General features: G+C 44.9%; 1 protein-coding gene across 3 annotated transcripts; it reads left to right on the top strand.

The window, feature by feature from the left end:
- Nucleotides 1-58,601: 58,601 nt before the first annotated feature.
- Nucleotides 58,602-122,327, top strand: PRDM11 (PR/SET domain 11). 3 transcript variants are annotated; one of them, XM_077287064.1, is made up of 11 exons: nt 58,602-58,761; nt 81,409-81,530; nt 82,915-83,018; nt 84,056-84,318; nt 87,178-87,299; nt 88,448-88,551; nt 89,618-89,880; nt 103,170-103,237; nt 116,531-116,718; nt 119,138-119,737; nt 120,027-122,327. In XM_077287064.1, the coding sequence occupies exons 1-11, from the start codon at nt 58,705-58,707 to the stop codon at nt 122,186-122,188; spliced, it is 4,053 nt and encodes a 1,350-aa protein (XP_077143179.1). In that variant the 5' UTR covers nt 58,602-58,704; the 3' UTR covers nt 122,189-122,327. The 3 variants fall into 3 exon arrangements, with proteins under 3 accessions (XP_077143179.1, XP_077143181.1, XP_077143180.1); XM_077287065.1 differs by lacking the exon at nt 58,602-58,761 and adding an exon at nt 80,200-80,350; XM_077287066.1 differs by lacking the exon at nt 119,138-119,737.
- The last annotated feature ends 21,852 nt before the right edge of the window (nt 122,328-144,179 follow it).

Genomic DNA, 144,179 nt, shown 5'->3' with positions numbered 1-144,179 from the left:
ACAATATTTTCCGTGAATATCTGGATAAATTTATGATTGTGTATCTGGATGATATTTTGATTTTTTCCGATGACTGGGAGTCGCATGTTCTACAGGTCAGGAAGGTTTTTCAGGTTTTGCGGGCCAATTCTTTGTTTGTAAAGGGTTCAAAGTGTATTTTTGGGGTTCAGAAGATCTCTTTTTTGGGGTATATTTTTTCCCCTTCTTCTATTGAGATGGATCCTGTCAAGGTTCGGGCTATTTGTGATTGGACGCAACCGACTTCCCTTAAGAGCCTTCAGAAATTCTTGGGCTTTGCTAATTTCTATCGTCGATTTATAACTGGTTTTTCAAGTGTCGTTAAGCCTCTAACGGATTTGACTAAGAAGGGTGCTGATGTTTCCAATTGGTCCTCGGCGGCTGTGGAGGCCTTTCGGGAGCTTAAGCACCGCTTTTCTTCTGCTCCTGTGTTGCGCCAACCTGATGTTTCACTTCCTTTTCAGGTCGAAGTTGATGCTTCAGAGATCGGAGCGGGGGGGGTTTTGTCGCAGAGAAGTTCCGATTGCTCGGTGATGAGACCATGTGCGTTCTTTTCTCGAAAATTTTCGCCCGCCGAGCGAAATTATGATGTTGGTAATCGGGAACTCTTGGCTATGAAGTGGGCCTTTGAGGAGTGGCATCATTGGCTTGAGGGTGCTAGGCATCAGGTGGTGGTCTTGACTGATCACAAGAATCTGATTTACCTTGAGTCAGCCAGGCGTCTGAATCCTAGACAGGCGCGCTGGTCGTTGTTTTTCTCCCGGTTTAATTTTGTGGTCTCATATCTACCAGGTTCAAAAAATGTGAAGGCAGATGCCCTTTCTAGGAGTTTTGAGCCTGACTCCCCTGGTGATTCTGAGCCTACGGGTATCCTTAAGGATGGGGTGATATTATCTGCTGTCTCTCCAGACTTGCGACGTGCTTTGCAGGAGTTTCAAGTGGATAGGCCTGATCGTTGTCCGCCTGGGAGACTGTTTGTTCCAGATGAGTGGACCAGTAGAGTCATCTTGGAAGTTCATTCTTCTGTGTTGGCAGGCCACCCTGGAATCTTTGGTACCAGAGATTTGGTGGCCAGGTCCTTCTGGTGGCCTTCCCTGTCTCGGGATGTGCATACTTTTGTACAGTCTTGTGATGTTTGTGCTCGGGCCAAGCCTTGTTGTTCTCGGGCTAGTGGATTGTTGTTGCCCTTGCCTATTCCGAAGAGGCCTTGGACGCACATCTCTATGGACTTTATTTCGGATCTCCCGGTTTCTCAGAAAATGACCGTCATCTGGGTGGTATGTGACCGTTTTTCTAAAATGGTTCATTTGGTACCCTTGCCCAAGTTGCCTTCTTCATCGGAGCTGGTTCCTCTATTTTTTCAGAATGTGGTTCGTCTACATGGTATCCCGGAAAACATCGTTTCTGACAGGGGATCCCAATTTGTGTCTAGATTTTGGCGGGCGTTTTGTGCCAGGATGGGCATTGATTTGTCTTTTTCGTCTGCTTTCCATCCTCAGACGAATGGCCAGACAGAGCGAACTAATCAGACCTTGGAGACTTATTTGAGGTGTTTTGTGTCTGCTGATCAGGATGACTGGGTCGCCTTTTTGCCGTTGGCGGAGTTTGCCCTTAATAATCGGGCTAGTTCTGCCACTCTGGTTTCTCCTTTCTTCTGCAATTCGGGGTTTCACCCTCGTTTTTCATCTGGTCAGGTGGAATCTTCGGATTGTCCTGGAGTGGACACTATGGTGGATAGATTGCACCAGATTTGGAGTCATGTGGTGGACAACTTGAAGTTGTCCCAGGAGAAGACTCAGCAGTTTGCTAATCGTCATCGTCGTGCTGGTAATCGTCTTCGCGTTGGGGACTTGGTGTGGTTATCTTCTCGTTTTGTCCCTATGAAGGTCTCTTCTCCTAAGTTTAAACCTCGGTTCATAGGTCCTTATAAGATTTTGGAGATTCTTAATCCTGTATCGTTTCGTTTGGACCTACCAGCATCTTTCACTATTCATAATGTCTTCCATCGGTCTTTGTTGCGGAGGTACGAGATACCGGTTGTTCCTTCTGTTGAGCCTCCTGCTCCTGTGCTGGTGCAGGGTGAATTGGAGTATGTTGTGGAGAAGATTTTGGACTCTCGCATGTCCAGACGGAGACTTCAATATTTGGTCAAATGGAAGGGATACGGTCAGGAGGATAATTCTTGGGTGACTGCCTCTGATGTTCATGCCTCTGATTTGGTTCGCGCCTTTCATAGGGCTCGTCCAGATCGCCCTGGTGGTTCTCATGAGGGTTCGGTGCCCCCTCCTCAAGGGGGGGGTACTGTTGTGAATTCTGTTTGTGGGCTCCCTCTGGTGGCTACTGGTGGTACTGGTTGACTTCTGTCTTCTATCTCCAGTGCACCTGTTCCCATCAGGAAATGGGAGTTTCCTATATAGTCTGGCTTCTCACTCATTTACTTGCCGGCTATCAATGTTACCAGAGCTCCTCTGTTATTTGCTACCTGCTCCAAGTCTGCTGAGTCAGATAAGTTTGATCATTTGTACCTTTTGTCCAGCGTGCATTTATATGAATCTTGCTGCTGGAAGCTCTAGTGAACTGAAATGACCACTCCGGTGTCATGAGTTGATACCAGAGTTTAAAGTCATTTCAGGATGGTATTTTGTAGGGTTTTGAGTTGACCGCGAAGTCCACTTTTGTATTTTCTGCTATCTAGTTAGTGGGCCTCTCTTTGCTGAACCTGTATTCATACTGCGTATGTGTTTTCTTCTTAACTAACCGTCATTATATGTTGGGGGCTACTATTACTTTGGGGTTTTCTCTGGAGGCAAGCCAGGTCTGTGTTTCCTCTATTAGGGGTAGCTAGATCTCCGGCTGGTGCGAGACGTCTAGGGATAAAACGCAGGTACGTTCCCCGGCCACTGGTAGTTGTGCGTTAGGTTCAGCATCGCGGTCAGCTTAGATTCCATCTTCCTAGAGCTAGTCTTGTTTTTGCCCATGTCCCTGCCATTGGGAATCATGACAGTCTTCGCCATGATTGTGGAGCTACTGAAACAAACAAAGGGACCTTTTTAAATACTTAGGAAGCCTTTGCAGGTGTTTTTGTTAATTATTCTAAATTATTGAGATAATGATTTTTGGATTTTCATTGGCTGTAAGCCATAATCATCAACATTAACAGAAATAAACACTTGAAATAGATCACTCTGTGTGCTATTGCAGCGCCCCAGAGTCCTGGTCGTTGCAGTACTGTTGCTCCGCCGCTAAGGGGGGCTATGGTACGTCTGATGGCACTGAAGGAGTTCATCTGACCAGGTATCACAGACACCAATACATTTCACAGTCTGGCCTCCAGGGGGAGCTAAGGGTTCTATATATTAGGCCACTCCTCACAATCTGGTAAAACTGGGGGTTAGGCAGGAAGTTAGAGAGAAAGCTGACTGGGTTGGAACCAGGCAACACCTTGTGGCAGAGGGTGTTGTAGGGGAAGATTCAGAGGGGTCCCTGTCAGGGGTGGGATCCTGACAGAGGCCTAGCAACCAGAAAGAACGTTACGGGACCGCGCCTGCACGATATAGCGGCGGTACCCCAAGAAAGGACAAGAAGCGAGGTATATTGTGCTGAGTGAGAAACGAGATCAATGCAACAAGGGGAATACCAGTAGGAGTTGTGTTGTAAGACGAGGCAACATCCTATTGAGGCGCATAACCGGTGGCCGGAACGCCGAGGAAGTATACAGCTCCAAGCCAAACTTCAAACATACGGCAGGACAGTCAGTTATAGGCGGGCTGTCTCACCCAATTGACCTAGGAAGACACAGGGGGGTAACAACAGGAGTTGGGCGACGCTAGAGTCCCGGAAAAGCTCCGAGCCTCCCTGTCATATGGGTGCGTCCTAACCATAAGATCTGGGGGACGTGGAAGAACATCAGAATCGAGTTGTGAGGGAACACGAGAAACAGACACAACAGTTGTGAGGACTATCCCGTGGTGCTTAGCAGGGAAGAACTACAACACACAAGCGCTAGAGGGTAGGCACAGATTTCCACCTGCAAAGGGAACTCTGGATGTGCCATCGGACCGACCAGGCTTGCGCAGCCCAGTTAACCGTATTCCGGATTGAGGACCCTGAAGCCTTCAGTAAAGAGGTAAAGAGACTGCAACCTGGTGTCCTCATTATTTACTGCACCGCACTACCACCACCATCCACACCTTTCATTGGGTGCCCCTCAGCAGGGTCACGGACCGGGTCTAGCCACCGTGACAACCCCAGAGCAGAGACTCAGAGGCCCGGTACCGCGTACCCCTCGGCCCTGCGGCAGTGGGAGCGCTGCACAATTACTCTATATTATATGAGTTTCACTTTTTGTATTGAAACTGAAATAAATTAACTTTTTGATGTTATTCTAATTTTGTGAGAAGCACCTGTATGTCTGTAGGCTACTTTTATTCAGGTGTTACAATTAGTGATGAGTGAATGTGCTTGGATAAGGTGTTATCTGAGCATGCGTGGATGCTAACCGAGTGACTTCAGCGTGCTCAAATAATATGTTCGAGTCCCCGCCGCTGCATGTCTCGCGGCTGCTTGACAGGGATGGTCTAACAAACAGACAATCCCAGCATGTGTTGCGGCTGTTGAACAGCCATGAGACATGCAGATGCGGGGACTCCAACATATTTTTCAAGCACACCGAAGTCACTTTGTTAGCATCTGAGCATGGTCGGATAACACCTTATCCTAGCACATTCGCTCATCACTAGTTTCAATGCGTCAGTCTCCCTTTTCTTTTTAAGTGAATCTGTCATCTGATTGCCAGAACCAGATGTGTATACTGTATGGAGACACCTGTCAGTTGAAAGGATCAGAGCAGGAAGAAGCCTAAAGGTAAAGGTATGCCATAATGACCCTGATATACTGATTTAACGGTAGTAAAAAAAAATCCATAGCCTGGTGCTTGTTTAATTCATCTTAGAAGTTTTGGGACAATAGCCTCTTTGTGGATCGGGGTGAGACTGTGGGTAGGGTCTTCGGCTCTGCCATGGCCCCTTTGCATTTATATGAGCCTGTTGGGTTCAGGTCTGGAGACTGGCTAGGCCACTCCAGGACCTTAAAATAATTTTTACGGAGCCACTCCGTAGTTGTCCTTGCTGTGTGTTTCGAGTCATTGTAATGCTAGAGACCCAGCCATGAGCCATCTTCAATGCTCTTATTGAGGGAAGGAGGACGTTGGCCAAAATCTTGCAATACATGACCCCATCCATCCTCCCTTCAATGCGGCGCAGTCGTCCTGCACCCTTTGCAGAAAAGCACCCTCAAAGTATGTTGTTTTCTCCACCATGCTTCACGGTTGGGAGGGTGCTCTTGGGGTTGTACTCATGCTTCTTCCTCCAAACACAGCGAGTGAGGTTGATAACAAAAATTTCTATTTTGGGTTCATGTGACCACATAACCTTCTCCCGTGCCTCCTCTGGATCATTCAGATGGTCATTGGCAAACTTCAAAAGGGCCTGAACATGTGCTGGCGTGAGCAGGGGGACCTTGCGTGCCCTGTAAGATTTTAATACGGCGTAGTATGTTACTAACTGTAATGTTTGAGGCTGTGGTCCCAATTCTCTTTAGGTCATTGATCAGGTCCTCCCGTGTAGTTATGGGCTGATTTCTGACCTTTCTCAGAATCATCCTTAGGCTAGGTTCACATTGCGTTAGGGCAATCCGTTTAGCGCTAGCGGATTGCGCTAACGCAATGTATTTGTAGGGGCCGCGTTTAGGGGTCGCGCTAACGTCCCCGCTCTCGCAGATCCCCGATCTGCGAGAGCGGGGAACGGACCTCGGGCGCGCCGCGGACGATGCAAGCAGCGTCCGAGGCGCGCTACAAAGGAACAGCACATCGCTAGCGCGAGCCGTAAAAGGCACGCGCTAGCGATGCGCTACAGGCGAAATTTACATTGCTGTCAATGGGTGCGCTAACAGACCCATTGCACGGTGTTAATTGCGACATTTTCGCCGTGCAACGCTGTCCGTTAGCGGTCACCCACTAACGCAATATGAACCTAGCCTTACCCCAGACTGAGGAAGATTAACGGTCATCTTGTGTTTCTTCCTTTTTCTAATAATTGTGCCAACAGCTGTTGTCCTCTCACCAAGCTGCTTGCCTATTGTCCTGTAGCCCATCCTAGACTTGTGCACAGGGCCGCCATCAGGGCATTACTGCTCTGACTTGGCATATGGGGTCCGGTGGGCAGAGGGGGCCCGCATCGGGCCCCGTCTCATCTGCTCACCAGGCCCCCCCTACAGGCGCTGCGGCACGCTATTGACCTGCGGGCCCACGCCCGCACGTCAATAATTAACAGCCGCCAGCCAATCGGAGGCTGGCAGCTGACTTGAGCCGCAGCGCGCACTTCGCCAGCGTCTGACGTCATTGTCAGCTGCCGGCGAGTGCGCGCTACACCTGCGTGGAGGGAGTGAGCTTCGCCTGCCACAGGAGCGTGGCCATGTAAGAACTCGTGTTTTTTTTTTTGAGAGCGGCGATCCAGGGGGGCTCCGGGGCAGAATGCTGGACACGCTGGGGCAGAGATGCTGGACACACTGGGGCAGAAATGCTGGACACACTGGGGCAGAGATGCTGGAGACACTGGGGGCAGATCAATACAAAAATGCCCAGACTCATATTAATCAGTAAGCCAAGCGCCATCACCTAGCTACCTGTATACCACTCCATTACAATATAGTAACAAAGGAGAAACATAGGAGTATTATGGTAGAAAAACTTATGACAAATCTTTATTAATATAATCACACGTATATTGACAAGCAATTTAAAAAATATATATATATATGATGGTAAAGGACACCAATGAGAAACATACAGCACCATATAAATATGAACGTCCAACGAAAAGGACCAAAAATATATGAGGTAAATAACCCTATCCTATAGTGTGTCCAAACATATCCCCACAAGACCTCTAGGGGGAGGACAACACAAGTTCTGTCCCAGTGGTTAATGCATGATAATGTCCACAGTTCATAATAGCTCCGTCTCACTTGCCACCATTTAGGTACAAAGTTATAACATAGGTATTAGACAGAAAGAATACGGGTTAACCTTACCGGTGCCGTAATGCGCAACTGGACGCACCCCGACGTACGTTTCGCCGCTTTACAGCATGGCTTTCTCAAGGGGGGTGCGTCCAGTTGCGCATTACGGCACCGGTAAGGTTAACCTTTATTCTTTCTGTCTAATACCTATGTTATAACTTTGTACCTAAATGGTGGCATGTGAGACGGAGCTATTATGAACTGTGGACATTATCATGCATTAACCATTGGGACAGAACTTGTGTTGTCCTCCCCCTAGAGGTCTTGTGGGGATATGTTTGGACACACTATTGGATAGGGTTATTTACCCCATATATTTTTGGTCCTTTTCGTTGGACGTTCATATTTATATGGTGCTGTATGTTGCTCATTGGTGTCCTTTACCATCATATATATATATTTTTTAATTGTTTGTCAATATACGTGTGATTATATTAATAAAGATTTGTCATAAGTTTTTCTACCATAAAACTCCTATATTTCTCCTTTGTTAGTATACACTGGGGCAGAGATGCTGGACACACTGGGGCAGAAATGTTGGACATGCTGGGGCAGAGATGCTGGACATTGGAGGCAGAGATGCTGGACATTGGGGGCAGAATGCTAGAGACACTGGGGGCAGAAATGCTGGACACGCTGGGGCAGAAATGCTGGAGACACTGGGGGCAGAAATGCTGGACACACTAGGGGCAGAAATGCTGGAGACACTGGGGGCAGAAATGCTGGAGACACTGGGGGAAGAATGGAGATACGGGCATGATTGGAGACACGGGGCAGAATGAAAGACATGGGGGCATGATTGAAGACACTGGGGGCAGGATTGGCGACAGATCGTGCAGTATCATGGGGCAGGATGGATATGATGGAGACAGATGGGGCAGGATGGGGAGATCATATGGGGCAGAATGGATACTCATGAGGGCAGGATGCGAGAACATATGGCTGGAGCCAGGAATGAGACACACGGGGGCCAGGATGGGGGATATTATTACTATAGGGGCTAATTAAGGGATATTATTACTGCAGTGATGTATTTATTTTATTTTTTGAGTATACTGTTTTAAATGGGGGGACGGTCCTGTTACTGTGTAGAGTGATACTATGTCGCCTTTTTATCTTCATGTGGTGTAATGTAGAAGTTGGGAAAAATTAAGTAATGTGTTCTGCAAGCGGAGCTCAAGATAACTGTTATTTCCTGCAGAGATGAGTCCTGGCTGGATGAAATGACAGCGGTCTGTGCTGGATGAAAGTTGAAAGATGAAGGACTTCACCTAGAGATGTCACTGGTGAGTCAGTGTGTTACCTATACACTGACACTATACACTCTATACTATATACAGAGCACCTGTCTATAATGTCACCAATGATCACTGTATTACCTATACATTATATACAGAGCTCCTGTGTATAATATCACCAGTGATCACTGTATTACCTGTACAAAGACACTGCATACTAAGTACATATCTCCTGTGTATAATGGCATTTATGGTGATGGTATTGTGTTTTTTATTATTACTGATCAGTATTGTAGTATTCAGTCACTTTGTGGTGGTAATATGTGGTGTGGTCATGGTGCGGTGGTATTTGTTCCTTGTATGTGATATTATTCGGTCACTGGTGGTAACATGTGGTCTGGTCATGGTGTGGTGGTATTTGTCCCTTGTATGTGCCATTTGGTCACTATGTGGTAATAATATGGTGTTTGGTCATGGTGTTGTGGTATTTGTTCTTTGTATGTGATGTTATTCGATCACTGTGGTGGTAATATGTGGTCTTGACATGGTGTAGCAGTATTTGTTCCTTGTATGTGATATTATTGATCATTTTAAAAATTGAAAAATAAATAAAAATATACCTAAATTGTATTGCATATTTTAAGCACATTCCCTTGCTTTAGTACAGTTGAGTGCAGCCATTGATCTATTTGCTTTGTAAGTCCTTTTTGGTTATGTACCAGTTCAGACTAGATTGCTGTTCATATAACAGAACCAGAACACATGTTTCAACACAGAAAACAACAGAGGGCTATTTAGCACCAAATAGTGTAAAGTAACCCAAAGCCTGCAGAGGAGGCTACCCACTCCATGCTAATAATGAGAACAAAGAGGATACAAGAGTATACTGGGTATTCAAATTTATTATTAATACAAAATGTAAATACACACATAAACTGCATAAATATGAGGCATATATAAGATACATATAAAGTGCATAAGGATGGAGACAAGTTCTCCCCCAGGTGAACGGCGCCCAGAAAATCAATCTGTCTGCAGACCACGGCAGACTAATAAAGTATAAAGCCGCAAGACACAACTTAGCATATAAGTGCGATCAAGTGACCAACAGTCACTACTAGTAGGCACTGTGGGGTATGCTTACTGCAAATGTAGTGGGCACACAGGACACCGGGCAGGAACCGGAATGGAGGGACCCCCGGTGCGCATTTCGCTTGAATAGGTGGCTGCTTTCTCAAGGGGAAAGGCAGGCTTTACCATGTTATTAGCCATAGGTAAGCGTTCACACTAGGCAGTCAGGTCAGGGACCCATCCGATCTGAGATTACCTTGACGTTTGGTGGATGGGCTCACATTTTTTGGCCAAATCTTGTGCTAAGCATCTCATGTGTTTTTTCATAGATTTCACAAGCCATTATGCTATTCACATGTCATGTATCGCACATTTCCTTGCTTTAGTACAGTTGAGTGCAGCCATTGATCTATTTGCTATGATATCAATCCCAGTCGTGCATCTCTCCTTAATCTTCTGCTTTTAGTTTTGCAAAAACACTGTTTTGTCAATTGATCAGACATGCAGAAACACTGAAGGTAGACTTATAAGAGTTTTGGTAATCTCAGCATTTTAGAACACTCTCTACCTGCCTGCACATACTCCTAAGTCCACTAGATGGCAGAACACACTATTATTTTCTGACCAGAAGCATTTGCTTTTGCCCCCCAATAAGGCTGTAGTTCAATTCAAGTGCATTTAGTTGTCCAGTGGGCAATGATCCTTTAGGTCCATGCCATTTTACTTGCTAAAAGAACTTAAACATAAAGGATTAAATCAAATGTAAAGCCCAAAGGCTTTATGGAGTCATGTACTGTTAATAGTTCAGCACTAATTGGCAGTATTAATATATTGTGGCACAGTTCAGTATATTTGCAATGTACAGTGGTATTAGCATGCACAGCATTATTAATGTGACAAATGCAGGGCCAGCGTCAGCACCCAGCAAACCCGGGCCAGGGCTCACTTGGCCCAAATTTCCATTTTGTGACATCCGTTGTACATGTACTGCAGGTCAGGGCTGTGGAGTCGGAGTCGTGGAGTCGGAGTTAGTTTTGTTTGGAGTCGGAGTCGGTAGAAATGTACCGACTCCGACTCCAGCTTTAAAAAAAATGTATTAATATTTCATAATTGAACTTTCATATGAATTTTATAAATGTTACTCAAATATATATGTTCTATCAAACTATGAACAACAGTGATAAGCAGTTCTGCTGGAGATAGAGAGATTTCTTACTTCTTGTGTGTCACTGTTCTCCACTGCCCTTATCTAATCTTATACTTGGTTAACCTCATGCTGCCCCAACCCCCCTACTTACAATGTATGAAACTGAAAGTGAAAATGTGTTGCAAATTCTTAGTAGTAAAGCTCCTCCTCTAGACTAGATGTTTACTAGGTGTGCGTCTTCCAAGCATCTCACAGCTGCTACTCAGAAGAGGAAGACTGTAGGAAGTATTATCCTTTCAACAAACTTTGCATCAGTTAACTGTGAGTACATGAGGAATAACAGTATTACTGACCACTATATCAGTTGTACGACCTGGCAATAATTTTGTACAATTGTTTTTAGGAAAAACAATTGTCATTTGGATTGTGAATGCAGAATTAAAAACCTGACAATGTCAAAGAAGCGTCACATTAAATCAGCTGTATTTGAGCATTTCACCATCATTCAAGATAGAAAACATTATGTCTGTCAGTGTATGACAAATGATCCAGACGAAAACAAATGCTGTGAAGCCAAGATCAGTGCATATTCAGGCAAAGATAAAAATGCTCCTACCAGAGCTTCTAATCTAAAGAGACATTTACAGCGCTTTCATCCAGAAGTACTGAAAGCAGTGGATGAGAAAGACTGCATCCAAACCAATGAACCAGTGCCCAGCTCTTCCAGCCAAACAAAGGAGCAGAGAACTTTGCAGCCATCAGTTGCAAGATATTTTGTCAGTGACAAAGTTACTGTGACAATGACAGTAGATACATTTAAAAAACATCATAGAGCTTGTTGTAAAGAATAGTGTGCCTATTTCATTATTTTCACGACCAGCTTTTATGTGTCTGAATGGGGAAATGGCCCGCAAGCTTGGTGTTTCTCTGGAGAGAGAGTATTAGAAAATTAGTAATCGAAGAAGCTTTTAAACAAAAGGAAGAACTTAAAAAAACTCTCAAGGGACGCTTTCTGTTTCGTAAAATGGATGTTTGCACACGTCACAGAGTGAACTATTTTGCCATCAATGTCCGATTTGTTTGTGACAAAAATGAAATAGTTACCAAGACATTGGCAGTAAAAGACACCAAAGCTCATCACACCAGTGAGTTTCTCCAGGTCTTGGTGGAAAAGGTTCTGCAAGACTATGAACTTAAAAAAGAGCACGTTCTTTCTGTCGTAACTGACAATGCTTCAAATATGATAAGTACTATAAAGCTAATGAATGAGAGTAATGATGGTGACCAGCAGCTAGAAGAACATTCTGGGTCCACAGACACAGAAATGTTTGAAATAGAGGAACACAGTATTGTAACTGAGGAGCAAACTGAAGTTGCTTCAGATGAACAGCAACATGATAGTTTAGACGATTTTGTTGAAACTGTGTCAATACGTTCTTTCATTCATCACATGCGCTGTGTTGTGCATACGCTGCAGCTGGCTATAAGAGACAGTCTGCAAGAAGGACATGCTGCACTGATTGGCAAGGTGAGAAAATTGGCTACTGTTGCCAGAACCCCTAAAGTTGACTCAATTTTGAAGAGACGTGCTGGAAAAGGGGCAATTATTGATCAAGCCACACGATGGGGCAGTACTTACTTAATGATTCAGCGCTTGGTTGAACTGAAAACCTTTCTTGTAGACATGGCTAACCCTCAACTGACGCTAAATGAAAGTAAGTGGAATCAGGTGACTGAGCTGGAAAAATTGTAGAGCACCCATTTACAGTGACAAAAAAATTACAAGCACAGGACTTAACTCCAGGTATTTTCTTAAAGGAGTGGAAGAACCTGATGTTTCGCCTGTCCCAAAGAGGAGGGTTAACTGCAAGTGGCATTGCTACATCAATGAAATGGAGAGAGGAGCTACTATTACAAAATAAAATTCTTTTGGCAGCTGTTTATGTAGACCCAATGCATCGGATTCTTCTAGATGATCAACAGCTAACTAAAGGAAAAGAAGCTGTTTGAAATAGCAGTAAGGATGAAAGGGTTGCAGAACAGTCAGGAGGAACAAGAAGAATTTGGTCGTCCTGCCACATCTTCACCCTCATCAACTGATGAAGAATTTAATTTCGAAAAATATTTGGATCACAAGGACTGTGCAAAACGTTCGCGCATAGAAGAAGAGTCATCCCCATCAAAGAACACAGCCAGTACATTTCAGCAGAATTTTTCATGTGCACTAAAAGAAATTGAGAACTTTGACCGTTCATCAAAAATAACAGTGCAACAAGCGATTCCTCTGTATCCTGACATTGTCAGAGATGTTGCCCGAGTGGTTACTGCTTTGCCACCAACCCAAGTTAGTGTAGAGAGGTTGTTCTCCGCTCTCAAAATAATTAGATCAGATTTGAGGGCATCCATGAAGGAGGATCTGACAGAGGCAATACTTTTTCTGAAGACAAATTTATAGATTTTTTCTTATTAACTGCATAAGTGTTTATTGCATATTTACTTACAAGAGTTTATAAAAGTTTATAAAAGTTATTTGCTATATTCTAATTGTATTCTAATAAATATAGTTTTTTCTCCAAGTGGTCTGATTACTTATATGATGGTGAGAAACTGAATAAGCACGATATTAATATTTTACAACAGTAAATTTATTGTTACGAATTGGCCATTTATGAAGGAGTCGGAGCCGGAGCCGGAGTCGGAGCCGGAACCTGATAAAATCCAGGAGTCGGAGTCGGAGTCGCAACTGTGGCTTACCGACTCCACAGCCCTGCTGCAGGTATGCAAATTAGCTGTTGCATGAAGGGAGAAGCCTGCCTTACTAATGCCACCGATGGCATCCTGTACTTAGGATAGTACAAAGCACATGAATTGCTAAACGTTCCTTCCTCAGGAATAAAGGTTCAGTTGCTGCCCCCAATGCTATACCTAAATTCCTTGTCACATGCCCCCATTAACATTTTTTTTTAGGTTATGGGGTAAATACTCCTCAGCTCATGTTTTTCTAAATATGACCCAAAAAAATATATTATATTTAAACTAGAGTAGATAAAAGAGTGAAGAGAAGGTGATTCTTATCAATTTGGCTGGAGAGAACAATAGGAACCTTCCTTCAGCAATTAAATATTCCTGCACAGAGAGAGTAAATATCAGGGGATGTGGCAGTGTCACAGCCGGCCACAACAACACAATGCAAAGGAACCAGCGCTTCAGTTTTGTTCATATGTGTGGGTTGCAGGGCTGCCACCAAGAATTTCAGGGCCCCATATTGGCAACATTTTCGAGGCCTCCTTGAGACTCCGCCCAGGCTCCCCCCAGCTCCGCCTCCACCCCTCAAACCTTCCACAGTCCCACCGCCCACACATAGAAAAACTCCACTTCTGCACCGCGTCCTCACCAATCACTCTCTAACATTAGTTCCCATCTAACACCAGATCACATACATAGCTGGCAGCTTTTGTTTAGGTTTGTATAGCTTTTGTTGTTTAAGTCGCCACTACGATAAGTTAGACTCTTTTGGTAGCACCCTACTCTAACGTATTAAACATTTGTTAAAGGCAACCGGTCAGCAGGATTGTGCACAGTAACTACACACACTGTCAGGTCGGCGCCGTTACACTGATTACAATGATACCTGGTGATGAAATCAAGCTTGTGGTTGTTCTTTAATCTGTATTTTCAGTTTGTAGTTAATGATCTGTTCGTGCCCTAAGGCGGGTCTGGAGGGGGTCTGCATGTGGTGCTCTGATTAGGCATTCATAATGCAGACTGCTGACAGGTCACTGATCCCTCACTGACCTGCCCCCTAGTTTACATACTGAATATCTGTATATACTTTAAAAAAAAAAACCCGCTTCTGCAGGTAGGTGGCAGCTGTGGCACCTGCTCTGCAGCATAATCGCATGTTTAGAGTGCCAAGATTACATTTTCTTCATGTTATTCAGCTTGGAGAAAAAAAAATCAATTTGAAAATGGCGCCTGCGCAGCAGCTACTATCGGTGTCAGCTGTGATCCAACAGCTGCTACTGCGCAGGCGGCGCCATCTTGGAGAATTTTGTTTTCTTCTCCAGTAAGAGGACGTCACCGGCCTCCCCATAGGCGGGCTCTATATAGTATAAAGCACCCCCATAGGCAGACTCTATAATGTATAATGCACCCCCATAGGCAGACTCTATATAGTATAATGCACCCCCAAAGGCAGACTCTATATAGTATTATGCACCCCCAAAGGCAGACTTTATATAGTATTATGCACCCCCAAAGGCAGACTCTATATAGTATAATTCACCCCATAGGCAACCTCTACACTGTGTTCCAAATTATTATGCAAATTGGATTTAAGTGTCATAAAGTTTAATTGTTTTGTTTTTCAAATAAACTCGTGGATGGTATTGTGTCTCAGGGCTCAATGGATCACTGAAATTAATCTTAAACACATGTGATAATTGATTTTCCAGGTGATTCTAATTAAAGGAAAACTACTTAAAAATGATGTTTCACATTATTAAGCAGGTCACAGTTTTCAAGTAACTTGGGAAAGAAAAAGGATCTCTCTGCTGCTGAAAAGCATCAAATAGTGCAATGCCTTGATGAAGGGATGAAAACATTAGAAATTTCCTGAAAACTTAAGCGTGATCATCGTACTGTTAAGAGATTTGTGGCTGTATCTGAGCACAAATGTGTTTGTGCTGATAAAGGCATAATGAGGAAGATTTCTGCCAGGTAAGTTCATCGGATTAAGAGAGCAGCTGCTAAAAAGCCATTACAAAGCAGCAAACAGATATTTGAAGCTGCTGGTGCCTCTGGAGTCCCTCGAACCTCAAGGTGTAGGCTCCTTCAAAGGCTTTCTGTGGTGCATAAACCTACTATTCGGCAACCCTTAAACAGTGTTCACAAGCAGAAATGGTTGTATTGGGCCCACACATACATGAAGACTAATTTCCAAACAGTCTTGTTTACTGATAAGTCTTGAGCAACCCTGGATGGTCCAGATGGATGGAGTAGTGGATGGTTGGTGGATGGCAACCATGTCCCAACAAGGCTGCAACGTCAGCAAGGAGGTGGAGGAGTCATGTTTTGGGCCGGAATCATGGAGAAACAGCTGGTGGGGCCCTTTAAGGTTCCTGAAGGTGTGAAAATGACCTCTGCAAAGTATATAGAGTTTCTGACTGACAACTTTCCTCCATGGTATAAAAAGCAGAAACGTGCCTTCAGGAGCAAAATCATCTTCATGCTGACAATGCCCCATCTCATGCTGCAAAGAATACCTCTGAGTCATTGGCTGCTATGGGCATAAAAGGAGATAAACTCATGGTGTGGCCACCATCTTCCCCTGACCTCAACCCTATAGAGAACCTTTGGAGTATCATAAAGCAAAAGATCTATGTGGGTGGGAGGCAGTTCACATCAAAACAGCAGCTCTGGGAGGCTATTCCAACTTCATGCAAAGAAATACAAGCAGAAACTCTCCAAAAACTCACAAGTTCAATGGATGCAAGAATTGTGAAGGTGATATCAAGGAAGGGGTCCTATGTTAACATGTAACTTGGCCTGTTAGGATGTTTTGGCGTTAACCCCTTAGTGACAGAGCCAATTTGGTAGGCCAATTTTTACAATTCTGACCACTGTCACTTTATGAGGTTATAACTCTGGAACGCTTCAACGGATCCTGCTGATTCTGAGATTGTTTTTTCACGACATATTGTTCTTCATGTTAGTGGTAACATTTCTTTGATATTACTTGTGATTATTTATGAAAAAAACAGAAATATGGCAAAACATTTTACAATGTTCAAACTTTGTATTTTTATCCCCTTAAATCAGAGAGTTATGTCACAAAAGATAGTTAATAAATAACATTTCCCACATGTCTACTTTACATCAGCAAAATTTTGGAAACAAAATTTTTTTTTGTTAGGGAGTTATAAGGGTTAAAATTTAACCAGCAATTTCTCATTTTTACACCATTTTTTTTTTAGGGACCACATCACATTTGAAGTCATTTTGAGGGGTCTATATGATAGAAAATAACCAAGTGCGACACCATTCTAAAAACTGCACCCCTCAAGCTGCTCTAAACCACATTCAAGAAGTTTATTAACCCTTTACGTGCTTCACAGGAACTGAAACAATGTGGAAGGCAAAAATGAACATTTAACTTTTTTTTGCAAACATTTTACTTCAGAACCATTTTTTTTTATTTTCACAAGTGTAAAAACAGAACCATAAATGTTGTTGTGCAATTTCTCCTGAATACGCCGATACCCCATATGTGGGGGTAAACCACTGTTTGGGCGCACCGCAGAGCTTGGAAGAGAAGGAGCGCCGTTTGACTTTTTCAATGCAGAATTGGCTGGAATTGAGATCGGATGCCATGTCACGTTTAGAGAGCCCCTGATGTGCCTAAACAGTGGAAACCCCCCAACAAGTGACCCCATTTTGGAAACTAGACCCCTTAAGGAACTTAACTAGATGTGTGGTGAGCACTTTAAACTCCCAGATGCTTCACGGAAGTTTATAGCGTAGAGCCGTGAAAATAAAAAGTCGCATTTTTTCTACAAAAATGATCTTTTTGCCCCCAAATTTTTATTTTCACAAGGGTAACAGGAGAAATTAGACCACAAAAGTTGTTGTGCAATTTCTCCTGAGTAAATTGATACCCCATATGTGGGGGTAAACCACTGTTTGGGCGCACTGCAGAGCTTGGAAGAGAAGGAGTGCCGTTTTACTTTTTCGATGTAGAATTGGCTGGAATTGAGATCGGACGCCATGTCGCGTTTGGAGAGCCCCTGATGTGCCTAAACAGTAGAAACCCCCCACAAGTGACCCCATTTTGGAAACTAGACCACTTAAGGAACTTATCTAGATGTGTGTTGACTCTGAGCACTTTAAACCCCCAAGTGCTTAACAGAAATTTATAAAGTAGAGCCGTGAAAATAAAAAATCCTTTTTCTTTCCCTCAAAAATGATTTTTTAGCCTGCAATTTTTTATTTTCTCAAGGGTAGCAGGAGACATTGGACCCCAAAATCTGTTGACCAGTTTGTCCTGAGTACGCTGATACCCCATATGTGGGTGGGGGCACTGTTTGGGCACCCATCGGGGCTCAGAAGGGAAGGAGCGCCGCTTGGATTGCAGACTTTGATGGGATGGTCTGCCGGCGGCATGTTGCATTTGCAGAGCTCCTGATGTACCTAAACAGTAGAAACCCCCCACAAGTGACCCCATTTTGGAAACTAGACCCCCCAAAGAGCTTATCTAGATGTGTGATGAGCACTATGAACCCCCAACTACTTCACAGAAGTTTATAATGTAGAGCCATGAAAATAAAAAAAAATCATATTTTTTCCACAAAAATGATTTTTCACCCCCAAATTTTTGCTTTCACAAGGGTAACAGGAGAAATTGGACCCCAAAATTTATTGTGCAATTTATGCTGAGTAGGCTGATACCCCATATGTTGGGGTAAACCAATGTTTGGGCGCATGGCAGAGCTCGGAAGGGAAGGAGCGCCGTTTTGGAATGCAGACTTTGATAGAATGGTCTGCGGGCGTTATGTTGCTTTTGCAGAGCCCCCGATGTACCTAAACAGTAGAAATCCCCCACAAGTGACCCCACTTTGGAAACTAGACCCCCCAAGGAACTTATCTAGATGTGTGGTGAGAACTTTGAATGCCCAAGTGCTTCACAGAAGTTTATAATGCAGAGTCGTGAAAAGAAAAATAAAAAAATTTTTCCACAAAAAAGATTTTTAAGCCCCCAAATTTTTATTTTGACAAGGGTAACAAGAGAAATTGGACCCCAAAAGTTGTTGTCCAATTTGTCCTGAGTACACTGATACCCCATGTGTGGGGGGGACCACTGCTTGAGGGCATGGCAGAGCTCGGAAGGGAAGGAACGCCATTTTGGAATGCAGACTTTGATAGACTGGTCTGTGGGCGTTATGTTGCATTTGCAGAGCCGCCGTTGTACCTAAACAGTAGAAACCCCCCACAAGTGACCCCATTTTGGAAACTAGAGCCCCCAAGGAACTTATCTAGATGTGTGGTGAGAACTTTGAATGCCCAAGTGCTTCACAGAAGTTTATAATGCAGAGTTGTGAAAATAAAATTATTTTTTTTTTCCCACAAAAAAGATTTTTTAGCCCCCAAGTTTTTATTTTCACAAGGGTAACAGGAGAAATTGGACCCCAAAAGTTGTTGTCCAATTTATCCCGAGTACGCTGATGCCCCATATTTGGGGGTAAACCACTGTTTGGGTGCACGGCAGAGCTCGGAAGGGAGGGAGCACCATTTGACTTTTTGAGCGCAAAATTGGCTGTGGCGTTTAAAGACCCCCTGATGTACCTAAACAGTGGAAACCCCCCAAATCTAACTCCAACCCTAACCCCAACACACCCCTAACCCTAATGCCAACCCGATCCATAATCCTAATCACAACCCTAAGGATAATCGCAACCCTAACCCCAAAACAGCCATAACCCTAATCAGAACCCTAAATCCAACACACCCCTAATCCTAATCTCAACCCTAACCTCAAACCTAACCCTAATCCCAATACACCCCTAATCCCAACCTTAACCCTAATCCCAAACCTAACCCTAATCCCAAACGTAACCCTAATGCCAACCCTAATCCAAACCCTAATCCCAACTCTAACCCTAACTTTAGCCGCAACCCTAGTCCCAACTTTAGCCCCAACCCTAGCCCTAACTTTAGCCCCAACCCAAACCCTAACTTTAGCCCCAACCCTAACCCTAGCCCTAAATTTAGCCCGAACCCTAAATTTAGCCTCAACCCTAACCCTAAATTTAGCCCCAACCCTAGCCCTAACCCTAAATTTAGCCCCAACTCCTCTAGCTGCCGGCCGGCAGATCATGGCGGGCGGGACTGCGCATGCGCCCGCCATTTTCTTACAGAAGGAAGAAGCCGGCGGCCAGAAGAGGACACAGGAGGACCCAGGGACACCGGTAAGTATGATAGGGTCCTGTTGTGAACTCTATTTTTAGGCTCCCTCTAGTGGTCACAAGCGGTACTGTGTAGTGTTGTCTTCTGCAGGTTGGCTGCATCAGCTGGTTCGTTATCCTTGGTTCGTTTCCTATTTAACTCACCTGGATACTCAGTTCCTTGCCTGCTATCAATGTATTCAGTGCTCTTCAGATTCCTTGTGATTACCTTGCTCCCAGCCTCTCCAAGACAAGCTAAGTTTTTGTCTGTTCATTTTTTGATTATCAGCATTCATCATGTTTCTTGTCCAGCTTGCTAAGATGTGATTTCCTCGCTTGCTGGTTGCTCTAGGGGACTGAGTTTCTCCCCCCACACCGTTAGTTGGTGCGGGGGTTCTTGAAATCTCAGTGTGGATATTTTGTTAGGGTTTTTTACTGACCGCACAGACCCCTTACTATTTTCTGCTATCTAGTATTAGTGGGCCTCATTTGCTGAATCTGTTTTCACCCCTGTGTATGTGACTTCCTCTTACCTCACTTATTACCTTATTATTTGTTGGGGGCTTCTATATCTTTGGGGATTATTTCTCTGGAGGCAAGAGAGGTCTTTCTTTCTCTCTAGGGGTAGTTAGTTCCTCAGGCTGGCTCGAGACGTCTAGGATTTTTTAGGCACGTTCACCGGCTACTTCTAGTGTGTTTGGATAGGTTCAGATTTGCGGTTAGTCCAGTTTGCCACCTCCCTAGAGCTTGTCCTATGTTTGTTACTTAGCTGGAGTAATTCGTGATCCTCAACCACTAAGGATCATAACAGTATAGCAGGCCAAAAAAGTGTTTAATGCATCGCAGAAGTGGGATAAAAAGAAGACCTGAGTGATCTACCCGATTGGCCTAGCTCTCCTAGACTACCAGATATATTGCCTGGATGGCTGAAAGTCCAACGCTCTAAACAACGCAAGAGTCAGGACTCCTCTCCTGACGAAACTTGAAGAGACTTACTCTCTTCACTGGTTTACTCTTAATGTGAATTTCATGATTAACATATAACCTCTTAACCTGTCATATCTTTAGGTTTACCATTTGACCATGATTCTCTATACTTAGATATGGAAGTTGTTTTATTTGAACTAGGATTGTACTTTTCTTATCGTTTGGAGGAGCACTAAATGCCCCTTCACTCTATTTTTCCCCTTTCCTTTGAAGTTCAAATCAAACAATTTGACTTTTTCCTCAACTTTAACTGTCATTGGAAGTCAGTCAGAATGTATTTTCGCATTAGGCTATATGATAATTGTAATGTTTAATAGGCTGCGGGGGGATGAAGAGACCGGACCTTGTTCTCGGCTTTTCCTCACCCTAACTGATACGGGCGTTGTCTTTTTGACACGTCAGCGTATCGCGATTTCCTTCTCCAGGTGTTTACTCACCATGTTCTCGCCTTCTTTTTCTGTCTTCTTTTCTCCATACCTTCTTCTGTTCTCCTTCTCAACTACCTCCTTTCAATCCTGGAACCCATCCCCTGTCCAAAACTCACATATGGGTCTACCTCGGACCTGGTACCTCATCATATCTACTCACCCACTCAAACAACATTTTGACTATGGCTAAGGTTAAATTTTGCTCCTTTAATACAAAGGGACTGAACATACCCGAAAAAAGGAGACAGGTGTTCTATACTGGCCATAAACAACGTGTCTCTGTCTTGATGTTGCAGGAGACTCATTTTAAATCGGGAGTGACCCCTAATTGCATATCATATTATTACCCTAAATGGTTCCACAGCACGAACCCCCATTCGAAGTCCAAGGGGGTGTCTATAGGATTCCATAAGTCCTTCCTACCTGCTGTCCTAGATTCAATAATTGATTCAGAGGGGAGATTTGTCTTTTTGAAACTGGCATGGAGAGCGCGTGAACTTATCTTGGCAAATGTCTACTTCCCTAACCAGGCTCAACAGAAATTCGGCTGCACGTGTAAAAAGCTCCTGGAAAAGTTCGCAGGTGACTCGCCGATAATACTGGGAGGCGACTTCAACCTTCCAATGGATCCCCTGGTAGATGTATCAACGGGTAAGTCCTCCTACCCACTGTCCTCTATCAAAAAAGTGAGGAAGCAACTATATGACATGCGGTTGGTGGATGTGTGGAGGGCCCTGCACCCCAACACAAAAGATTATAGCTTTTATTCACCAATACATGCCACATATAGTAGAATTGACTATTTCTTCGTTTCTCACTCCTTACTGTGCCCCGGGGTGGAGGCGGATGTGGGGTCGATTCTGTGGTCCGACCATGCACCCGTTTATTTCTCAATTCAAATAAACCCTCTCATTAAACCTAACTTCTCATGGCGTTTAAATGAGAACTTATTACAGGATCCGGCATGTGTCCGGGAGATAAAACGATCCATTGAGGGCTTTGTGGCGGACCATGCGGTGGATCCCGCGTCCCCTTCGATTAAATGGGAGACCCTGAAATGTGTGCTAAGAGGCATATTCATGTCCCATGGTTCCCGTCTTAAAAGGGAACGCATAGCCGAAATTACAGACCTCTCTGGCCAAATCTTCAAACTTGAAACACAACACAAACAGGACTTCTCTCCGCTTACTCTGTCGAGCTTATCCACAGCCAGACAAAAATTGCTCTCTATTCTGGATCAGAAATCTCGGTGTGTGAGAGAGAAAATAAAAAGCCGCTTCTACCGCCTAAGCAACAGGAGTGGCAGGTTTTTGGCAAGAGCCTTACACCCACGAGGTCCACATACATACATCCCATATATTAAAAACGCCAGGGGTGGGAAAGTCTATAGCCCACAGGACATACTCACCAGCTTCCATGAATACTATAATTCCCTTTACAATATAGGGAGCCACTCTGGGGACCTTCCCTCTCTTGCTCTCCGAAACAAGATCAAATCCTACATTCAACTAAACAAGATGCCCTCTATCTCGGAGGAGTCCCTGACAGATCTGGAGCAGGATTTCTCACTAGAGGAAATATCTTCAGTAATTAAGGATCTGAAGCTGGGAAAGAGCCCTGGACCAGATGGCTATACAGCTAGCTTTTATAAACAGTTCTCGGATCTGTTATGTTCTCCACTCCTAGATACTTGTAATTTTGTGGCCTCGGGAGGGTCCTTTCCATCTCAAGCTCTAGTTGCCCATATAACAGTTATACCTAAACCCGAAAAAGACCTTACACTATGTAGCAGCTATCGCCCCATCTCACTCATTAACATAGACGTCAAACTACACGCTAAAATGATTGCTAAAAGATTGAACTGTCTGCTACCTCATCTGGTTAACCAAGACCAGGTGGGGTTTGTTCCTGGGAGAGAGGCAAGGGACAATACTATACGATCTATTTCTCTGATAGATGAAGCAAGCAAAAGTAAAATCCCCCTTTGTATTTTTTCAATCGATGCCGAAAAGGCTTTTGACAGGGTGGGGTGGGATTTTGTGTATCAAACATTAGTGGGAATCGGTCTGAAGGAGAGAATGCTGAGAAGCATTATGGCCCTCTACGAACATCCCTCTGCATGGATTAGAGTAAATGGACTCTTGTCGGATCCTTTAAATATAAAAAATGGTACGAGGCAAGGATGCCCCCTCTCCCCCCTACTATACATACTAACTATGGAACACTTAGCCATTGCAATTCGCAACAATCCGTCCATAAAGGGGTATAAGACTCAATCAGAAGAACACAAATTAGCCCTATTCGCAGATGACGTGCTCATATATGTTACTTCCCCTGTCATTAGTATTCCCAACATCTTATCAGAATTACAGAAATTTGGCTCCCTGAGCAATTTTAAAATAAATTCCCATAAATCAGAGATGCTGAATGTTTCCCTTCCACCCTCTCTGGTCTCACAGCTGCGCTCCTCCTTCCCATTCAGGTGGCAGACAGATTCACTTAGATATCTGGGCATTGCATTGACCTCGAAGACATCTCAATTATACGAGGCTAATTATAAAGTGGCCTTTCGTGGAGTTGAGATGGATCTGGAGAAGTGGAGTAAACTACATCTGTCCTGGCTTGGCAGGATTAATGCCATCAAGATGGACTTATTACCACGTCTTCTCTATTTCTTCCAGACCATTCCAATGACTCTCCCACCTTCCTTCTTTTCCAGACTCAAGGCTACAATCACGAGATTCGTATGGTCTGGTAAGCGACCACGTCTCTCATACCAACTGCTGAGTAGATCTGGACGGGAGGGGGGACTGAACCTCCCAAACTTCCAGTTTTATAATTACGCATCATTGGGGACATGTGTACTGGACCTATTCTACCATAAGCATAATAAAAAATGGGTAAGCTTAGAATTCAATCTTTCATTGTCCAACCCCATAACTAACATATGGCAGAGGGGTGGCTCAGGGAGACAGGGAGATGACCTTCCCTTTCTTACGAGAAATTTAAACCTTTTTCTTAAAAATAGTAGCCAAAAGCTCTGTATTTCAACTATACCTGGCCCCTTAACTCCGATTATTGATAATCCTGATTTCCCCGCAGGTCTAGGCAAAAAGACCCTCCTACACAAACACAAAGATGACCACCCTGTAATTTATGACTACATCACTCAATTCTCAATGAGGCCTTTGGAGTCCCTTTTTGCGGGTTCAGATCTCCCTCCTGATGCTTGGTTCATATATGAACAAATCAAAAGCTATGTCCATAAAATATCTAGACAGACTGATGTTTTCAGACCACTCACTCCCTTCGAGTCGACCTGTATGAGTGGGAGTCCTACACCGCATACAATATCATTCTTATATAAAATATTTCAAGATGCCCAGATTACCAGGTCTGACCCCCCCATATTTTTCTCGAGATGGGAAAATGATCTGAATAGACCTCTGACACCAGAAGATAGAAATAAGAGCCTTCTATACACATTTAGGTCCTCATTATCAGCAGACTATCAGGAAAGGGGCTACAGATTATTAGCTCGATGGTATAGGTGCCCGGATAGCATACATAACATGTTCCCCACCACTCTGGACTTGTGTTGGAGATGTTGGGCGGATAAGGGGACATATTCGCATATTTGGTGGTCTTGCCCATATATTCATGATTTTTGGGGAGCAGTCTTCGATCTTTATAACAAGCTAGCATTTGACAAGATACAGCCTACAATGGAATTGGCCTTATTATCTATCTGTGATCTTTCCATTGCCCGGTTCAAAAGAAGCCTTCTTAGGCACTTTCTCACTGCAGCACGCAACCTTATACCCAGATATTGGAAACAAACAAGGTCCCCCTCGCGCTCTGAGCTGATTTCAGAACTGAACCACATTTTCAGGATGGAGCAGCTGGTGGGACAGGATACTGGAACCTTGGATAAGGTCCTGAATACATGGTCTCCTTGGGTTATGTTCCGAGAAACTACAGACCTGATGGCGTGGATAGATAACTAATCTTATCTTTGATTCACAAAGATGAACATTTGTAATTTTGTCAATGGGTCATCATACCTCAATAGTAAACAAACCAGAATTATGAAGGGATGGATGGGAAGCCAGGATCCGAGTATTTCCCCCCCCCTCCTTTTTTCCCTAACCCCCTTCCGCTTCTCTTCTTCTTCTCTTTTCTCTCTCTTTTCTTCTACTATTTGTATTTTTCTTCTCTTTTCATCTTATAAATCTCTGGTGTAATCCTGACGGATTGCCCTCTTAATTAACAAACAATATATTCCTAAGACTAAGTTATATGTATGGAGTACCAACCCTAAATCGCTTTTTGAGGTGTTAAAGGAGGGACGTCTCCCTCAGACGCAAACAATACCGAAGATTACTGTTACTGAGATTTACTTCATATCCAAATATGCTATGTTATTTTAACGTTATATTGTAAGTAACATATTTCCGTTTTTCGATATATAAGAAGATTCTATATGTATTGACTGAATGTTTCTTGTTAATTGTTTAATAAAATGATTTACACAAAAAGAAGACCTGAGTAAAAATTTTTTTTTCCCGCTTTTCCTTTGCTGCAGTCTGTTTAGTTTCTTTCATCCCCTTGAACTCTGGGTGGTTTTGAGCTCAGCTGCAGACATGAATATTCAGACTCTGACTTCTAGTGTGGATCATCTTACTGCATGGGTGCAAAGTATTCAGGATTTTGTTATTCATAGCCCTATGTCAGAACCAAAGATACCCATTCCTGAGTTGTTTTCTGGAGATAGATCTAGGTTCCTAAATTTTAAAAATAATTGTAAGTTATTTCTGTCTCTGAGACCTCATTCCTCTGGTGATTCCGCTCAGCAAGTTAAAATTGTTATCTCCTTGTTGCGCGGCGACCCTCAAGATTGGGCCTTCTCTCTCTGGCGCCAGGAGATCCTGCATTGCTTAATGTAGATGCATTTTTTCTGGCTCTTGGACTGCTTTATGAGGAGCCTAATCTTGAGAATCAGGCAGAAAAAGCGTTGCTGGCTATCTCTCAAGGTCTGGATGAAGCAGAGGTGTATTGTCAAAAATTTCGGAAATGGTCGGTGCTTACTCAATGGAATGAGTGTGCCCTGGCTGCAAATTTCAGAGAAGGTCTTTCTGAGGCCGTTAAGAATGTTATGGTGGGGTTTCCCACCCCTACAAGTCTGAGTGATTCTATGGCTTTAGCCATTCAGGTTGATCGGCGTTTGCGGGAGCGCAAATCTGTTCATCCTTTGGCGGTATTTTCTGAACAGAGACCTGAGTCTATGCAATGTGACCGAACTCTGACCAGAATTGAGCGACAAAGTCATAGACGTCAAAATGGGTTGTGCTTTTACTGTGGTGATTCTACTCATGTTATCTCAGCATGCTCTAAACGTTTAAAAAAAAATCGCTAAACCTGTCACCATTGGTACGATACAGCCTAAATTTATTTTGTCTGTTACTTTGATTTGTTCTTTGTCGTCCTACCCGGTTATGGCTTTTGTGGATTCGGGTGCTGCCCTGAATCTGATGGATTTGTCGTTTGCCAGGCGCTGTGGTTTTGTCCTGGAGCCTTTGGAATTTCCTATTCCTCTGAGGGGAATTGATGCTACGCCATTGGCTGAGAATAAGCCTCAGTATTGGACGCAAATGACCATGTGCATGACTCCCGTACATCAGGAGGTGATTCGTTTTCTCGTTCTGCATAATTTGCATGATGTTGTCGTTTTGGGTCTGCCATGGCTGCAGGCTCATAATCCAGTTTTAGATTGGAAAGCTATGTCTGTGTCAAGTTGGGGTTGTCAGGGAATTTATGGCGATACTCCGTTGGTGTCTATTGCTTCTTCCACTCCTTCTGAGGTCCCTGAGTTTTTGTCTGACTACCAGGATGTATTTAATGAGCCCAGGTCCAGTGCCCTGCCCCCTCATAGGGATTGTGACTGTGCTATAAATTTAATTCCTGGTAGTAAATTCCCTAAGGGACGACTTTTTAATTTGTCTATACCAGAGCATGCCGCGATGCGGAGTTATATAAAGGAGTCTTTGGAGAAGGGACATATTCGCCCATCCTCTTCCCCTCTTGGTGCAGGATTTTTTTTTGTGGCCAAGAAGGACGGTTCTTTGAGACCTTGTATAGATTATCGTCTTCTGAATAAAATCACAGTCAAATTTCAGTATCCTTTGCCACTATTGTCTGATTTGTTTGCTCGGATTAAGGGGGCCAGTTGGTTCACTAAGATAGATCTCCGTGGTGCGTATAACCTTGTGCGCATTAAGCAGGGAGATGAATGGAAAACAGCATTTAATACGCCCGAAGGCCATTTTGAGTACTTAGTGATGCCTTTTGGACTCTCTAATGCTCCTTCTGTGTTTCAGTCCTTCATGCATGACATCTTCCGAGAATATCTGGATAAATTTATGATTGTTTATCTGGATGACATTTTGGTCTTTTCTGATGATTGGGAGTCCCATGTGAAGCAGGTCAGGATGGTGTTTCAGGTCCTGCGTGCTAATGCTTTATTTGTGAAGGGCTCAAAATGCCTCTTCGGAGTACAGAAGGTCTCCTTTTTGGGTTTTATTTTTTCTCCTTCTACTGTGGAGATGGACCCAGTCAAGGTCCAGGCTATTCCTTGACTGGACTCAGCCTACGTCTGTTAAGAGTCTTCAGAAGTTCTTGGGTTTTGCTAATTTTTACCGTCGTTTCATCGCTAATTTTTCTAGCGTGGTTAAACCTTTGACGGATTTGACCAAGAAGGGTTCTGATGTGACTAATTGGTCTCCTGCGGCCGTGGAGGCCTTTCGGGAACTGAAGCACTGGTTTTCTTCAGCTCCAGTCTTATGTCAACCAGATGACTCTCTCCCCTTCCAGGTCGAGGTTGATGCTTCTGAGATTGGAGCAGGGGCTGTTTTGTCGCAGAGAAGCTCTGATGGCTCTGTGATGAAGCTATGTGCTTTCTTTTCAAGAAAGTTTTCGCCTGCCGAGCGGAATTATGATGTAGGTAATCGGGAGTTGTTGGCTATGAAGTGGGCATTTGAGGAGTGGCGACATTGGCTCGAAGGAGCTAAACATCGTGTGGTGGTCTTGACTGATCACAAAAACCTGATTTACCTCGAATCTGCCAAGCGCCTGAATCCTAGACCAGCTCGTTGGTCGCTGTTTTTCTCCCGTTTCAACTTTGTGGTCTCATACCTGCCTGGTTCGAAGAACGTGAAGGCTGATGCACTTTCTAGGAGTTTTGTGCCTGACTCTCCGGGAGTTTCTGAGCTGGCTGGTATTCTCAGAGAGGGAGTGATTTTGTCTGCCATTTCCCCAGATTTGCGACGAGTGCTGCAGAAATTTCAGGCGGATAGACCTGACCGTTGTCCACCAGAGAGACTGTTTTTTCCGGATAGATGGACCAGCAGAGTTATTTCCGAGGTTCATTCTTCGGTGTTGGTGGGTCATCCTGGGATTTTTGGTACCAGAGATTTGGTGGCTAGGTCCTTCTGGTGGCCTTCCTTGTCGCGGGATGTGCGTTCCTTTGTGCAGTCTTGTGGGATTTGTGCTCGGGCTAAGCCTTGCTGTTCTCGTGCCAGCGGTTTACTTTTGCCTTTGCCTGTCCCGAAGAGGCCTTGGATGCACATTTCCATGGATTTTATTTCGGATCTTCCAGTATCTCAGAAAATGTCTGTCATCTGGGTGGTGTGTGATCGTTTTTCCAAGATGGTCCATTTGGTGCCCTTGCCTAAGTTGCCTTCCTCCTCCGATTTGGTTCCTCTATTTTTTCAGAATGTGGTTCGCTTGCACGGCATTCCTGAAAATATTGTGTCTGATAGAGGATCCCAGTTTGTGTCCAGGTTTTGGCGGACTTTTTGTGCTAAGATGGGCATTGATTTATCTTTTTCGTCGGCCTTCCATCCTCAGACTAAGGGCCAAACCGAGCGAACTAATCAGACATTGGAAACTTATTTGAGATGTTTTGTTTCTGCTGATCAGGATGATTGGGTGACTTTTTTGCCATTGGCCGAGTTTGCCCTTAATAATCGGGCTAGTTCTGCTACTTTGGTTTCGCCTTTTTTCTGCAATTCTGGTTTCCATCCTCGTTTTTCCTCGGGTCAGGTTGAGTCTTCTGACTGTCCTGGGGTGGATTCTGTGGTGGATAGGTTGCAGCAGATTTGGAACCATGTGGTGGACAATTTGAGGTTGTCACAGGAGAAGGCTCAGCGCTTTGCCAACCGCCGCCGCGGTGTGGGTCCCCGACTTCGTGTTGGGGATTTGGTGTGGCTGTCTTCTCGGTATGTTCCTATGAAGGTCTCCTCTCCTAAATTCAAGCCTCGCTTCATCGGTCCTTATAAGATCTTGGAAATCCTTAACCCGGTGTCTTTTCGTTTGGATCTCCCAGCATCGTTTGCCATTCATAATGTGTTCCATAGGTCTTTGTTGCGGAGGTATGTGGTACCTGTGGTTCCTTCTGTTGACCCTCCTGCTCCGGTGCTGGTCAAGGGTGAATTGGAGTACGTGGTGAAGATTTTGGATTCTCGTATCTCTAGACGGTGGCTTCAGTATTTGGTGAAGTGGAAGGGCTTTGGTCAGGAGGATAATTCCTGGGTTGTCGCCTCTGATGTTCATGCGGCCGATTTGGTTTGTGCCTTCCACGCGGCTCATCCTGATCGCCCTGGGGGTCTTGATGAGGGTTCGGTGACCCCTCCTCAAGGGGGGGGGTACTGTTGTGAACTCTATTTTTAGGCTCCCTCTAGTGGTCACAAGCGGTACTGTGTAGTGTTGTCTTTTGCCTTTGCCTGTCCCGAAGAGGCCTTGGATGCACATTTCCATGGATTTTATTTCGGATCTTCCAGTATCTCAGAAAATGTCTGTCATCTGGGTGGTGTGTGATCGTTTTTCCAAGATGGTCCATTTGGTGCCCTTGCCTAAGTTGCCTTCCTCCTCCGATTTGGTTCCTCTATTTTTTCAGAATGTGGTTCGCTTGCACGGCATTCCTGAAAATATTGTGTCTGATAGAGGATCCCAGTTTGTGTCCAGGTTTTGGCGGACTTTTTGTGCTAAGATGGGCATTGATTTATCTTTTTCGTCGGCCTTCCATCCTCAGACTAAGGGCCAAACCGAGCGAACTAATCAGACATTGGAAACTTATTTGAGATGTTTTGTTTCTGCTGATCAGGATGATTGGGTGACTTTTTTGCCATTGGCCGAGTTTGCCCTTAATAATCGGGCTAGTTCTGCTACTTTGGTTTCGCCTTTTTTCTGCAATTCTGGTTTCCATCCTCGTTTTTCCTCGGGTCAGGTTGAGTCTTCTGACTGTCCTGGGGTGGATTCTGTGGTGGATAGGTTGCAGCAGATTTGGAACCATGTGGTGGACAATTTGAGGTTGTCACAGGAGAAGGCTCAGCGCTTTGCCAACCGCCGCCGCGGTGTGGGTCCCCGACTTCGTGTTGGGGATTTGGTGTGGCTGTCTTCTCGGTATGTTCCTATGAAGGTCTCCTCTCCTAAATTCAAGCCTCGCTTCATCGGTCCTTATAAGATCTTGGAAATCCTTAACCCGGTGTCTTTTCGTTTGGATCTCCCAGCATCGTTTGCCATTCATAATGTGTTCCATAGGTCTTTGTTGCGGAGGTATGTGGTACCTGTGGTTCCTTCTGTTGACCCTCCTGCTCCGGTGCTGGTCAAGGGTGAATTGGAGTACGTGGTGAAGATTTTGGATTCTCGTATCTCTAGACGGTGGCTTCAGTATTTGGTGAAGTGGAAGGGCTTTGGTCAGGAGGATAATTCCTGGGTTGTCGCCTCTGATGTTCATGCGGCCGATTTGGTTTGTGCCTTCCACGCGGCTCATCCTGATCGCCCTGGGGGTCTTGATGAGGGTTCGGTGACCCCTCCTCAAGGGGGGGGGTACTGTTGTGAACTCTATTTTTAGGCTCCCTCTAGTGGTCACAAGCGGTACTGTGTAGTGTTGTCTTCTGCAGGTTGGCTGCATCAGCTGGTTCGTTATCCTTGGTTCGTTTCCTATTTAACTCACCTGGATACTCAGTTCCTTGCCTGCTATCAATGTATTCAGTGCTCTTCAGATTCCTTGTGATTACCTTGCTCCCAGCCTCTCCAAGACAAGCTAAGTTTTTGTCTGTTCATTTTTTGATTATCAGCATTCATCATGTTTCTTGTCCAGCTTGCTAAGATGTGATTTCCTCGCTTGCTGGTTGCTCTAGGGGACTGAGTTTCTCCCCCCACACCGTTAGTTGGTGCGGGGGTTCATGAAATCTCAGTGTAGATATTTTGTTAGGGTTTTTTACTGACCGCACAGACCCCTTACTATTTTCTGCTATCTAGTATTAGTGGGCCTCATTTGCTGAATCTGTTTTCACCCCTGTGTATGTGCCTTTCTCTTACCTCACCGTTATTATTTGTTGGGGGCTTCTATATCTTTGGGGATTATTTCTCTGGAGGCAAGAGAGGTCTTTCTTTCTCTCTAGGGGTAGTTAGTTCCTCAGGCTGGCTCGAGACGTCTAGGATTTTTTAGGCACGTTCACCGGCTACTTCTAGTGTGTTTGAATAGGTTCAGATTTGCGGTTAGTCCAGTTTGCCACCTCCCTAGAGCTTGTCCTATGTTTGTTACTTAGCTGGAGTAATTCGTGATCCTCAACCACTAAGGATCATAACAGGGTCCCCGAATCCCCCTATTTCTCTGTCCTCTGATGTGCGATCACATCAGAGGACAGAGAATTACACATCGCTTTTTTTTTTTTTTTTTGCGGCCGCCGGTAAACAGTTAATTACCGGCGATCGCAAAACAGGGGTCGGTAAAAACCGACCCCGATCATGTTCTTTGGCGTCTCGGCTACCCCCGGCAGCCGAGACCCCAAAGATCTCCCGGGTGCCGGCCGGCTATCGGGGGTGATCGGGGACCCCATTTCTCTGTCCTCTGATGTGCGATCACATCGGAGGACAGAGAAATTAAATGGGAAATCGGGTTTTTTTTTTTTTTTTGCGACCGCCGGTAAACGGTTAATTACCGGCGATCGCAACTCGGGGGTCGGTAAAAAAACCCCCGAATCATGTTCTTTGGGGTCTCGGCTACCCCCGGTAACCGAGACCCCAGAGAAAATCTGACTCTGGGGGCCGCTATTCACTTTTTCCACAGAGCCGTTAATTGACGGCGTTGTGGTTTAAGTACCCTTAGCGGCCGCCGTTAAAAGGCGTATCGGCGGTCGTTAAGGGGTTAAATAGCTTTTTTTGTTCAGTGAATGTGACCTAATGTTGCAAATTTCACAAATGAGCATTTTCAGTTCTTTAAAACATATCAAATGTTTAGAAATTCTACTGTGCCTAATAATTTGGAACAGTGCATTTTGAGTTTTTATTCATTTTGGAGATTATACTGTTATCATTGGGAGGTTTCTTCAATAAAATTCGATGTTTACGCTAATGGGTGATTACTTTTATTAGACTGACTGTCATTTGCACCGACCATTTAGGAAAATCCGAGAAAAATGTCATTTGCATAATAATTTGGAACATAATGTATAATGTATAAAGAACCCCTGTAGGCAGACTCTATATAAAATAATGCACCCCCCGTAGGCAGACTCTATATAGTATAATGCACCCCCAAAGGCAGACTCTATATAGTATAATGCACCCCCAAACGCAGACTCTATATAGTATTATGCACCCCCAAAGGCAGACTTTATATAGTATTATGCACCCCCAAAGGCAGACTCTATATAGTATAATTCACCCCACAGGCAACCTCTACACTGTGTTCCAAATTATTATGCAAATTGGATTTAAGTGTCATAAAGATTTAATTGTTTTGTTTTTCAAATAAACTCGTGGATGGTATTGTGTCTCAGGGCTCAATGGATCACTGAAATTAATCTTAAACACATGTGATAATTGATTTTCCAGGTGATTCTAATTAAAGGCAAACTACTTAAAAATGATATTTCACATTATTAAGCAGGTCACAGTTTTCAAGTAACATGGGAAAGAAAAAGGATCTCTCTGCTGCTGAAAAGCATCAAATAGTGCAATGCCTTGATGAAGGGATGAAAACATTAGAAATTTCCCGAAAACTTAAGCGTGATCATCGTACTGTTAAGAGATTTGTGGCTGTATCTGAGCACAAATGTGTTTGTGCTGATAAAGGCATAATGAGGAAGATTTCTGCCAGGCAAGTTCATCGGATTAAGAGAGCAGCTGCTAAAAAGCCATTACAAAGCAGCAAACAGATATTTGAAGCTGCTGGTGCCTCTCTGGAGTCCCTCGAACCTCAAGGTGTAGGCTCCTTCAAAGGCTTTCTGTGGTGCATAAACCTACTATTCGGCCACCCTTAAACAGTGTTCACAAGTAGAAATGGTTGTATTGGGCCCACACATACATGAAGACTAATTTCCAAATAGTCTTGTTTACTGATAAGTCTTGAGCAACCCTGGATGGTCCAGATGGATGGAGTAGTGGATGGTTGGTGGATGGCCACCATGTCCCAACAAGGCTGCAACGTCAGCAAGGAGGTGGAGGAGTCATGTTTTGGGCCGGAATCATGGAGAAACAGCTGGTGGGGCCCTTTAAGGTTTCTGAAGGTGTGAAAATGACCTCTGCAAAGTATATAGAGTTTCTGACTGACAACTTTCCTCCATGGTATAAAAAGCAGAAACGTGCCTTCAGGAGCAAAATCATCTTCATGCATGACAATGCACCATCTCATGCTGCAAAGAATACCTCTGAGTCATTGGCTGATATGGGCATAAAAGGAGATAAACTCATGGTGTGGCCACCATCTTCCCCTGACCTCAACCCTATAGAGAACCTTTGGAGTATCATAAAGCAAAAGATCTATGTGGGTGGGAGGCAGTTCACATCAAAACAGCAGCTCTGGGAGGCTATTCCAACTTCATGCAAAGAAATACAAGCAGAACCTCTCCAAAAATTCACAAGTTCAATGGATGCAAGAACTGTGAAGGTGATATCAAAGAAGGGGTCCTATGTTAACATGTAACTTGGCCTGTTAGGATGTTTTGGCGTTAACCCCTTAGTGACAGAGCCAATTTGGTAGGCCAATTTTTACAATTCTGACCACTGTCACTTTATGAGGTTATAACTCTGGAACGCTTCAACAGATCCTGCTGATTCTGAGATTGTTTTTTCACGACATATTGTACTTCATGTTAGTGGTAACATTTCTTTGATATTACTTGCGATTATTTATGAAAAAAACAGAAATATGGCAAAAAAAAATTAAATTTTGCAATTTTCATTGTATTTTTATCCCCTTAAATCAGAGAGATATGTCACAAAAGATAGTTAATAAATAACATTTCCCACATGTCTACTTTACATCAGCACAATTTTGGAAACAAATTTTTTCTTTGTTAGGGAGTTATAAGGGTTAAAATTTGACCAGCAATTTCTCATTTTTACAACACCATTTTTTTTTAGGGACCACATCACATTTGAAGTCATTTTGAGGGGTCTATATGATAGAAAATAACCAAGTGCGACACCATTCTAAAAACTGCACCCCTCAAGGTGCTCTAAACCACATTCAAGAAGTTTATTAACCCTTTACGTGCTTCACAGGAACTGAAACAATGTGGAAGGCAAAAATGAACATTTAACTTTTTTTTGCAAACATTTTACTTTAGAACCATTTTTTTTTATTTTCACAAGTGTAAAAACAGAACAATAAATGTTGTTGTGCAATTTCTCCTGAATACGCCGATACCCCATATGTGGGGGTAAACCACTGTTTGGGCGCACCGCAGAGCTTGGAAGAGAAGGAGCGCCGTTTGACTTTTTCAATGCAGAATTGGCTGGAATTGAGATCGGATGCCATGTCACGTTTAGAGAGCCCCTGATGTGCCTAAACAGTGGAAACCCCCCACATGTGACCCTATTTTGGAAACTAGACCCCTTAAGGAACTTAACTAGATGTGTGGTGAGCACTTTAGACCCCCAGGTGCTTCTCAGAAGTTTTAACGTAGAGCCGTGAAAATAAAAAAATCTACTTTTTTCTACAAAAATGATCTTTTTGCCCCCAAATTTTTATTTTCACAAGGGTAACAGGAGAAATTAGACCACAAAAGTTGTTGTGCAATTTCTCCTGAGTACATCGATACTCCATATGTGGGGGTAAACCACTGTTTGGGCGCACTGCAGAGCTTGGAAGAGAAGGAGTGCCGTTTTACTTTTTCGATGTAGAATTGGCTGGAATTGAGATCGGACGCCATGTCGCGTTTGGAGAGCCCCTGATGTGCCTAAACAGTGGAATCCCCCCACAAGTGACACCATTTTGGAAACTAGACCTCTTAAGGAACTTATCTAGATGTGTGGTGAGCACTTTAAACTCCCAGATGCTTCACGGAAGTTTATAGCGTAGAGCCGTGAAAATAAAAAGTCGCCTTTTTTCTACAAAAATGATCTTTCTGCCCCCAAATTTTTATTTTCACAAGGGTAACAGGAGAAATTAGACCACAAAAGTTGTTGTGCAATTTCTCCTGAGTAAATCAATACCCCATATGTGGGGGTAAACCACTGTTTGGGCGCACTGCAGAGCTTGGAAGAGAAGGAGTGCCGTTTTACTTTTTCGATGTAGAATTGGCTGGAATTGAGATCGGACGCCATGTCGCGTTTGGAGAGCCCCTGATGTGCCTAAACAGTAGAAACCCCCCACAAGTGACACCATTTTGGAAAATAGACCCCTTAAGGAACTTATCTAGATGTGTGGTGAGCACTTTAAACCCCCAGGTGCTTCACGGAAGTTTATAGCGTAGAGCCGTGAAAATAAAAAGTCGCATTTTTTTTACAAAAATGATCTTTTTGCCCCAAAATTTTTATTTTCACAAGGGTAACAGGAGAAATTAGACCACAAAAGTTGTTGTGCAATTGCTCCTGAGTACGTCGATACCCCATATGTGGGGGTAAACCACTGTTTGGGCGCACCGCAGAGCTTGGAAGAGAAGGAGTGCCGTTTTACTTTTTCAATGTAGAATTGGCTGGAATTGAGATCGGACACCATGTCGCGTTTGGAGAGCCCCTGATGTGCCTAAACAGTAGAAACCCCCCACAAGTGACCCCATTTTGGAAACTAGACCACTTATGGAACTTATCTAGATGTGTGGTGAGCACTTTAAACCCCCAAGTGCTTCACAGAAATTTATAAAGTAGAGCCGTGAAAATAAAAAATCCTTTTTTTTTTCCTCAAAAATGATTTTTTAGCCTGCAATTTTTTATTTGCTCAAGGGTAACAGGAGACATTGGATCCCAAAATCTGTTGACCAGTTTGCCCTGAGTACGCTGATACCCCATATGTGGGTGGGGGCACTGTTTGGGCACCCATCGGGGCTCAGAAGGGAAGGAGCGCCGCTTGGAATGCAGACTTTCATGGGATGGTCTGCGGGCAGCATGTTGCATTTGCAGAGCTCCTGATGAACCTAAACAGTAGAAACCCCCACAAGTGACCCCATTTTGGAAACTAGACCCCCCAAAGAGCACTATGAACCCCCAACTGCTTCACAGAAGTTTATAATGTAGAGCCATGAAAATAAAAAAAATCATATTTTTTCCACAAAAATGATTTTTCACCCCCAAATTTTTGCTTTCACAAGGGTAACAGGAGAAATTGGACCCCAAAATTTATTGTGCAATTTATGCTGAGTAGGCTGATACCCCATATGTTGGGGTAAACCACTGTTTGGGCGCATGGCAGAGCTCGGAAGGGAAGGAGCGCCGTTTTGGAATGCAGACTTTGATAGAATGGTCTGCGGGTGTTATGTTGCATTTGCAGAGCCGCCGTTGTACCTAAACAGTAGAAACCCCCCACAAGTGACCCCATTTTGGAAACTAGAGCCCCCAAGGAACTTATCTAGATGTGTGGTGAGAACTTTGCATGCCCAAGTGCTTCACAGAAGTTTATAATGCAGAGTTGTGAAAATAAAAAAAAATTTTTCCCACAAAAAAGATTTTTTAGCCCCCAAGTTTTTATTTTCACAAGGGTAACAGGAGAAATTGGACCCCAAAAGTTGTTGTCCAATTTATCCCGAGTACGCTGATGCCCCATATGTGGGGGTAAACCACTGTTTGGGTGCACGGCAGAGCTCGGAAGGGAGGGAGCACCATTTGACTTTTTGAGCGCAAAATTGGCTGTGGCGTTTAGAGACCCCCTGATGTACCTAAACAGTGGAAACCCCCCAAACCTAACTCCAACCCTAACCCCAACACACCCCTAACCCTAATGCCAACCCGATCCATAATCCTAATCACAACCCTAAGGATAATCGCAACCCTAACCCCAAAACAACCATAACCCTAATCAGAACCCTAAATCCAACACACCCCTAATCCTAATCTCAACCCTAACCTCAAACCTAACCCTAATCCCAATACACCCCTAATCCCAACCTTAACCCTAATCCCAAACCTAACCCTAATCCCAAACGTAACCCTAATGCCAACCCTAATCCAAACCCTAATCCCAACTCTAACCCTAAATTTAGCCGCAACCCTAGTCCCAACTTTAGCCCCAACCCTAGCCCTAACTTTAGCCCCAACCCAAACCCTAACTTTAGCCCCAACCCTAACCCTAAATTTAGCCTACTCTAACCCTAGCCCTAACTTTAGCCCCAACCCTAACCCTAAATTTAGCCCCAGCCCTAACCCTAAATTTAGCCCCAACCCTAACCCTAAATTTAGCCCCAACCCTAACCCTAGCCCTAACCCTAAATTTAGCCCCAACTCCTCTAGCTGCCAGCCGGCAGATCATGGCGGGCGCACTGCGCATGCGCCCGTTTTCTTACAGAAGGAAGAAGCCGGCGGCCAGAAGAGGACACAGGAGGACCCAGGGACACCGGTAAGTATGATAGGGTCCCCGAATCCCCCTATTTCTCTGTCCTCTGATGTGCGATCACATCAGAGGACAGAGAATTACACATCGCTTTTTTTTTTTTTTTGCGGTCGCCGGTAAACAGTTAATTACCGGCGATCGCAAAACAGGGGTCGGTAAAAACCGACCCCGATCATGTTCTTTGGCGTCTCGGCTACCCCCGGCAGCCAAGACCCCAAAGATCTCCCGGGTGCCGGCCGGCTATCGGGGGTGATCGGGGACCCCATTTCTCTGTCCTCTGATGTGCGATCACATCGGAGGACAGAGAAATTAAATGGGAAATCGGGTTGTTGGGTTTTTTTGCGACCGCCGGTAAACGGTTAATTACCGGCGATCGCAACTCGGGGGTCGGTAAAAAACCCCCGAATCATGTTCTCTGGGGTCTCGGCTACACCCGGTAACCGAGACCCCAGAGAAAATCTGACTATTCACTTTTTCCACAGAGCCGTTAATTAACGGCGCTGTGGTTTAAGTACCCTTAGCGGCCGCCGTTAAAAGGCGTATCGGCGGTCGTTAAGGGGTTAAATAGCTTTTTTTGTTCAGTGAATGTGACCTCCTAATGCTGCAAATTTCACAAATGAGCATTTTCAGTTCTTTAAAACATATCAAATGTTTAGAAATTCTACTGTGCCTAATAATTTGGAACAGTGCATTTTGAGTTTTTATTCATTTTGGAGATTATACTGTTATCATTGGGAGGTTTCTTCAATAAAATTTGATGTTTACGCTAATGGGTGATTACTTTTATTAGACTGACTGTCATTTGCACCGACCATTTAGGAAAATCCGAGAAAAATGTCATTTGCATAATAATTTGGAACATAGTGTATAATGTATAAAGAACCCCCATAGGCAGACTCTATATAGTATAATGGACCCACAAAGGTAGACTCTATACAGTATAATTCACCCCCATAGGCAACCTCTATAATGTATAATGCCCTCCCCATAAGCAGACTCTATACAGTATAATTCACCCCCATAGGCAACCTCTATAATGTATAATGCCCTCCCCATTGGCAGACTCTATATAGTATAATGCACCCCCCTGTAGGCAGACTCTATATAGTATAATGCACCCTCCTGTAGGCAGACTCTATATAAAATAATGCACCCCCCGTAGGCAGACTCTATATAGAATAATGCACCCCCCGTAGGCAGACTATCTAGTATAATGCAGTCCCCATAGGCAGACTACAGTATGAAGCACCCTCATAAAAAAATTAAAAAATACAATACCACCTCTCCACGTTCCCCCGCTGCTCCGAGTGTTCACACATCTCCGGACAGCGGGCGCCAAGTAATTACATCATCGTGCCTGCTGGGAACAAAGCAGAGAAAGGGGAGCGCACATGAATGGCACCAGCCGGGAACTGGGTGATAGAAGTAATCGCGGACCTACTCACCATAAATGGTTATGCTGAACAAGCATAACAATGTAGTTTCGCTGGAGGGATTTGGTGTGCTGTGAGGCAGGTGGACGGCAGCTCCAGGACCTCGACCACCTGTGTCCGGAAGAGATTAGACCCGCCATGGAGGCCACTGGGTCTGGAGGACAGCCGGCGTGTGAGAAACTCCGAATGGTGAGACCCCATGTGATGGAGGACCTGACAGTCACGTGGTAAAAGGTCCTCTGAAAGCGGAGGAAAGTGACTTGTCAGCTGCAGCTCCCACCACAAAACCTCATAGAGTGATAAACAATGTAAAACAAAAAAAGTGAAGTGGTCTATGTGGAGCGCTGATGACGGAGGTCAAAGGGGACAATATTAAAAATAAAGGTGTTTATTCACAACTTGTTTCGACAGCAGGTAGCTGTCTTCTTCAGGTGCAAAGAGTAAAGGGAATACAGGAAATAGGGAGGTATTTAAATGAAAAAGGACCAATGGGAGTTGGAGCCCCCAAAAAAACAAACAAGGAACTGTATAAGCATAATGTGAAAAAAACAATTACAATCAATACAATGGAAAACAAAAAATTATATTACTGATGGATATAATAACCAGATGGGGAAAGGGATTCTGGTAATATAGCACAAAAAGAATTATCATGTAGAATAATAAAATATGCAAAGTATTAAAAAATAACATTATGTTATATTATATTGTATAATAAAAAAATAATAATAATAATTAATCAAAAATAATAAAAAAAATATAAAAAAACCAAAAAACAACCAAAAACAATCGTGCCCGCTGTCAGAGACGTCAGATGCTGAGGAGGGAATCATGGGAGAGGGAGCTCAACGCTCTCACTCTCATCAATGCGGTCAGCTGCATCGGCATCCAGTCGATACAGTTGAACTTGCAATGATGGGCGAGGGGGTCCACTGCTAGCCCTGGGCCCCCTATCCTGCTCAGGGGCCACATAGCGGCTGGGTGGCAATTCTCCCAGCTCTGCCGCAGAGTGTAATTGTATGGGCACGCCGATACAGTTAACAGTAGCATTGCTCTGGGTGGGCCCCCTCAGAGCGTGGGGCAACCGCCCCCTCTGCACCCACGGGAGCTACGCTACTAATTCCTTCCCATTTGTGGGCCCAAAGCTACCAAGGGGGCAGTCACCCCGGGCCCTGCGTTTCTAACTCCACTAGCAGACACAGCAACCTCTCTTCTAGTTTCCTGGTGTACCCTCCAGTCTGGTGTCCATCCAAACTTTTCACCTGACACAACCCTTGTTAATGACTGACTCATTCCAAAGGTTGCTGCTCTGTACCTCTTCTGCTTTATCTAGCCATGGAGATCGACGCAGCTGCTATGTACTTTTTTTTTTTCTTTATCAACAGCCCATGTTCTAATCATTTTTTTACATCTCTTGGACAGGACCTCAGCATGTAATCAGACCCATCCTGTTGGCTACCATACATGGATAACTAAAGGAGCTTGAGATCAGTAGTCAGAACTCGGTCAACTAAATAGATGGCAAACTGTGTGACTCAATTCACCTACTAATGAAAAAGTCTCCTACTTGATCTCGCAGAGGAGATACATTGTATGGACAATTACAGCCACCACTTATCTGGGAAGGTTTCCTTAGATTACTAAACTAGAGTGAGTGCAAAGAAAAGTGACCAAAGTTATTAAGGCAATGGGTGAGTATGAAATACCAAGACAGCTTACCAAATTTGAGATTATTCAGTTTGGATAAATTAAGGATTAGCGGCGATCTTAATACAATGTACAAATATATGAGGGGACAGTACAGATCTCTATAATGATCTTTTCACACCTCAGCCGGTAATGACAACAAGGGGGCATCCTCTACGGCTAGAGGAAAGAAGGTTTAGCCATTAGCGATTCGTCACAGTGCAAGGCTATGGATTCTGTATTGCATGAGCAGCGAGGCTATGGATTCCTTACCGTGCGAGCAGACTATGGCTTCTGTATTGTATGAACAGTGAGATTATTACAGGACGGCTCTATTATCAGTGAGCTCTGCACCACCGGCCGTTCTGCCACGTTAGTAAAGGCAGATGGCATGGGGGGGTTGGAGGATGTTTGTCACAGAGAGGCAAAGGGGCCGAATATTATGGTATACACTGGTGCAAATAGGAGTGAATGAAGAACTGGAATTCAATGAATAAAGAAATTATCTCAAAACCTTGGTCAAATATACTGTATGCGAAAGCTGGCGCAAAGGAAAAGTGGATTACACATGTGGTCAAAATGGTTGGTACCCCTTGTTTAATGACAGAAAAACCCACAATGGTCACGGAAATAACTTGGATCTGACAAAATAATAAATAAAAAAATCTATGAAAATGAACAGATAAAAGTCAGAAATTGCTTTTCAGCCATGCTTCCACAGAATTAAAAAAAAAAAAACAAAACTCATGAAATAGGCCTGTACAGAAATAATGGTACCCCTGAAAATAATGTGACAAAAGGGACATGTTAAAAGCGGTGTGTCTACTAACTAGCATCACAGGTGTCTACAATCTTGGAATCAGTGAGTGGCCTGTATATAGGGCTACAGATACACACCATGTCACCAAACAGCATAGTGAGTATCACACTCAACATGGACCAGAGGAAGCGAAGGAAAGAGTTGACTCAGGAGATTAGAAAGAACATTATAGACAAACATGTTAAAAGGTAAAAGTTATAAGACCATCTCCAAGCAGCTTGATGTTCCTGTGACTACAGTTACATATTATTCAGAAATGTAAGATCCTTGGGACTGCAGCCGACCTCCCTGGACGCGGCCGCAGGAGGAAAATTGATGACAAATCAAAGAGACGGATAATACGAATGGTAACAAAAGAGCCAGAAAAACTTAACAGATTAAAGGTGAACTTCAAGCTCAAGGAACATCAGTGTCAGATCACACCATCCGTCGTTGTATGAGCCAAAGTGGACTTCATGGGAGACGACCAAGGAGGACACCATTGTTGAAAAAAATCATAAAGCCAGACTGGAATTTGCCAAACTGCATGTTGACAAGCCACAAAGCTTCTGGGAGAAAGTCATATGGATAGATGAGACAAAAATGGAACTTTGTGGCAAGGCACATCAGCTCTATGTTCACAGATGGAAAAATGAAGCATATCAAGAAAAGAATACTGTCCCTACTGTGAAACATGGAGGAGGCTCTGTTATGTTCTGGGGCTGTTTGCTGCATCTGGCACAGGGTGTCTAAAATCTGTGCAGGGTACAATGAATTATCAAGGGATTCTAGAGAGAAATGTGCTGCCCAGTGTCAGAAAGCTTGGTCTCAGCCGCAGGTCATGGATCTTGCAACAGGATAATAACCCAAAACACACAGCTAAAATCACCCAAGAATGGCTAAGAGGAAAACACTGGACTATTCTGAAGCGGCCTTCTATGAGCCCTGACCTAAATTCTACTGAGCATCTTTGGAAAGAGCTGAAACATGCTGTCTGGAAAAGGCGACCTTCAAACACGAGACAACAGGAGCAGTTTTCTCTTGAGGAGTGGCCAAAATATTTGTCGAGAGGCGCAGAAGTCTTACTGACAGTTACAGGAATCGTTTGATTGTAGTGATTGCCTCAAAAGGTTGTGCAACAAAATATTAAGTTAAGGGTACCATCATTTCTGCCAGGCCTATTTCATTTATTTTTTTTATTCTGTGGAAAAATGACTGAAAAGCAATGTCTGACGTTCATTTGCTTATTTTCATAGATTTTTATATTTCTTATTACTTTTGTCAGATTCAAGTTATTTCTGTGACCATTGTGGGTTTTTCTGTCATTAAACGAGGAGATATTTTGGGGGTACAAGAATATAACTACTATAATACTACTCCTATGTACAAGAATATAACTACTATAATACTGCCCCTATGTACAAGAATATAACTACTATAATACTGCCCCTATGTACAAGAATATAACTACTATAATACTGCCCCTATGTACAAGAATATAACTACTATAATACTGCCCCTATGTACAAGAATATAACTACTATAATACTGCCCCTATGTACAAGAATATAACTACTATAATACTGCTCCCTATATATATAAGAATATAACTGCTATAATACTGCTCCTATGTACAAGAATATAACTACTATAATATTGCTCCTATGTACAAGAATATAACTACTATAATAACGTCCCCTATGAACAAGAATATAACTACTATAATACTGCCCCTATGTACAAGAATATAACTACTATAATACTGCCCCTATGTACAAGAATATAACTACTATAATACTGCTCCTATGTACAAGAATATAACTGCTATAATAACGTCCCCTATGTACAAGAATATAACTACTATAATACTGCCCCTATGTACAGGAATATAACTACTTTAATACTGCCCCCTATGTACAAGAATATAACTACTATAATACTGCTCCAATGTAAAAGAATATAACTACTATAATACTGCCCCTATGTCCAAGAATATAACTACGATAATACTGCCCCTATGTCCAAGAATATAACTACTATAATACTGCCCCCTATGTACAAGAATATAACTACTATAATACTGTCCCCTATGTACAAGAATATAACTACTAGAAGGAAGGAAGAAGGAATCAATATCACCATTACACACTGAACGGGAAACCACTGGGTAAATCTGACAGGGAGAAGGACTTGGGGATCCTAGTTAACGATAAACTTACCTGGAGCAGCCAGTGCCAGGCAGCAGCTGCCAAGGCAAACAGGATCATGGGGTGCATTAAAAGAGGTCTGGATACACATGATGAGAGCATTATACTGCCTCTGTACAAATCCCTAGTTAGACCGCACATGGAGTAATGTGTCCAGTTTTGGGCACCGATGCTCAGGAAGGATATAATGGAACTAGAGAGAGTACAAAGGAGGGCAACAAAATTAATAAAGGGGATGGGAGAACTACAATACCCAGATAGATTAGCAAAATTAGGATTATTTAGTCTAGAAAAAAGACGACCCGAGGGGCGATCTAACAGGGTGGATTGATTTAAATCACGCCGATTTAAATCATGATTTAAATCACGATTTAAATCAAAAGATTTTTTTCTATTTAAATCGGATCGATTTAAATCATGATTTTAATCATGATTTAAATCACTGATTTAAATCAAAAGGTTTTTTTTAATATAAATCATGATTAAAATGAGAAGTGAGAGCAGTGCGCAAGTGCGCCCATAGTTACACGGACGAAACTAGGGGCAACGATCTAACGCCAGGGTGAGGGGGGGACCCCAAAGTAAGTAAAAATCTTTTTTGTTTTACTATATGGCAATAGGTAGGTGTTTAAAAGCAGCATGTCTTAATTGTATAAACTATTAATAGCCTCCACATTTTGTTCATACTGCCCCTTTAATTCCACACTTCTAGCTTGGTTTCACTTTTGGTTTAGTTTCTTTTTCCATTCAGTTGACATGCCCAAACTTGTTGGATAGTCAGCATCCTACAGAAACCTCTGGAAGAGCATGGCATTGTGAATGTTACACATATACAGCCTTTATTCTACTGAGTTAAACAACTCAGCTTTATCTCATGATGGAAGAACCTTTGGATGGTAAAATATTTTCCTCAAAAAGCAGTTTATTGAAAAAAATCCGATTTAAATCAAAAAAATCCGATTTAAATCAAAAAAATCCGATTTTTTTGATTTTTTTAAAAAAACATTGATTTTTATCCACCCTGCGATCTAATAACCATGTATAAGTATATAAGGGGATAATACAAATATCTCGCTGAGGATCTGTTTATACCAAGGAAGGTGACGGGCACAAGGGGGCATTCTTTGCATCTGGAGGAGAGAAGGTTTTTCCACCAACATAGAAGAGGATTCTTTACTGTTAGGGCAGTGAGAATCTGGAATTGCTTGCCTGAGGAGGTGGTGATGGCGAACTCAGTCGAGGGGTTCAAGAGAGGCCTGGATGTCTTCCTGGAGCAGAACAATATTGTATCATACAATTATTAGGTTCTGTAGAAGGACATAGATCTGGGGATTTATTATGATGGAATATAGGCTGAACTGGATGGACAAATGTCTTTTTTCGGCCTTACTAACTATGTTACTAGAATACTGTTCCCATGTACAAGAATATAACTACTATAATACTGCCCCCTATGTACAAGAATATAACTGCTATAATACTGCCCCTATTTACAAGAACATAACTACTATAATACTGCTCCTATACATGTACAAGAATATAACTAGTATAATACTACCCCTATGTACAAGAATATAACTACTATAATATTGCTCCTATGTACAAGAATATAACTACTATAATACTGCTCCTATGTACAAGAATATAACTACTATAATACTGCCTCTATGTACAGGAATATAACTACTATAATACTGCTCTGTTATGATCTGGTGGCCTAAGAGCAGCATGAGACGTACTCTGGAGAAGGTGGTACCTGTACTGACCCCAGACCCTGAACTTAACACCGCAACTAGAAGTAGCCGTGGAATGTACCTATCACTCCCTAGACATCTCGACACAGCCGGAGGACTAATTACCCCTAGAGATAGAAAAGGGAAAACTATCTTGCCTCAGAGAAAATTCCCAAAGGATAGCCAGCCCCCCACAAATATTGACTGTGAGAGGAGAGGGAAAAAAACATACACAGACTGAAATCAGAATTTAGCAAAGGAGGCCACTTCTAGCTAAATAGAAAGGATAGGACAGAGTACTATGCGGTCAGTATTAAAACACTAGAAAATATCCACCACAGAAAACAAAAAAATCTCCACAGCTAACTAAAGATATGGAGGGTATATCTGCATCTCCAGAGATACCAGCTTGGCTAAACAAATCCTTATTCAGACCAAGCTGGACAAGACAAAAACATGGAAAAGAACTGAACAATAAGGCCACAGCATGTGGACAGCAAAAATCAAGGCCAGAACTTATCTTTGTTGAAAGGAACAGCAAAGCAGGAGAGAGCAGGCAAGGATGTGAATCCTCCAGGAACAATGGACAACTGGCACTGACTAAAGGGTCAAGCAAGGCTAAATAGCCCAGTCAGGATTGCAAAAACTTGACACACCTGATGAATGCTGCGATCCAGAGACAGCAGCACTACCACTTATAACCACCGGAGGGAGCCCAAGAGCAGAATTCACAACACTGCTCCTATGCACAGGAATATAACTACTATAATACTGCCCTCTATGTACAAGACTATAACTACTATAATACTGCCCCTATGTACAAGACTATAACTACTATAATACTGCTCCTATATACAAGAATATAACTACTATAATACTGCCCCTATGTACTATAGCTAGTATAATACTGCCCCTATGTACTATAACTACTATAATACTGCCCCTATGTACTATAACTACTATAATACTGCCCTCTATGTACAAGAATATAACTACTATAATACTGCCCCTATGTACAAGAATATAACTACTATAATACTGCTCCTATGTACAAGAATATAACTATAATACTGCCCCTATGTACTATGACTAGTATAATACTGCCCCTATGTACTATAACTACTATAATACTGCCCCTATGTACTATAACTACTATAATACTGCCCCTATGTACTATAACTAGTATAATACTGCCCCGATGTACTATAACTAGTATAATACTGCCTCTATGTACAAGAATATAACTACAATACTGCTCCTATGTACAAGAATATAACTACTATAATACTGCCCCTATATACAAGCATATAACTACTATAATACTGCCCCTATATACAAGAATATAACTACTATAACACCACCTCCTATGTACAAGAATATAACTACTATAATACTGCTCCTATGTATAAGAATATAACTACTATAATACTGCCCCCAAGTACAAGAATATAACTACTATAATACTGCTCCTATGTACAAGACTATAACTACTATAATACTGCCCCTATGTACAAGAATATAACTACTATAATACTGCTCCTATGTACAAGAATATAACTACTATAATACTGCCCCTATGTACAAGAATATAACTACTATAATACTGCTCCTATGTACAAGAATATAACTACTATAATACTGCCCCTATGTACAAGAATATAACTATTATAATAATGCTCCTATGTACAAGACTATAACTACTATAATACTGCCCCTATGTACAAGAATATAACTACTATAATACTGCTCCTATGTACAAGAATATAACTACTATAACACTGCCCCTATGTACAAGAATATAACTACTATAATACTGCTCCTATGTACAAGAATATAACTACTATAATACTGCCCCTATGTACAAGAATATAACTATTATAATAATGCTCCTATGAACAAGAATATAACTACTATAATACTGCTCCTATGTACAAGACTATAACTACTATAATACTGCCCCTATGTACAAGAATATAACTACTATAATACTGCCCCTATATACAAGAATATAACTACTATAATACTGCCTCTATGTACAAGACTATAACTACTATAATACTGCTCCTATGTACAAGACTATAACTACTATAATACTGCCCCTATGTACAAGAATATAACTACTAAAATACTGCCCCCTATATACAAGAATATAACTACTATAATACTGCTCCTATGTACTATAACTACTATAATACTGCCCCTATGTACTATAACTACTATAATACTGCCCCTATGTACTATAACTAGTACTATAATATAACTAGTATAATGCTGCCCCTATGTACAAGAATATAACTACTATAATACTGCCCCTATGTACAAGAATATAACTACTATAATACTGCCCCCTATGTACTATAACTAGTATAATACTGCCCCTATGTACTATAATATAACTAGTATAATACTGCCCCTATGTACTATAATATAACTACTATAATACTGCCCCTATGTACTATAATATAACTACTATAATACTGCTCCTATGTACAATAATATTACTACTATAATACTGCTATGTACAAGAATATAACTACTATAATACTGCCCCTATGTACTATAACTAGTATAGTACTGCCCCTATGTACTATAACTAGTATAATACTGCCCCTATGTACTATAACTAGTATAATACTGCCCCTATGTACTATAATATAACTAGTATAATACTGCCCCTATGTACTATAATATAACTACGATACTGCCCCTATGTACAAGAATATAACTACTATAATACTGCTCCTATGTACAAGAATATAACTACTATAATACTGCCCCTATGTACTATAACTAGTATAATACTGCCCCTATGTACTATAATATAACTACTATGATACTGCCCCTATGTACAATATAACTACTATAATACTGCTCCTATGTACAAGAATATAACTACTATAATACTGCCCCTATGTACTATAACTAGTATAATACAGCCCCTATGTACTATAACTAGTATAATACTGCCCCTATGTACTATAATATAACTACTATAATACTGCCCCTATGTACTATAACTACTATAATGCTGCCCCTATGTACAAGAATATAACTACTATAATGCTGCCCCTATGTACTATAACTAGTATAATACTGCCCCTATGTACTATAACTAGTATAATACTGCCCCTATGTACTATAATATAACTACTATAATACTGCCCCTATGTACTATAATATAACTACTATAATGCTGCCCCTATGTACAAGAATATAACTACTATAATGCTGCCCCTATGTACTATAACTAGTATAATACTGCCCCTATGTACTATAACTAGTATAATACTGCCCCTATGTACTATAATATAACTAGTATAATACTGCCCCTATGTACTATAACTAGTATAATACTGCCCCTATGTACTATAATATAACTACTATGATACTGCCCCTATGTACAAGAATATAACTACTATAATACTGCTCCTATGTACAAGAATATAACTACTATAATACTGCCCCTATGTACTATAACTAGTATAATACTGCCCCTATGTACTATAACTAGTATAATACTGCCCCTATGTACTTTAATATAACTACTATAATACTGCCCCTATGTACTATAATATAACTACTATAATGCTGCCCCTATGTACAAGAATATAACTACTATAATACTGCCCCTATGTACTATAACTAGTATAATACTGCCCCTATGTACTATAACTAGTATAATACTGCCCCTATGTACTATAATATAACTACTATAATACTGCCCCTATGTACTATAATATAACTACTATAATGCTGCCCCTATGTACAAGAATATAACTACTATAATACTGCCCCTATGTACTATAACTAGTATAATACTGCCCCTATGTACTATAACTAGTATAATACTGCCCCTATGTACTATAACTAGTATAATACTGCCCCTATGTACTATAATATAACTACTATAATACTGCCCCTATGTACAAGAATATAACTACTATAATACTGCCCCTATGTACAAGAATATAACTACTATAATACTGCTCCTATGTACTATAATATAACTACTATAATACTGCACCTATGTACTATAATATAACTACTATAATACTGCTCCTATGTACAAGAATATAACTACTATAATACTGCCCCTATGTACTATAACTACTATAATACTGCTCCTATGTACAAGAATATAACTACTATAATACTGCCCCTATGTACTATAATATAACTACTACAATACTGCCTCCTATGTACTATAATATAACTGCTATAATACTGCTCCTATGTACAAGAATATAACTACTATAATACTGCCCCTATGTACTATAATATAACTACTATAATACTGCCCCTATGTACTATAACTACTATAATACTGCCCCTATGTACTATAACTACTATAATGCTGCCCCTATGTACAAGAATATAACTACTATAATGCTGCCCCTATGTACTATAACTAGTATAATACTGCCCCTATGTACTATAACTAGTATAATACTGCCCCTATGTACTATAATATAACTAGTATAATACTGCCCCTATGTACTATAACTAGTATAATACTGCCCCTATGTACTATAATATAACTACTATGATACTGCCCCTATGTACAAGAATATAACTACTATAATACTGCTCCTATGTACAAGAATATAACTACTATAATACTGCCCCTATGTACTATAACTAGTATAATACTGCCCCTATGTACTATAACTAGTATAATACTGCCCCTATGTACTATAATATAACTACTATAATACTGCCCCTATGTACTATAATACAACTACTATAATGCTGCCCCTATGTACAAGAATATAACTACTATAATACTGCCCCTATGCACTATAACTAGTATAATACTGCCCCTATGTACTATAACTAGTATAATACTGCCCCTATGTACTATAATATAACTACTATAATACTGCCCCTATGTACTATAATATAACTACTATAATGCTGCCCCTATGTACAAGAATATAACTACTATAATACTGCCCCTATGTACTATAACTAGTATAATACTGCCCCTATGTACTATAACTAGTATAATACTGCCCCTATGTACTATAACTAGTATAATACTGCCCCTATGTACTATAATATAACTACTATAATACTGCCCCTATGTACAAGAATATAACTACTATGATACTGCCCCTATGTACAAGAATATAACTACTATAATACTGCTCCTATGTACAAGAATATAACTACTTTAATACTGCTCCTATGTACTATAATATAACTACTATAATACTGCACCTATGTACTATAATATAACTACTATAATACTGCCCCTATGTACTATAACTACTATAATACTGCTCCTATGTACAAGAATATAACTACTATAATACTGCCCCTATGTACTATAATATAACTACTACAATACTGCCTCCTATGTACTATAATATAACTGCTATAATACTGCTCCTATGTACAAGAATATAACTACTATAATACTGCCCCTATGTACTATAATATAACTACTATAATACTGCCCCTATGTACTATAACTACTATAATACTGCTCCTATGTGCAAGAATATAACTACTATAATACTGCCCCTATGTACTATAATATAACTACTATAATACTGCCCCTATGTACTATAATATAACTACTATAATACTGCTCCTATGTACAAGAATATAACTACTATAATACTGCCCCTATGTACAAGAATATAACTACTATAATACTGCCCCTATGTACTATAATATAACTACTATAATACTGCTCCGATATACAATATAACTACTATAATACTGCCCCTATGTACTATAATATAACTACTATAATACTGCCTCCTATGTACTATAATATAACTGCTATAATACTGCTCCTATGTACAAGAATATAACTACTATAATACTGCCCCTATGTACTATAACTACTATAATACTGCTCCTATGTACAAGAATATAACTACTATAATACTGCCCCTATGTACTATAATATAACTACTATAATACTGCCTCCTATGTACTATAATATAACTACTATAATACTGCACCTATGTACTATAATATAACTACTATAATATTGCCTATGTACTATAATATAACTGCTATAATACTGCTCCTATGTACAAGAATATAACTACTATAATACTGCCCCTATGTACTATAATATAACTACTATAATACTGCCCCTATGTACTATAATATAACTACTATAATACTGCTCCTATGTACAAGAATATAACTACTATAATACTGCCCCTATGTACTATAACATAACTACTTTAATAATGCCCCTATGTACTATAATATAACTACTATAATACTGCTCCTATGTACAATATAACTACTATAATACTGCCCCTATGTACTATAATATAACTACTATAATACTGCCTCCTATGTACTATAATATAACTGCTATAATACTGCCCCTATGTACAAGAATATAACTACTATAATACTGCCCCTATGTACTATAATATAACTACTATAATACTGCCCCTATGTACTATAATATAACTACTATAATACTGCTCCTATGTACAAGAATATAACTACTATAATACTGCCCCTATGTACTATAATATAACTACTATAATACTGCCTCCTATGTACTATAATATAACTGCTATAATACTGCTCCTATGTACAAGAATATAACTACTATAATACTGCCCCTATGTACTATAATATAACTACTATAATACTGCCCCTATGTACTATAATATAACTACTATAATACTGCTCCTATGTACAAGAATATAACTACTATAATACTGCCCCTATGTACTATAATATAACTACTATAATACTGCCTCCTATGTACTATAATATAACTGCTATAATACTGCTCCTATGTACAAGAATATAACTACTATAATACTGCCCCTATGTACTATAACTACTATAATACTGCTCCTATGTACAAGAATATAACTACTATAATACTGCCTCCTATGTACTATAATATAACTACTATAATACTGCTCATATGTACAAGAATATAACTACTATAATACTGCTCCTATATACTATAATATAACTACTATAATACTGCTCCTATGTACAAGAATATAACTACTATAATACTGCTCCTATGTACAAGAATATAACTACTATAATACTGCCCCTATGTACAAGAATATAACTACTATAATACTGCCCCTATGTACAAGAATATAGCTACTATAATACTGCTATGTACAAGAATATAACTACTATAATACTGCCCCTATGTACTATAATATAACTACTATAATACTGCCTCCTATGTACTATAATATAACTGCTATAATACTGCTCCTACGTACAAGAATATAACTACTATAATACTGCCCCTATGTACTATAATATAACTACTATAATACTGCCCCTATATACTACAATATAACTACTATAATACTGCTCCTATGTACAAGAATATAACTACTATAATACTGCCCCTATGTACTATAATATAACTACTATAATACTGCCTCCTATGTACTATAATATAACTGCTATAATACTGCTCCTATGTACAAGAATATAACTATAATACTGCCCCTATGTACTATAATATAACTACTATAATACTGCCCCTATGTACTATAATATAACTACTATAATACTGCTCCTATGTACAAGAATATAACTACTATAATACTGCCCCTATGTACTATAATATAACTACTATAATACTGCCTCCTATGTACTATAATATAACTGCTATAATACTGCTCCTATGTACAAGAATATAACTACTATAATACTGCCCCTATGTACAAGAATATAACTACTATAATACTGCCCCTATGTACTATAATATAACTACTATAATACTGCCTCCTATGTACTATAATATAACTACTATAATACTGCACCTATGTACTATAATATAACTACTATAATACTGCCTCCTATGTACTATAACTACTATAATACTGCTCCTATGTACAAGAATATAACTACTATAATACTGCCTCCTATGTACAAGAATATAACTATTCTAATACTGCTCCTATATACAAGACTGTAACTACTATAATACTGCCCCTATGTACTATAATATAACTACTATAATACTGTTCCTATGTACAAGAATATAACTACTATAATACTGCTCCTATATACTATAATATAACTACTATAATACTGCTCCTATGTACAAGAATATAACTACTATAATACTGCTCCTATATACTATAATATAACTACTATAATACTGTTCCTATGTACAAGAATATAACTACTATAATACTGCTCCTATGTACTATAATATAACTACTATAATACTGCCCCTATGTACAAGAATATAACTACTATAATACTGCTCCTATGTACAAGAATATAACTACTATAATACTGCTCCTATGTACTATAATATAACTAGTATAATGCTGCCCCTATGTACAGGAATATAACTACTATAATACTGCTCCTATGTACAAGAATATAACTACTATAATATTGCTCCTATGTACAAGAATATAACTACTATAATACTGCTCCTATGTACAAGAATATAACTACTATAATACTGCCTCCTATGTACAAGAATACAACTACTATAATACTGCTCCTATGTACAAGAACATAACTACTATAACACTGCTCCTATGTACAAGAATATAACTACTATAATACTGCTCCTATGTAGAAGAGTATAACTACTATAATACTGCCCCTATGTACTACAATATAACTACTATAATACTGCCTCCTATGTACTATAATATAACTGCTATAATACTGCTCCTATGTACAAGAATATAACTACTATAATACTGCCCCTATGTACTATAATATAACTACTATAATACTGCCCCTATGTACTATAATATAACTACTATAATACTGCCTCCTATGTACTATAATATAACTGCTATAATACTGCTCCTATGTACAAGAATATAACTACTATAATACTGCCCCTATGTACTATAATATAACTACTATAATACTGCCCCTATGTACAAGAATATAACTACTATAATACTGCCCCTATGTACAAGAATATAACTACTATAATACTACTCCTATGTACTTTAATATAACTAGTATAATGCTGCCCCTATGTACAAGAATATAACTACTATAATACTGCCCCTATGTACAAGAATATAACTACTATAATACTGCCCCTATGTACTATAATATAACTACTATAATACTGCCTCCTATGTACTATAATATAACTACTATAATACTGCCTCCTATGTACTATAATATAACTGCCATAATACTGCTCCTATGTACAAGAATATAACTACTATAATACTGCCCCTATGTACTATAATATAACTACTATAATACTGCCCCTATGTACAAGAATATAACTACTATAATACTGCCCCTATGTACTATAACTACTATAATACTGCCTTCTATGTACTATAATATAACTACTATAATACTGCCTCCTATGTACAATATAACTGCTATAATACTGCCCCATGTACAAGAATATAACTACTATAATACTGCCCCTATGTACTATAACTACTATAATACTGCCCCTATGTACTATATTATAACTACTATAATACTGCCTCCTATGTACTATAATATAACTACTATAATACTGCCCCTATGTACAAGAATATAACTACTATAATACTGCCCCTATGTACAAGAATATAACTACTATAATACTGCCCCTATGTACTATAATATAACTAGTATAATGCTGCCCCTATGTACAAGAATATAACTACTATAATACTGCCCCATGTACAAGAATATAACTACTATAATACTGCCCCTATGTACTATAACTACTATAATACTGCCTTCTATGTACTATAATATAACTACTATAATACTGCCTCCTATGTACAATAATATAACTGCTATAATACTGCCCCATGTACAAGAATATAACTACTATAATACTGCCCCTATGTACTATAACTACTATAATACTGCCCCTATGTACTATAACTACTATAATACTGCCCCTATGTACTATATTATAACTACTATAATACTGCCTCCTATGTACTATAATATAACTACTATAATACTGCTCCTATGTACAAGAATATAACTACTATAATACTGCCCCTATGTACTATAATATAACTACTATAATACTGCCCCTATGTACAAGAATATAACTACTATAATACTGCCCCTATGTACAAGAATATAACTACTATAATACTACTCCTATGTACTATAATATAACTAGTATAATGCTGCCCCTATGTACAAGAATATAACTACTATAATACTGCCCCTATGTACAAGAATATAACTACTATAATACTGCCCCTATGTACTATAATATAACTACTATAATACTGCCTCCTATGTACTATAATATAACTGCTATAATACTGCTCCTATGTACAAGAATATAACTACTATAATACTGCCCCTATGTACTATAATATAACTACTATAATACTGCCCCTATGTACAAGAATATAACTACTATAATTCTGCCTCCTATGTACTATAATATAACTGCTATAATACTGCCCCTATGTACAAGAATATAACTACTATAATACTGCCCCTATGTACAAGAATATAACTACTATAATACTGCCCCTATGTACTATAATATAACTACTATAATACTGCCCCTATGTACAAGAATATAACTACTATAATACTGCCTCCTATGTACTATAATATTACTGCTATAATACTGCCCCTATGTACAGGAATATAACTACTATAATACTGCCCCTATGTACAAGAATATAACTACTATAATACTGCCCCTATGTACTATAATATAACTACTATAATACTGCCCCTATGTACTATAATATAACTAGTATAATGCTGCCCCTATGTACAAGAATATAACTATTATAATACTGCCCCTATGTACAAGAATATAACTACTATAATACTGCTCCTATGTACAAGAATATAACTACTATAATGCTGCCCCTATGTACAAGAATATAACTACTATAATACTGCTCCTATGTACTATAATATAACTAGTATAATGCTGCCGCTATGTACTATAACTATTATAATACTGCCCCTATGTACAAGAATATAACTAATATAATACTGCTCCTATGTACAAGAATATAACTACTATAATGCTGCCCCTATGTACAAGAATATAACTACTATAATACTGCTCCTATGTACTATAATATAACCACTATAATACTGCCCCTATGTACTATAATATAACTAGTATAATGCTGCCCCTATGTACAAGAATATAACTACTATAATGCTGCCCCTATGTACAAGAATATAACTACTATAATACTGCTCCTATGTACAAGAATATAACTACTATAATACTGTCCCCTATGTACAAGAATATAACTACTATAATACTGTCCCCTATGTACAAGAATATAACTACTATAATACTGCTCCTATGTACAAGAATATAACTACTATAATACTGCCCCTATGTACAAGAATACAACTACTATAATACTGCTCCTATGTGCAAGAATATAACTACTATAATACTGCGCCTATGTACAAGAATATAACTACTATAATACTGCCCCTATGTACAAGAATACAACTACTATAATACTGCTCCTATGTACAAGAATATAACTACTATAATACTGCTTCTATGTACAAGAATATAACTACTATAATACTGCTCCTATGTACAAGAATATAACTACTATAATACTGCTCCTATGTACAAGAATATAACTACTATAATACTGCTTCTATGTACAAGAATATAACTACTATAATACTGCTCCTATGTACAAGAATATAACTACTATAATACTGTCCCCTATGTACAAGAATATAACTACTATAATACTGCTCCTATGTACAAGAATATAACTACTATAATACTGCCCCTATGTACAAGAATACAACTACTATAATACTGCTCCTATGTGCAAGAATATAACTACTATAATACTGCGCCTATGTACAAGAATATAACTACTATAATACTGCCCCTATGTACAAGAATACAACTACTATAATACTGCTCCTATGTACAAGAATATAACTACTATAATATTGCTCCTATGTACAAGAATATAACTACTATAATACTGCCCCTATGTACAAGAATATAACTATTATATTACTGCGCCTATGTACAAGAATATAACTACTATAATACTGCCCCTATGTACAAGAATACAACTACTATAATACTGCTCCTATGTACAAGAATATAACTACTATAATACTGCTCCTATGTACAAGAATATAACTACTATAATACTGCCCCCTATGTACAAGAATATAACTACTATAATACTGCCCCATGTACAAGAATATAACTACTATAATACTGCACCTATGTACAAGAATATAACTACTATAATACTGCCCCATGTACAAGACTATAACTACTATAATACTGCTCCTATGTACATGAATATAACTACTATAATACTGCCCCTATGTACAAGAATATAACTACTATAATACTGCTCCCTATGTACAAGAATATAACTACTATAATACTGCCCCATGTACAAGAATGTAACTACTATAATACTGCCCCCTATGTACAAGAATATAACTACTATAATACTGCCTCTATGTACAAGAATATAACTACTATAATACTGCTCCTATGTACATGAATATAACTACTATAATACTGCTCCTATGTACAAGAATATAACTACTATAATACTGCCACCTATGTACAAGAATATAACTACTATAATACTGCCTCTATGTACAAGAATATAACTACTATAATACTGCTCCTATGTACTATAATATAACTAGTATAATGCTGCCCCTATGTACTATGACTAGTGACTAGTATAATGCTGCCCCTATGTACTATGACTAGTATAATGCTGCCCCTATGTACTATAATATAACTGCTAGCATACTGCCCCTACAGACATAATGATGTGCACACTTGCACTGTGTGGCTTGCTCGCCCGCTGTTGCGGGGGTTACATGGAGCACTAATAATCCCACCACCCATCAGTAGCTGCAGGGGTTAATAGGCAGCAGTCGGAGACCTGACACTACGGATGAGTGCAGCACTACAACTCCCAGGAGGCGGCTGTCCCTGAGCTGTGGCGGCAGCACGGCGGGGGTTAATGAGCGGCCGGTGCTCGGGGGTCCGGCTCTGCCCCGCACACGCCGGTTCTTCCTCCGTCCCCCGTCATTTCCTGTAGAAGAAGATGGTGGTCACAGCTGGCAGCGGCGGCGGCGGAGGGGAGATGAGGAGCCGGCACCGCTGAGAGCAGAGCCCCGCACCCCCACATGGCGGGCACACCACCCCCGGCCCGGGGACCCTCTAATCCGGAGGCGCCCGGAGAGGTGAGAATCCGCACTAGCCAATGTGGCGAGTGGCCTGACGGGCGACTGCGTGGCAGATAGCGGAGCGAATAGACACCTGCGCCGCCAGAGAGAGGGCCGGGGACGGACACAGGGGCTGGGGGCTGCAGGGTGTCGGGGGTCCCTGGGTGCAGGTATCGGCGGGACCGCGCCTCGCCTTTTACCAAAGCGCGTTCCCGTTGGTTTTGGCAGTCGGCACAGTCGAGACTGAGTATAGCTCCACCTCTTTTATGCGAATGACAGGAGCGGCAGCCAATGACACCATGAAAGGCGTAGCTAAGTATGTGGTTATGTGAACTGAGGGGGCGGGGTTGAAGTAGGAAAGGGCGGAGTCATTAACCAGGTGGGCTCTGGGTGCAGCTAGAGAGAAGAGGCCCTGTGAGGTCAGGGTGAGGGAGGGTGTCATATTCCTGCTGTGTGTGCAACATCCGGCCCTGCCTGGGCTCACACTGCCCGTGTCACAGAGCTGTGCACATCTGTACTATGTGTATACTGCTACTACACTGCTATACTACTACAGTATATATAATACTGCCCGTGTCACCGAGCTGTGCACATCTGTACTATGTGTATACTGCTACTACACTGCTATACTACTACAGTATATATAATACTGCCCGTGTCACCGAGCTGTGCACATCTGTACTATGTGTATACTGCTACTACACTGCTATACTACTACAGTATATATAATACTGCCTGTGTCACAGAGCTGTGCACATCTGTACTATGTGTATACTGCTACTACACTGCTATACTACTACAGTATATATAATACTGCCCGTGTCACAGAGCTGTGCACATCTGTACTATGTGTATACTGCTACTACACTGCTGTACTACTACAGTATGTATAATACTGCCCGTGTCACAGAGCTGTGCACATCTGTACTATGTGTATACTGCTACTACACTGCTATACTACTACAGTATATATAATACTGCCCGTGTCACCGAGCTGTGCACATCTGTACTATGTGTATACTGCTACTACACTGCTATACTACTACAGTATATATAATACTGCCTGTGTCACAGAGCTGTGCACATCTGTACTATGTGTATACTGCTACTACACTGCTATACTACTACAGTATATATAATACTGCCCGTGTCACAGAGCTGTGCACATCTGTACTATGTGTATACTGCTACTACACTGCTGTACTACTACAGTATGTATAATACTGCCCGTGTCACAGAGCTGTGCACATCTGTACTATGTGTATACTGCTACTACACTGCTATACTACTACAGTATATATAATACTGCCCGTGTCACAGAGCTGTGCACATCTGTACTATGTGTATACTGCTACTACACTGCTATACTACTACAGTATATATAATACTGCCCGTGTCACAGAGCTGTGCACATCTGTACTATGTGTATACTGCTACTACACTGCTATACTACTACAGTATATATAATACTGCCCGTGTCACAGAGCTGTGCACATCTGTACTATGTGTATACTGCTACTACACTGCTATACTACTACAGTATGTATAATACTGCCCGTGTCACAGAGCTGTGCACATCTGTACTATGTGTATACTGCTACTACACTGCTATACTACTACAGTATGTATAATACTGCCCGTGTCACCGAGCTGCACAGCTGTACTATGTGTATACTGCTACTACACTGCTATACTACTACAGTATGTATAATACTGCCCATGTCACAGAGCTGTGCACATCTGTACTATGTGTATACTGCTACTACACTGCTATACTACTACAGTATATATAATACTGCCCGTGTCACAGAGCTGTGCACATCTGTACTATGTGTATACTGCTACTACACTGCTATACTACTACAGTATGTATAATACTGCCCGTGTCACCGAGCTGCACAGCTGTACTATGTGTATACTGCTACTACACTGCTATACTACTACAGTATGTATAATACTGCCCGTGTCACCGAGCTGCACAGCTGTACTACTGTATACTGCTACTACACTGCTATACTACTACAGTATGTATAATACTGCCCGTGTCACCGAGCTGCACAGCTGTACTACTGTATACTGCTACTACACTGCTATACTACTACAGTATATATAATACTGCCCGTGTCACCGAGCTGTACTACTGTATACTGCTACTACATTGCTATACTACTACAGTACATATAATACTGCCTGTGTCACCGAGCTGTACTACTGTATACTGCTACTACACTGCTATACTACTACAGTATGTATAATACTGCCTGTGTCACCGAGGTGTACTACTGTATACTGCTACTACACTGCTATACTACTACAGTATGTATAATACTGCCCGTGTCACCGAGCTGTGCACATCTGTACTATGTGTATACTGCTACTACACTGCTATACTACTACAGTATGTATAATACTGCCCGTGTCACAGAGCTGTGCACATCTGTACTATGTGTATACTGCTACTACACTGCTATACTACTACAGTATATATAATACTGCCCGTGTCACCGAGCTGCACAGCTGTACTACTGTATACTGCTACTACACTGCTATACTACTACAGTATATATAATACTGCCCGTGTCACAGAGCTGTGCACATCTGTACTATGTGTATACTGCTACTACACTGCTATACTACTACAGTATGTATAATACTGCCCGTGTCACAGAGCTGTGCACATCTGTACTATGTGTATACTGCTACTACACTGCTATACTACTACAGTATATATAATACTGCCCGTGTCACAGAGCTGTGCACATCTGTACTATGTGTATACTGCTACTACACTGCTATACTACTACAGTATGTATAATACTGCCCATGTCACCGAGCTGCACAGCTGTACTATGTGTATACTGCTACTACACTGCTATACTACTACAGTATGTATAATACTGCCCGTGTCACCGAGCTGCACAGCTGTACTGCTGTATACTGCTACTACACTGCTATACTACTACAGTATGTATAATACTGCCCATGTCACAGAGCTGTGCACATCTGTACTATGTGTATACTGCTACTACACTGCTATACTACTACAGTATATATAATACTGCCCGTGTCACAGAGCTGTGCACATCTGTACTATGTGTATACTGCTACTACACTGCTATACTACTACAGTATGTATAATACTGCCCGTGTCACCGAGCTGCACAGCTGTACTATGTGTATACTGCTACTACACTGCTATACTACTACAGTATGTATAATACTGCCCGTGTCACCGAGCTGTGCACATCTGTACTATGTGCATACTGCTACTACACTGCTATACTACTACAGTATGTATAATACTGCCCGTGTCACCGAGCTGCACAGCTGTACTACTGTATACTGCTACTACACTGCTATACTACTACAGTATATATAATACTGCCCGTGTCACCGAGCTGTACTACTGTATACTGCTAACTGCTACTACATTGCTATACTACTACAGTACATATAATACTGCCTGTGTCACCGAGCTGTACTACTGTATACTGCTACTACACTGCTATACTACTACAGTATGTATAATACTGCCTGTGTCACCGAGGTGTACTACTGTATACTGCTACTACACTGCTATACTACTACAGTATGTATAATACTGCCCGTGTCACCGAGCTGTGCACATCTGTACTATGTGTATACTGCTACTACACTGCTATACTACTACAGTATGTATAATACTGCCCGTGTCACAGAGCTGTGCACATCTGTACTATGTGTATACTGCTACTACACTGCTATACTACTACAGTATATATAATACTGCCCGTGTCACCGAGCTGCACAGCTGTACTACTGTATACTGCTACTACACTGCTATACTACTACAGTATATATAATACTGCCCGTGTCACAGAGCTGTGCACATCTGTACTATGTGTATACTGCTACTACACTGCTATACTACTACAGTATGTATAATACTGCCCGTGTCACAGAGCTGTGCACATCTGTACTATGTGTATACTGCTACTACACTGCTATACTACTACAGTATATATAATACTGCCCGTGTCACAGAGCTGTGCACATCTGTACTATGTGTATACTGCTACTACACTGCTATACTACTACAGTATGTATAATACTGCCCATGTCACCGAGCTGCACAGCTGTACTATGTGTATACTGCTACTACACTGCTATACTACTACAGTATGTATAATACTGCCCGTGTCACCGAGCTGCACAGCTGTACTGCTGTATACTGCTACTACACTGCTATACTACTACAGTATGTATAATACTGCCCATGTCACAGAGCTGTGCACATCTGTACTATGTGTATACTGCTACTACACTGCTATACTACTACAGTATATATAATACTGCCCGTGTCACAGAGCTGTGCACATCTGTACTATGTGTATACTGCTACTACACTGCTATACTACTACAGTATGTATAATACTGCCTGTGTCACAGAGCTGTGCACATCTGTACTATGTGTATACTGCTACTACACTGCTATACTACTACAGTATATATAATACTGCCCGTGTCACAGAGCTGTGCACAGCTGTACTACTGTATACTGCTACTACACTGCTATACTACTACAGTATGTATAATACTGCCCATGTCACAGAGCTGTGCACATCTGTACTATGTGTATACTGCTACTACACTGCTATACTACTACAGTATATATAATACTGCCCGTGTCACAGAGCTGTGCACATCTGTACTATGTGTATACTGCTACTACACTGCTATACTACTACAGTATGTATAATACTGCCCATGTCACCGAGCTGCACAGCTGTACTATGTGTATACTGCTACTACACTGCTATACTACTACAGTATGTATAATACTGCCCGTGTCACCGAGCTGCACAGCTGTACTGCTGTATACTGCTACTACACTGCTATACTACTACAGTATGTATAATACTGCCCATGTCACAGAGCTGTGCACATCTGTACTATGTGTATACTGCTACTACACTGCTATACTACTACAGTATATATAATACTGCCCGTGTCACAGAGCTGTGCACATCTGTACTATGTGTATACTGCTACTACACTGCTATACTACTACAGTATGTATAATACTGCCCGTGTCACCGAGCTGCACAGCTGTACTATGTGTATACTGCTACTACACTGCTATACTACTACAGTATGTATAATACTGCCCGTGTCACCGAGCTGTGCACATCTGTACTATGTGCATACTGCTACTACACTGCTATACTACTACAGTATGTATAATACTGCCCGTGTCACCGAGCTGCACAGCTGTACTACTGTATACTGCTACTACACTGCTATACTACTACAGTATATATAATACTGCCCGTGTCACCGAGCTGTACTACTGTATACTGCTAACTGCTACTACATTGCTATACTACTACAGTACATATAATACTGCCTGTGTCACCGAGCTGTACTACTGTATACTGCTACTACACTGCTATACTACTACAGTATGTATAATACTGCCTGTGTCACCGAGGTGTACTACTGTATACTGCTACTACACTGCTATACTACTACAGTATGTATAATACTGCCCGTGTCACCGAGCTGTGCACATCTGTACTATGTGTATACTGCTACTACACTGCTATACTACTACAGTATGTATAATACTGCCCGTGTCACAGAGCTGTGCACATCTGTACTATGTGTATACTGCTACTACACTGCTATACTACTACAGTATATATAATACTGCCCGTGTCACCGAGCTGCACAGCTGTACTACTGTATACTGCTACTACACTGCTATACTACTACAGTATATATAATACTGCCCGTGTCACAGAGCTGTGCACATCTGTACTATGTGTATACTGCTACTACACTGCTATACTACTACAGTATGTATAATACTGCCCGTGTCACAGAGCTGTGCACATCTGTACTATGTGTATACTGCTACTACACTGCTATACTACTACAGTATATATAATACTGCCCGTGTCACAGAGCTGTGCACATCTGTACTATGTGTATACTGCTACTACACTGCTATACTACTACAGTATGTATAATACTGCCCATGTCACCGAGCTGCACAGCTGTACTATGTGTATACTGCTACTACACTGCTATACTACTACAGTATGTATAATACTGCCCGTGTCACCGAGCTGCACAGCTGTACTGCTGTATACTGCTACTACACTGCTATACTACTACAGTATGTATAATACTGCCCATGTCACAGAGCTGTGCACATCTGTACTATGTGTATACTGCTACTACACTGCTATACTACTACAGTATATATAATACTGCCCGTGTCACAGAGCTGTGCACATCTGTACTATGTGTATACTGCTACTACACTGCTATACTACTACAGTATGTATAATACTGCCTGTGTCACAGAGCTGTGCACATCTGTACTATGTGTATACTGCTACTACACTGCTATACTACTACAGTATGTATAATACTGCCCGTGTCACCGAGCTGCACAGCTGTACTATGTGTATACTGCTACTACACTGCTATACTACTACAGTATGTATAATACTGCCCGTGTCACCGAGCTGTGCACATCTGTACTATGTGCATACTGCTACTACACTGCTATACTACTACAGTATGTATAATACTGCCCGTGTCACCGAGCTGCACAGCTGTACTACTGTATACTGCTACTACACTGCTATACTACTACAGTATATATAATACTGCCCGTGTCACCGAGCTGTACTACTGTATACTGCTACTACATTGCTATACTACTACAGTACATATAATACTGCCTGTGTCACCGAGCTGTACTACTGTATACTGCTACTACACTGCTATACTACTACAGTATGTATAATACTGCCTGTGTCACCGAGGTGTACTACTGTATACTGCTACTACACTGCTATACTACTACAGTATGTATAATACTGCCCGTGTCACCGAGCTGTGCACATCTGTACTATGTGTATACTGCTACTACACTGCTATACTACTACAGTATGTATAATACTGCCCGTGTCACAGAGCTGTGCACATCTGTACTATGTGTATACTGCTACTACACTGCTATACTACTACAGTATATATAATACTGCCCGTGTCACCGAGCTGCACAGCTGTACTACTGTATACTGCTACTACACTGCTATACTACTACAGTATATATAATACTGCCCGTGTCACAGAGCTGTGCACATCTGTACTATGTGTATACTGCTACTACACTGCTATACTACTACAGTATGTATAATACTGCCCGTGTCACAGAGCTGTGCACATCTGTACTATGTGTATACTGCTACTACACTGCTATACTACTACAGTATATATAATACTGCCCGTGTCACAGAGCTGTGCACATCTGTACTATGTGTATACTGCTACTACACTGCTATACTACTACAGTATGTATAATACTGCCCGTGTCACCGAGCTGCACAGCTGTACTATGTGTATACTGCTACTACACTGCTATACTACTACAGTATGTATAATACTGCCCGTGTCACCGAGCTGCACAGCTGTACTGCTGTATACTGCTACTACACTGCTATACTACTACAGTATGTATAATACTGCCCATGTCACAGAGCTGTGCACATCTGTACTATGTGTATACTGCTACTACACTGCTATACTACTACAGTATGTATAATACTGCCCGTGTCACCGAGCTGCACAGCTGTACTATGTGTATACTGCTACTACACTGCTATACTACTACAGTATGTATAATACTGCCCGTGTCACCGAGCTGTGCACATCTGTACTATGTGCATACTGCTACTACACTGCTATACTACTACAGTATGTATAATACTGCCCGTGTCACCGAGCTGCACAGCTGTACTACTGTATACTGCTACTACACTGCTATACTACTACAGTATATATAATACTGCCCGTGTCACCGAGCTGTACTACTGTATACTGCTACTACATTGCTATACTACTACAGTACATATAATACTGCCTGTGTCACCGAGCTGTACTACTGTATACTGCTACTACACTGCTATACTACTACAGTATGTATAATACTGCCTGTGTCACCGAGGTGTACTACTGTATACTGCTACTACACTGCTATACTACTACAGTATATATAATACTGCCCGTGTCACCGAGCTGTGCACATCTGTACTATGTGCATACTGCTACTACACTGCTATACTACTACAGTATGTATAATACTGCCCGTGTCACCGAGCTGTGCACATCTGTACTTTGTGTATACTGCTACTACACTGCTATACTACTACAGTATATATAATACTGCCCGTGTCACCGAGCTGTACTACTGTATACTGCTACTACATTGCTATACTACTACAGTACATATAATACTGCCTGTGTCACCGAGCTGTACTACTGTATACTGCTACTACACTGCTATACTACTACAGTATGTATAATACTGCCTGTGTCACCGAGCTGTACTACTGTATACTGCTACTACACTGCTATACTACTACAGTATGTATAATACTGCCTGTGTCACCGAGCTGCACAGCTGTACTGCTGTATACTGCTACTACACTGCTCTACTACTACAGTATATATAATACTGCCCGTGTCACCGAGCTGTACTACTGTATACTGCTACTACATTGCTATACTACTACAGTACATATAATACTGCCCATGTCACCGAGCTGCACAGCTGTATGCTGCTACTACACTGCTATACTACTACAGTATGTATAATACTGCCTGTGTCACCGAGCTGTACTACTGTATACTGCTACTACACTGCTACACTACTACAGTATATATAATACTGCCCGTGTCACAGAGCTGTGCACAGCTGTACTACTGTATACTGCTACTACACTGCTATACTACTACAGTACATATAATACTGCCTGTGTCACCGAGCTGTACTACTGTATACTGCTACTACACTGCTATACTACTACAGTATGTATAATACTGCCTGTGTCACCGAGCTATACTACTGTATACTGCTACTACACTGCTATACTACTACAGTATGTATAATACTGCCTGTGTCACCGAGCTGCACAGCTGTACTGCTGTATACTGCTACTACACTGCTCTACTACTACAGTATATATAATACGGCCCGTGTCACCGAGCTGTACTACTGTATACTGCTACTACATTGCTATACTACTACAGTACATATAATACTGCCCATGTCACCGAGCTGCACAGCTGTATACTGCTACTACACTGCTATACTACTACAGTATGTATAATACTGCCTGTGTGACCGAGCTGTACTACTGTATACTGCTACTACACTGCTATACTACTACAGTATATATATAATACTGCCCGTGTCAGAGCTGTGCACAGCTGTACTACTGTATACTGCTACTACACTGCTATACTACTACAGTATATATAATACTGCCTGTGTCACCGAGCTGTGCACAGCTGTACTACTGTATACTGCTACTACACTGCTATACTACTACAGTATATAAAATACTGTCCGTGTCACCGAGCTGCACAGCTGTACTACTGTATACTGCTACTACACTGCTATACTACTACAGTATATATAATACTGCCTGTGTCACCGAGCTGCACAGCTGTACTACTGTATACTGCTACTACACTGCTATACTACTACAGTATATATAATACTGCCCGTGTCACCGTGCTGCACAGCTGTACTGCTGTATACTCTACTACACTGCTATACTACTACAGTATATATAATACTGCCTGTGTCACAGAACTGTGCACGGCTGTACTACTGTATACTGCTACTACACTGCTATACTACTACAGTATATATAATACTGCCCGTGTCACCGTGCTGCACAGCTGTACTGCTGTATACTCTACTACACTGCTATACTACTACAGTATATATAATACTGCCCGTGTCACCGTGCTGCACAGCTGTACTGCTGTATACTCTACTACACTGCTATACTACTACAGTATATATAATACTGCCTGTCACAGAGCTGTGCATGGCTGTACTACTGTATACTGCTACTACACTGCTATACTACTACAGTATATATAATACTGCCCGTGTCACCGTGCTGCACAGCTGTACTGCTGTATACTCTACTACACTGCTATACTACTACAGTATATATAATACTGCCCGTGTCACCGTGCTGCACAGCTGTACTGCTGTATACTCTACTACACTGCTATACTACTACAGTATATATAATACTGCCTGTCACAGAGCTGCACAGCTGTACTACTGTATACTGCTACTACACTGCTATACTACTACAGTATATATAATACTGCCTGTGTCACCGAGCTGCACAGCTGTACTACTGTATACTGCTACTACACTGCTATACTACTACAGCATATATAATACTGCCTGTGTCACCGAGCTGCACAGCTGTACTACTGTATACTGCTACTCCACTGCTATACTACTACAGTATATATAATACTGCCCGTGTCACCGTGCTGCACAGCTGTACTGCTGTATACTCTACTACACTGCTGTACTACTACAGTATATATAATACTGCCTGTGTCACCGAGCTGCAGAGCTGTACTACTGTATACTGCTACTACACTGCTATACTACTACAGTATATATAATACTGCCCGTGTCACCATGCTGCACAGCTGTACTGCTGTATACTCTACTACACTGCTATACTACTACAGTATATATAATACTGCCTGTGTCACAGAGCTGTGCACGGCTGTACTACTGTATACTGCTACTACACTGCTATACTACTACAGTATATATAATACTGCCTGTGTCACCGAGCTGTGCACAGCTGTACTACTGTATACTGCTACTACACTGCTATACTACTACAGTATATAAAATACTGTCCGTGTCACCGAGCTGCACAGCTGTACTACTGTATACTGCTACTACACTGCTATACTACTACAGTATATATAATACTGCCTGTGTCACCGAGCTGCACAGCTGTACTACTGTATACTGCTACTACACTGCTATACTACTACAGTATATATAATACTGCCCGTGTCACCGTGCTGCACAGCTGTACTGCTGTATACTCTACTACACTGCTATACTACTACAGTATATATAATACTGCCTGTGTCACAGAGCTGTGCACGGCTGTACTACTGTATACTGCTACTACACTGCTATACTACTACAGTATATATAATACTGCCCGTGTCACCGTGCTGCACAGCTGTACTGCTGTATACTCTACTACACTGCTATACTACTACAGTATATATAATACTGCCCGTGTCACCGTGCTGCACAGCTGTACTGCTGTATACTCTACTACACTGCTATACTACTACAGTATATATAATACTGCCTGTCACAGAGCTGTGCATGGCTGTACTACTGTATACTGCTACTACACTGCTATACTACTACAGTATATATAATACTGCCCGTGTCACCGTGCTGCACAGCTGTACTGCTGTATACTCTACTACACTGCTATACTACTACAGTATATATAATACTGCCCGTGTCACCGTGCTGCACAGCTGTACTGCTGTATACTCTACTACACTGCTATACTACTACAGTATATATAATACTGCCTGTCACAGAGCTGCACAGCTGTACTACTGTATACTGCTACTACACTGCTATACTACTACAGTATATATAATACTGCCTGTGTCACCGAGCTGCACAGCTGTACTACTGTATACTGCTACTACACTGCTATACTACTACAGCATATATAATACTGCCTGTGTCACCGAGCTGCACAGCTGTACTACTGTATACTGCTACTCCACTGCTATACTACTACAGTATATATAATACTGCCCGTGTCACCGTGCTGCACAGCTGTACTGCTGTATACTCTACTACACTGCTGTACTACTACAGTATATATAATACTGCCTGTGTCACCGAGCTGCAGAGCTGTACTACTGTATACTGCTACTACACTGCTATACTACTACAGTATATATAATACTGCCCGTGTCACCATGCTGCACAGCTGTACTGCTGTATACTCTATTACACTGCTATACTACTACAGTATATATAATACTGCCTGTGTCACAGAGCTGTGCACGGCTGTACTACTGTATACTGCTACTACACTGCTATACTACTACAGTATATATAATACTGCCCGTGTCACCGTGCTGCACAGCTGTACTGCTGTATACTCTACTACACTGCTATACTACTACAGTATACAGGTCCTTCTCAAAAAATTAGCATATAGTGTTAAATTTCATTATTTACCATAATGTAATGATTACAATTAAACTTTCATATATTATAGATTCATTATCCACCAACTGAAATTTGTCAGGTCTTTTATTGTTTTAATACTGATGATTTTGGCCTACAACTCCTGATAACCCAAAAAACCTGTCTCAATAAATTAGCATATTTCACCCGTCCAATCAAATAAAAGTGTTTTTTAATAACAAACAAAAAAACCATAAAATAATAATGTTCAGTTATGCACTCAATACTTGGTCGGGAATCCTTTGGCAGAAATGACTGCTTCAATGCGGCGTGGCATGGAGGCAATCAGCCTGTGACACTGCTGAGATGTTATGGAGGCCCAGGATGCTTCAATAGCGGCCTTAAGCTCATCCAGAGTGTTGGGTCTTGCGTCTCTCAACTTTCTCTTCACAATATCCCACAGATTCTCTATGGGGTTCAGGTCAGGAGAGTTGGCAGGCCAATTGAGCACAGTAATACCATGGTCAGTAAACCATTTACCAGTGGTTTTGGCACTGTGAGCAGGTGCCAGGTCGTGCTGAAAAATGAAATCTTCATCTCCATAAAGCATTTCAGCCGATGGAAGCATGAAGTGCTCCAAAATCTCCTGATAGCTAGCTGCATTGACCCTGCCCTTGATGAAACACAGTGGACCAACACCAGCAGCTGACATGGCACCCCACACCATCACTGACTGTGGGTACTTGACACTGGACTTCAGGCATTTTGGCATTTCCTTCTCCCCAGTCTTCCTCCAGACTCTGGCACCTTGATTTCCGAATGACATGCAAAATTTGCTTTCATCAGAAAAAAGTACTTGGGACCACTTAGCAACAGTCCAGTGCTGCTTCTCTGTAGCCCAGGTCAGGCGCTTCTGCCGCTGTTTATGGTTCAAAAGTGGCTTTACCTGGGGAATGCGGCACCTGTAGCCCATTTCCTGCACACGCCTGTGCACGGTGGCTCTGGATGTTTCCACACCAGACTCAGTCCACTGCTTCCTCAGGTTCCCCAAGGTCTGGAATCGGTCCTTCTCCACAATCTTCCTCAGGGTCCGGTCACCTCTTCTCGTTGTACAGCGTTTTCTGCCACATTGTTTCCTTCCAACAGACTTACCATTGAGGTGCCTTGATACAGCACTCTGGGAACAGCCTATTTGTTGAGAAATTTCTTTCTGGGTCTTACCCTCTTGCTTGAGGGTGTCAATGATGGCCTTCTTGACATCTGTCAGGTCGCTAGTCTTACCCATGATGGGGGTTTTGAGTAATGAACCAGGCAGGGAGTTTTTAAAAGCCTCAGGTATCTTTTGCATGTGTTTAGAGTTAATTAGTTGATTCAGAAGATTAGGGTAATAGGTCGTTTAGAGAACCCTTTCTTGATATGCTAATTTATTGAGACAGGTTTTTTGGGTTATCAGGAGTTGTATGCCAAAATCATCAGTATTAAAACAATAAAAGACCTGACAAATTTCAGTTGGTGGATAATGAATCTATGGTATATGAAAGTTTAATTGTAATCATTACATTATGGTAAATAATGAAATTTAACACTATATGCTAATTTTTTGAGAAGGACCTGTATATAATACTGCCTGTCACAGAGCTGCACAGCTGTACTACTGTATACTGCTACTACACTGCTATAATACTACAGTATATATAATACTGCCTGTCTCACCGAGCTGCACAGCTGTACTACTGTATACTCTACTACACTGCTATACTACTACAGTATCTATAATACTGCCTGGGTCACATAGCTGCACAGCTGTACTACTGTATACTGCTACAACACTGCTATACTACTACAGTATCTATAATACTGCCTGGGTCACCGAGCTGCACAGCTGTACTACTGTATACTGCTACTACACTGCTATACTACTACTGTGTGTATACTCATACTACACTGCTATACTACTACTGTGTGTATATACTCAATACACTGCTATACTACTACTATGTGTATATACTCATACTACACTGCTATACTACTACTATACTACTACTGTGTGTATATACTCTACTCAATACACTGCTATATACGCACAGTAGTAGTATACTCAATACACTGCTATACTACTACTGTGTGTATATACTCATACTACACTGGTATACTACTACTGTGTGTATATACTCATACTACACTGGTATACTACTACTGTGTGTATATACTCATACTACACTGCTATACTACTACTGTGTGTGTATACTCCTACTACACTGCTATACTACTACTGTGTGTATACTCCTACTACACTGCTATACTACTACTGTGTGTATATACTGCTATACTACTACTATGTGTATATACTCATACTACACTGGTATACTACTACTGTGTGTATATACTCATACTACACTGCTATGCTACTACTGTGTGTATATACTCCTACTACACTGCTATACTACTACTGTGTGTATATACTCGTACTACACTGCTATACTACTACTGTGTGTATATACTCATACTGCACTGCTATACTACTACTGTGTGTATATACTCATACTACACTGCTATACTACTACTGTGTGTATATACTCATACTACACTGGTATACTCCTACTGTGTGTATATACTCCTACTACACTGCTATACTACTACTGTGTGTATATACTGCTATACTACTACTATGTGTATATACTCATACTACACTGCTATGCTACTACTGTGTGTATATACTCATACTACACTGCTATGCTACTACTGTGTGTATATACTTATCCTACACTGCTATACTACTACTGTGTATATACTTATACTACACTACTATACTACTACTGTGTGTATATACTCATACTACACTGCTATACTACTATGTGTATATACTCGTACTACACTGCTGTACTACTACTGTGTGTATATACTCATACTACACTGCTATACTGCTACTGTGTGTATATACTCATACTACAATGCTATACTACTACTGTGTGTATGTACTCATACTACACTGCTATACTACTACTGTGTGTATATACTCATACTACACTGCTATGCTACTACTGTGTGTATATACTTATCCTACACTGCTATACTACTACTGTGTATATACTTATACTACACTACTATACTACTACTGTGTGTATATACTCATACTACACTGCTATACTACTACTGTGTGTATATACTCATACTACACTGCTATACTACTATGTGTATATACTCGTACTACACTGCTGTACTACTACTGTGTGTATATACTCATTCTACACTGCTATACTACTACTGTGTGTATGTACTCATACTACACTGCTATACTACTACTGTGTGTATGTACTCATACTACACTGCTATACTACTACTGTGTGTATGTACTCATACTACACTGCTATACTACTACTATGTGTATGTACTCATACTACACTGCTATACTACTACTATGTGTATATACTCGTACTACACTGCTGTACTACTACTGTGTGTATATACTCATACTACACTGCTATACTGCTACTGTGTGTATATACTCATACTACAATGCTATACTACTACTGTGTGTATGTACTCATACTACACTGCTATACTACTACTGTGTGTATGTACTCATACTACACTGCTATACTACTGCTATGTGTATATACTCGTACTACACTGCTGTACTACTACTGTGTGTATATACTCATACTACACTTCTATACTGCTACTGTGTGTATATACTCCTACTACACTGCTATACTACTACTTTGTGTATATACTCATAGTACACTGCTAGAAGGCGTCAGGGACCTCCTAACCCCTATCTTAACGAGGACAAGGCTGAAGTGGGGAGAAGATGGTGAGGTAACAGACTGGGGGCAGCACAGAGTATTTAAGGTACTTGATTGCAGTGATGTGTGCCTAATGGAAGGATCGGATGTGAGACGAATCAGGGGTGTAGCTATACAAGGTGCAGAGATAGAAGTCGCTCGCTGACCCCAGTACCGGAAGGGGCTCAAATACTTCTCAAAACACATAAGAAGATGGTAATATTATAAATGTCACATAATAGACCAGACGTCTGTTAAGATTTTGCACAGGGGTCTAGGAGCTTCAATATATGCCATGGGGTTGTGTCTTATCTCCCATGAGACCAACGGATCGGGTGTGTTAAAATTCAATATGTCTGATCCATTTTTCCCCTAACATCTGTCATTGGCGAAGAGTAGGGACACCCTCTATCCACATTGGCGTAACGTAATAAGTGGGCTTGTATGACCACCCTTTAGTATATTCTGCCTATTGCCCACCTTATTTCCTGTCTGGGTCACCACCCATCTGAATACCTAGAGCTTCTCATACTGAAACAGCGACCGTTGTTAGAATTTTTTTCATAAATCAGTCATGTGAAAATAAGAAACTTTGTAACACAACTTATCAAAGAGATTATCTTCTTTCTATTCCGGGACTGATTCTCAAAATTCTCAAGTGACCGGTATTGTGTCTTCGATGAATACAGGAGATGACAGTTGGTGCTCATAAAGTTCTATGGAGAGCTGTAGCTGACATTTCAGGAGAACCTGCAGCAGAATGTCTGTATCTGCTTCCAGCTCCTTCCTTTATAGAACGTGATGAGCACCACCTGTCATCTCCTTTCTCAGGAATGGGACAGTCTGTATTCACTGAAGACAGAAAATGACCAGTACAGAAGGAGAAAAAGCAGATTTCTCTTATAAGATACATTACTAAGTTTCTTATTTTCATGTGTACTATTGATTTATGAAATAAACAGTTTTTATTGATGCTGTCCTGGGATGGATCTGCTGTACTATTACATGAATATATAAAAAATACCAGTCACCAGGTCAAAAGTGGCCATTTTAGCTCTTGTTTTATTCTCCCTGCTTCCCTGATTATTCTGATTTTTTTTCTTTTTTTAAAAAGAACCTGTCACCAGTTTTTGATGTCTGAACTAAGACTAGCACCTTAATCCCCACCTATGCTGCATGTCATAAAAGGGTATATAAGGCTACTTTCACACTAGCGTTAACTGCATTCCGTCACAATGCGTCGTTTTGCCGAAAAAACGCATCCTGCAAAAGTGTTTGCAGGATGCGTTTTTTCACCATTGATTAACATTAAGCGACGCATTGTGACGGATTGCCACACATCGCACCCGTCGTGCGATGGATGCGTCGTGCAGTGGCGGACCGTCGGGAGCAAAAAACGCTACATGTAACGTTTTTTGCTCACGACGGTCCGCTTTTTCCGACCGTGCATGCGCGGCCGGAACTCCGCCCCCACCTCCCCGCACTTCCCCGCACCTCACAATGGGGCATCGGATGCGCTGGAAAAATGCATCCGCTGCCCCCGTTGTGCGGCGGAGACAACGCTAGCGTCGGGAACGTCGGCCCGACGCACCGCGACAGGCCGAGCCCGACGCTAGTGTGAAAGTAGCCTAACCCCCTGATTCCCCCTGTTTACCACCAAATACCTTTTTAAACTCTCCCATGCTTTATGTTAATTCTGCTGGTCTGGTCCAGTAGGTGTCCTTGCTGAGAAGACGATCCCTCCTACCGGCTTATGATCGCCGTCCTCCTGTTTTGATTGATGTGGATGACCTGCGCACTTTGCTCTGGCCCACTGCTGGCAGAGGCTAAAACATTAGGGCTCATGGGCACTTACGTTCTATGCTCTGCCCGCAGTAGAGCGCTTGCGCACTTATGATTTAGGCTTTGGCTGCAGTACGGTGCATGTCAACTTATGATTTAGGCTTTTCCTGCAGTAGAGCGCATGTACACTTAAGTTTTAGCTCTGCCTGCAGTAGAGTGCGTGCACACTTATGTTTTAAACTCTGCTCGCAGTAGGGCACATGTGCACTTATGATTTAGGCTCTGTCCGCAGTATGCGCCCTTGTTATAGGCTCTTCCCGCAGTAGGGCAGAGCAAGGTGTGTAGGCGTTAGCTGGCGATGTCTCTGCGCTGGTGCGAGAGGTGTCATCCACGTCTCAAAGCAGGACGGCTATTAGAAGCTTGTGCACTTTTATGTTTTAGGCACTACCTGCAGTAGGGCGCATGTGCACTTATGAATTAGGCTCTGCTGTCAGTAGGGCGCATGCGCACTTTTAATTTAGGCTCTGCTGGCAGTAGTAGGCGCGTTTGCACTTATGATTTAGGCTCTGCCGGCAGTAGTAGGCGCATGCGCAGTTTTGATTTGGACTCTGCTGGCAGTAGGGCACATGCGCACTTATATATGTAGTAGGCTCTGTCCGCAAGAGGGCGCATGTGCACTTATGATTTAGGCTCTGCAGGCAGTAGGGCACATGCACATTTACACATGTATTAGGCTCTGTCCGCAGTAGGGCGCATGTGCCCTTTTGAGTTAGGCTCTGCCGGCAATAGGGCGCATGCGCAGTTTTGATTTAGGCTCTGCTGGCAGTAGGGTGCATGCACACTTTTGACAGAGGCTCTGCCGGCAGTAGGGCGCATGCACACATATATATTAGGCTCTGTCTGCAGTAGGGCGCATGTGCCCTTTTGAGTTAGGCTCTGCCGGTAGTAGGGCGCACGCGCAGTTTTGATTGAGGCTCTGCCGGCAGTAGGGCGCATGCACACTTATATATATTAGGCTCTGTCCGCAGTAGGGCGCATGTGCCCTTTTGAGTAAGGCTCTGCTGGCAGTAGGAAGCATGAGCAGTTTTGAGTTAGGCTCTGCCGGCAGTAGGGCGCATGCGCAGTTTTGATTTAGGCTCTGCTGGCAGTAGGGCGCGTGCGCACTTTTGATTGAGGCTCTGCCGGCAGTAGGGTGCATGCGCACTTATAAATGTATTAGGCTCTGTCCGCAGAAGGGCGCATGTGCACTTATGATTTAGGCTCTACTGGCAGTAGGGCACTTGCGCACTTATATACTGTATGTATTAGGCTCTGTCCGCAGAAGGGCGTATGTGTACTTTTGATTTAGGCTCTGCTGGCAGTAGGGCGCATGCGCACTTATATATATTAGGCTCTTCCCACAGTAGGGTGCATGTGCACTTTTGATTTAGGCTCTGCCGGCAGTAGGGCACATGCGAACTTGTATATGTATTAGGCTCTTCCCACAGCAGGGCGCATGTGCACTTTTGATTTAGGCTCTGCTGGCAGCAGGGCGCACTTATATATGTATTATGCTCTTCCCACAGTAGGGGTCGCATGTGTACTTTTGATTTAGGCTCTGCCGGCAGTAGGGCACATGCACACTTATATATGTATTAGGCTCTTCCCACAGTAGGGCGCATGTGTACTTTTGATTTAGGCTCTGCTGGCAGTAGGGCGCATGCGCACTTATGTATGTATTAGGCTCTTCCCACAGTAGGGCGCATGTGTACTTTTGATTTAGGCTCTGCTGGCAGTAGGGCGCATGCGCACTTATGTATGTATTAGGCTCTTCCCACAGTAGGGCGCATGTGTACTTTTGATTTAGGCTCTGCTGGCAGTAGGGCGCATGCACACTTATGTATGTATTAGGCTCTGTCCGCAGCAGGGCAGAGCAAATTTGTACAGGAGCGAGCCGGCGAAGTCTCTGCGCAGGCGCGAGAGGCGTCATCCACGTGTCAAAGCAGGAGGACGGCGATTAGTTGACCGGAGCTGCAGGATTTACATAAAGCGCGGGAGAGTTTCAAAAGTTTTTCTGGGGGAGTCAGGGGGTTATATACCCCTTTATCGAATGCAGCACAGGCACTGCTTAAGGTGCTAGTCTTAATTGTGACACGAAAAAACTGGTGACAGGTTCCCTTTAAGTCCGCCGTATGGTTCCAGCGATACAATGCTTTTTATATATTTCTCATTCTTATGGTCTTTACTAAGTGGGAGTGGCTGACAGGATCCTCAGGGGCGTGTTTTTCAGCCGCTCTGCATTATTACCCTGTGTGTTATGCCCCCTTATAAATACAATAAAAAGTAGCAGTAAATCTCAGAAACCGTGTGGTGGATTTAGAAAAAGAAAGAAGTGGAAAATTTAAGGGAGAAGTGGGAATAAAATAAGAGCAAGAACTAGCACCTTAAGACCTGGGGACGGGTCTTATTTAAAGGGGTGATCCTCTGTCACTTAGTAAGTTTCTCAGCTCTTGTAGATGAAGAAAATTGAACATTTGTTGAATAGAAGGTTAAAAAACTACATCTTCTCACCTCTAATCCTGACAAAAAGGGAAGTGAGCGCTCAGCGGGCGGCCAGCACCGCTCATGGTGTCTTGTGGTGAGCCCTGCAGAAGTCACAGGGGAAGTGGGTTTTTTGTGTTCTACAACAGGAAAACCCCTGTGGACGGTTTGGTGAGGCGTGAGGAGGCCTCGGCCTGTGACCAGAGATCGATCACTAGTGACATGTACGAGGTGGCCCCGAGAGGATGACGTAGGCACGCATTACAGGCGATGCTGGGAGGCCAAGCCTCCGTCCATCACCACAACCAAGGGCCACTTTATGCCGCTCCTTTACCCTCGAAGGCATCAGGTGAAGTCATTTCACTACACGGCGACATGTCCGAACGCTGGCCTCGGCCACAGATCCTGTGTTAACGTTACTTCTGCCCCAGACTGCTTTTTAATGGAAGGAGAAAGTCCGTGTTGTGTGACGCCATATTGTACTCGCAGAGGAAACAGGCTTACACCGCTGAGGTAAAACGAAAGCTGACCTCCAACTGGTTCCTCTGGTGTAATGCAAACTGAGCTCTGATTGGAGAAATGGAAGCTGAGCTGCGATTGGCTTCTCTGATGAAAAGGCACCTGTCTTCTGATTGGTAAAATGGAAGCTGAGTCCTGATTGGTTGCTTTTGTGAAATGAAAGCTGAACTCTGATTGGTTGCGATGGTAAAATGAAAGCTGAGCTCTGGTTGCTACAGGCAACAGACAGTTGTGGTGAATGAGGCCTGTATAAAGCACACAAGTGGCCCTCTTTGTATGAGCCAGACTTGGGGCCCTTTGTGTGGTCAACATAGAAAGTACAGTGAAATCTAGACAAGGGCCCCTCTCAGCATGTGGTGCTCCAGTACGGGGGCCTTCATGCAATGTGGCGGCCATTGATCGGGAACGTGTGCCCCTGTCACATTGGCTTAATTGGTGGCGGCCCATTATGTTTCTGGTTTCTCTGTGGCCCACCGGGTGCTGATCGGGGCCCAACAGAGCATGGTGACCGGCCAGTGAGGGGTTTCTTGCGCCCACCCTCTGCGTTTCCCCTCCCCCAGTCGTGTCTCCGTGCACGATAAATACGGGGTCTTTCTGGCAGCTTTCGATAATGAAAAATTCCCTACGTGTAAGTTTTACTGTTGCCATGGAAACCAGCCGACAGAAGAAAGTGCCACCCTCTTCCCGACCGGGCGACTTTCCATTTTTGCACCCTATTTTTTTTTTAATGACTTTTTTTTTTCATTTTTACTGTGTTTTTTCTTCACCTTAGGGAACTTGAACCTGTGATTGTCTGATCACTTATTTTATGCGCTGCAATCCCACAATACTGCAGTAAATGGTCAATATCACGGTCTCCTACAAATGCCAGCCACGCTAGACGCCGTGGAAGACAGGAATGAGGGACGTCAGCCGGCCCCCAACTGCCTTGGTAACCCATCAGCACCCTGTAATCGCTTCGCGAGGGTGTGTGGAACGGCGCAAATCGCTTTCAACGCCTTATAAATGCCACTGTCCGAGATTGACGGCAGCCGATAAGGGGTTAACAGCAGGAGTCAGAGCTCAGCTCCGCTCGCTGCTGTTAGGGTAGTTTATATAGCCATTATATGCCAGGGAGGATGCAGTCTCAGCTCCTGAGCCCGTCTCATAAATGTACCGGGAAGGTGTTAAGAGGCGAGATTGTGTGTCTCCTGCCTGCAGTGATTACGGTAGAATCATAGCAGCACTGCTGCAGAATCTCTTTGAATAGTTGCTACTAGGGATGAGTGAACGTGCTCGGATAAGGTGTTATCTGAGCATGCTCATGTACTAACCAAGTGCTTGAATAATATTTTCACGTTCCCGTGCCTGCATGTCTCGCGGGTGTTCGACATCCGTAACAAATAGGCAATCCATGCATGTCTCGAACAGCAGCGGGGACTCCTTCAACATATTATTTGAGCAGGCCGAAGACACTCAGTTAGTACATGAGCATGCTCAGATAACACCTTATAGGAGCACGTTCGCTCATCGCTACTTGCTACCAATTTTTCATGAATCAATTTGTGCCACGAGATGCACCCGGAGGTGGCAGAAATGAAACGTGCCCTAGCGCACGCAATTTGCCCCCGATACATGGACTCCTCTCCTCCGAAAAGAGAATTATAATGACATTTCTTGTAATTATCTGCACAGGAGTTAACTTGGCAGCGGGGTCACCTGGTGCCAGTGTAAGGGGGGTATAGATCCGAAGGAGGACAAGTTGAGAACTGTTCGCAGGTAAAGAGGATGGAAGCTGCATTCCTGAGCGTTGTAAGAATAAGACACAGGCGGCGCCGCAACATGTCACATACCAGCGCTAACCATCCCCCTCCTCCTCCATGTCTGGCTCATTGCAACCTGTGTGTGTGTAAAAACCACCATGGGCCTCTGGAAACCGAGCAATGGGCCGTCAGACCAAAGGGGGCAAGAACATGGCCGAAGCTGACATGTCTGTATCTTTTGTTATAGGGCATCATGAGCGAGAGCGGCAAGGAATGCCGGGTGGCGTATAGCCCCAGTCTAGGGGAGCTGATGAGGGCGAAGACAGAATTGGGATCAACAGTGGAAGAGAGGAAGTACAGCAAACAATGGTGAGTCCGATAAAAAATACATCCGTCCTTAAGCCGCCGTTATATTTCGTGCCCTACGTTTACCGCGTATGCCAGGAAAACTCCTGACGTGCCCGCTAAACATGTCTATAGGCCTAAAGAGAGTCAAAAGGTGTGCAGAATGTCTACGGGCCCGAGTCATCATTTGCAAAAAATGTTATAGGCCATTTTTCTTTTTTTACCTTGTGGTATTTGTTTAACATTCTTCAAAATGGTGCAGGAATTTTGCCCAAAATCGAAAATGCTCATATTTTTATGTTTGTTTTTTTTTCAAATTTTTTTTAGCACAAAAAAGTCACACGTCATAACATTTGTGCAAAAAAAATGACAGACGTGCATAAGATCACTCCAAGGAGGGAGGCACTTGAGTATATTTTTGCAAACCTTTTTTGACTTCCTAAAAAAAGACCCAATCGGTGTATTAGCAGAAAACATCTGGAAAATAAAAACCTCGTTCACAATGATGATCGTTTAAGAAAAAAATCAACAACAAACAAAAATACGGAATAGAAAAAAAGTCTTTAAAAAAGGCTCAAATGAAAAAATAGATGTTAAAAAACAGGCAAAAAAACACACTAAAATCTAGACTAAAAAGGTGCAAAAGGTCCTATGAGTTCTTACATCACAATTAGTCTACCCCTTACTGGGTACTGGTGTCAGGACCCCAAACTTCACTGACCATCAGTACATAAAGGGGTCTCACCACAATTATCCAGTAGATACAAGATAGCTCATTGACTGCCGGGCACCCAGTGATCCTAAAAACAGGGCACAGCAGAGTGCAGCCTGATTGTGCGTGCTCGACCTCCGCTCCATTCATTCCACATAGGCTGCAGAGTACCACTGATTGCGGCGCCGATCTGCGCAGCTGCGTAACTTTTTACTCATTCTGAGTCCCGCGCACCTTGGAGTCAGCGGTACAAGACTGCCATCTAATGGCCAAATTTAAAAATACAACAGGTGATTAAAAATGACAACTCTAAGCTGCAGGACTAGTGGCATCATGGATTATGCAGATGCCCCTGGAATTTTCATAGGGGCCACGTCTGCACTTGCCCAGCAGTCCGCCTGCTGATCGCTCCCCACGTGCAGTTTTGTCATCCCTACCTGTAGTCCGGCACAGCGCCCCCCGTGTCAGTGTGCTGTTTCTAGTACTGCAGCTCAGCCTAGTCACTTGAGCACATTAGGCAAGATTGTTCCTGTTGTCTAATAAAATGAGGGCCTCAGCTGTCAGACCTGTCACTATATATCTGTCGGGCAACCCCATTCTAACGACTCGATGACTGATGACCAAAACTGGAAAGAAAAATTTAAAAATTGGAAAAAAGATCAAATGCAGATGCTTCACTTCATTTCTTCTGTTCAGCTCTGCAGGGTCCAATTCACGCTGCAAGGACTTGGAGTCCAAAAGGCTAAAGGAGAAGAGGGACGCTGCAATGTCTAAAAGTCCCCAACAGGTGGATTTTTGGTGTAAGTTTAACCCTTAATAGGAGGCATTGCAATCAGAGCGGACAGTGTGTAGCCTCATCATAATATAGGAAACGCTGCAATTTTGCTATTCCTCTGTTATTCATCCTGGAAATATATGAATAGTTTGGGATCAGGGGTGTAATGACTGCGGTCGCAGAGATCGCAGCTGGGCCCGTGCGGGTGAGGAGTCCGCTGATGCTTGTACAAACTTCAACTGGATGTGCGTCCTTGAGTGCACATTCAGCTGAACTGTATTGCGGCACAGAGACCCGTTGGGTCCATGCGCAGTAATACAAGCTGACGTCAGCGTGCACGTGACTGGGGGCACATGGTAGTGATGTCATTCGCTTCCGTCGCTTGCACGCTGAAGTCAGCTGCTAGTTTCAGAAGAGGACGCCGAGCGGAGGGAAGGTGAGTATAATGGTTTACTTTTTTCTAGCATTTCGGCAGATTATAAAATGAGTTTTCATAGTTTTTGGTGTCATTGGTCAGTCACCTTCTGCCCAGCAGTGACATGCTTCCGGGTACTCAGCTCCTTGGGAGAGACCTCCTGCTGAGACCCCCAGAAATAGCTGTAGTTTGTTGAGTTATTTCCCTGCAGCGCCACCTCAGGAGAAGTGTAGTATTACACAGTTGTCATTCACATCAGTGGGTTGTCTGTCATACAGGACGGGTCCTCCAGAGAGAGGGAGACACTGTATCCCCCTCTATAAATGCCTCGCTAGGTGGATGGAAATGGGTCTTCTGAACTAAACAACCAATTTAAGCAAAAAAAAGTCGTATCAGAGTTTCTGTAAAAATGCTTGTACTGAAAAGTTTATCATATGGGGAATACAAAACTGTACTGACTTGTACTTTTATTAAAAAAGAGGGAACGCTCAGATTACCGTTTAGTGAAGCCAGCTGAGATCTTGAAATTTAAGGAATTGATACAGGACATGTATTAGAAATCTGAATTAATCGGTAATAAATGGTGGAGGTCAGCAGTCACTGTTGGGGGCATGAGCTAATTTCGGCCCTTTTCTCTCCCCCTCCAGTCTGTGAGCTTTGCCAGGAATACTTTGTCGATGAGTGTCCCAGTCATGGCCCCCCGGTCCTGGTGCCGGACACACATGTTCCACTCGGCGTGCCAGACCGGGCAGCGCTAACGGCTCCATGTGGGATTGAGGTGGTGAAGGACGACACCGGGGAGAGTGAAGTGCGCTGTGTGAATGATGTCATCCCCAAAGGGCAGATGTACGGGCCGTACGAGGGGAAGATCTCGTCCCAGGACCAGTCATCGGGATTCTTCTCCTGTCTGGTGCGTATACTGAATAAAGTCTTAATACCAGATGTGGCATAATAAGGGATTAAAGCCTGTGCGAGTATTAGAGTATCATCTGCAATAGCAAACATTCTGCAACTTTGCGTTTCACTTCCTCGCCAGTTTCAAGATTCCTCTTGCTGTCAGTGAATGGAAGAACTTACACCGAGGATGAAAACCTGTACAGGTTAAATCTTCTTAGTTGAGTGTTTGCTCCAGTTGTGTCTCTGAGTGCTTGACCTCAGGCATCTGATACCTGGAAACTGCACTGATACACTGTAACAAACTATCAGGTCTGGAGAGAGGTTTGTGCTGCTGATGCCCTAAGCCAAGACTGCATATGATAGTAAGGAACTCACAGCAGCAAGAATTGTGGCTTCTGTATATAAACAAGGATGTCGCCATTTACTGACAGCATTATATTCTATAGGGAGGAGGGCTGTATTATATTCTATGGGGGGGCTGTATTATATTCTATGGGGGACTGTATTATATTCTATGGGGGGCTGTATTACATTCTCTGGGGGCTGCATTATATTCTATGGGGGGCTGTATTATATTCTATGAGAGGTGATTGCATCACACTCTATGAGGGGGCTACATTATATTCTATGGGCAGCTGCATTATACTATATGAGGAGGGCTGCATTATATTCTATGGGGGGCTGCATTATGCTCTGACGTGGCTACCATATATTATATATGCAGGGTCTGCATTATTACTATATGAGGGGGCTGCATTATATTCTTTGGGGGGTTACATTATACTCAGGGGGCTACAATATATTCTGTGGGGTGGCTGCATTATACTCTGGGTGGCATCATTATACTATATGTGGGCTGCGTTATACTTTATCGAGGACTATGGGGAATACATTATACTATATGAAGAACTATGGGGTGCATTATACTATGGGAAGTGAATTGTACTACATGGATGACTATGGCGGTGCATTATACTTTATGGTGCATTATGAGGAATGTATTATACTATTTGGAGGACTGAGGAGTGTATTATACTATTTGGAGGACTGTGGCAGTAAATTATACTATATGGAGGACTGAGGAGTGTATTATACTATATGGAGGAATTGCAGTGTATTTTAATATATGGAGGACTATGAGGAGTGTATTATACTATATGGAGGACTGAGGAGTGTATTATACTATATGGAGGACTGAGGAGTGTGATATTCTATATGGAGGACTGAGCAGTGTATTTTAATATATGGAGGACTGAGGAGTGTATTCTACTATATGAAGGACTGAGGAGTGTATTATACTATATGGAGGACTGAGGTGCACATTATAATATATGGAGGACTATGGGGCACATTATATTATATGGAGGACTATGGGGGATAACATGATACTGTATGGGGACAGATTGATCTAATTGTGATTGTTCTGTTCCCTTCATTCTTTCTCAGTTGGTGTAAAGAGGCCGGGAAACAAGCGAACAACTTCAGTATTGTCGATCACACTCGTTTAGTGGCCTGAGATCAGCGCATGTAAATACAGCAGAAATGCTTCGCAGGGAGATGAGGCAAGGATGATGACAGTTGTAGTTAGTACCCGGCGCCTGGGAATAGCGCTAACTCTACTGCTTTTCCCAGCCGCCAGAACATTTAATTCTGGTATGTGAAATGATTTTTAGGGTTCATGTCAGCTGCGTAATGTCAGCTGCTATCAATCCCTGGTGTAAGTAATGGAGAGGTGTCTTTCAGACACCCCCACCACTAGCCCAGACCTGGCGAGACCCAGCAACTCTGAAGAGCAGTGATGGCAGTAACAATACCACTCTTCACAGTCGCCGAGCTAAGCGCAAGACCCGGAATATCTGAAGAGCGGAGACGTTACTGATGTCACCGCTCTTCAGAGTCACCGGGTCTCGTGCTGCGCAGCGGAACCAAAAGTGGCTGTAGGCAAAGTATATGGAGCATCAGAATGAGGTTCCATAGCCTTTGGTCGTCTCAATTCCTTCATTATCTACGAGATCCAGTTATGTAGGTAAAGTAGCGGCTTTTCTTGGTACTGCAACCAACTAAAAGCCATAAATAGGACTGAGCTGTAATGCTGGATTCAGCTGTGATTATATGTTATATAGTCGTGTTACACTCCCCTCACTTCTTGTAACCTACAAGTGTACAAAGATATTATACAGTCACCATGTGACAAGTGGGCCAGTGTGACTTCAAATGCCAGGGCTGAATTTTAGTCCCAGTCCGGCCCTGCAAATAGGCAATCCATGCATGTGTCGAACAGCCGCGAGACATGCAGCAGCGGGGACTGCAACATATTATTTGAGCAGGCCGAAGACACTCAGTTAGTACACGAGCATGCTCAGATAACACCTTATAGGAGCACGTTCACTCATCACTACTTGCTACCAATTTTTCATGAATCAATTTGTGCCACAAGATGCACCCGGAGGTGGCAGAAATTAAACGTGCCCTAGCGCACGCAATTTGCCCCCAATACATGGACTCCTCTCCTCCGAAAAGAGAATTATAATGACATTTCTTGTAATTATCTGCACAGGAGTTAACTTGGCAGCGGGGTCACCTGGTGCCAGTGTAAGGGGGGTATAGATCCGAAGGAGGACAAGTTGAGAACTGTTCGCAGGTAAAGAGGATGGAAGCTGCATTCCTGAGCGTTGTAAGAATAAGACACAGGCGGCGCCGCAACATGTCACATACCAGCGCTAACCATCCCCCTCCTCCTCCATGTCTGGCTCATTGCAACCTGTGTGTGTGTAAAAACCACCATGGGCCTCTGGAAACCGAGCAATGGGCCGTCAGACCAAAGGGGGCAAGAACATGGCCGAAGCTGACATGTCTGTATCTTTTGTTATAGGGCATCATGAGCGAGAGCGGCAAGGAATGCCGGGTGGCGTATAGCCCCAGTCTAGGGGAGCTGATGAGGGCGAAGACAGAATTGGGATCAACAGTGGAAGAGAGGAAGTACAGCAAACAATGGTGAGTCCGATAAAAAATACATCCGTCCTTAAGCCGCCGTTATATTTCGTGCCCTACGTTTACCGCGTATGCCAGGAAAACTCCTGACGTGCCCGCTAAACATGTCTATAGGCCTAAAGAGAGTCAAAAGGTGTGCAGAATGTCTACGGGCCCGAGTCATCATTTGCAAAAAATTTTATAGGCCATTTTTCTTTTTTTACCTTGAGGTATTCGTTTAACATTCTTCAAAACGGTGCAGAAATTGTGCCCAAAATCAAAAATGCTCTTTATTTTTATGTTTTTTTCCCCCAATTATTTAGCACAAAAAAGTCACACGTCATAACATTTGTGCAAAAAAAATGACAGACGTGCATAAGATCACTCCAAGGAGGGAGACACTTGAGTATATTTTTGCAAAACTTTTTTGACTTCCTAAAAAAAAACCCCGGTGAAAAAATCGGTGAATTAGCAGAAAACATCTGGAAAACCAAAACCTCGTTCACAATGATGATCATTTAAGAGAAAAATCAACAACCAAAAAAATACGGAAAAAAAAAAAAAGACTTTAAAAAAGGCTCAAATGAAAAAATAGATGTTAAAAAAAAAAAACAGGCAAAAAAACACTAAAATTTAACTTTTTATTACTTGGGCTGTCAACTGTAGTTACATAAAACCAGACAATCATTCCGAGTCAGCGGTACAAGACTGCCATCTATTGGAAACACTCTCTAATATATTACAGGTATTGAAAAATGACAACTCTAAGCCGGTAATGACAGCCACAGTCTCTGCAGGACTAGTGGCATCATGTAGCATGCAGATGCCCCTGGGATTTTCATAGGGGCCACGGCTGCACTTGCCCGGTAGTCTGCCTGCAGATCGCTCCCCAGGTGCAGTTCTGTCATCCCTTCCTGTAGTCCGGCACAGCGCCCCCTGTGTCAGTGTGCTGTTTCTGGTACTGCAGCTCAGCCTATTCACTTGAGCACATTAGGCAAGATTGTTCCTGTTGTCGAATAAAATGAGGGCCTCAGCTGTCAGACCTCTCACTATATATCTATCGAGCAACCCCATTCTAACGACTCGGTGACTGATGACCAAAACTGGAAAGAAAAATGTAAAAATTGGAAAAAAATCAAATTTAGATGCTTAATTTCATTTGTCCTGTTCAGTTCTACAGGTTCCAATTCACGCTGCAAGGACTTGGAGCCCAAAAGGCTAAAGGAGAAGAGGGACGCGGCAATGTCTAAAAGTCTCCAGCAGGTGGATTTTTGGTGTAAGTTGAACCCTTAATAGTAGGCATTGCAATCAAAGCGGACAGTGTGTAGCCTCATCATAATATAGAAAACGCTGCAATTTTGCTATTCCTCTGTTATTCCTCCTGGAAATATATGAATAGTTTGGGATCAGGGTTGTAATGACTGCTGCGGTCGCAGAGATCGCAGCTGGGACCGTGCGGGTGAGGGGTCCGCTGATGCTTGTACAAACTTCAACTGGATGTGCGTCCTTGAGTGCACATTCAGCTGAAGTGTATTGCGGCACAGACACCCGTTGGGTCCATGCGCAGTAATACAAGCTGACGTCGGCGTGCACGTGACTGGGGGCACATGGCAGTGATGTAATTCGCTTCCGTCGCTTGCACGCTGAAGTCAGCTGCCAGCTTCAGAAGAGGACGCCGAGCGGAGGGAAGGTGAGTATAATGGTTTTCTTTTTTCTATGCATTAAAGAACAGCAGCAGAACCAGGGACATATACCATCTAGCATTTCGGCAGATTATAAAATGAGTTTTCATAGTTTTTGGTGACATTGGTCGGTCACTTTCTGCACACCAGTGACATGGTTTAGGGTACTCAGCTCCTCGGGAGACTTGACTTACTATTTTCTGAGAAGGGTCCCGTGACAATAAAGGTATGGGTTGTTGGGTAATTTCCCTGCAGCGCCACCTCAGGAGAAGTGTAGTATTACACAGTTGTCATTCACATCAGTGGGTTGTCTGTCATACAGGACAGGTCCTCCAGAGAGAGGGAGACACTGTATCCCCCTCTATAAATGCCTTGCTAGGTGTTTTAAGATAAAAAAAAGTTGTATCAGAGTTTCCCTAAAAATGCTTGTAATTAAAAGTTTATCATACAGAGAATATAAATCTGTACTGACTTGTGCTTTTATTAGAAAAGAGGGAACGCTCAGATTACCATTTAGTAAAGCCAGCAGAGATCTTGCAGTTTAAGGAATTGATACAGGACATGTATTAGAAAGCTGAATTAAAGGGTAATAAATGGTGGAGGTCAGCAGTCACTGTTGGGGGCTTTAGCTCATTTCGGCCCTTTTCTCTCCCCCTCCAGTCTGTGAGCTTTGCCAGGAATACTTTGTTGATGAGTGTCCCAGTCATGGCCCCCCGGTCCTGGTCCCGGACACACATGTTCCCTTCGGCGTGCCGGACCGGGCAGCGCTAACGGCTCCATGTGGGATTGAGGTGGTGAAGGACGACACCGGGGAGAGTGAAGTGCGCTGTGTGAATGATGTCATCCCCAAAGGGCAGATGTACGGGCCGTACGAGGGGAAGATCTCGTCCCAGGACCAGTCATCGGGATTCTTCTCCTGGCTGGTGCGTATACTGAATAAAGTGTTAATACTAGATGTGGCATATAAGGGGTTAAAGCCTGTGCGAGTATTAGAGTATCATCTGCAATAGCAAACATTCTGCAACTTTGCATTTCACTTCCTCGCCAGTTTCAAGATTCCTCTTGCTGTCAGTGAATGGAAGAACTTACACCGAGGATGAAAACCTGTACAGGTCGAATCTTCTTAGCTGAGTGTTTGCTCCAGTTGTATCTCTGAGTGTTTGACCTCAGGCATCTGATACCTGGAAACTGCACTGATACACTGTAACAAACTATCAGGTCTGGAGAGAGGTTTGTGCTGCTGATACACTTGGCCAAGACTGTAAGGAACTCTCAGCCCCAAGAATTGTGGCTTCTATATATAAACAAGGATGTCGCCATTTACTGACAGCAAGCGGAGAACTTCCAGATAGTGAGGCATCGAAACATGCAGCACATTAAAAAGGAACATGAAATCCTCCAGTTCCAGGGGTCGTCTAATGGCATGAAGTGGCCGCAGAGGGTCCCACATTGGTCTTGTAGCGGGGTTCCGTTGCTTCCCTGCCGGCCGTCATTCTTCAGTCTCAAGATCATATCCCAATATGTAGTACTAGCTATTGAACCCGTTCTACGCGCGGGTGGCGAGCATTTATATTGGTATATGGTCTCCATCCTGGTATGTGCTGCTCCCATCTTGCTCTCCCATCCTGTCATGTGCTGCTCCATCCTGCGCCCCCATCCTGTCATGTGGTGCTCCATCCTGCGCCCCCATCCTGTCATGTGGTGCTCCATCCTGCATCCCCATCCTGTCATGTGCTCCCATCCTGCGCCCCCATCCTATTATGTGATGCTCCATCCTGCGTCTCCATCCTGTCATGTGCTCACATCCTGCGCCCCCATCCTGTGATATGCTGCTCCATCCTACACCCCCATCCTGTCATGTGTGTGCGCCCTATTCTGTCATGTCCTGCTCCCATCCTGTGCCCCCATTCTGTCATGTGCTGCTCCCATCCTGTGCCCCCATCCTGTCATGTGCTGCTCCCATTTTGTCATGTGCTCCCATCCTGCACCCCCATCCTGTCATGTGTGCGCCCCCATTCTGTCATGTGCTGCTGCCATCGTGCGCAATCATTCTGTCATGTGCTGCTCCCATCCTGCGCCCCCATTCTGTCATGTGGTGCTCCCATCCTGCGCCCCCATTCTGTCATGTGCTGCTCCCATCCTGTGCCCCCATTCTGTTGTAATGTGCTGCACCCATTCTGCCTGTTCCTGTTTCCATTCTGCCATATGTTGCTCTCATCTTTCTCTCTCCGGCTCTACTGCCCGAGTGCGGCTGTGCTGAGTGCGGGCGGCTGTGCTGAGTGCGGGCGGCTGTGCTGAGTGCGGGCGGCTGTGCTGAGTGCGGGCGGCTGTGCTGAGTGCGGGCGGCTGTGCTGAGTGCGGGCGGCTGTGCTGAGTGCGGGCGGCTGTGCGTGGCGGTGCTGAGTGTGGGCGGCTGTGCGTGGCGGTGCTGAGTGTGGGAGGCTGTGCGTGGCGGTGCTGAGTGCGGGCGGCTGTGTGTGGCGATGCTGAGTGCGGGCGGCTGTGCTGAGTGCGGGCGGCTGTGCGTGGCTGTGCTGATTGCGGGCGGCTGTGCTGAGGGCGGGCGGCTGTGCGTGGCGGTGCTGAGTGCGGGCAGCTGTGCTGAGTGCGGGCGGCTGTGCTGAGTGCGGGCGGCTGTGCTGAGTGCGGGCGGCTGTGCTGAGTGCGGGCGGCTGTGCTGAGTGCGGGCGGCTGTGCTGAGTGCGGGCGGCTGTACTGAGTGCGGGCGGCTGTGCGTGGCTGTGCTGAGTGCGGGCGGCTGTGCTGAGTGCGGGCGGCTGTGCTGAGTGCGGGCGGCTGTGCGTGGCGGTGCTGAGTGCAGGCGGCTGTGCTGAGTGCGGGCGGCTGTGCTGAGTGCGGGCGGCTGTGCTGAGTGCGGGCGGCTGTGCTGAGTGCGGGCGGCTGTGCGTGGCTGTGCTGAGTGCGGGCGGCTGTGCGTGGCTGTGCTGAGTGCCGGCGGCTGTGCGTGGCTGTGCTGAGTGCCGGCGGCTGTGCGTGGCTGTGCTGAGTGCCGGCGGCTGTGCTGAGTGCCTGCGGCTGTGCTGAGTGCGGGCGGCTGTGCATGGCTGTGCTGAGTGCGGGCGGCTGTGCGTGATTGTGCTGAGTGCGGGCGGCTGTGCGTGGCGGTGCTGAGTGCGGGCGGCTGTGCGTGGCGGTGCTGAGTGTGGGCGGCTGTGCGTGGCGGTGCTGAGTGTGGGAGGCTGTGCGTGGCGATGCTGAGTGCGGGCGGCTGTGCTGAGTGCGGGCGGCTGTGCGTGGCTGTGCTGAGTGCGGGCGGCTGTGCTGAGGGTGGCGGTGGTGAGTGCGGGCGGCTGTGCGTGGCGGTGGTGAGTGCGGGCGGCTGTGCGTGGCGGTGGTGAGAGTGCGGGCGGCTGTGCGTGGCAGTGGTGAGTGCCGGCGGCTGTGCTGAGTGCGGGCGGCTGTGCGTGGCGGTGGTGAGTGCGGGCGGCTGTGCGTGGCGGTGGTGAGTGCGGGCGGCTGTGCGTGGCGGTGCTGAGTGCAGGCGGCTGTGCTGAGTGCGGGCGGCTGTGCTGAGTGCGGGCGGCTGTGCTGAGTGCGGGCGGCTGTGCTGAGTGCGGGCGGCTGTGCTGAGTGCGGGCGGCTGTGCGTGGCGGTGCTGAGTGCGGGCAGCTGTGCGTGGCGGTGCTGAGTGCGGGCGGCTGTGCGTGGCGGTGCTGGGTGCGGGCGGCTGTGCGTGGCGGTTCTGAGTGCGGGCGGCTGTGCGTGGCGGTGGTGAGTGCGGGCGGCTGTGCGTGGCGGTGGTGAGTGCGGGCGGCTGTGCGTGGCGGTGGTGAGAGTGCGGGCGGCTGTGCGTGGCAGTGGTGAGTGCCGGCGGCTGTGCTGAGTGCGGGCGGCTGTGCGTGGCGGTGGTGAGTGCGGGCGGCTGTGCGTGGCGGTGGTGAGTGCGGGCGGCTGTGCAGGGTGGTGCTGAGAGTGCGGGCGGCTGTGCGTGGCGGTGGTGAGTGCGGGCGGCTGTGCGTGGCGGTGGTGAGTGCGGGCGGCTGTGCGTGGCGGTGCTGAGAGTGCGGGCGGCTGTGCGTGGAGGTGGTGAGTTCGGGCGGCTGTGCGTGGTGGTGCTGAGAGTGCGGGCGACTGTGCCTGGCGGTGGTGAGTGCGGGCGGCTGTGCGGGGTGGTGCTGAGTGCGGGCGGCTGTGCTGAGTGAGTGAGTGCGGGAGGCTGTGCTGAGTGCGGGAGGCTGTGCGTGGCTGTGCTGAGTACGGGAGGCTGTGCTGAGTGCGGGCGGCTGTACGTGGCGGTGGTGAGTGCGGGCGGCTGTGCATGGCGCGGTGCTGAGTGCGGGCGGCTGTGCTGAGTGCGGGCGGCTGTGCTGAGTGCGGGCGGCTGTGCGTGGCGGTGGTGAGTTCGGGCGGCTGTGCCTGGCGGTGGTGAGTGCGGGCGGCTGTGCGTGGCGGTGGTGAGTGCGGGCTGCTGTGCGTGGCGGTGGCGAGTGCGGGCGGCTGTGCGTGGCGGTGGTCAGAGTGCGGGCGGCTGTGCGTGGCAGTGGTGAGTGCCGGTGGCTGTGCTGAGTGCCGGCGGCTGTGCTGAGTGCCGGCGGCTGTGCGTGGCTGTGCTGAGTGCGGGCGGCTGTGGTGAGTGCGGGCGGCTGTGCGTGGCGGTGGTGAGTGCGGGCGGCTGTGCGTGGCGGTGGTGAGTGCGGGCGGCTGTGTGGGGTGGTGCCGAGAGTGCGGGCGGCTGTGCGTGGCGGTGGTGAGTGCGGGCGGCTGTGCGTGGCGGTGGTGAGTGCGGGCGGCTGTGCGTGGCGGTGGTGAGTGCGGGCGGCTGTGCGTGGAGGTGGTGAGTTCGGGCGGCTGTGCCTGGCGGTGGTGAGTGCGGGCGGCTGTGCGTGGCGGTGGTGAGTGCGGGCGGCTGTGCGTGGCGGTGGTGAGTGCGGGCGGCTGTGCGTGGCAGTGGTGAGTTCGGGCGGCTGTGCGTGGTGGTGCTGAGAGTGCGGGCGGCTGTGCCTGGCGGTGGTTAGTGCGGGCGGCTGTGCGGGGTGGTGCTGAGTGCGGGCGGCTGTGCGTGGCGGTGGTGAGTGCAGGCGGCTGTGCGTGGCAGTGGTGAGTGCCGGCGGCTGTGCTGAGTGCCGGCGGCTGTGCTGAGTGCCGGCGGCTGTGCGTGGCTGTGCTGAGTGCGGGCGGCTGTGCTGAGGGCGGGCAGCTGTGCGTGGCGGTGCTGAGTGCGGGCGGCTGTGCTGAGTGCGGGCGGCTGTGCTGAGTGCGGGCGGCTGTGCTGAGTGCGGGCGGCTGTGCTGAGTGCGGGCGGCTGTGCTGAGTGCGGGCGGCTGTGCTGAGTGCGGGCGGCTGTGCGTGGCGGTGCTGAGTGCGGGCGGCTGTGCGTGGCTGTGCTGAGTGCCGGCGGCTGTGCGTGGCTGTGCTGAGTGCCGGCGGCTGTGCGTGGCTGTGCTGAGTGCCGGCGGCTGTGCTGAGTGCCTGCGGCTGTGCTGAGTGCGGGCGGCTGTGCATGGCTGTGCTGAGTGCGGGCGGCTGTGCGTGACTGTGCTGAGTGCGGGCGGCTGTGCGTGACTGTGCTGAGTGCGAGCGGCTGTGCGTGGCGGTGCTGAGTGCGGGCGGCTGTGCGTGGCGGTGCTGAGTGGGCGGCTGTGCGTGGCGGTGCTGAGTGTGGGAGGCTGTGCGTGGCGGTGCTGAGTGCGGGCGGCTGTGCGTGGCGATGCTGAGTGCGGGCGGCTGTGCTGAGGGCGGGCGGCTGTGCGTGGCGGTGCTGAGTGCGGGCGGCTGTGCTGAGTGCGGGCGGCTGTGCTGAGTGCGGGCGGCTGTGCTGAGTGCGGGCGGCTGTGCTGAGTGCGGGCGGCTGTGCTGAGTGCGGGCGGCTGTGCGTGGCTGTGCTGAGTGCGGGCGGCTGTGCTGAGTGCGGGCGGCTGTGCGTGGCGGTGCTGAGTGCGGGCGGCTGTGCTGAGTGCGGGCGGCTGTGCTGAGTGCGGGCGGCTGTGCGTGGCGGTGCTGAGTGCGGGCGGCTGTGCGTGGCGGTGGTGAGTGCGGGCGGCTGTGCGTGGCGGTGGTGAGTGCGGGCGGCTGTGCGTGGAGGTGCTGGGTGCAGGCGGCTGTGCGTGGCGGTTCTGAGTGCGGGTTGCTGTGCGTGGCGGTGGTGAGTGCGGGCGGCTGTGCGTGGCGGTGGTGAGTGCGGACGGCTGTGCTGAGTGCGGGAGGCTGTGCTGAGTGCGGGAGGCTGTGCGTGGCTGTGCTGAGTGCGGGAGGCTGTGCTGAGTGCGGGCGGCTGTACGTGGCGGTGGTGAGTGCGGGCGGCTGTGCGTGGCGCGGTGGTGAGTGCGGGCGGCTGTGCTGAGTGCGGGCGGCTGTGCTGAGTGCGGGCGGCTGTGCGTGGCGGTGGTGAGTTCGGGCGGCTGTGCCTGGCGGTGGTGAGTGCGGGCGGCTGTGCGTGGCGGTGGTGAGTGCGGGCGGCTGTGCGTGGCGGTGGCGAGTGCGGGCGGCTGTGCGTGGCGGTGGTCAGAGTGCGGGCGGCTGTGCTGAGTGCCGGCGGCTGTGCGTGGCTGTGCTGAGTGCGGGCGGCTGTGCTGAGTGCGGGCGGCTGTGCGTGGCGGTGGTGAGTGCGGGCGGCTGTGCGTGGCGGTGGTGAGTGCGGGCGGCTGTGCGTGGCGGTGGTGAGTGCGGGCGGCTGTGCGTGGCGGTGGTGAGTGCGGGCGGCTGTGCGTGGAGGTGGTGAGTTCGGGCGGCTGTGCCTGGCGGTGGTGAGTGCGGGCGGCTGTGCGTGGCGGTGGTGAGTGCGGGCGGCTGTGCGTGGCGGTGGTGAGTGCGGGCGGCTGTGCGTGGCAGTGGTGAGTTCGGGCGGCTGTGCGTGGTGGTGCTGAGAGTGCGGGCGGCTGTGCCTGGCGGTGGTGAGTGCGGGCGGCTGTGCGGGGTGGTGCTGAGTGCGGGCGGCTGTGCGTGGCGGTGGTGAGTGCAGGCGGCTGTGCGTGGCAGTGGTGAGTGCCGGCGGCTGTGCTGAGTGCCGGCGGCTGTGCTGAGTGCCGGCGGCTGTGCGTGGCTGTGCTGAGTGCGGGAGGCTGTGCTGAGTGCGGGAGGCTGTGCGTGGCTGTGCTGAGTGCGGGAGGCTGTGCTGAGTGCGGGCGGCTGTACGTGGCGGTGGTGAGTGCGGGCGGCTGTGCGTGGCGCGGTGGTGAGTGCGGGCGGCTGTGCTGAGTGCGGGCGGCTGTGCTGAGTGCGGGCGGCTGTGCGTGGCGGTGGTGAGTTCGGGCGGCTGTGCCTGGCGGTGGTGAGTGCGGGCGGCTGTGCGTGGCGGTGGTGAGTGCGGGCGGCTGTGCGTGGCGGTGGCGAGTGCGGGCAGCTGTGCGTGGCGGTGGTCAGAGTGCGGGCGGCTGTGCGTGGCAGTGGTGAGTGCCGGCGGCTGTGCTGAGTGCCGGCTGCTGTGCGTGGCTGTGCTGAGTGCGGGCGGCTGTGCTGAGTGCGGGCGGCTGTGCGTGGCGGTGGTGAGTGCGGGCGGCTGTGAGGGGCGGTGGTGAGTGCGGGCGGCTGTGCGGGGTGGTGCCGAGAGTGCGGGCGGCTGTGCGTGGCGGTGGTGAGTGCGGGCGGCTGTGCGTGGCGGTGGTGAGTGCGGGCGGCTGTGCGTAGCGTTGCTGAGAGTGCGGGCGGCTGTGCGTGGAGGTGGTGAGTGCGGGCGGCTGTGCGTGGAGGTGGTGAGTTCGGGCGGCTGTGCCTGGCGGTGGTGAGTGCGGGCGGCTGTGTGTGGCGGTGGTGAGTGCGGGCGGCTGTGCGTGGCGGTGGTGAGTGCGGGCGGCTATGCGTGGCGGTGGTGAGTGCGGGCGGCTGTGCGTGGCGGTGGTGAGTGCCGGCGGCTGTGCTGAGTGCCGGCGGCTGTGCGTGGCTGTGCTGAGTGCAGGAGGCTGTGCGTGGCTGTGCTGAGTGTGGGAGGCTGTCCTGAGTGCGGGCGGCTGTGCGTGGCGGTGGTGAGTGCGGGTGGCTGTGCGTGGCGCGGTGGTGAGTGCGGGAGGCTGTGCCTGGCGGTGGTGAGTGCGGGCGGCTGTGCGGGGTGGTGCTGAGAGTGTGGGCGGCTGTGCGTGGCGGTGGTGAGTGCGGGCGGCTGTGTGTGGCGGTGGTGAGTTCGGGCGGCTGTGCGTGGTGGTGCTGAGAGTGCGGGCGGCTGTGCCTGGCGGTGGTGAGTGCGGGCGGCTGTGCGGGGTGGTGCTGAGAGTGCGGGCGGCTGTGCGTGGCGGTGGTGAGTGCGGGCGGCTGTGCGTGGCGGTGGTCAGAGTGCGGGCGGCTGTGCGTGGCAGTGGTGAGTGCCGGCGGCTGTGCTGAGTGCCGGCTGCTGTGCGTGGCTGTGCTGAGTGCGGGCGGCTGTGCTGAGTGCGGGCGGCTGTGCGTGGCGGTGGTGAGTGCGGGCGGCTGTGAGTGGCGGTGGTGAGTGCGGGCGGCTGTGCGGGGTGGTGCCGAGAGTGCGGGCGGCTGTGCGTGGCGGTGGTGAGTGCGGGCGGCTGTGCGTGGCGGTGGTGAGTGCGGGCGGCTGTGCGTGGCGTTGCTGAGAGTGCGGGCGGCTGTGCGTGGAGGTGGTGAGTGCGGGCGGCTGTGCGTGGAGATGGTGAGTTCGGGCGGCTGTGCGTGGCGGTGGTGAGTGCGGGCGGCTATGCGTGGCGGTGGTGAGTTCGGGCGGCTGTGCCTGGCGGTGGTGAGTGCGGGCGGCTGTGCGTGGCGGTGGTGAGTGCGGGCGGCTGTGCGTGGCGGTGGTGAGTGCGGGCGGCTGTGCGTGGCGGTGGTGAGTGCGGGCGGCTATGCGTGGCGGTGGTGAGTGCGGGCGGCTGTGCGTGGCGGTGGTGAGTGCCGGCGGCTGTGCTGAGTGCCGGCGCCTGTGCTGAGTGCCGGCAGCTGTGCGTGGCTGTGCTGAGTGCGGGAGGCTGTGCGTGGCTGTGCTGAGTGCGGGAGGCTGTGCTGAGTGCGGGCGGCTGTGCGTGGCGGTGGTGAGTGCGGTTGGCTGTGCGTGGCGCGGTGGTGAGTGCGGGAGGCTGTGCGTGGCGGTGGTGAGTGCGGGCGGCTGTGCGTGGCGGTGCTGAGAGTGCGGGCGGCTGTGCGTGGCGGTGGTGAGTGCGGGCGGCTGTGCGTGGCGGTGGTGAGTGCGGGCGGCTGTGTGTGGCGGTGGTGAGTTCGGGCGGCTGTGCGTGGTGGTGCTGAGAGTGCGGGCGGCTGTGCCTGGCGGTGGTGAGTGCGGGCGGCTGTGCGGGGTGGTGCTGAGAGTGTGGGCGGCTGTGCGTGGCGGTGGTGAGTGCGGGCGGCTGTGTGTGGCGGTGGTGAGTTCGGGCGGCTGTGCGTGGTGGTGCTGAGAGTGCGGGCGGCTGTGCCTGGCGGTGGTGAGTGCGGGCGGCTGTGCGGGGTGGTGCTGAGAGTGCGGGCGGCTGTGCGTGGCGGTGGTGAGTGCGGGCGGCTGTGCGTGGCGGTGGTCAGAGTGCGGGTGGCTGTGCGTGGCAGTGGTGAGTGCCGGCGGCTGTGCTGAGTGCCGGCGGCTGTGCGTGGCTGTGCTGAGTGCGGGCGGCTGTGCTGAGTGCGGGCGGCTGTGCGTGGCGGTGGTGAGTGCGGGCGGCTGTGAGTGGCGGTGGTGAGTGCGGGCGGCTGTGCGGGGTGGTGCCGAGAGTGCGGGCGGCTGTGCGTGGCGGTGGTGAGTGCGGGCGGCTGTGCGTGGCGGTGGTGAGTGCGGGCGGCTGTGCGTGGCGTTGCTGAGAGTGCGGGCGGCTGTGCGTGGAGGTGGTGAGTGCGGGCGGCTGTGCGTGGAGGTGGTGAGTTCGGGCGGCTGTGCCTGGCAGTGGTGAGTGCGGGCGGCTGTGCGTGGCGGTGGTGAGTGCGGGCGGCTGTGCGTGGCGGTGGTGAGTGCGGGCGGCTGTGCGTGGCGGTGGTGAGTGCGGGCGGCTATGCGTGGCGGTGGTGAGTGCGGGCGGCTGTGCGTGGCGGTGGTGAGTGCCGGCGGCTGTGCTGAGTGCCGGCGGCTGTGCTGAGTGCCGGCGGCTGTGCGTGGCTGTGCTGAGTGCGGGAGGCTGTGCGTGGCTGTGCTGAGTGCGGGAGGCTGTGCTGAGTGCGGGCGGCTGTGCGTGGCGGTGGTGAGTGCGGGTGGCTGTGCGTGGCGCGGTGGTGAGTGCGGGAGGCTGTGCGTGGCGGTGGTGAGTGCGGGCGGCTGTGCGTGGCGGTGCTGAGAGTGCGGGCGGCTGTGCGTGGCGGTTGTGAGTGCGGGCGGCTGTGCGTGGCGGTGGTGAGTTCGGGCGGCTGTGTGTGGCGGTGGTGAGTTCGGGCGGCTGTGCGTGGTGGTGCTGAGAGTGCGGGCGGCTGTGCCTGGCGGTGGTGAGTGCGGGCGGCTGTGCGGGGTGGTGCTGAGAGTGTGGGCGGCTGTGCGTGGCGGTGGTGAGTGCGGGCGACTGTGCGTGGCGGTGGTGAGTGCGGGCGGCTGTGCGTGGCGGTGGTGAGTGCGGGCGGCTGTGCGTGGCGGTGCTGAGAGTGCGGGCGGCTGTGCGTGGCAGTGGTGAGTGCGGGTGGCTGTGCGTGGCGGTGTTGAGTTCGGGCGGCTGTGCGTGGCGGTGCTGAGAGAGCAGGCGGTTGTATGTGGCGGGGGTAAGTGCGGGCGGCTGTGCGTGGCGGTGGTGAGTGCGGGCAGCTGTGCGTGGCGGTGGTGAGTGGGCGGCTGTGCGTGGCGGTGCTGAGAGTGCGGGCAGCTGTGTGTGGCGGTGGTGAGTGCGGGCGGCTGTGCGTGGCGGTGGTGAGTTCGGGCGGCTGTGCGTGGTGGTGCTGAGAGTGCGGGCGGCTGTGCGAGGCGGTGGTGAGTGCGGATGGCTGTGCATGGCGGTGGTGAGTTCGGGCGGCTGTGCGTGGTGGTGCTGAGAGTGCGGGCGGCTGTGCCTGGCGGTGGTGAGTGCGGGCGGCTGTGCGTGGCGGTGGTGAGTGCGGGCGGCTATGCGTGGTGGTGCTGAGAGTGCGGGCGGCTGTGCCTGGCGGTGGTGAGTGCGGGCGGCTGTGTGTGGCGGTGGTGAGTGCGGGCGGCTGTGCGTGGTGGTGCTGAGAGTGCGGGCGGCTGTGCCTGGCGGTGGGGAGTGCGGGCGGCTGTGCGGGGTGGTGCTGAGGGTGCGGGCGGCTGTGCGTGGCGGTGGTGAGTGCGGGCGGCTGTGCGTGGCGGTGGTGAGTGTGGGCGGCTGTGCGTGGCGGTGGAGAGTGCGGGCGGCTGTGCGTGGCGGTGCTGAGAGTGCGGGCGGCTGTGCCTGGCGGTGGTGAGTGCGGGCGGCTGTGCGTGGCGGTGGTGAGTGCGGGCGGCTATGCGTGGTGGTGCTGAGAGTGCGGGCGGCTGTGCGTGGCTGTGCTGAGTGCCGGCGGCTGTGCTGAGTGCGGGCGGCTGTGCTGAGTGCCGGCGGCTGTGCGTGGCTGTGCTGAGTGCGGGAGGCTGTGTGTGGCTGTGCTGAGTGCGGGAGGCTGTGCTGAGTGCGGGCGGCTGTGCGTGGCGCGGTGGTGAGTGCGGGAGGCTGTGCGTGGCGGTGGTGAGTGCGTGCGGCTGTGCGTGGCGGTGCTGAGAGTGCGGGCGGCTGTGCGTGGCAGTGGTGAGTGCGGGCGGCTGTGCGTGGCGGTGGTGAGTGCGGGCGGCTGTGCGTGGCGGTGGTGAGTGCGGGCGGCTGTGTGTGGCGGTGGTGAGTTCGGGCGGCTGTGCGTGGTGGTGCTGAGAGTGCGGGCGACTGTGCCTGGCGGTGGGGAGTGCGGGCGGCTGTGCGTGGCGGTGGTGAGTGCGGGCGGCTGTGCGTGGCGGTGGTGAGTGCGGGCGGCTGTGCGTGGCGGTGCTGAGAGTGCGGGCGGCTGTGCGTGGCAGTGGTGAGTCCGGGTGGCTGTGCGTGGCGGTGTTGAGTTCGGGCGGCTGTGCGTGGCGGTGCTGAGAGTGCGGGCGGCTTATGCGTGGCGGTGGTAAGTGCGGGCGGGTGTGCGTGGCGGTGGTAAGTGCGGGCGGCTGTGCGTGGCGGTGGTGAGTGCGGGCGGCTGTGCGTGGTGGTGGTGAGTGCGGGCGGCTGTGCGTGGCGGTGCTGATAGTGCGGGCAGCTGTGCGTGGCGGTGGTGAGTGCGGGCGGCTGTGCGTGGCGATGGTGAGTTCGGGCGGCTGTGCGTGGCGGTGGTGAGTTCGGGCGGCTGTGCGTGGTGGTGCTGAGAGTGCGGGCGGTGGTGAGTGCGCACGGCTGTGCATGGCTGTGGTGAGTTCGGGCGGCTGTGCGTGGTGGTGCTGAGAGTGCGGGCGGCTGTGCCTGGCGGTGGTGAGTGCGGGCGGCTGTGCGTGGCGGTGGTGATTGCGGGCGGCTGTGCAGGGTGGTGCTGAGAGTGCGGGCGGCTGTGCTGGGCGCCGAGTGCTGGGGGCCTGAGCAGGCGGGGACACCGGCGCGCTGTGAGGGTCAGGTGCCGGAGTCGCCGCTAGCTCAGGCCCCCGGCACTTGCTATATTTACCTGTCCCCCGTTCCACTGCTGCGCGCCTCTCTGTCTTCCGGGGTCCTCTGCCTGTGACTGTTCAGTCAGAGGGCGGCGCGCATTAAGCGCGTCATCGCGCCCTCTGAACTGAACGTCGCAGGTGGAGGATGGAGCAGCGCGCAGCAGTGGAACGGGACAAGTAAATATACTCACCCTCCTCCTCCTGGCACGTCCCTGCTTCTCCGTTGGAGATCGCGGTGTGCGTTCAGCGCTTACACATACCGCGATCTCCTGGGAGCGTCACTCTGTGGGGTCCAGACTGCGCCGGCGCTTGCGCAGTCTATAGAGGCTTCGGACAGAGTGACGCTCCCAGCGTTATATTATAGATTAGCAATTAGAAATGTAGTATAGTTCTTCTGATAAGCATTCAGGTAGCTTAGGTATCCATGGTTACGAGCATTCATATAGTGACAGTTGTCAGTGGTCATAACTATGGATACCTAAGCTACTTCAATGCTCTGCACATTGGGTAAGCGACATAGCTAATCCTAATCAGAAGAACTATACATTTCTAATTGGAGGTATATGCTGATTACACCTACTACATATTGGGATAGGATCTTGGAGATGAGAATACCCCTTTAAATGACACATTTCCGTCTCTAGTGAGTTGTTCTTAGAGGAGGTCCTGAGTGTCCTGTATATACGCTTCTTTTATTCCCGCTGCTCACTTGAGGTTTTCTTTTACATTAATCCGCCATATGTTCACATATTCTCTGGGGCGTCTCTTTAGGCGGCTCTGGAACACCCCCCTTGTAAAAGACCATAAAAATTAGCATAAAATAAAAATGCCCATATCTTTGTAATCTAAGTATGGCGAATGAAAAAACCCCTGAAATACTTAAGGGAATAAAACAAGAGCATAAACTGGCCCTTTAAAAGGGTTGTCCAGTACTGGACAATATCAGGTCCTTGCTATCAGATCGATGGGGGGCTGATCTGGTATCCCCCCCCACAATCAGCCAGACCACAATGGCACAGCCCTGTACACACAGCGCTGCCGTCTCTGAAAACTGTGCCTCGCCTCCTATCGGTCTAAATATAATAGTCTAGTACCAGCAATCAAGTAGTAATAGTGAGTAAAAAAAAATTAAATTATTAAAAAACAAAAAAGCTAAAATAAATATTCCAGGACAATAACATCCATCATGTGCATAAAAGTCTGAAGTATGTAAATATTACATGTTTATTCCACCATAAAAAAATTGCCAGAATTTCTATCATCCCAGGATACGGAATAACAATCAATCAAAAAGTGGTGCTAATTATATACTTTCTGCTTACACTGCAAAACAGAAATTCTCATTACAAAAAATGCGTCAATTTGGTATTGCCCTAAATGCAGTGACCCATAGGATAAAGCAAAATGAAGCCCAAAAATTGCAATAGAATTGCATTTTTTTCCCCAACACATTATATTAAACATTAAAAGGGTTGTCCAGTCACTGGATATAGTCTCAGGATAGGTCATCCATATCAGATCTGTGGGGATCGAACACCCAATACCCCCCCACCCACTCTGGTGATGTGAACACGTAGAAAGGTGCAATGCTGATCTCCATTACTTGTGTAGTTGCCGCTGCCAGAGACTGCAGAACAGCTTCCGTTCAAGAGAATTACGATACATTCATTGTATCACTTACGTAAATTAAGAGGTGATGTTTAAAAAATAACACTTACCTAAGCCCTCATATCTGCAAAAAATCAAGAAAAAGGTTACGGCTCCTCAAAGGGTGAAGAGGTAACTGTCCTTTTTTTTAACTTTTTTTTGTAGATAGTGGATAACGACAACAAGTATAAATCCATTGACTGCACGGACGAGAGCTGCGCCAACTGGATGAGGTCAGTGTTTTGTTACATTGTATAAGTAACATTTGCTACATTGTATCACTGTTATTGACTGTCATTACTTCCATGTCTGTCTATATACTGTTCATTAGGTTGGGGGTCCTATATTATGTGTAAGAATTCCGAGAATAGACAAGCAAATGCTTTGGATTTTTCCACACTCTCAGATCACTCTCCCATTTTTCAGCTGTCTTAGCCACCTTAGGACCAATCGCAAGCTTCTCCCATAGACTAATCCATGCTCTTCTAATGCTTCCCTTTACTGCCTTGAGTGAAATAGAGTGAACATAGTTGCTTTTTAAAGAGATAATCTGCAAGAGAAGGAAAAGAGTTGCCTCCATAATGAAGAGAAGACTTACAGGTTTAACCTCTGCAGTTGCACCTACTGTTTCATAATACACAAGAACCCTTCTTGCTTCATACATAGCTGCATCCAGTATGAAGTAAGACTGCAGCGTAGACCATCACCGAGGTCCCACACAGCATACTCCTGTTCTCCCACGCTGAGATATCTTCTGTCACGACATCGGTCGGGTGACCTGGGACCAGGGGCTCCTTCCCTGTCTCTAATATTAGGGGGCTTCCTAACTCGATACTTCTGAAGGTGAAGATGCCGGGGCCTCCACCCTTGCCTTATCTCCTGAGTTATCCCACCGTCTGTTCTCCTCCCCTACCCAGGGAAGAGGTGCGCTACTATGCACCGTAGTACACCAACCATACAAACAAGGCAACACAAACAAGGGTTAACAGAAAACTCCAGGCATACAAAATATTCACTCACATGTAACAGAGGAATGCATCGGGGTGTGGAAGTAGGGGAATAAACCAAAATAGAGAAGGATAGGGAATTATGTTGTGAATTCCGTTCTTGGGCTCCATCCTGTGGTTACGAATGGTATTTTTGGGAGTTCTGCTCTTGGGCTCCCTCTGGTGGTTTCGAGTGGAACTTAGCAGCTGCTTTCACTAATCGGTTCCCTGGCCTTGTTATTTAACTGGGCTTTTGGCTGTAGTTGATGCCAGCTGTCAATGTTTTTCCTGTGGATTCAGTTCTTTCCTGGAAGTTCTCTGTTGGCCAGTCCATTTCAGCTTAAGATAAGTTCTGCTAGTTTTTGGGTGTTTCCCTGCTTATGACCTTCTGTTCAATTTAAGTTATGTCTCTTTTGTCCAGCTTGTCACTATGAAATATTCCGGCTAGTTGGAAGCTCTGGGGTCGCAGATTTGCCCCTCCACACCGTGAGTCGGTGTGGAGGTTATTTTTGTAAACTCTGCGTGGACATTTAGTTTTTATACTGATCGCACAGTAGCCTTTTCTATCTCTGTCTATTTAGATAGTATTGGCCTCCTTTGCTAAAATCTAGTTTCATTTCTGAGTTTGTCATTTCCCTCTCCACTCACCGTCAATATTTGTGGCTATCTTCCTTTGGGGGTTTCTCTGAGGCGAGATAGTTTTCCGTTTCCATCTTCAGGGGTAGCTAGTTCTTAGGCTGTGAAGAGGCGTCTAGGCAGAGATAGGAACGCTCCACGGCTATTTCTAGTGTTGGTGTTAGGAGTAGGGATTGCGGTCAGTAAAGCTACCACCTCCTCAGAGCTTGTACATTATTTGTTTTACCCACCAGGTCATTTAAGTGCTGCTTCGTAATCACTAGGTCATATCAGTGATTTCTGTCTGTGGAGCTGCCACCTCCTCTGAGCTTGTCCATGATTGGTTTTACCCACCAGGTCATCTCAGTACTGCTCCGTAACCACCAGGTCATAACAGTACAGCTGGCCCACAATGTGTTAAATGCATCTCAAAAGAGGGAAAAGAAAGTTCTGAGTCATTGTTTTTTTTTTACTTGTTGCTTGTTTCGTCTTTTTTCTTCCCCTTGATTTTTGGATGGTGCAGGAGCTTGGTGCTGATATGGAGGTTCAGGGTCTGTCTGCGCGTGTTGATCATCTCGCTGCAAGGGTACAGAGTATCCAAGACTATGTTGTTCAAACTCCTGTTTCTGAGCCTAGAATTCCTATCCCTGATTTGTTTTCTGGGGATAGATCTAAGTTCTTGAACTTTAAAAATAATTGCAGATTGTTTTTTGCTCTGAGACCCCGTTCCTCTGGTGACCCCATTCAGCAGGTGAAGATTGTTATTTCTCTGCTGCGTGGCGACCCGCAGGATTGGGCATTCTCCCTTGAGCCAGGGAATCCTGCATTGCTCAATGTAGATTCATTTTTTCAAGCACTTGGATTGCTTTATGACGAACCCAATTCTGTGGATCAGGCAGAAAAAATTTTGCTGGCTCTGTGTCAGGGTCAGGAAGCGGCAGAGATATATTGCCAGAAATTTAGAAAGTGGTCTGTGCTTACAAAATGGAATGAGGATGCCCTGGCGGCTATTTTCAGAAAGGGTCTTTCTGAAGCCCTTAAAGATGTTATGCTGGGGTTTCCCACGCCTGCTGGTTTGAACGAATCAATGTCTCTGGCCATTCAGATTGATCGGCGCCTACGTGAACGTAAGGTAGTGCACCATATGGCGGTGTCCTCTGGGCAGAGTTCTGAGCCTATGCAATGTGATAGAATTTTGACGAGAGCAGAACGGCGGGAGTTCAGACGTCAGAATGGGCTGTGTTTTTACTGTGGTGACGCTACTCATGCTATCTCTGACTGCCCGAAGCGAACTAAGAGGGTTGCAAGTTCGGTTACCATCAGTACTGTACAGCCTAAATTTCTCTTGTCTATTACCCTGATTTGCTCATTGTCGTCCTTTTCTGTTATGGCATTTGTGGATTCTGGCGCTGCCCTGAACTTAATGGACTTAGAATTTGCCAAGCGCTGTGGTTTTTCCTTGGAGCCTTTGCAGAGTCCGATTCCCTTGAGGGGGATTGATGCTACGCCATTGGCCAAGAATAAACCTCCGTGCTGGACACAGTTAGCCATGAACATGGCTCCAGCACATCAGGAAAATATTCGCTTTTTGGTGTTGCATAATTTGCATGATGTGGTTGTGCTGGGGTTTCCATGGTTACAGGTACATAATCCAGTACTGGATTGGAAATCTATGTCTGTGACTAGTTGGGGTTGTCAGGGGATACATAGTGACATTCCTCTGATGTCAATTTCCTTGTTCCCTTCTTCTGAAGTTCCTGAGTTTTTGTCGGATTTCCAGGATATATTTGAGGAGCCTAAATCCAGTCCTCTGCCTCCTCATAGGGACTGTGATTGCGCTATTAATTTGATTCCTGGCTGTAAGTTCCCTAAGGGTCGACTTTTCAATCTGTCAGTGCCAGAGCATGCCGCTATGCGGACTTATGTAAAGGAGTCCTTGGAGAAGGGGCATATTCGCCCGTCTTCGTCACCGTTGGGAGCGGGGTTCTTTTTTGTTGCCAAGAAGGATGGCTCCTTGAGGCCCTGTATAGATTATCGCCTTCTCAATAAGATCACGGTCAAATTCCAGTACCCTTTACCTTTGCTCTCTGATTTGTTTGCTCGGATTAAAGGGGCTAGCTGGTTTACCAAGATTGACCTTCGAGGGGCGTATAATCTGGTCCGCATCAAACAGGGTGATGAATGGAAAACAGCATTTAATACGTCCGAAGGCCATTTTGAATATCTTGTGATGCCTTTCGGGCTCTCTAATGCTCCATCTGTGTTTCAGTCCTTCATGCATGATATTTTCCGGGAGTATCTGGATAAATTTATGATTGTATATTTGGATGATATTTTGGTTTTTTCCGATGATTGGGAGTCTCATGTGAAGCAGGTCAGGATGGCATTTCAGATTCTTCATGCTAATACTCTGTTTGTGAAGGGGTCTAAGTGCCTTTTTGGAGTTCAGAAGGTTTCTTTTCTGGGGTTCATTTTTTCTCCCTCGGCTATTGAAATGGACCCTGTTAAGGTCCAGGCTATTTATGATTGGACTCAACCCACATCTGTGAAGAGCCTTCAGAAATTTTTGGGCTTTGCTAATTTTTATCGCCGATTCATTGCTAATTTTTCTACTGTGGTTAAACCTCTGACCGATTTGACCAAGAAAGGTGCAGATGTGGTGAATTGGTCCTCTGCGGCTGTGGAGGCCTTTCAGGAGCTTAAGCGTCGTTTTACTTCTGCCCCTGTGTTGCGTCAGCCAGATGTTTCTCTCCCTTTTCAGGTTGAGGTTGACGCTTCTGAGATTGGGGCAGGAGCTGTTCTGTCTCAGAGAAGTTCTGATGGCTCTGTGTTGAAGCCGTGTGCTTTCTTCTCTAGAAAGTTTTCGCCTGCTGAGCGTAATTATGATGTCGGCAATCGGGAGTTGTTGGCTTTGAAGTGGGCATTCGAGGAGTGGCGACATTGGCTTGAGGGAGCCAAGCATCGTGTTGTGGTCTTGACCGATCATAAGAATTTGATTTACCTTGAGTCAGCCAAGCGGTTGAATCCTAGACAGGCTCGGTGGTCTTTATTTTTCTCCCGTTTTGATTTTGTGGTCTCGTATCTTCCGGGATCTAAGAATGTGAAGGCTGATGCCCTGTCTAGGAGTTTTTTGCCTGATTCTCCGGGAGTCCGTGAGCCGGCTGGTATTCTCAAGGAGGGGGTGATTCTTTCTGCTATCTCCCCTGATTTGCGGCGGGTGCTTCAGGAGTTTCAGGCTGATAGACCCGACCACTGTCCTGTGGGGAAATTGTTTGTTCCTGATAGATGGACTAGTAAGGTGATTTCTGAGATTCATTGTTTGGTGTTGGCTGGTCATCCTGGGATCTTTGGTACCAGAGATTTGGTTGCCAGGTCCTTTTGGTGGCCTTCTTTGTCACGGGATGTGCGTTCCTTCGTGCAGTCCTGTGGGATCTGTGCCCGGGCTAAGCCCTGCTGTTCTCGTGCTAGTGGGTTGCTTTTGCCTTTGCCTATCCCTGAGAGGCCCTGGACGCATATTTCCATGGATTTTATTTCTGATCTTCCTGTTTCTCAGAAGATGTCTGTCATCTGGGTGGTTTGTGACCGGTTTTCTAAAATGGTCCATTTGGTACCTTTGCCTAAGTTGCCTTCCTCCTTTGATTTGGTTCCTTTGTTTTTCCAGCATGTGGTTCGTTTGCATGGTATTCCGGAGAATATTGTGTCTGACAGAGGTACCCAGTTTGTTTCTAGGTTTTGGCGGTCCTTTTGTGTTAGAATGGGCATTAATTTGTCTTTTTCTTTGGCGTTTCACCCTCAGACAAATGGACAGACGGAACGAAACCAATCAGACCTTGGAAACCTATTTGAGATGCTTTGTGTCTGCTGATCAGGATGATTGGGTTACCTTCTTGCCGTTGGCCGAGTTTGCCCTTAATAATTGGGCTAGTTCGGCTACTTTGGTTTCGCCTTTTTTTTGTAACTTTGGTTTTCATCCTCGCTTTTCTTCAGGACAGGTTGAGCTGTTATGGTTCTCAATGGCAAGAGAACATAGCCCAGCAAACATAAGAACTAGCTCTTGGAAGGATGGAAACTAAACTGACCATGAACTAAACCTGCCGCACAACTAACAGTAGCCGGGTAGCGTAGCCTGCGTTTTATCCCTAGACGCCCAGCGCCGGCCGGAGGACTAACTAATCCTGGCAGAGGAAAATATAGTCCTGGCTCACCTCTAGAGAAATTTCCCCGAAAGGCAGACAGAGGCCCCCACAAATATTGGCGGTGATTTTAGATGAAATGACAAACGTAGTATGAAAATAGGTTTAGCAAAATTGAGGTCCGCTTACTAGATAGCAGGAAGACAGAAAGGGCACTTTCATGGTCAGCTGAAAACCCTATCAAAACACCATCCTGAAATTACTTTAAGACTCTAGTATTAACTCATAACATCAGAGTGGCAATTTCAGATCACAAGAGCTTTCCAGACACAGAAACGAAACTACAGCTGTGAACTGGAACAAAATGCAAAAACAAACAAGGACTAAAGTCCAACTTAGCTGGGAGTTGTCTAGCAGCAGGAACATGCACAGAAAGGCTTCTGATTACAATGATGACCGGCATGGAAGTGACAGAGGAGCAAGGCTAAATAGCGACTCCCACATCCTGATGGAAACAGGTGAACAGAGAGGATGATGCACACCAGTTCAATTCCACCAGTGGCCACCGGGGGAGCCCAAAATCCAATTTCACAACAGTACCCCCCCCTCAAGGAGGGGGCACCGAACCCTCACCAGAACCACCAGGGCGATCAGGATGAGCCCTATGAAAGGCACGGACCAAATCGGAGGCATGAACATCAGAGGCAGTCACCCAAGAACTATCCTCCTGACCGTATCCCTTCCATTTGACCAGATACTGGAGTTTCCGTCTGGAAACACGGGAGTCCAAGATTTTTTCCACAACGTACTCCAACTCGCCCTCAACCAACACCGGAGCAGGAGGCTCAACGGAAGGCACAACCGGTACCTCATACCTGCGCAATAATGACCGATGAAAAACATTATGAATAGAAAAAGATGCAGGGAGGTCCAAACGGAAGGACACAGGGTTAAGAATCTCCAATATCTTGTACGGGCCGATGAACCGAGGCTTAAACTTGGGAGAAGAAACCCTCATAGGGACAAAACGAGAAGACAACCACACCAAGTCCCCAACACAAAGCCGAGGACCAACCCGACGCCGGCGGTTGGCAAAAAGCTGAGTATTCTCCTGGGACAACTTCAAATTGTCCACTACCTGCCCCCAAATCTGATGCAACCTCTCCACCACAGCATCCACTCCAGGACAATCCGAAGATTCCACCTGACCAGAAGAAAATCGAGGATGAAACCCCGAATTACAGAAAAAGGGAGACACCAAGGTGGCAGAGCTGGCCCGATTATTGAGGGCAAACTCCGCTAAAGGCAAAAAAGCAACCCAATCATCCTGATCTGCAGACACAAAACACCTCAAATATGTCTCCAAGGTCTGATTCGTCCACTCGGTCTGGCCATTAGTCTGAGGATGGAAAGCAGACGAGAAAGACAAATCTATGCCCATCCTAGCACAGAATGCTCGCCAAAATCTAGACACGAATTGGGTACCTCTGTCAGAAACGATATTCTCCGGAATACCATGCAAACGGACCACATTTTGAAAAAACAGAGGAACCAACTCGGAAGAAGAAGGCAACTTAGGCAGGGGAACCAAATGGACCATCTTAGAGAAACGATCACACACCACCCAGATGACAGACATCTTCTGAGAAACAGGAAGATCCGAAATAAAATCCATCGAGATGTGCGTCCAGGGCCTCTTCGGGATAGGCAAGGGCAACAACAATCCACTAGCCCGAGAACAACAAGGCTTGGCCCGAGCACAAACGTCACAAGACTGCACGAAGCCTCGCACATCTCGAGACAGGGAAGGCCACCAGAAGGACCTTGCCACCAAATCCCTGGTACCAAAGATTCCAGGATGACCTGCCAACGCAGAAGAATGAACCTCAGAAATGACTTTACTGGTCCAATCATCAGGAACAAACAGTCTACCAGGTGGGCAACGATCAGGTCTATCCGCCTGAAACTCCTGCAAGGCCCGCCGCAGGTCTGGAGAAACGGCAGACAATATCACTCCATCCTTAAGGATACCTGTAGGTTCAGAATTACCAGGGGAGTCAGGCTCAAAACTCCTAGAAAGGGTATCCGCCTTAACATTCTTAGAACCCGGCAGGTAGGACACCACAAAATTAAACCGAGAGAAAAACAACGACCAGCGCGCCTGTCTAGGATTCAGGCGTCTGGCGGACTCAAGATAAATTAGATTTTTGTGGTCAGTCAATACCACCACCTGATGTCTAGCCCCCTCAAGCCAATGACGCCACTCCTCAAAAGCCCACTTCATGGCCAAAAGCTCCCGATTCCCAACATCATAATTCCGCTCGGCGGGCGAAAATTTACGCGAGAAAAAAGCACAAGGTCTCATCACGGAGCAATCGGAACTTCTCTGCGACAAAACCGCCCCAGCTCCGATTTCAGAAGCGTCGACCTCAACCTGAAAAGGAAGAGCAACATCAGGCTGACGCAACACAGGGGCGGAAGAAAAGCGGCGCTTAAGCTCCCGAAAGGCCTCCACAGCAGCAGGGGACCAATCAGCAACATCAGCACCCTTCTTAGTCAAATCAGTCAATGGTTTAACAACATCAGAAAAACCAGCAATAAATCGACGATAAAAGTTAGCAAAGCCCAAAAATTTCTGAAGACTCTTAAGAGAAGAGGGTTGCGTCCAATCACAAATAGCCTGAACCTTGACAGGATCCATCTCGATGGAAGAGGGGGAAAAAATATATCCCAAAAAGGAAATCTTTTGAACCCCAAAAACGCACTTAGAACCCTTCACACACAAGGAATTAGACCGCAAAACCTGAAAAACCCTCCTGACCTGCTGGACATGAGAGTCCCAGTCATCCGAAAAAATCAAAATATCATCCAGATACACAATCATAAATTTATCCAAATAATCACGGAAAATGTCATGCATAAAGGACTGAAAGACTGAAGGGGCATTTGAAAGACCAAAAGGCATCACCAAATACTCAAAGTGGCCCTCGGGCGTATTAAATGCGGTTTTCCACTCATCCCCCTGCTTAATTCGCACCAAATTATACGCCCCACGGAGATCTATCTTAGAGAACCACTTGGCCCCCTTTATGCGAGCAAACAAATCAGTCAGCAGTGGCAACGGATATTGATATTTAACCGTGATTTTATTCAAAAGCCGATAATCAATGCACGGCCTCAAAGAGCCATCTTTCTTAGCCACAAAGAAAAAAACCGGCTCCTAAGGGAGATGACGAAGGACGAATATGTCCCTTTTCCAAGGACTCCTTTATATATTCTCGCATAGCAGCATGTTCAGGCACAGACAGATTAAATAAACGACCCTTAGGGTATTTACTACCCGGAATCAAATCTATGGCACAATCGCACTCCCGGTGCGGAGGTAATGAACCAAGCTTAGGTTCTTCAAAAACGTCACGATATTCAGTCAAGAATTCAGGAATCTCAGAGGGAATAGATGATGAAATGGAAACCACAGGTACGTCCCCATGCGTCCCCTTACATCCCCAGCTTAACACAGACATAGCTTTCCAGTCAAGGACTGGGTTATGAGATTGCAGCCATGGCAATCCAAGCACCAACACATCATGTAGGTTATACAGCACAAGAAAGCGAATAATCTCCTGGTGATCCGGATTAATCCGCATAGTTATTTGTGTCCAGTATTGTGGTTTATTGCTAGCCAATGGGGTGGAGTCAATCCCCTTCAGGGGTATAGGAGTTTCAAGAGGCTCCAAATCATACCCACAGCGTTTGGCAAAGGACCAATCCATAAGACTCAAAGCGGCGCCAGAGTCGACATAGGCATCCGCGGTAATAGACGATAAAGAACAAATCAGGGTCACAGATAGAATAAACCCAGACTGTAAAGTGCCAATTGAAACAGACTTATCAAGCTTCTTAGTACGCTTAGAGCATGCTGATATAACATGAGTTGAATCACCGCAATAGAAGCACAACCCATTTTTTCGTCTAAAATTCTGCCGTTCACTTCTGGACAGAATTCTATCACATTGCATATTCTCTGGCGTCTTCTCAGTAGACACCGCCAAATGGTGCACAGGTTTGCGCTCCCGCAGACGCCTATCGATCTGGATAGCCATTGTCATGGACTCATTCAGACCCGCAGGCACAGGGAACCCCACCATAACATCCTTAATGGCATCAGAGAGACCCTCTCTGAAATTCGCCGCCAGGGCGCACTCATTCCACTGAGTAAGCACAGCCCATTTACGGAATTTCTGGCAGTATATTTCAGCTTCGTCTTGCCCCTGAGATAGGGACATCAAGGCCTTTTCCGCCTGAAGTTCTAACTGAGGTTCCTCATAAAGCAACCCCAAGGCCAGAAAAAACGCATCCACATTGAGCAACGCAGGATCCCCTGGAGCCAATGCAAAAGCCCAATCCTGAGGGTCGCCCCGGAGCAAGGAAATCACAATCCTGACCTGCTGAGCAGGATCTCCAGCAGAGCGAGATTTCAGGGACAAAAACAATTTGCAATTATTTTTGAAATTTTGAAAGCAAGATCTATTCCCCGAGAAAAATTCAGGCAAAGGAATTCTAGGTTCAGATATAGGAACATGAACAACAAAATCTTGTAAATTTTGAACTTTCGTGGTGAGATTATTCAAACCTGCAGCTAAACTCTGAATATCCATTTTAAACAGGTGAACACAGAGCCATTCCAGGATTAGAAGGAGAGAGAGAGAGAAAGGCTGCAATATAGGCAGACTTGCAAGAGATTCAATTACAAGCACACTCAGAACTGAAGGAAAAAAAAAAAAAGAAAAAAATCTTCAGCAGACTTCTCTTTTCTCTCCTTTCTCTGTCAATTAATTTAACCCTTTGGGCCGGTCAAACTGTTATGGTTCTCAATGGCAAGAGAACATAGCCCAGCAAACATAAGAACTAGCTCTTGGAAGGATGGAAACTAAACTGACCATGAACTAAACCTGCCGCACAACTAACAGTAGCCGGGTAGCGTAGCCTGCGTTTTATCCCTAGACGCCCAGCGCCGGCCGGAGGACTAACTAATCCTGGCAGAGGAAAATATAGTCCTGGCTCACCTCTAGAGAAATTTCCCCGAAAGGCAGACAGAGGCCCCCACAAATATTGGCGGTGATTTTAGATGAAATGACAAACGTAGTATGAAAATAGGTTTAGCAAAATTGAGGTCCGCTTACTAGATAGCAGGAAGACAGAAAGGGCACTTTCATGGTCAGCTGAAAACCCTATCAAAACACCATCCTGAAATTACTTTAAGACTCTAGTATTAACTCATAACATCAGAGTGGCAATTTCAGATCACAAGAGCTTTCCAGACACAGAAACGAAACTACAGCTGTGAACTGGAACAAAATGCAAAAACAAACAAGGACTAAAGTCCAACTTAGCTGGGAGTTGTCTAGCAGCAGGAACATGCACAGAAAGGCTTCTGATTACAATGATGACCGGCATGGAAGTGACAGAGGAGCAAGGCTAAATAGCGACTCCCACATCCTGATGGAAACAGGTGAACAGAGAGGATGATGCACACCAGTTCAATTCCACCAGTGGCCACCGGGGGAGCCCAAAATCCAATTTCACAACATTGAGCCTTCGGACTGTCCTGGGGTAGATTCTGTGGTGGACAGGTTGCAGCGGATTTGGACTCATGTGGTGGACAATTTAACATTGTCTCAGGAAAAGGCTCAACGTTTTGCTAACCGCCGTCGGTGCGTTGGTCCCCGGCTTCGGGTTGGGGATTTGGTCTGGTTGTCTTCTCGTCATGTTCCTATGAAGGTCTCTTCCCCTAAGTTCAAACCTCATTTTATTGGTCCTTATAGGATTTCGGAAATTATCAATCCGGTGTCTTTTCGTTTGGCCCTTCCAGCTTCCTTTTCCATTCATAATGTGTTCCATAGATCTTTGTTGCGGAGATATGTGGTGCCCATGGTTCCCTCCGTTGACCCTCCTGCTCCGGTGTTGGTTGAGGGGGAGCTGGAATATGTGGTGGAGAAGATTTTGGATTCTCGTCTTTCAAGGCGGAAACTTCAGTATCTGGTCAAGTGGAAGGGTTATGGCCAGGAGGATAACTCTTGGGTTTTTGCCTCCGATGTCCATGCTGCCGATTTGGTACGTGCTTTTCATTTGGCTCGTCCCGATTGGCCTGGGAGCTCTGGTGAGGGTTCGGTGACCCCTCCTCAAGGAGGGGGTACTGTTGTGAATTCCGTTCTTGGGCTCCATCCTGTGGTTACGAATGGTATTTTTGGGAGTTCTGCTCTTGGGCTCCCTCTGGTGGTTTCAAGTGGAACTTAGCAGCTGCTTTCACTAATCGGTTCCCTGGCCTTGTTATTTAACTGGGCTTTTGGCTGTAGTTGATGCCAGCTGACAATGTTTTTCCTGTGGATTCAGTTCTTTCCTGGAAGTTCTCTGTTGGCCAGTCAATTTCAGCTTAAGATAAGTTCTGCTAGTTTTTGGGTGTTTCCCTGCTTATGACCTTCTGTTCAGTTTAAGTTATGTCTCTTTTGTCCAGCTTGTCATTATGAAATATTCCGGCTAGTTGGAAGCTCTGGGGTCGCAGATTTGCCCCTCCACACCGTGAGTCGGTGTGGAGGTTATTTTTGTAAACTCTGCGTGGACATTTAGTTTTTATACTGACCGCACAGTAGCCTTTTCTATCTCTGTCTATTTAGATAGTATTGGCCTCCTTTGCTAAAATCTAGTTTCATTTCTGAGTTTGTCATTTCCCTCTCCACTCACCGTCAATATTTGTGGGGGGCTATCTTCCTTTGGGGGTTTCTCTGAGGCGAGATAGTTTTCCGTTTCCATCTTCAGGGGTAGCTAGTTCTTAGGCTGTGAAGAGGCGTCTAGGCAGAGATAGGAACGCTCCACGGCTATTTCTAGTGTTGGTGTTAGGAGTAGGGATTGCGGTCAGTAAAGCTACCACCTCCTCAGAGCTTGTACATTATTTGTTTTACCCACCAGGTCATTTCAGTGCTGCTTCGTAATCACTAGGTCATATCAGTGATTTCTGTCTGTGGAGCTGCCACCTCCTCTGAGCTTGTCCATGATTGGTTTTACCCACCAGGTCATCTCAGTACCGCTCCTTAACCACCAGGTCATAACAGAATTACCACACTTACAAACCAAGCAACAGTCACTGATAACTCCTTCAACTCTCATTCTCATATAAACTCCTCTCCCTCCTGAAGCCATGCGGCAAATGCTAGCTCTGACAAGGTTTAGTATCAGAGCCCAGATTATAAAGGGAAAAGGAGTGGCTAACTGAGCACAGCTGTGAGCACAGGGATTTGACATGGACGATTAACACCTATTCTGCCAGAAGGAATAAACATTTAAAATGAAGGAGAAGTGCTTCTTCTCAGCACGGTAACCCCTGTTACATCTCCCATTTCAGAAGCAGGAAGGCTCCCACATCTTTCAGGATTGTGAGACAATGGAGAGCCCCAACTTCAGTCTTTTCTGCCCCCCATTCTGAAAGTGCCAGAGCTGTTATATATATATATATATATATATATATATATATATATATATATATATATATATATATGAGATTTTTTTCATCTTGGATTCTTTATATTTCATGGAGGCATTAGGTCCTCTTTAGGATAGCTCAGGGACTCAGGGAGACCGTGTGGAGGCACTCTATTTCAGAGCGCAGCTGTGCAACTTGTAGGGACTAGTGGTGGCAGCAAAGTTCTAACCTACGATTTGTCCTCCAGTTAGTAAAGTTTAGCACAAGTAACTCTCTTACTGCATAATTTGAAGCAATGACACTTCTGCCCTTCAGATATGTGGGGATATCTCGAGAGGAACAGGAGCAAAACCTCTTGGCATTTCAGCACAGCGAGAAGATTTATTTCCGTGCGTGTCGTGACATTCATCCCGGAGAGAAGCTGCGGGTTTGGTACAGCGACGATTACATGAAAAGGCTGCATAGCATGTCTCAGGAGACAATCATTCGCAACCTCAGCAGAGGTAAGAGACGTGACTCATCACCTTTTTCCATTTTTGCTATTGTCTCTTGAGTTTCGTCCTTTGTGACTATTTATACTTCACTTCATAAATTAAAGGGAATGTAATATTCTTGATAAATATGATTATGACACTTTGATTGGCAACAAATACTTAAAGGTGATTCCTACCCAAACCTTAAAAGTCACCAAGTTTTAACAAACCAGAACTTTGAGCAGGTGCAAAAATTTGGTTGCCATATTAATTTTAAATCCAGAAATAATGGCATTTGTTTTTCCAGATTTAGGCAGCCATTTTTCCTAATGCTTAGCCATAATATTTTTCTTTAATCTTGTCACTTATTATTAATAAAGTGGCAATTTACAATCCTAGAAGCTGGTGCAAAAGCGACAAGTAATTTTGCAGCACTTTGTCATCGCTTTTTCAAAATGGTTCTCCCAACAGAACTGAAAAATGCCAATATCTCTGTAACCAAAAGGAATATTGTTCTCAATATCTCTAACTTCTGCTATACTAATAAATGGTTAAGTTAACATTTTGAGTCAAAATCCACTTTAAAGTGATTGCAAAACTTATACGGATTGTCCCATACCCATCTTTACTTCTCCCCTCCTTTCTATTTGCATCAGTTTACTCCCACCCTCTAACACTATACTGATAGTGGTACTTCAGAGTTGGACTGACCCACCAGAGGAGAGGAGCCACCCACAGCAGTGCCCATGAGCTCCAGAAATGTTTGTTGTGCAACTTAAAGGGACATGCACCGGCACCATAACTGTACTGGGGGCCCCCAATCACATCTACTGTGCAAATTGGCTCAATGTAAAGGGTGGTAATATTATGCATGGTTGGTTCCCTTTAATTATGATGATTTTACAGTTATGCACCATGTGTACCTGGTTTTTTCTTACTCATTTTATTCTGTGAATGTTGGAAAAAATGGTTTAAAATGTGAAAAAATATGTAAACATAATTAGTTTTCAACTGATCTTATTAGCTGCCAGGAAATGTATGCTGTATCTGTTAATAACCTGTCTGTCTTATGTACACTTTTATTGCAGTCAAGTGTTTTTTTGTTCCATGTTATCAGTCATATCAGGGAGGGAAGAGTCTGACTGTAGCACTCTACAATGGAATGATTATATCAGTAAAAAAAAAAAAATCCCCAAATCAACCCCCCCCCACACACACAATAATTAGCACTTAGCCTTCAGTCCAGACTGTTATATTTTAAAGTGAGAAATATCCTAGTTCATTTAAATGTGACTTTTTCTCCCTACTAACATTGCATAAACACCATATTACGGACAGAGCAGGCTCCTCGGGGGCGGTGTCTAACACAGATTCCAAGAAAAGTATCTGTCATGCTCTGCCCCCTCAGTCTCTACACTAGATTTAACACAAAGTATCAGTTTTGTCTGAAATGTTTTGTTAAACCTTTAGTACATAATTGTTTTGGCCTTCAGCACACAGTGATTTTTTATTTACTTTTCCAGTTTCTTACATCACTTTTTTCCTTTTTTAGGCGTATTTTATCTTGTATTTGCCAGTCTGGATATATTTTCAGTTTCAAGTTTTTCGGTAACTTGGGTTTCCTGTGCGATTCATCGTGCAGTATAAATAATTATATCATGATGAATGTGATGATGTACTATTTTGTTTTTATTTCACTATGACTGCCCTCTCTCAGCATCAGTACCTGTCAATTCTGAGAGCGTGTGCACAGATTCAGAAGTATGCAGTCACATAGAGGGACTGTAGATGATAAGTGATGATATATCTGAATTTTATATGGCTGGCAGGAAGTAAAAAAAACCAAACAGGCAAGGACATATAAAATAGACTTAAAAAGCGCAAATTATAACAAAGATGAGATGCAAAGGCAAAAAAAAAGTCGAAAAGCACCAAAACTAGAAAAAAAAAAGCGCAAATGCGATAATGAATTGAGCCTTATTACTTTTGAAAAAAGAGGAGTAAAAAATTAAAAACAAAAATTGGCCACGATGGGAAGGTGTTAATGTCAAGGCACCAATAATGATAGTTGTTAATAGATGTTAGTACGAGTTGTGTAAAATGTACAGTTCTGTGGTTCTCTAGCAGCTCAGGATTTTTTTGGTCATGGCTCATTTCTAGTTGGGAGGTCCTAAGCTTCGATCCAAATGTAGGCCTAGACCTATTCGAGAGGGGTAATCAGAACTTAGGTAACCGATGTTCTAGTTGGGAGGTCCTAAGCATTGATCCAAGTGTAGGCCTAGACCTAATTGAGAAGGGTTATCAGAACTTAGGTAACCAATGTAATATGACACCGTGGGTATTACCAAAGAATAATGGCCATCTTCTACTGAGGAAACCTTAAAAAAATGTAAGGCTTTAATAAGGGAACATGTGGCAATATGGTAACACACCTAATTTTCCTTTCCAGGAGAAAGAGGTTTGTTAAGGGAAAACAATGACAGAATCTTGGAAAACCAAGAAGATGTGAAAGGCCCGTTTCCACTCACTGCCCTTAAGCAAGGGAAGAGCCTCTACAAGCGAAGCTGTGAGGAGGGTGAGCTACACCGTCATACCAAGAAGAAAAAAATTGACTTAATCTTCAAAGATGTCTTAGAGGCTTCTCTAGAGTCTTCTAAAATGGAAGACTATCCCCTGGTGACAAGTAGTCCTATACTCGGGAAGAAGGTTCCTAAGTATCAGTATGAGAACCACGGAGATAGATGTAAAACAAGCCAAAAGTGGAAGGTCCCTCATGCCTCCATTCAAGGTCTAGACAGGGATACCAACCTATCAGAAGATGATCTAGAAGACCGCTCGTCTATCAAAGTAGAAAGTCCCGATGAGTTTGCCGCCCTTGGCGATACTGATGAAATCCCCACCACTTCTTTCTGCCCAAACTGTATCAGGTTAAAGAAGAAAATCCGTGAGCTTCAGGCCGAGGTTGAAAGGCTAAGATCTGGAAAAGTCCCTGAAGTTCCTCAGTTGCTTCCTCAGAAAACTGAGGTTCCAGAGTTTTCTGATATCTCAGGTATGGAATTGGCACTTGCCGACAGTTTACATTTAGTATTGTCTGTTTTCATGGTAGATTAGTTAGCTATCCTTGACACAATCAATTTACAGAACAAAAACTAGCTAGTGTTGGTATGTTTTTTTAATTTATGGGGTTCTTGGATGCAATTTTTTAATGAAACAAAAGTTTTTAGTCTTACATGGTCACATGGTGCATAATGATCTCTTTACTACCCATCTAATTTTTTTCTTTTCAATGTCCAAGTGAATTTTTTTTTTGTTTTGATCTGTTGACTTTTGTCTCCCAGCTCCAGAAAACATGTCCATCGAACCCACAATACTGGAAGACGACGATCAGGAAGTAGACTCTGCGGACAAGTCGGTCTCCAATGAGATACTGGCATTTACCGACGAGCCTTCTAAGATGTCTGCTTCCACCGGTAGACGGATCCGTCGCTTCAAACAAGAATGGTTAAAAAAGTTCTGGTTCTTGAGATACTCGTCTACGTTGAACGAGATGTGGTGTCACGTTTGTAGGCAGTACACAGTGCAGTCCTCAAGGACTTCTGCTTTTATCATCGGTTCCAAACAGTTTAAGATTCACACTATAAAGCTCCACAGCCAAAGTAACCTCCACAAAAAATGTTTGCAGCTCTACATGCTCAGGATGCACCCCGAAAAGACAGAGGAAATGTGCAGGAACATGACTCTCCTTTTCAACACCGCATACCACTTGGCTATGGAAGGCAGGCCTTATTATGACTTCCGACCTCTAGCACAACTACTGAGAAAGTGTGAACTCCGCGTAGTTGACCAGTACATGAACGAAGGCGATTGTCAGATTTTGATTCATCACATCGCCAGAGCACTTAGAGAAGACTTAGTTGAGCGCATTCGACAATCTCCTTTCCTAAGCATTATCTTAGATGGGCAAAGTGAAGAGCTTCTTGCCGATACAGTGGCAGTCTACGTCCAGTACACCAGTAACGATGGTCCACCTGCCACAGAGTTTCTCTCTTTTCAAGAGCTGGGCTTGCCAACCACTGAGAGTTATCTCCAAGGAATTGACAGGGCTTTCTCAGCTCTTGGTATCCGACTGCAGGACGAGAAGCCAACCGTAGGGTTAGGAGTTGATGGAGCCAACATAACAGCTGGACTGCGAGCAAATATGTATATGACAATCAGGAAAACATTGCCTTGGCTACTGTGTTTACCGTTTATGGTACACAGGCCCCACTTAGAAATTTTGGATGCAATTAGTGGAAACGAACTTCCATGTTTAGAAGAATTAGAAAATAACCTGAAGCAGCTACTTAGTTTCTACCGGTACTCTCCCCGTCTGATGTGTGAACTTCGACTTACTGCTGCAACCCTTTGCGAGGAAACAGAATTCCTAGGTGATATTCGGGCAGTGAAATGGATAATAGGCGAGCAGAACGTGCTGAATGCTCTGATTAAGGACTACCTGGAAGTGGTGGCCCATTTGAAAGACGTCAGCGGTCAAACACAACGAGCCGAGGCCTCTGCTATTGCATTAGCCCTCCTTCAGTTTCTCATGGATTATCAGTCAATTAAGCTTATATACTTCCTTTTGGATGTAATCGCTGTCTTGTCCCGCCTGGCCTACGTCTTCCAGGGCGAGTACCTCTTGGTGTCCCAAGTGGATGAGAAAATAGAAGAAGCCATTCAAGAAGTCAGTCGCCTGATAGATTCTCCTGGGGAATATCTTCAGGAGTTCGAAGAAAACTTCAGGGAAAGTTTCAATGGGATCTCCTTGAAGAATTTACGTGTAGCCGAAGCAAAGTTTCAGTCCATCCGTGAGAAGATTTGTCAGAAGACCCAACTCACCCTGGCCCAACGGTTTGATTCCCGAAGCCGAATATTTGTAAAAGCTTGCCAAGTTTTCGATTTGTCTATGTGGCCCCGGAGCACAGAGGACCTCGTAGGCTACGGAGAGGAGGAAATGCTGCAAATATACGAACACCTGAGTGGTATCCAGTCATTTCTTTCGGACTGTAGGGATGGTGCCGACACCAGAAGTGACCTATTGATGGAATGGCGAGAGCTTAAGGCTGATTACTGTACCATAAACAGTTTCAAAGATTTAATAGACCATATCTGTAAGTTCAAACAGAGATTTCTGCTCTTAAACAAGATAGTACAGATCCTAAAAGTCCTTCCCACATCTACGGCCTGCTGCGAAAAAGGGCGCAACGCTCTCCAAAGGCTGCGCAAAAACAACCGCTCAAGGCTTACTTTAGACCAGTTGAGCGACCTCTTGACTATAGCCGTGAATGGACCGTCCATCTCTAATTTCGATGCCAAGAGAGCTCTGGACGGTTGGTTTGAGGAAAAGTCAGGGAATAGCTACTCCTTGATCGCCGAGATGCTCAGCAAGATGTCTTCTGTGGACCAGAAACCCATGCTCCAAACGATGGAGCTAGGGTCCGAGTATTGCCAAGACATTTAAACTTTTTTTTTTTTTCGGCCCTGAAGCTATTGGATATGTTTTTTTTTTCTATCTATACTCTTAAGTTTTTGGTATATTATAAAAAAAAATTGTAAAAAATTAAATATATATAAATATATATTATATATATATTAATAGAAAAAAAATCCCACAAAATATTTACAAAAAGACTGAGCCTTTTCTTGGGAAACCTTACAAATGGTATCACATTTTTCACCTATGGCAGCTGGAATGGTTTCCTTACGGCCAGAACAGGACAGAGAAACCACAAACCTTTTCCCAAAGCATGTACAATCCCGACCAGGTACATTTTTTTTTTTGTATATACCCCTCTATTTTGTTCATAGGCCAGAACAAACATTTGTATGTCAGGACCCCGGAAGTCCAAATCCACATAAAGCGCTATAATTTTATATATATATATATATATATATATATATATATATATATATATATACAGTGCCTACAAGTAGTATTCAACCCCCTGCAGATTTAGCAGGTTTACACATTTGGAATTAACTTGGCATTGTGACATTTGGACTGTAGATCAGCCTGGAAGTGTGAAATGCACTGCAGCAAAAAAGAATGTTATTTCTCTGTTTATTTTTTTTTTAAATTGGGAAAAGTCTTTTCAGAGGGTCATTTATTATTCAACCCCTCAACCCACCAGAATTCTGTTTGGTTCCCCTAAAGTATTAAGAGGTAGTTCAGGCACAAAGAACAATGAGCTTCACATGTTTGGATTAATTATCTCTTTTTCCAGCCTTTTCTGACTATTTAAGACCCTCCCCAAACTTGTGAACAGCACTCAAACATGGTCAACATGGGAAAGACAAAGGAGCATTCCAAGGCCATCAGAGACAAGATCGTGGAGGGTCACAAGGCTGGCAAGGGGTACAAAACCCTTTCCAAGGAGTTGGGCCTACCTGTCTCCACTGTTGGGAGCATCATCCAGAAGTGGAAGGCTTATGGAACTACTGTTAACCTTCCACGGCCTGGACAGCCTTTGAAAGTTTCCTCCCGTGCTGAGGCCAGGCTTGTCCGAAGAGTCAAGGCTAACCCAAGGACAACAAGGAAGGAGCTCCGGGAAGATCTCATGGCAGTGGGGACATTGGTTTCAGTCAATACCATAAGTAACGTACTCCACCGCAATGGTCTCCGTTCCAGACGAGCCCGTAAGGTACCTTTACTTTCAAAGCGTCATGTCAAGGCTCGTCTACAGTTTGCTCATGATCACTTGGAGGACTCTGAGACTGACTGGTTCAAGGTTCACTGGTCTGATGAGACCAAGATCGAGATCTTTGGTGCCAACCACACAAGTGACGTTTGGAGACTGGATGGCACTGCATACGACCCCAAGAATACCATCCCTACAGTCAAGCATGGTGGTGGCAGCATCATGCTCTGGGGCTGTTTCTCAGCCAAGGGGTCTGGCCATCTGGTCCGCATCCATGGGAAGATGGATAGCACGGCCTACCTGGAGATTTTGGCCAAGAACCTCCGCTCCTCCATCAAGGATCTTAAGATGGGTCGTCATTTCATCTTCCAACAAGACAACGACCCAAAGCACACAGCCAAGAAAACCAAGGCCTGGTTCAAGAGGCAAAAAATCAAGGTGTTGCAGTGGCCTAGTCAGTCTCCTGACCGTAACCCAATTGAAAACTTGTGGAAGGAGCTCAAGATTAAAGTCCACATGAGACACCCAAAGAACCTAGATAACTTGGAGAAGATCTGCATGGAGGAGTGGGCCAAGATAACTCCAGAGACCTGTGCCGGCCTGATTAGGTCTTAGAAAAGACGATTGTTAGCTGTAATTGCAAACAAAGGTTATTCCACAAAATATTAAACCTAGGAGTTGAATAATAATTGACCCACACTTTTATGTTTAAAATTTATAAAAATTTAACTGAGCAACAAAACTTTTTGGTTTGTAAGATTTATGCATCTGTTAATAAATCCTGCTCTTGTTTGAAGTTTGAAGGCTCTAACTTATTTGCATCTTATTAAACCTGCTAAATCTGCAGGGGGTTGAATACTACTTGTAGGCACTGTATATATATATATATATATATATATATATAATCTATGTTTTATCCTAATTTGTATTCTCCTTTTATGTATTATGTTAAAAAAAGCAACTAGACTATGTATCTTGTATCTAAAAATCACCAAATGGGCAAATTTTTATTTTCATTGCCTCTCTGTCCCCAGGGTACAATGGTGGGGGTGCTTTTGGGTCCAAAGGTGGCTAAACCGCACTTCGGGGAGACTCTTCATTCTAAGGACAAACACTGTAGAGGTCGCCCCAATGTTTATTATACCTGAATCACTTTCCTTTTACGACACTTACTTTTGTAATCACACACAATGTATACTTATTGTATTGTTTGAGGGATTTTATGGCAGAGTTTATGTTTAAAAAATATTTTTTAAATATATATATATATATATATATATTTTTTTTTTTTCTTAATACTGTAATGTTTTAGCTTGTACGGATGTAGCAGAGCTGAGTTTGTAATTTGATGCAGTTTATTGAGATATCACATTGATAGCTGAATCTGTACTTTCCTTGGATCGAAGGACTGCATAAAGAAAAGAAAATGTTAAATTGCAAACTCGGCTCTGCTACATCTCTATATTGCTGCGGAGAGAATTCATTTCGTGAAATAAAAGAATAAGCTAAGGTTTTCCAGTCCATCGTGGGTACATGATACAGTTTTTAAGGAAAACTGGGATATGGTATGTAAGAAAGGAAAATCAATAAAGGGGTATTCCTATCCACTTACCACCGATGTGGCAATGTGACAGGGGGAACGGAGGTGGTCGTCACAAATGGTTCCATTTCTCCCCGCCATATTAGAAGATGACAGTGTTATGATGAGAGAATCCGTTCTCAGGACCCTGGTCCACCGGCTACGTCAGTAGTCCGTGGCTACTGGACGGGAGCCCTTCAAACTGCCTCCTATAGTGCTGTAACGATCAGTGTCCCTTCTGATTAGCGGGCCCAGTGCAACATCATAAGTGTATCACTAAGCAGAAGAGGCGCTGGGGATGCCAGCCGGTAGGAGGCAGTTTGCTGGACTCCCATCGGATGGCAATGGACTACTAATGTGGCCACTGGATCAGGGAACAGCAAATCGATTCGCTCATCTATAGTGGGGATCTCTGTTACCGATTTACAATTAAAAGAGTTGTTCAGCACTGCTATCATTGGGATAGGTCATCAGCATCAGATCAGTGGTGATCCGACAACGATCACCGTTAGAAATGTACAGAACCAGAACAGCTCAGCTACTGTGGAATTGAATGTGAACTGAGCTGCAGTACCCGAGATTAACCACTACAGAGTGTACAGCGCTTTTCTGGTTTTGCACACTGTGAATCTACGTTGGCGGCAGGACCAGCTGATCGGCAAAGATGCCAAATGTCAGACCGCCTCCAATCTTAGTCTTGGTCAAAAAGTTTAAAGGTACATCTTTGGGGATGAATATTAGACAGTGGGGGTCTGACTTTTGGGACCTTCAACAAGGGGCACCTAAAAAAAAAAAAAAAGCCCCTGCTCAGCCACTACTCCAAAAAACTCCTCTCTATGGGAGATATGGAAAAGGACCACTGTCCTCATAAACTAGCACATCTAAGTTGGGGCTGGCGACTCCCGTTCTTGTGATTAAACTAGGCCTCTGGGTACAGGTGATTAATATTTTAGGCTGGAATACCTCTTTAGGGGGATTTTCTCAATAGACCCGGTGGCCATTTCTTCTGATTGTCTCCCCATTTAAAGGTGATAGCCCATATGCCCTAATAGGACGTATGGTGAGGGGTTGACTTCTTGAGTCAGTCCCTTTAAGTTTTCCTTTCTTCTAGATCTATTCCCAGTTTTTGCAAAAAAAAAAAAACTGCGACTGAACCGCGTGGTGTGTGAACTCAACTATCACATAATCCTCATCCAAAGCAGCTATTTCCTGTCCTGTAATGTAAGAATGTGAGGCCGGACTCTGCCACCATGGTTACTAGCATGCTGCAATATGCAGGCATCCTTTATAAAAATCTAAAAAATATATTAATAAAATGAGATAAAATGCCTGCAGTAAGCCAGTTCTTTGTGTGTACGCCTTGTGTGTCCCATATCATATTGACTAATACAATTCTGTGTGTAGGTCACGTCAGTGCCTGAAAGCCATGAATCCAGCAAAGCAATATAATGTACCAATTTATATGCCAGCCTGATCTGTGAGGCAGTACTACATAAATAGAGGAGGCACTGTGTACATACAAAACTGATCCTGTACTCAAGAGCTGCACTCACTATTCTGCTGGTGCAGTCACTGTGTACATACATTACATTACTGATCCTGAGTTATATCCTGTATTATACTCAAGAGCTGCTCTCACTATTCTGCTGGTGCAGTCACTGTGTACATACATTACATTACTGATCCTGAGTTACATCCTGTATTATACTCCAGAGCTGCACTCACTATTCTGCTGGTGCAGTCACTGTGTACATACATTACATTACTGATCCTGAGTTACATCCTGTATTATACCCCAGAGCTGCACTCACTATTCTGCTGGTGCAGTCACTGTGTACATACATTACATTACTGTTCCAGAGTTACATCCTGTATTATACTCCAGAGCTGCACTCACTATTCTGCTGGTGCAGTCACTGTGTACATACATTACATTACTGATCCTGCGTTACATCCTGTATTATACCCCAGAGCTGCACTCACTATTCTGCTGGTGCAGTCACTGTGTACATTCAGGGGTTGGACCAAATAATGGAAACGCTTATCGTTTTGGCATCATAATCTTCGAACATGTGATAAACATGCAAACCGTGACATATGGTAATGTTTTGTAATTGATTTTGCATAATTGTAAGAACATTGATGAGAACCTGATACCAATGGCAGACTTCTCGGATTTTCAAAGAGGCCAAATTGTTAGTGCTCGTATGGCAGGCGCTAGTGTAACAGAAAGTGCCCGAATGCTTGGCGTGTCAAGAGGTACTGTCTCCAAAGTAATGACTGCGTTTGAAAGAGAAGGAAAAACGTCCGCAGCAAAGCACAGGTCCGGCCAAAATTCAAAGTTGACTGAGAGAGACCGTCGAACTCTAAAGCGAATTGTGAGAGGATCGCAAGACCACAGCTCCGAAAATCACTGCTGAGCTCAATGAACACCTACAGAACCCAGTTTCCACGAAAACTGTTCGTCGGGAGCTGCACAAATCTGGATTCCACGGAGGAGCTGCAGTTAGAAAACCGCTGCTCTCAATGACAAATGTTTCCAAGCGTTTAGAGTGGTGTAGAAACCTCCAGAATTGGTCCCTCGAGCAGTGGAAACGTGACATTCTCAGACAAATCATTGTTTACCATATTTCCGACCTCCGGCTGAGTACGTTTGGAGACAGCCGAAAGAAGCATTCCATCCAGACTGCCTTCTCCCAACCGTAAAACATGGTGGAGGTTCTGTGATGATCTGGGGTGCTATTTCGTGGAGATCTGCCGGGCCAATGATATCCCTCATTGGAAGAATTAACAGCCGAGATTATTTAGGCATTTTGGGCGACCAAGTGCATCCAATGGTTCAAGCACTGTTCCCGGAGGGGAACGCCATCTTTCAGGATGATAATGCACCAATTCATACAGCTAGAATCGTTAAAGCATGGCACGAGGAACATTCTAATGAAGTTGAGCATCTCATCTGGCCCCCACAATCCCCAGACCTCAACATTATTGAGCATTTATGGTCGATTTTAGAGATTCAAGTTAGACGTTGATTTCCGCTGCCATCGTCGCTGAAAGAACTGGAGGGTGTTTTAACTGCAGAATGGGCTAAAATTCCTTTGGAAACAATTCACACCTTGTATGAATCCATACCTCGGAGAATTGAGGCTGTAATCGCCGCAAAAGGTGGACCTACACCATATTAAAGGGGTTGTCCACTACTTTCAATTAACCCCCCAATGTATCCCCCCGGGGCCCCTGATGAATTGTGTAATTACCTTCCGTTGCCATTTTCACCTGTGAGCGGCGCTATTCCGGCGGCTGAGTCCGGGTCACGTGACCCCCAGGCTGCAGCCGCCGCTTATTTCTGCCGACGTCACGTCAATTTCCAGACTCTGGAAATTGACGTGACGTCAGTAGCAGGCGTGAGCCAGCCTCACAGTCAGCAGTCACTCATCAAGAGTGACTGGGCTGTGGGCGGGGCTGGTGGCTGCAGGCCTGTGCTGGGGGCGGGCGGGGCTAGGCAGGGATGTGCTGTGCGGGCTGGCGCCGGTGCTGTGCGGGCTGGCGCCGGTATGTGCTGGGGTCTGCTGGGGGGGGTGGTCTTTGGGTTGTGTGTGTGTGTCTCTGTGTGCAATAAAAATAAGTAAACTGACTGAACAATATATATAATAATTTATGCTAGTGCATAGCCAAAAAAGACACATACAAAATAGATTATGGCCGCACTCATCTGTGCTAAAGTAAGGAAATGTGAAATATAAGGAATATGAATAGCATAATGGCTTATGAACTTTATGAAAAAACACATGAGATATTTAGCACAAGATTTGGCCAAACGTTGTGAGCCCATTCACCAAACGTCAAGGTAATCATGTAGCAGACATGCACCATGCGACGACATCCAACATGCACCATGCGACGACATGCGACATGTACCATGCAATGACATGCACCATGCGACGACATGCACCATGCAACGACATGTGACATGCACCATGCGACGACATGCACAATGCGGCAGACATGCACCATGCCACGACATGCACCATGCGACGTGCACCATGCGACGACATGCACCATATGACATGCGACATGCACCATGCGACGACATGCAAGATATGACATGCGACATGCACCATGCGACGACATGCACCATGCGGCAACATGCGACGATATGTGACATGCGACATGCAACATACCACATACAGTACGCACATACATACAACATACATACAGACATACAGTACATGTAATATACAGTACAGACTCACCATCACTTGTCACCTTGATCCCTGAAGCCATTGTCATCTGTAAAAAATATTAAAATAATAAGCAACCAATATACTCCCTGATCCGCAGAAATCCAATTAAAACGAGTGTCCCTCGACGATCTCCCGTGGAGAGCAGGAGCATCTGCTGATGCGACTGCTCTCCAGGGGCTCCAGGAATACAATGATGGAAGGTATCCTTCCACAATGTATTCCTCACAATGTATTCCTACGCCCCTGTGAGAAAATAGTCCCTAGTCTCACTTTATGGCATTGCTGTATGAGACATTTTCCCAGGCAGCAATTGCCATAAAGTGAGACTTTCAACTTTAGTAACCTCAGTGATGCACTGCAGGAGCCATTGTCTCCTGTCAGTGTGTCACTGAGGGTCCTATAGAGCAGTGACATCACCCGATGTCACTGTTCTATAGGAGAGATCGTCGTGGGACACTCGTTATTAATTGGACTACGGTGGACAGGTAGTATACGGTTTATTATTTTACGTTTTTTGCAGGTGCTGAAGTATGGTAAGTATGGTGAAATGAAGAATATTAAAATACTTTTTTCCTAATGTGTGTGTGTTTTATTAACCCTTTCTTATTATTGGATTAATAACGGATAGGCGTCTTATTGACGCCTCTCCGTTGTTATCCCGGCTTAATGTCACCTTGCAATAGCAAGGTGACATTAACCCCTTATTACCCCATATCCCACCGCTACACGGGAGTGGGAAGAGAAGGGGCTAAGTGCCGGAATTGTAATCTGTAAGATGCGCCATTTCTGGGGCGGCTGCGGACTGGTATTTGTAGCCGGGGGGACCAATATCCATGGCCCCTCTCTAGGCTATGAATATCAGCCCGCAGCTGTCTGCGTAGCCTTTCTGGCTATAAAATATATGGGGACCCCACGTTATTTTTTTTTGGGGGGGTCTCCCTATTTTAATAGCCAGTAAAGGCTACGCAGACAGCTATGGGCTGGTATTCCTAGCAGGCTACAAATATTGGCCCCCGGCCGTCGGCTTTCCCCCTCTGGTGCAGAAAATTGCGTGGGAGCCCACGCCGTTTTTTCCGTTTTTTTAATTAAATGCTCATAAAGGCCTATTTCACCCTTGCGTCGGTACGGGTCCTTCGCTATGCGTCGGGCCTACGTACTGACGTACGTTGTGAAATTTGTGCACGTCGTGGGTAGCGGATGCAGTTTTTCAACGCATCTGCTGCCCATTCTGAAGTCCGGGGAGGAGGGGGCGGAGTTTTGGCCGTGCATGCGCGGTAGAAAATGGCTGACGCGACAGACAAAAAAAACTTTCAATTGAACGTTTTTTCGTCCCAACGGGCCACCAAAACACGACGCATCCGTTGCACGACGGACGCGACGTGTGGCCATCCGTCGCGATCCGTCACTAAGTCTATGGGTAAAAAACGCATCCTCCGAGCACATTTGCAGGATCCGTTTTTTTACCAAAAAGATGGATTGCTAAAAACGCAAGTGTGAAAGCCTTAGGCTGCCTTCACACTAGCGTCGGTAAGGGGCCGTCGCGCTGCGTCGGCCCGACGTACCGACGCATACTGGTCCAGTCTTAAGACGCTTCCGCTGCCCCATTGCAAGGTCCGGGGAGGAGGGGGCTGCGTTTCGCCCGTGCATGCGCCGTCGAAAATGGCGGACTAGACGCACAAAAAAAGTTACATGTAACTTTTTTGTGCCGGCGGTGCGCCAAAACACGGCGCAACCGTCGCGCGACGGTTGCGACGTATGGCACTGCGTCGCAATGCGTCGCTAATAAAAGTTTATGGAGAAAAAACACATCCTGCGGGCAACTTTGCAGGACGCGTTTTTTCTCCACAACGACGCATTGCGACGTGCAGTGCACGACGCTAGTGTGAAAGTAGCCTTAGAAACATCGGCCTTTCTATTATATATCTGTGGATATATCTATCCATAGATATATTTATAGATAGATATATCTATAGATACATAGATGTATCTATCCATATATTTGGCTGCTCTCACATCAGGTTTTTGCCGTGAGGCACAATCCGGCGAGTTTTGAAAAAAACGGATCCATTTTTTTTCCGCCGGATCCGTTTTTTTCTCATATAGTTGTATTAGCGCCGGATTGCGCCTGATGGCCACACGTTTCATCCGTTTTTTGCCGGATCCGTCAAAAAAGCTGTTTCCGCCGGACGGAAAACATACAGAGGAACGTTTTTTCTGTCCGGCGAAAAAACGCACAGCGACGGATCCGGCAAAAAACGTATGAAACTGAGATGTGAAATGATGAATCCGGCCTTGCAATCCGTTTTTCATGCATGTTTCCATTCAAATCATGCACATTTTCCGTTTATTTATTTATTTCCAAAAACGGCATTAAAACCGTGCATAAACCGCACCATAAAAAGCATCAAAACTGCATCAAAACCTGGTGCAGTTTTGGTGCGGCTTTGATGCAGTTTTTGGTGCGGTTTTGATGCAGTTCTTGGTGCGGTTTTGATACAGTTTTTGGTGCGGTTTTGATGCAGTTTTTGGTGCGGTTTTTGCGCAGTTTTGATGCAGTTTTTGGTGCAGTTTTGATGCAGCTTTTGGTGCAGTGTTGTTGCAATTTTGGTGCGGTTTTGATGCAGTTTTGATGTGTTTTTTGTGCAGTTTTGATGCGTTTTTTTATGCAGGTTTTTGCACGGTGTCGATGCATTTGTTAATTCGCTTTTGGTGCGGTTTTTATGCGTTTTGGAAAGCTAAATAAAGATGTATTATTGAACAAAAAAAAAAGATTTGTGATGTCATTATTGTCCAACCTATTCTTTTACATTTGTCCAACCCACACTCCATTACACACACAGATAGATGATAGATGAAATGGATAGACAGATCTACATATAGATAAATCTATAGATGCATACATCTATCTATTCATATATCTATCTATAGATGTGTCTGGATAGATATATCTATTGATAGATGTATGGATAGCGTAGGGTGCGTGTCCACTGTCCGGATTACATCCGGATTAGCTGCAGATTGGATGCTGCGTACTTGTAGTCCCATCGGATGATGCCTGCACACACACCCCAAAAGACCCCCCGCACAGCCCCGCACACACCCGAACAGGGCCGCACATCTGAACAGTCCCGCACTCATCCGAACAGCCCGCAGACCCCGCACACACCTGAACAGTCCCGCACAGCGCCGCACACATCCGAACAGCCCGCAGACCCCGCACACACCTGAACAGTCCCGCACACATCCGAACAGCACGCAGACCCCGCACACACCTGAACATTCCCGCACAGCGCCGCACACATCCAAACAGCCCGCAGACCCCATCCGCACACACATACACGCACACCGTCACCACCCACACACTTCCCTCCTCCCGAACTGCAGCGTTTCTCGGACCCACATCCGCATCTAAACTGCAGATCTTTTTTATATCTGCGATTTTGCTGCGGATGTGCCCAACTCAATGAAAGTCTATGGGTGCAGAAACGCTGCAGTTCCGCACAAAAGAAGTGACATGCTGTGAGAAAAAAAGCTGCGTTTCGGTGCGGCTTTTTCCGCAGCATGTGCACAACAAGTCTGCGGCTCCAATAGACTTACATTGGTTGTGCACTACACTGCGGATTTGATGCAATTCCGTGCGGCAAAAAATGCTGCGGATCTGCAATCAGATCCGCAATGTGTGCACACAGCCTTAGCATTTAGTGAACCTAGCAAAAAAGCCAACCAAAAAACAAGTGTGGGATTGCACTTTTTTGCAATTTCATTGCACTTTGAATTTTTTTCACATTTTCTGTTACATGACATGGTAAAACCAATGGTGTCGTTCAAAAGTAGAACTTGTCCCGCAAAAGACAAGCCCCCACATGGCCATATTGACGGAAACATTATGGCTCTGGAAAGAAGGGGAGCGATAAACGAAAACAAAAAAGCTCCAGGGGTGAAGGGGTTTAGAAACATGGATATGGACATATCTATGGAAATAGACATATATCTGTATGTATCTATCTATCTATCTATCTATCTATCTATCTATCTATCTATCTATCTATCTATCTATCCATCCGTGTGTAATGGAGTGTGGGTTGGACAAATGTAAAAGAGGAGGTTGGACAGAAATGACATCACAAATCTTTTTGAAGATAGAGGGGGGAGAGGAGGGAGGGGTTGGGGTGTGTTTTGGAGTGGGTGTGCCAGGTGCAGAGTTACAGGCGAGTGCAATGCATCATGGAACTTGTAGTATTAGAGCACAGTAAGTCAGGAGAAAGGAAGTTGTCGATTAACCCCATGAGAGCTGGATCCAGCACTAAAGATGTGCTGCTACAGCATGATAAAAGGTAATATTGCTAAAATAAACACAGTAGATGTTTTCAGTGGCACATAATAGCAAGATTTATGAAAAAAAAAAAAAGGTTATAGGTAGTGGACAACTTCTTTAAACTAACTTTTGTTGATGTTTCCAGGTGTTTCCATTATTTTGTCCAACCCCTGTACATTACATTACTGATCCTGAGTTACCTCTTGTACTATACTCCAGAGCTGCACTCACATTTCTATATACTGCTGAGAATGGACCTGGAACTGGTTACTAGGGACATGCTGCCTAACAATCCAGTATAATTGATAGTGTTCCTTTAGCAAGCAGACTGTCTCAGATGTCTCGGTCTCAGATGTCTCTGCTTTTTGTCTCTGTGTCAGATGTCTGAGATTTTCTCCTTATCTGCAACCTGTTTTCTCTGCCCTCCCTGAGACTGTACACACATTCTTTCTTTCCCACAATGTGGAAATCTGCTGTCCCCTGGAGCAAAGAGAGATATCGGGAGCTCTTATGGAACTGTAGCATTTTTGTATATCAGTTACAGAAGGAACTTGGATACGTTATTCTGCACCAGCAAAATGGTAGAAAATTTGTAATGAACACTAAAAATTTGCTTGACTTTGCATTTCGTATTCAAATGAGCCATGTAAAAAAGTGCAAAGGTTAACTCTTCATAGTTTACTAAAAATGTAGCTGTTTCCAATTTCCTTTAAAGTTTCATTTTTGGCGAATGGTTTTTCACATCTGGTGAGATTTACAGTTGACATTTGTTTGACGGTAGGTAAATACTGTATTCCTGGAAGCACAGAGCATCACTGATCATAAGTGATTCTTTCTAGGGGTGGTGCCACGAGTTTTCCGCAACAGAGAGGAGCCAGAAGACCGCAACATCTGATTTCTCCTACTTCTCCACTGAATAGTTGCACTTCACCTTCATATTAAATGGTGTAAATTTCTTTTGGCAGTGCAGGGGTTAATCTGCTCAGTTGAGAGCTCCTGGAGGTTTAGGCTCTCAGCTGTGTACTGTTGGCCACTCCCATTTCCTATATAATCTGGGCCTTGGCTAGCACTCATTGTCAGAGTAGTTTATGCTGCATGGCTGAAGGTTGTTTTTGTTTATTATTGGAGAAGGCATTTGGTGGATTTATCTGTGACTGTTGCTAGGTTTTGAGAGTGTGATAATTCCCTCTCTTCTCCTACTTTGATTTAACCCCATCCTCCACTCCCCGGTGTTTACCCGATGTAATGTACGTGGCCCTGGCGTCTTCACCATTAGAAGTAATCCGGGGAGCAAGGCAAGCTAGGGCGCTCCCTAGCATTAGGGACAAAAAAGGAACCCATGGTCCCGGGACACCCAACAACAGAGTCGTGACAGCTGGCATATACCATAAGAGGCACTCTTTACCTCTTACATCTACCTCTTCTTCTACCATCTCTTAGGAATCGGTGAGCTCAGTGCTCTTGTGATCAGTGGGACTCCCAAGTTATCACTTATACAAACTTTTTACAACCCCCTTTAATCTTCATATACTGAAAAGTTTCACAACTTACTAATGTAGTACATTTTTCATTTTTTCAACATCTGTGCTTGCAATTAGTGAATGCCAAGATTCTTGCAGTTACTTTCTTACGTACCCCTTAAATTTCATATCTACTTACACCATCGCTTTAGGTTACCATTAATGAAAGGATGTTGAAGCTGAGGTTTGATATTCCTGACCCCTCCTGGGCTCTGGTCTTATTCTCATTGAGGCCTGACCGAAAATACTTCCCTGGTTCATAGACCATTGAAGGCCGATATTCACAATGAGGTACAAATGGAAATCACACTGACCTAAAATCAATAACATATACTAAATATAATTATCTTCCCTACCCTGGTCGTCTAGATATATATTTTTTCTAATACCGTCCATCAATATATTTTTAAGAATTAAATCAATCTGTGCAGCTGTATTTCACAGTTGGGTTTCCAATGTAATGCATTGGTATATCCAACAGGTGGCGATGTTGTTGGCTGCAAAATGCTTAGTCCTTGAAAATCTCTTGTTATGTATGTCATTAATGTTTTTATTTTATTTTTTCACCCCAGGACAGGGGGGATTTTTTTTAATACTTGTGATAAGTAATTTTTTTAAGGTATGGGCTGATTGTCGATTGTGATTTGGCTAGACTTTACCTTTCTTTGCAAATTCATTGACGATGATCATTTTAAGCTTGTATGTGTGACCTAGGACTGATGCGTTGTGATTGTAAAACTAAAACTATGCTGATCAACATTCAGTTTGCAGCACCAAGAAAGAAATGTGGAGTTATTGAAATCACAGTTGGGAGACGTGTTACTGATCTGCAAGTTATGGAAGAATGGAAGCAAAAGGTTCAAAACCTCTGGATTTATTCAATCTGGAGTATGAGCCGAATGCAGAAATCCCAGCACTTAAAACATTGGCCGCTATAACTGAGGTTATTAATGGTCATCTGAGGAAAGTTCTGCCGCCCTGAATGAACTTGGAAATATCATCAAGATCCCCTGCAGGCAGCAACTTTCGCAGATGTACTCGATGGAGACAAGTCTGGAGATGCTGCAGCCATGAATCATAGAATTCTAGAATGTTAGAGTTGAAAGGGACCTCCAGGGTCTTTGTGTCCAACTCCCTGCTCAATGCAGGATTCACTAAACAGTCCCAGACGGCTAACTGTCCAGCCTCTGAAGACTTCCATTGAAGTAGAACTCACCACCTCTCGTGGCAGCCTGTTCCACTCATTGATCACTTTCACTGTCAAAACGTTTTTTTCTAATATCTAATCTGTATCTTCTCCCTTTCAGTTTCACCCCATTGCTTCTCGTGTTTCCATATGCAAATGAGGATAATGATGATCCCTCTACACTGTGACAGCCATTCAGATATTTCTAGACCACTTATTAAGTCTCCTCTTAGCCTCCTTTTTTGCCAGCTAAACATTCACAGATCCTTTACCTTTTCCTCGTAGGACATGAGATGATGCTGAGGCCAGGCAGACTGCTCCCGAGACACTTTGAAGAAAAGGCTGCTCCTCCGGTTCCACCACCAAATCAATATAACGCTGACCTGTTAGTGACCTGGAATGAAGACTAGAGAGGTCTGGCCACTGCCCTATGTGCCACCCCACACCATAATACCGTGAGTAGGACCGGTGTGCCATTCCCTTGTGAAGGCCACTTCATGACGTTGTCCACGAGGTCTACAGACCAATCTCCAGCTATCATTGCATCCAAGACAAAAGTGGACTCCTAGCTAAAGAGGACAGACCTCCATTCCAGCCTCCATTGCGCCATTTCTACTTCTGGTCTCACTTAGGAAATGTACCGTAATCACTGACTGGAGCACATTCTTGTGGGGTAAATTATGATGACTTTGTTGGGCAGCACGTCATGTCCTTTCTCGCTAAGCTCCACTCACTTTTCAAAAAATCAGGCCACAAAAATGCCAAAAGTCGTTGCATAAAAACATTATTTAATTTAAAAACTATAACACCAGTTTTCTACTTTGATACTTTTAGTTCCGTTTAGTCTTAAAAAAACATCTAGGATCTCCTTTATAAAAATCACAGGTCCAATCTGGCTGGATGTAAAAGGAAATGCTAGAAAAAAAAAGTTCAGTATTCAAGGGCGAGAAGAGGAAATTCACAGGTCTGTAGACCTGCAGCCATAAAGTACAAAAGTGGATCCGGGTCCTGTGAATCTTGTTCTCAGCTCCTGTGCGACTTCACTTAGTAACACTGGCTACAAATGGTATATTAGTTATGTAATCCAAAAAGTATTTTTTTTCCCTATTTTCTTATAATTTTCCTGTAATAGAAGAAAAAAAAACCTCTTAATAAATAGACAAATCCGTTTTGTTGAAAACATCTGTGTGTTTTGTCACGACGCAGTCCTGTGGTGTCTGGGAACACATGGAGGAGAACGCAGGGTGTTGAGCGGATGGTGGTGGGCGGCAGGACTTAGCTTTTACAGCATGTGCAATGAATTCTCAGTAAAGATGGGAGACAGATGGAAGTTTTTGGGAAAAAAAATGAACTGTACGGTTATTTTTCTAGCTGAGAATTCGTGTTTTTTTTCTCATTTCTGGGAACTATAATTTGCACACCTTATATGTGTGTGTGTGTGAGTATGTATGTATATATATATATATATATATATATATATATATATATATATATATATATATATATTATACACTGCTCAAAAAATAAAGGGAACACCAAAATCCCACATCGTAGATATCACTGAATGAAATATTCCAGTTGTGAGTCTTTATTCTTTACATAGTGAAAAGCGTTGAGAACAGTGAAGCCTAAAAATTATCAATGTGAATCACAACTAATATCCCACGGAGGTCTGGAGTTGGAATAATGCTCAAAGTTAAAGTGGAAAATGAAGTTACAGGCTGATCCAACTTCAGTGGCAATGCCCCAAAGACAAGGAAATGATGCTCAGTAGTGAGTGTGGCCTCCACGTGCCTGTATGACCTCCCTACAACACCTGGGCATGCTCCTGAGGAAGCGGCGACAGGACAGTCTGTGGTGCAACGTGACGTTGGTGGATGGAGCGAGACATGATGTCCCAGATGTGTTCAATCGGATTCAGGTCTGGGGAATGGGCGAGCCAGTCCATAGCTTCAATGCCTTCATCTTGCAGGAACTGCAGACAAACTACAGCCACGAGGTATGGCATTGTCCTGCATTAGGAGGAACCCAGAGCCAACTGCACCAGCATATGGTCTCACAAGGGGTCTGAGGATCTCATCTCGGTACCTAATGGCAGTCAGGCTACCTCTGGCGAGCACATGGAGGGCTGAGCGGCCCTCCAAAGAAATGCCACCCCACACCATTACTGACCCACTGCCAAAGCGGTCATGCTGAAGGATGTTGCAGGCAGATTGCTCTCCATGGTGTCTCCAGACTCTGTCACGTCTGTCACATGTGCTCAGTGTGAACCTGCTTTCATCTGTGAAGAGCACAGGGCACCAGTGGCGAATTTGCCAATCCTGGTGTTCTGTGGCAAATGCCAAGCGTCCTGCATGGTGTTGGGCTGTGAGCACAGCCCCCATCTGTGGACGTCGGGCACTCAGACCATGCTCATGGAGTCGATTTCTAACCGTTTGTGCAGACACATGCACATTTGTGGCCTGCTGGAGGTCATTTTGCAGGGCTCTGGCAGTGCTCCTCCTGTTCCTCCTTGCACCCTTGCACAAAGGCTGAGGTAGCGGTCCTGCTGCTGGGTTATTGCCCTCCTACAGCCCACTCCACATCTCCTGGTGTACTGACCTGTCTCCTGGTAGCGCCTCCAGCCTCTGGACACTACGTTGACAAACACCGCAAACCTTGCCACAGCTTGCATTGATGTGCCATCCTGGATGAGCTGCACTACCTGAGTCACTTGTGTGGGTTGTAGAGTCCGTCTCATGCTACCACGAGTGTGAAAGCACAACCAACATTCAAAAGTGACCAAAACATAAGCCAGAAAGTCCTGCATTCTGTCACATCAGATCTATTTTCCCAGCTTCTAAAGTACAACCCCTTACAAAAATCACCGGCCTTGGAGGATGTTCATTCAGTTGTTTAATTTTGCAGAAAAAAAAGCAGATCACAGACATGGCACAAAACTAAAGTCATTTCAAATGGCAACTTTCTGGCTTTAAGAAACACTAAAAGAAATAAAGAACAAAAAATGTAGTCAGTAATGATTACTTTTTTAGAACAAGCTGAGGGGAAAAATTATGGAGTCACTCAATTATGTGGGGAAAATAATGGAATCATGAAAAACAAAAAAAACACTCCAACACATCACTAGTATTTTGTTGCACCACCTCTGGCTTTTATTACAGCCTGCAGTCTCTGAGACATGGACTTAATGAGTGTCAAACAATATTCTTCATCAATCTGGCACCAACTTTCTCTGATTGCTGTTGCCAGATCAGCTTTGCAGGTTGGAGCCTTGTCATGGACCATTTTCTTCAACTTCCACCAAAGAGTTTCAATTGGATTGAGATCCGGACTATTTGCAGGCCATGACATTGACCTTATGTGTCTTTTTTCAAGGAATGTTTGCACAGTTTTTGCTCTATGGCAGGATGCATTATTATCTTGAAAAATGATTTCATCATCCCCAAACATCCTTTCAATTGATGGGATAAGAAAAGTGTCCAAAATTTCAACATAAACTTGTGCATTTATTGAAGATGTAATGACAACCATCTCCTCGGTGCCTTTACCTGACATGCAGTCCCATATCATCAATGACTGTGGAAATTTGCACGTTCTCTTCAGGCAGTCATCTTTATAAATCTCATTGGAACGGCACCAAACAAAAGTTCCAGTATCATCACCTTGCCCAATGCAGATTCGTGATTCATCACTGAATATGACTTTCATCCAGTCATCCACAGTCCACGATTGCGTTTCCTTAGGCCATTGTAACCTTGTTTTTTTCTGTTTAGATGTTAATGATGGCTTTAGTTTAGCTTTTCTGTATGTAAATCCCATTTCCTTTAGGCGGTTTCTTACAGTTCGGTCACAGATGTTGACTCCAGTTTTCTCCCATTCGTTCCTCATTTGTTTTGTTGTGCAATTCCTGTTTTGGAGACATATTGCTTTAAGTTTCCGGTCTTGACGCTTTGATGTCTTCCTTGGTCTACCAGTATGTTTGCCTTTAACAACCTTCCCATGTTGTTTGTATTTGGTCCAGATTTTAGACACAGCTGACTGTGAACAACCAACATCTTTTGCAACATTGCGTGATGATTTACCCTCTTCTAAGAGTTTGATAATCCTCTCCTTTGTTTCAATTGACATCTCTCGTGTTGGAGCCATGATTCATGTCAGTCCACTTGGTGCAACAGCTCTCCAAGATCTGATCACTCCTTTTTAGATGCAGAATAACGAGCAGATCTAATTTGATGCAGGTGTTAGTTTTGGGAATTGAAGTTTAGAGGGTGATTCCATAATTTTTTTCCCACATAATTGAGTGCGTCCATTATTTTTTCCCTCTGCTTGTTCTAAAAAAGTAACCATTACTGACTACCACATTTTTTGTTCTTGATTTCTTTTAGTGTTTCTTAAAGCCAGAAAGTTGTCATTTGAAATGACTTTAGTTTTGTGTCATGTCTGTGATCTGCTTTTTTTCTACAAAATTAAACAACTGAATGAACATCCTCCAAGGCTGGTGATTCCATAATTTTTGCCAGGGGTTGTATACTCGCCCTCTTCTGTCCAATGTCTTAATTGTTCGGTACCTCCTCCTCAGGGAGCAGGGCCGCATCTCTCTGCTTAGAGCATAAATTAAAAAGAATATTCACTGCTTCCCGCTCCTGTCTTTCGGTCACCCCAGACCCGAACTTGCATCTCCATGTTTTCATGCTTTTTCTCTATCTAGGTGCCATAGCCCACAATGCTTTAGAGTGGAGAATTTGGTAAAGTTATCTTCTATTGCAGGCAGTGAACCCAGAAGCAGATTATACATATTCATAGAGATATATTGTGGATAACAATGTATTTCTATGGTCCCTCTATGCTGAGGAGAAGAAAAATATATTTTTTGCTTCTATAAGGCCCTGTTCACACGTTCAGTATTTGGTGAGTTTTTCACCTCAGTATTTGTAAAGCCAAAATCAGGAGTGGAACAGTCAGAGTAAACGTTTAATAGAAACACGTCACCGCTTCTGCATTTTTCACCCACTCCTTTTCTTTTTTTATATGAATCTCCAAAGTATTTGAACCCATTCCATTAACATTACAGACAGGAGCTTAAACTACTGAGCCACAAACTCTGCTGATGTAATGGGGAGAATTTTGTGTACCTGATCTGTGCTGCAGGCTCTGACTCCACAGGCAGATTATAAAGATACATTGTACTCTGCTCACCTGCGGTGCATACTAGGTTACAAGCACAGTGGATGTTGGTTCTAGAAATCTCATGCCCACTATGCTTCTATTCGATGCTGCGTAAACTCACCCGTGGTGCAAGTTACGAGCTGTGGCATGTCAAGTTTAGATGCTAGTCTCCACTGTGTAGTCTCACACATAGCCAATCATTAGCTGTGGTGAATCTGCATGGTTCACTAAACACGTGCAGATTTACAGTCATGGCCAAAAGTATTCACACCCCTGCAATTCTGTCAGATAATACTCAGTTTATTCCTGAAAATGATTGCAAACACAAATTCTTTGGTATTATCTTCATTTAATTTGTCTTAAATGAAAAAAACACAAAAAGAATTGTTCTAAAGCCAAATTGGATATAATTCCACACCAAACATAAAAAAGGGTGTGGACAAAAGTATTGGCACTGTTCGAAAAAAATCATGTGATGCTTCTCTAATTAGTGTAATTAACAGCACTGTAACTTACCTGTGGCACCTAACAGGTGTTGGCAATAACTAAATCACACTTGCAGCCAGTTAACATGGATTAAAGTTGACCCAACCTCTGTCCTGTGTCCTTGTGTGTACCACATTGAGCATGGAGAAAAGAAAGAAGACCAAAGAACTGTCTGAGGACTTGAGAAACCAAATTGTGAGGAAGCATGAGCAATCTCAAGGCTACAAGTCCATCTCCAAAGACCTGAATGTTCCTGTGTTTACTGGGTGCAGTGTCATCAAGAAGTTTAAAGTTCATGGCACTGTGGCTAACCTCCCTAGATGTGGACGGAAAAGAAAAATTGACAAGAGATTTCAACGCAAGATTGTGCGGATGTTGGATAAAGAACCTCGACTAACATCCAAACAAGTTCAAGCTGCCCTGCAGTCCGAGGGTGCAACAGTGTCAACCCGTACTATCCGTCGGTGTCTGAATGAAAAGGCACTGTATGGTAGGAGACCCAGGAAGACCCCACTTCTTACCCCGAGACATAAAAAAGCCAGGCTGGAGTTTGCCAAAACTTACCTGAAAAAGCCTAAAACGTTTTGGAAGAATGTTCTCTGGTCAGATGAGAGAAAAGTAGAGCTTTTTGGGTAAAGGCATCAACATAGAGTTTACAGGAGAAAAAAAAGAGGCATTCAAAGAAAAGAACACGGTCCCTACAGTCAAACATAGCGGAGGTTCCCTGATGTTTTGCGGTTGCTTTGCTGCCTCTGGCACTGGACTGCTTGACCGTGTGCATGGCTTATGAAGTCTGAAGACTACCAACAAATTTTGCAGCATAATGTAGGGCCCAGTGTGAGAAAGCTGGGTCTCCCTCAGAGGTCATGGGTCTTCCAGCCGGACAATGACCCAAAACACACTTCAAAAAGCACTAGAAAATGGTTTGAGAGAAAGCACTGGAGGCTTCTAAGGTGGCCAGCAATGAATCCCATAGAACACCTGTGGAGAGATCTAAAAATGGCAGTTTGGAGAAGGCACCCTTCAAATATCAGGGACCTGGAGCAGTTTGCCAAAGAAGAATGGTCTAAAATTCCAGCAGAGCATTGTAAGAAACTCATTGATGGTCACAGTTATTTTGGCTAAAGGTTGTGCAACCAAGTATTAGGCTGAGGGTGCCAATACTTTTGTCTGGCCCATTTTTGGAGTTTTGTGTGAAATGATCAATGTTTTGCTTTTTGCTTTCATTCTCTTTTGTGGATTTTCATTTAAGACAAATTAAATGAAGATAATACCAAAGAATTTGTGATTGCAATCATTTTCAGGAAGAAACTGAGTATTATCTGACAGAATTGCAGGGGTGTGAATACTTTTGGCCATGACTGTACCTACCTGATTAGAACGCAGTATAATACAGGATGTAACTCAGGATCAGTAATGTAATGTATGTTCACAGTGACTCCACCAGCAGAATAGTGAGTGCAGCTCTGGAGTATAATACAGGATGTAACACAGGATCAGTAATCTCGTATGTACACAGTGATTGCACCAGCAGAATAGTGAGTGCAGCTCTGGAGAATAATACAGGATGTAACTCAGGATCAGTAATGTAATGTATGTACACAGTGACTGCACCAGCAGAATAGTGAGTGCAGCTCTGGGGTATAATACAGGATGTAACTCAGGATCAGTAATGTAATGTATGTACACAGTGACTGCACCAGCAGAATAGTGAGTGCAGCTCTGGAGTATAATACAGGATGTAACTTAGGATCAGTAATGTAATGTATGTACACAGTGACTGCACCAGCAGAATAGTGAGGGCAGCTCTGGAGTATAATACAGGATGTAACTCAGGATCAGTACAGGATCAGTAATGTAATGTATGTACACAGTGACTGCACCAGCAGAATAGTGAGTGCAGCTCTGGAGTATAATACAGGACGTAACTCAGGATCAGTAATGCAATGTATGTACACAGTGACTGCACCAGCAGAATAGTGAATGCAGCTCTGGGGTATAATACAGGAGGTAACTCAGGATCAGTAATGTATGTACACAGTGACTGCACTAGCAGAATAGTGAGTGCAGCTCTGGAGTATAATATAGGATGTAACTCATGATCAGTAATGTAATGTATATACACAGTGACTACACCAGCAGAATAGTGAGTGCAGCTCTGGAGTATAATACAGGATGTAACTCAGGATCAGTAATGTAATGTATGTACACAGTGACTGCACCAGCAGAATAGTGAGTGCAGCTCTGGAGTATAATACAGGAGGTAACTCAGGATCAGTAATGTAATGTATATACACAGTGACTGCACCAGCAGAATA

Source organism: Ranitomeya variabilis, chromosome 2, assembly GCF_051348905.1.
Source record: "Ranitomeya variabilis isolate aRanVar5 chromosome 2, aRanVar5.hap1, whole genome shotgun sequence".
Taxonomy (NCBI): Eukaryota; Metazoa; Chordata; class Amphibia; order Anura; family Dendrobatidae; genus Ranitomeya; species Ranitomeya variabilis.
The sequence above is the reverse complement of the archived record's forward strand: the minus strand, read 5'-3'. Positions and strand labels throughout refer to the sequence as shown.

Bases quoted from the DNA above. Each gene is read 5' to 3' on its own strand.
- PRDM11 (XM_077287064.1), top strand. From the start codon at position 58,705: ATGGCGGGCACACCACCCCCGGCCCGGGGACCCTCTAATCCGGAGGCG. The intron at 81,531-82,914 runs GTGAGTCCGATA...TCTTCTGTTCAG, and splicing joins AGGAAGTACAGCAAACAATG to CTCTGCAGGGTCCAATTCAC. The intron at 103,238-116,530 runs GTCAGTGTTTTG...TCTGCCCTTCAG, and splicing joins AGCTGCGCCAACTGGATGAG to ATATGTGGGGATATCTCGAG.